This window comes from Phocoena phocoena, chromosome 12 (genome assembly GCF_963924675.1).
Source record: "Phocoena phocoena chromosome 12, mPhoPho1.1, whole genome shotgun sequence".
NCBI lineage: Eukaryota > Metazoa > Chordata > Mammalia > Artiodactyla > Phocoenidae > Phocoena > Phocoena phocoena.
In genome coordinates this window covers 13137710-13281888 of record NC_089230.1, presented here as the reverse complement: position 1 = coordinate 13281888, position 144179 = coordinate 13137710, and the positions used below count along the sequence as shown (strand labels likewise).

Below are 144179 nucleotides of genomic sequence, written 5' to 3'. Positions count from 1 at the left end.
TTTAATCATTATTTCACCTTAGTTTTTAGAAGGGGTCAACAAAATGAGAAGAAATACCATGCTCAAGATTATGCTGTACATATTCATTTTGGGAGTATCAATACTCTATTTGAAGCTGTGTAGTTATATACACTGATTATGTATATATATAATATACATATACTATATATAATCTTATTACTATCTTATTAAATATATATATTTAATCTTAGTACTTTCCATTTTTAAATTTTAGAAATATGATAAGAAAAATACATAAATATTAAAGACACTCTAAAGACTAGGCTTATAAAAATAGCTTAAAATTCCTTTAATTTGGGGGAAGTTAAATTATACAATAATAATTACAGTTATAAATGAGCATGTGAACCTAGCAATGCTTTATGTGAGATTATTTTTCTAATCCAAGCTTTTTTTAGCAACCTTTATAAATCATGAAATATTCATCTGATTAACATCATTATATGAGGGGAAAAAAGTAGTCGACTGGTATTTGAGCACATAGACAAATGTAAAAGAAATCACTGACTTTATCAGGATCTATCATGCAGTAGTTTTATTCAAGCTTATCTGAGTTAAAAAATAGAATGAAAAAAAATGGGAATTAACCTGCAAGAAACTTGAATTATTTAGGCTAAAGAATACATGACTTAACAGTATAACTCAATATATACTTCAGTGTATTATACTTCAATATAATATATACTTCAGTATATTATATTATTATCCCTAGGTGAATTACCATATACCTAAGGAAGACAGGAAATAGGAAAGGCATTTCAATAGAAGTTTATGAAAGTATGGTAGATATTTTAGTTATTGCTACTAGTTAATCAATGGAAAGATTACTGAAATTGGTTCCTTGTTATAAAAAATAATAATAATTTATTGTTATATATATAAATGAGCCAAAGACAGCCTCTGTGGATTGGCACCTAGGTTTCCTTTTAACTGTAGAGTGAGACCTGTTAGTTCAGAAGCTCATGAGCACTAAACTCAAACTTTTATGCACCCAATTATTTTGAAAACAGCACAGAAAAGTAGATTTTTCAGCCATTTAGAGCCTTCCTACTTTGTATATCCTGCAAAACCTCACCAGCCATCTGCTGGCCATTGGTAAGATTGAGACTTGTGGTTATAAAACCCCAAGTTGCTGTGGCCTTTCTGACCCAGGGACTCCCCACAGTGCTACTGAGCCACATCACCTAGAAGCCCAAGTTCCTTCTCTGATCCCCCCCACCTCCCCCAGGAGCTCCCTTGCCTTCCTCCCTTCTGGATGGTGGCCCCCCTTGTGAGCCTCTGGACAGCCTCCTGCTGTGAGGCACTTTCCCCTCTCATGCAATCTTCTCCAAGCACTGCCCAATAAAGTTTGTTATGTGGTCATATCCTTTTCCTTTGATTAGCACCCAAATCTCTTCAACCGTGGCACCATTTTCAGTCTAAAGTTGTCAAAATCTTACTTTCAAGGAATCTGCTTTCTGCTTTTAGTGGCCTGCCTTTAAGGCTGGTGGAGAGTTTTAGGAGCCAGCCTCTGAAGGAGGAATTGGTGGTGCTGCTTGGAGAAATGACTGCTGACCATTTATAAGAAGACAGTACAAGTAATATGTGCCACCCTGGAAGCAGAGGCCCCTGGTGTGGGACAGAAGTGGTTAGCACTAGTCTGTGCAACTGGGATATGGAATATGCTTCGTACTTGTCTATAACGTCTAGGTTAGACTCTCATGGCAGATCAGAAAAGAAAAAAACTCTCAGTCCGGCTACCTCTTCTTATTTCCTGCAGGAATGTCTTCATGGAGGTATAATAGAAAATGGTATTATCAGCTATTGTCAAGTACTGATGTAAGAAAAATACACTATTTTAAAAATTCTGTATATTTGTATATATTTGTATTTGTATAACCACATAAGCAGTGTCAGTTTTGTTTTGCATTGCACTCATATGGAGACAACCATGATAAGTTTAGTGCCACAAAAATCAGATCTTCTCCTAAGAAAGTCTCATGATTCTCCTTATTAGCTGAGAGCTCATTGATAGTTGTTTTTTTCTTAGTTCAGGTTTTATTTTATTTTATTTTTTTGGTCATATCTACTTCCCCCCAATGCAGGACTCTTGTTCTTGTATCAGAATTGCAATGATTTTGTGGTCTTATTGCATTTGTCTTTTCTTAACTGCATTAGAGCACTTTGCTCAGATCACCACTGTAGCACTGACCACATGTATTATAGTTAACTGCTGGCCTTCACTAGGCAGTGATTTTCTTGGGTACAGAGAACGCATCACATCCATTTCAGTATTCCCATCACACAAGTGATATCATCACATTGCATATGTGCCAGGCATACAGATAACACCAACACTTTTTTTTTTTTTTTGGGTTCGCGAGCCTCTCACTGTTGTGGTCTCTCCCGTTGCGGAGCACAGGCTCTGGACGCGCAGGCTCAGCGGCCATGGCTCACGGGCCCAGCCGCTCTGCGGCATGTGGGATCCTCCCAGACCGGGGCACGAACCCGTGTCCCCTGCATCGGCAGGCGGACTCTCAACCACTGCGCCACCAGGGAAGCCCTAACACATTTTTATTGATTTGCTTCATTGAATTATTGTAAGCTTCCTCAAATCCTTTTGGCAACAGGCAAAGTAAAACATAAATAGTAATTTTAAGTCAGCTATCAGAAAGAGTGTCAGTGCCTCTTGACATTGGAATAGAATAAATATTGGACTGTCATTCTTCTAGGAAAGGATAATTTTCTATGATATTTTTATAAATAAGAATTTCATAAAGGATATTAAGCACTGTCAGTACAGATTCAGTCTCTCAACAAAATACGCTGAACATATAGTATGTGTAAATGACTATCGTAAGCACTGGGGGAAAATGGTGAATATGGTAGAAGCTCAAGGAATAGTGAGGAAGAAATATTTATCATATCAGGTTCTATCAATCGGCCCCAACTTTCCTGTACTTCTTAGCAGTATGATAACATAGAAGAATGTAGTGAATATGAACATGTCCTTAGTCTGTCCTTTAACAGAATCTCTTTAAACGCCAAAAGGAAGTTGAAATAAGTGTCATCTAGGTAAATGTAGACAAAGGTGGAATAGAAGCTCAAATCTATTTCCTATAATGTTCCTTGAAAAGAAAAACTCATTTTGATAGAAATTAGCCCACGGCAAAAGGCAAAGTTAAGGGCTGGGTTGTGTAGAAAGCCTTTATTTGGGCACCATATTTGACTTGCTCCAGAGAGTTGTAGAAAGATAGTGGGAATTCAGAATTCCAGGGCTCTAGTCTGGAGTCCCTCTGTGACTTCAAGACAGTCACCCTTTCCTGGTATTTTAGGTGAAGCTCTAGTTAGAGTGAAAGTGATGTAATAAATCCTAATATTCGCTAACCTACTTCTTTCTCTACCTTACCAAATATTAAATGATTATTTTCCATCTATGTTTCCCTATATAGGAAATATGGATTCGGTAATATTAAGCTAGTAAACAAATTTACACTGAAAATAGAACAAGTACAGTAACTCTAGTTAATTTAATGGCTATTATTATTCATAAAGTTAAATTTGATGCTGAAATAATATTCTTTCTTCTTTTAAAGCAATGGACAATAGATGGGGAATGCCATCTTGGAATGGTATTTAGATGGGAAGAGGTTTAAATAGGCTCACAAGATAGCCAGATTCCTGTGGTCTTTTCAGACATACTTTAATAGATTAAGACTCACATTGTTTTTAGGCTATTAAATTTAGTTTAAGGGACTTCCCTGGTGGTCCAGTGGCTAAGGCTCCACGCTCCCAATGCAGGGGGCCCAGGTTCCATCACTGGTCAGGGAATTAGATCCCACATGCCGTAACTAAGACCTGGTGCAGCCAAACAAATAAATATTTTTTTTTAAATTTAGTTTAAAAATTAAGTGATTCTATTCCCAAATTTAAAATAAGTCCTTTTCTACGGAAGACAGCACTTTTTTTTTTTTAAACAGCATTTTGGTTACTATTGTCAAATCATAGGGATGAAGCAAACTGAAAACCCTATGATTCTAATTCTCTGACTTATTTACTACCACCCAGTAGCTTCCCAGCGGACCTGAGTAAAATCCAAACTCCTAACTGTAGCCACAAAGCTTGCAGGGACTCAGCCTCAGCCCCTTGTCTCCCTGTCCTCTCCCTGTCCTGTTCTCTGGGCACTTGGGCCTTCTTGTCTACCAGGAGTATCCCGAGTTCAGGCCCAACTGAGTGCCTCTGTACTTGCTATTTACCCTGTCTCTCAAGCTTTTCTCCTAGATTTTGTATGGCTGTTTCCCTCTCATCACTCAAGTTTCAGCATCAACTTTGCCACCTCCAAAGAGGCTTCCCTAACTCCCAGTTAAAATGATAAATTCCCAACTTGGCCACTCTCTTTCCTATTGCCTTATTTTGTAGTCTTCATAGCACTTCTTAGTATTTGAAATTTTTATTGTATTAGTTTATTTATTTTCTGTCTATTTCCTCTAGTATAGCATAAGGTCTAAGAGACCAGGAACCTTGTCTATTTTGTACATTGGTTGCTATTTAATAAATACTTGTTGAATGAATGAATGAATATGATTCCATGCTGCTTTAAAATATCTCCAAAGAAGGATCACATTTTAACTGTCTAGTTGAACTAACTGTAAAGAGTGTCTTCCCTTTATAGCTATTCGAAAATACTTACCTTTTAGCTAGTACTGTTTTTTCCTTGTTCTATTCTTCTTAGAAAAGATATCACATATTTGAATTTTTTTTTCCCAGACAAGTGACTTTAGTTCCTTTAGGCTTTTCTCTTGGGTCTTATGCGTTAATATTCTACCAATGTGGACGTCTGGTTCTCCCCTGAAACCTATTCAAGTTTTCTACATTGCTGTGAATTTTTGAAGCTTGGAAAAGTAGCCACTATATGAATAATGTTCTGGTCAGTCTTGAATGCATATGAGTCATGATTTAATTCACGAAAGGGGTGGATTGATGGCTAACAGCAATTTGTTCCCTTTATCTTTCCCTAATGAGAATTAAAATCTTATTACTACAGTACCCGTGCATGTAGAAAAATTAAAGTTATATTCTTTGCAGTAATAATTTCCTATTTTCATCATTTTTGTAAAGAAATAAAGATGGCTTAATGGTTCCAGACGTTTAAAATGTAGCTAAATAACCTTTAAAAATGTGAGTAATCATAAACAAATGTTTTCTTCAGATCCTAATTGGCAATGAATCCCTTTTTGTCCTTCCTTCTTTGTCATGCATTTCAATAATATCACGATTTGTTGAGTGGCCTCTGATATCAGTGGCATTTCACATTATAGAGTTGCTCGTGATGTGCCAGATTCTACGTCACCTTTGAAGCACAGTCTCTTTAAGAATCCAAAAAAGATCAGGTCCCACTTAACACATACGGTTAGAAAGTTCTTTGTTCTGCATGTAGAAAGAATATCATCATGTAGTAATAAGATCTCGGATATTAGCCATATTCCTTCTGATTTTAAGTAGACTATTTAGAAAAGAATGTTTTTTGAGAATGCTAGCTCATTCATCCTGCTATTTTGCCAAAAATGAAAATCTGTCCTGCTTTTAATCTTTTTATCAAAGTCTTCACTGCGTAACACTTTTTCAGTGACCAGAATCGGAAGATTTATGAATATAAAATGTATAAGGCACCTGTCCCTTTGCCATGAAGGAAAAAAATCAAGTATGCAAGAAAAAGGACAGTCATTGAGGTATCTTAATATCTAAATAGTATTTAATGACATCTTACTGGTTTCATTGCTTTTTTCCTCTTGTTTGCATGGAGAGTGTGTGTGCACAGGACTTCTGAGTAGAATCAAATGAGAAAAGAGAGTGGTCTCCAAACCCAGTCTCCCTGGTTCTATTTATTTGGACTACCACTGCCAGGCTTACCTTCCTTGTACACAGCTATCAACATCAATGTGCCTCTCATACTCTCTGTGGCTACCTAAACCATTTGGTTGGTTTCCAGATTTTTTCATAATTTGGACTTGTTCTATTCAATTTAATTTTCCAGTAAACTCCCAAGACATTCTCCAGTGATACGCTTTGTCCAAAAATGTCGTTCCTGTGAACACACCTTACTGCACCTTGCTCTCTTGTTCTCATTCATACTCTGCCCTCTCTTGCCTAGACAATGTTGCTTTTCCTCATCATCACAGCGTCCTTCCTTAAAATTGCAGGCCAAATTATATCTCTTCCCATGAAACCTTCCCTAACCTCCAGCCTTCTCCCTCCTGACAGCCCAACACCCTCTACCCAGATCATGTCTCCTTTGGTCTTCCTTTTCTTGGAATCTCAGAATAGTTCAAAATTCAGCATTTAAATTCATACACACTGTTTCTTATGTCATGCATATTAATCATATCGCTCAAATTTGGCTCTAAGCTCCTGAAAAGCAAAACACCATGTCAAACTTTTCTACTCCCCCAAAGCACATAGCATAGCTATGGCTGTTGTCCTGGAGTATGCAGGGGAGGAATCCCAAGCATGTCTCAAGTCCATCAGCACTATACATAGAATTGGTGGTAAATAAATGCATCTATTGATTCACTGATTTGTTACAGGTGAATTTTAAATGTTTATGTTCTAAGTGATGAAAAAAAGTGACAAACAATGGTAAGGACAGAAAGGAAGCAGTATTTGGATAGGACAAGGCAAAATACAGAGGGCCAAAGTAGCAATTCTTGGAGCTTAGTAATTTTTGTAAGTATTTGCAAGGCTAATGTGCTCTATTATCTCTTTAGAAACGTTTAGTGATTGATATAAATCAGTTCTATAAGCCATTTGTTAACCTGCAAACAAACGGTGCCGTTTACTTGGCCATCACAAACGAAATGCCAGGTGTCAGATCTCACCAGAGAGATTATGCTTTTCCCTCTAAATACAGCACAGTGCCTGGCACACTGTAATTGTCCAAAAAATACTTGTTGGTTGAGTCAATCAACGAATGAATTTCAAAATATTTAAACCATGAGTACTGACATTGAATTTGTGCTATTTAAGTTTAATTTACACTTTTCAATCACGACCAAACGGAAATCCTTTCTTGACTCTCCCCTACACTGTGTTAGGTCTCTATCTTAGAATGTTAGGACTACTATACCCAAAATACCACAGACTAGATGGCTTTTAACCAAAGGAAGTTGATTTCTCACAGTTCTGGAGGTTGAGAAGTCCAAGATCAAGGCACTGGCAGATTCGGTGTCTGGTGAAGACCCACTTTCTGGTTCATAGGTGGTCCTCTTCTTGTTGCGTCCTCACCTGGTGGGAGAGGTGAGGAAGCTCTCTGTTGCCCCTTTTATAAGGGCACTACTGTCACTCATGAGGTCTCCACCCTCATGAACTAATTATCTCCTCAAACCTTATCTCCAAATATCAACCTTGGGAATTAGGTTAGGTTCCATATATTAATTTAGGGGGACCTGAATGTTCAGTCTATAGCAGTCTCTGTGATATATCTACTCATGGTCAGGTATAGTGGGGATAGAGGGCTCTATAAAATCCATCACACTTGGTTATTAATGCTTAATTATGTGTTTTCCCCTCTAGACTGGGTGCTATAGGTGCTGTGAGATCAAGGACCATACCTGCCATCTTCAAAGATGAATCCCTGTGCAAAACAGAATCTGCCACCCTGTATAAAACAAACACTTGAATGAATGAATGATTAAGTTGCAATATCACTGGGGGTGCGTTTTTCCAATCTCCACTCTGTCCACTTTTTCCACAGCACTTTGTATTTTAAAGTCAAATATTTTGTGAAGGTTAATTTGCATCAAGTTGATAACCATCCTGATAACCATCTAACCAGTACTCTCTAATGCTCATAAATAAAAGAAGGCCTTTTATGATCTTTATCTTTTAAACTCATTTTAATATTATAAAAACATTCTTAAACAGAAATATATAGTAGCTTCTAATAATTGGAAATGTACAGTTTAAAAATAAATGTATACACAAACTCAGAGAGAAAGAACATATTTTGACAGACTATTAGATGTTCTGATTCGTTTTGCATAATGCCTACAGATAATATTTGGCCTATCTACCTATTTATTATTTTCCAATTCTGATTTTTGTTATTAATTATGTGATCTTAGTGAACACATTCAAAAGAATAAATAAAATGATTAAATTAACGTATTTTGCTATTGCATTATAAGAGAAAAATCAGTCTAATTAAGAATATCTTAGGATTTTAAAATTTCATTTCTCTTTCAACTCTGATGATAACTAAGAGCCGAATTACTCACATTTGTATTTTACCTCAAAATAATATACACAGATTTTATTCATGCTTGCCTTACTCAGTCTGCCTGAATAAATGTGTCACTTTTAATAAAATGCTCAATATTTCAACATCATCGGCTATTTCCACCTAGTAGTGTTTTGTCCTGTAAAAGCTATTAAATCAATAGTGTCCACAACAAAAGATTATACTAAACACATTTTGAATGAATTTAACAAAGGATTGGTAAAGCACTTAAAAATATAAGATGAACTTGGTATAAAATGAAAACTCCAGAAAAAAAGAAAAATAGACATCACTTCTCCTAAATTGACACAAAGTGCTTATGTGTAAATATGCAAAAGAGAATTATCTCTACAAAAGCCAGTTCCATGATTCTAAATCACATTTAAAATACAATTTTATTTGTCTGATGTGTCTATTTCTCTTATAATCTTATTAAAAAGCTATCGTAAAAACTTCTAATGTATTTTGAAAAAGCAATGAGAATTATAACTCTGTCCACACCCTGTATTTGATGAAAGGTAGATTATACCAAATATAATTGTCACCTGAGAATAGCTACATTATCATTTTCTTCCTATGACTCACTTCTATGTCATATGTAGCCTTAGTTCTTTTTTTGTTTATTTCTCTTTTTTCATCTGAGATGGCAGTCCTAGCTCCAGCAGTGAAGAGGGGAAAAACCCAATAGTCCCTGTAAAGATCAGTGTTAGTCATAAAGGAGATGGACATCTGTGGAGGATAATTTCAGAGACATCAAGCAAATCTCCCATTCCCCAAATATCTTTGCGCCAATTCCAAAATTTATGCCTCAAGAGGTACTGTTTTACTTCAGTTAGGGATAAAACCAAAAACATGAGTTCTTCAAAGACATGACGCTTTGACTTAAAAGTATAGTGAGTTTCATTATCAAACAAAGCCTTTCTAGATAGAAGAGTTTTGTAGATAGAAGGCAGAGAAGAGAGAGTAAGATACAAAGATTCTGGCTACCCAACATAGGTGGAGTTGGTGAAAGGGTATTGCACATTCAAACCTAGGGACAGTCTCAGGAGTCAGACACCTGGGCTTAAGTTACGTAGCCTCTGTGAGTCCCAAGAAATCATTTGTAAAACGAGAGTTTAAAAGCTCCAGTCCTTTTCTGTCTGTTTTTGAGGGGAGAAGGGGGTTAAATGGGTCAAACAATTTTGTACCATATAAAATGCTTTACTTAGTGCCTAACACATAGAAGGCACTCAATGATGTTACTTGCTATTGTTATCCACATCTAGGAATTGCCTGGTGGTCCAGTGGTTAGGACTCTGTACTTTCACTGCAGGGGCCCAGGTTCAATCCCTGGTCTGGGAACTAAGATCCTGCAAGCCTTGCGGCATGGCAAGAAAAAAAGAAAAAAACTATTCTTGACTAGAAAAGGTGCAGAAAATATTTTTAATCTGTTTAAAGAAACAACAGGGCAGAGTTGTCCCATTAGACTTCATCTACAAAAAATAAATTATTAAAAAAGGTAAAATTACAAGGATTTCAAGAGGGTGACAGCAGAACCTTAAGCTCTTCTGGACTCCTGAGTGCAGAGCTCACTGTGCCTGTTCAGGTCAGCACTATGAACCTGGCCCTGACTCCAGCTTCCCTCCTAAGGCCATCAATGAACGGAAACCTCCTTGAAGATTAGACTTTTGTTTCTCTAAGACTTTTGTTCCTCTGGAGCATCTTTTTATAAATATCACTACTACATTGGGTGGAAATTTGATGGGTGTGAAAGAAGGGAGTCCAGTTAAGAAGCTCTTGAAGGGCTTTTTTTGTTTTTTATCGTGACAACATGACGATTGAATGAGGTTTGAACACCTTCAGAAAAGGAATTCTTAAAACAGAAATGCTTTGTGATAGAAAAATAGAATACCAGAATTATCTGGACAATTTTAACCGTCTTTTGCAAGGACTTATTGTCACTCTTTTATCAAGGTTTTCTTTTTTTCTTTTCTATGACTACAGTGGTGGGATTATTTGTTCTATAATGAAAATGAGTCTCTGTACAAGACTTAGGAAGCATACTTAAATCCATTAAGCACATCTGTTAAAATCTTCTGACATTAAAAAAAAAAGTTTAACTGGATTCATTTCCAACATTTTTATGAAATGTACAACAATTGAGAACTAGAGATCTAATAACCCTCTCTACTATTTCTACAAGTTTGGACCACTGCTTTATGTAGAGAGAGGTATATTAAAAAATCACTTTCTAAACAGCTTTAGGATGGACATGAAATTGAATAGAGGGAACACATTTTTTCTCTGAATCTACTAATTTCAGTGTAAAAGTAGAGAAAGAAATAAGCTATGAGATGAAAGCCTTATGTGAAGAATAGGAACTAGTGGGTTCCCTCAGAGTCTGAAGTGGTCTTGTTGTTAGTGAAAATATTCATTCTGCTCCTCTATCCATTTGGGCACCGTGAAATATCTGTCACTAGAAATCCCTTGAAAATGTTTCGCTTATCAATCCTCAGAGATCAAATTCCCATAGGCTACATTTAACTGGCAAAAAAACATCAGTGTATGCCTTTCCTTATATTTGATGTTCCCTTTTCTTACTGATGTTGAATCATAAGATTAGGACCTTGACTATGACTTCTATAATACACGGAAACCATTTCCAACTAAAATAAGATAGCAGTATAATAAAATATAACCAAAATTATGCTTCATAAATACTTTTACATTGCTAATGACCTAAACTCTTACTATGGAAGAAATTCTTCAGTTTGACTGCATTTCCAAATACCTTCAATAATCACTAAAACACTGCCAAACTCCCTTTCAGTTTCTACAGACTCATTGTCTCCAATAGTGTTCAAAAGAGAGAGAGAAAGAGCAAAAGAGCAGAGCTGTCTTCACAAACAAGTACAAACTATTTTCGGCAGAATAAAGCCCCTGCTTTCTGGAAGTAAATATAAAATGGAAATTTAGTAATTTTCAGGTGAACACGCTGCAGCAGACAATGATGCCATTTTGTTTCCTTCTCTTTTCTTTTGGTAGAAGGAAAGGGTCCTCAAATGTACAGTGTAACTAATGTGTAACTAACACAGTTACACATTTAGAGGGAAAGAAACATTGCCATTTTGGTTCTGAACTTGAGGTAATTTCAGAGGTAATCTAATTAAACAACATTACAGATGAGTTAATTTCAAGTCTGAGAGGCACAAGTAACTTACCCAAGGATAGTAATCAAGTTCATATTTTAAAAAGAGTTCAATTTTGTAGAAAGAAAAACATATGTGAAGATAATTTAATGAAAGAAACTTTGTGAATCATTTCTTTCTTACTATGTTATTCCTAGTTTACTAACAATTTTTAAAAGTATTGGACTATATACAGATATGATTGAATACTAAAAAGAAAAAAAATCTACCGAGATATTCCAGTGTTATCACTATGGGTTATAATTTTTTAAAGTAATTACAAAGATGTGTTTTTACTATAACAAATTATATTTCGGTGCCTATAAACTTTTGAAAAGATGTGAGAAGATACTACATATTCTATAGAAGTTATGCACATATAAAAACACATACAACTATACCATTAAAATAATATCTATAGATGTATACATGTATTATATATATATGTATATATATATGCACATATGTCTGTATATGGTATACTAGGCAGAGATGTTTTTACAATGCATTTCCATGTAACTAAAACTTATATTGTTGAAGATTTCCTTGCCTTTTCATAGACAGAAGTTTTATAACCTAACATGAGACATCTGTCACAGAGAAAGTTCCATAAACTTTAGCTTGGCTATTCACCTCCACCTTGGATTTAGGAAACACATTTTGATGATTCATATATATAGCATAAAGGTATCATTGACAATAAAATGACTTCAGGCTATATAAACCCATAAATAAAGGGAAATCAAACCTTTCATACAAGTAATCCATGCAAGAAATCATTTTGTAAATTTGAAGACACCTATCCTATATCGGCATGATGGTTACAAGTCCCTAAAAAGAAAAAATACATAAGTTTGCAGTTTCCATTTTTTAGCACATTCAGAGTTCCCCTTCCCTTCCTTCCAAGACACATGTTTTGGAGTTTTATGGTGCCCAGCATTAATTTTCTTCCACTTCCTTGGCTTTCTGAAACATGCCCAATAAGAAGCTATTAATCAGTTAGTTAGTGGAATCAATCCTTTGATTTCCGCAATTAACCATATTGACCAGAACAGCGATTCTCAGTCCTTAATGTGCATATAAATCACCTGGGGATTTTATTAAACTGTGGAATCGGATTCAGTAGGTCCGAGTGAAGACTGGCATTTCTAACAAGCTTTCAGTGGCTGATGCAGCTGGGAAGTCTACACACGAGGCTTATCAAGGCTCCAGAATCCTTAGCCATAGGTATTTGTTCACTCTCACACATAGGCATTCAACAAACACGTATTGAACATGAACTCTGAACCAGCCATTGTGCCCTCCAAAGAGTAAATTTAAGGGCAAGCAGGCTTTCAAAGTTCTTTTTTCTTTATATTTGGCTTATTACATTTCCATTATGGGAAATAGGGTGCAAAATGTCCCAGGGAAAAATGTGAATGGGGAATACTGGCTAGACTTGCTTGAGAGTAATGAAGTAATTCCCTCATTTAGGTTAATTTTTTGCTAAGCACCATTTAAATCCTGGGGGCCACCATCCTCATAAGTTTTACTAAAGGGAATGTCTTATATTCTACCCAATAACTGTAAAAATGCAGCCTGACAGTTCAGTTATGAGGATAAGCCAAAGGTTCATTTTCTTCATCCCTTCAACTCTTTCAACTTTTTTCCTAAGTAGGAAAACCCCATGGAAAGAAGATAGTTTTTGAAATCAGACACGCTTGGGTTAGATACAACATATTCTGCTTACTTGTGTGATCTTAGGCAATTTACTTCAACTCTCTGAGCCTCTGTTTTCTTACCTGTAAACATGGGTTAATAAAAATTATCTTACATTCACTTAAAACATACTTCTTGAACACCTCTGATGTACTGGGCACTGTTCTAGTTCTTGGGATGGGAGAAGGAACAAATGAACATGTGTCCACTGGGTGCAAATAATGTTTATAAATAGGATCTGACCGTCAAAAATGGTAGTAATTAGCATTCCTTAGTAGCTTTCAACTCCTTGGTGTTTTCCAGTTAACTCCTAGGTAAGTATTGGGCTGGCCAAAACGTTCGTTTGCGTTTTTGGTAACCGCTTATGCAAAAACCCGAATGAACTTTTTGGCCAACCCAATAGAACTGCCATTTTCACAAACTTTCATAGCAGTTGTCACTTACATGCTTACTATAAGCCAGGCATGGTTCTAAGTGCTTTACGTATCTATCCACACTCATTTAACCCTATGAGGCAGGTTGTTATTTTCGTTTTACAAGGATAAGAACAGCAATGCTTAGAAAGGAAATTAAAGAATTTACCAAGACCATGAGCTGGGATCTGAATTCATATAGTTTGGCTTCAGAGACAAGGTCTTAACCACAACACCTTGCAGTACTAAAATTAGAACCATTCTAAATAAGTCCCCAAATTTTCACTTCACGTATTAAAACTGCCCATACCAAACTGTTTTGTTAGCTAGGTTTAGTATGCCCTCTGGTGGAAAACCAAAGAAGGAGAGACAAGGAATGTGAAGTGCAACAGGAAGAGACAGGAACTAGTTCACTGACATTCTGGGCTCTAGAAAAGTCTGCAAGCTCATGAAAATGGCTGGAAAATCTACCAGGAAGAAGACATAAGAATACTGAGCAAGTCTAAATAGTCAACACGACGTAGTTGTCTCACACTGGCTACACACGGCAGAGTCTCTACAGGGGCAACTGTGCGAAGGAATCTTGTAAAATCTCAAAGAATGAATATCAGAATTACAGTTTTTACTAGAAATCATTTTAATTAAAAAACGTATTTGTCAGAATGTCAAAAAAAACATGATCATGTAGCTACTGTACACTGCCTTCTCAGGAAGGAATTGCGAGCAGGCAGTGCGGTATTCCCCTCTGTAGTGCTAGAATTTTCAGGATTCGTGAATTCCTAGGACGTGTCTTCCTAAGGCCCTAAGGGCTTATTCTGTGCTCCCAAGCAAAAGTTGGTGTAAAATAAAACATTGCTTCTCAGACTATATACTCAAGTGGTTAAAGGCAATAGGTCTTAAATGTAAGCTGGCTGGTGGACCTTGAAGACTGCACAGCATTTTGTATGAATTCACCAACACTGATACTTTTCCTGTGCTCAGGCAGCTGAGGAGGGGAGGGAAGTACTGCCGCCTCTTATGCTTCTCTTCACTCTTCCTCTCAGTCCCAGCAAGATAAGCACCTTTGTTCCATGGAGGCCAGGAGCCTCAGGAAGACTCTTATTCCTGGTAAGAAACAGTCACTCTCAACTAGGCTCTTTGGCTAAGGATTGCCCTCTCCGCTCCTTATCTGGGTCTCTCAGGAAGATGGCAGTGACATCAGAGATTGCTGTGCATCCCTCTTCTGAGAATCTAGGACTTTACGTGCATGATAATTTACCTAGAGAGAAAGAACACGACCTATTTTGCCCTGGGACTAGAAAATTGATCCTTCAGTTGGCTGATGTACTGGTATTACTGTATCTACTCTTTTATCTTCCTACAATCCACCTTCCACTCCTTTTAGTGCTTCCAGTGCATCCTCTGGAATGAGAAAACTCATCCTTAAAGGTATTTTTTAGAATTTTTACTTAAAATTAAAAAAAATTTTACTTAAAAAAAATAGTACTAGTCCTTAAAAATAACTACGTAACTGTGTTCTGAAGTTCAGTCAACAATATACATGTTGTTTTGGGTTGTCACAATCTCTAATATCACTTCAGAGTTTCCTTTTCTGCCACCCTATTCTGAAGGCTTTAAAAAATAATTTTCTACGGACTCTTCCTAGCTCTTGGCATGAAATAGAAATGTTTTTTTCTGTCATGTAAAGAAAATAGGTGATGAGCATTACTTTTCTTCACAGTAGTAAAGGAACTTCGGAGGACATCAGTGTTTCCATGCTGAATTCACACAGTCATTTGCTTGTGTACCTCTCTCTCAGCACTTACTACTTTTCCAGAAACCATATAAGCTCCTTGACCAATCCATCTCTGAATCAATCACAGGACACAGTAGAAATTTTGCACATTTGAAAAAGGGAAAGAGGAGGGAACAAGAAAAGAGGTCCTTCTTATCACCATCAAGTGATAAGTACTTCCTTTGTTCTGAGCCTCTAGTTAGAAGTCATTTTTCCTTCCATTCTATTATCATATTTTGTGTAGTTCATATTTATTTCATTTTGCTTTCTATTATGGTTAATTTAGTATTTCTTTTTATCTTTCTTTTTACCCCCTAGACTTTTTCAACTGGATTTCTTATCTGAGCCATAGAATACAGAAAACTATTTGAGTGATTATTTGAGTGATATTAATTAATTATTTGAATGATATTAAGTTCTTCAAGGAAGGCTCTTAACTGGTACCATTCTAGATGCCTAAAGGAAATGTTAATTTATTATACATAATAGATGCCTTAGGTCATTAAAGCTCAGTTCTTTCCTGCAACCCTGCCTGGGAAAGGCTACACATTTGACATCACCCACAGTACTACACTGTACTCCATTACAATAAGTGTTTTTTTAATAAACAAATAAATGAATGATTGTAAACTTCTAAGTGTGAGTCATTTGAAGTTTCATTCAGTTTATGCTTTAACAAAATTATTTTCTAGTAAGGTTACTTTCTTTGCTCATCTGCTGAAGACAAAAAACCTTTTAAATTCTCAAGAGTTAAGAACATAGGTAATGGAAAATTTAACATGAGATTTTTCTAACCTTATCAAAATGATAGAATTATTTAGGAAGGGCCTGTTTATTTAGACTATCATAAACATCCAGATATTTCTAAGCATTCATATTTTGGCCATAATAAAAAATTACAACACATACATTTGTTTACTATGTATCAGATATTGCATTAACACTTTACCTATATTTTCTCACTTAATTGTTATGTTAATAATATCAAGTAGGTGTTATTACCTTCTCTTTATAAATATGAAAACTGAAGCTCATTGAGGTTAAAAACTTGCTCAATGTTAAATAGTAAGTAAAAGAGTTAGGATTCCAAACCAGAAATGTCTGACGGTACAAAATGTCTGCTCTTTCCATTTTGGGACACTATTATCCCATGCATGATTTAGACAAATAAAAATTCAGGTTTATCTAATATATGACTATGTACCTGCTTCTGTTAGTGGGCTGAGTTATCTTTTGAATATTGCCAACATAGGAAGAATTACATTAATGAAATGCAGTGGATGTTTAACCATCAGTGCTTAAAAAAAGAAAGGGGATGGTTTCCTTCCCCTTCCCTTTCATCCTAATGACCCACCACTTCTTTTCACTAACTTTGTCTATTTTATAATCCTTTTGAAACCAAATGATAAAGTGTAGCTGGACATTCTCATCTATGTCCAATATATAAAATGATATTGGACCAAAAAATAAGCCCTCATAACCAAAACAAAAAAGGCATTAGCAAAACAGTATTTTACAAACCTCAAATTATAGGTCCTCTATGGCCCTCAAAGCTCAGGAAGAAAGGAAAGCCTTATTCCTGAGGAAAGGGAGTACAGAAGAATTTGTAAAGGGTCACAGCAGTTTCCGCCACTAACGTGGAGGCAAAGCCCAAGTTCAGTTGCACCCATTGACTCCCAGAGATGTCAGCCTGAACCCACACAGTCAGTTCTTTCATTCATTTCTTCCACAATTATTTAGTAAGCATTTTCTGGGTGATGGGAAGATGGGACCTGACCTGCGCTGGTAAGAGCAGTTACGTGTTAGTTTGGGAGTGAGGATGGGAAGAGGTCAGATGAGGAGCAAGTTGCTGCAAAACCATGAGTGTTGGGGGGGGGCTCGGAGAAAAAGCATCCAAGTCTACTTTTTTCTTTTGCGGTACGCGGGCCTCTCACTGCTGTGGCCTCTCCCGCCGCGGAGCACAGGCTCCGCATGAGCAGGCCCAGCGGCCATGGCTCACGGGCCCAGCAGCTCCGCGGCACGTGGGATCCTCCCAGACCGGGGCACGAACCCGCGTCCCCCACATTGGCAGGCAGACTCCCAACCACTGCGCCACCAGAGAAGCACCGCATCCAACTCTATTTAGATGAACTCTAGTCCTTCATTTTCTAGCAAATACCCTCTTATCTCTATACCTAGAATAAACTTATTTTTAGAAAGTATGGTAGATCTTGGTACTAGAGTGTGACATGTTTAGGTTATGAGGCTAGAAAAGGTTCTTCTGTTATTGTTTGTTGTGTGATCTTAGACCGACGTTGTCCAATAGAAACTTAATGCCAGTTGCATATGTAATTTAGCATTTTCTAGTTGCCACACTAAAAATAATGAAAAGAAACAGGTAAAATTAATTTTTGTAGTATCTTATTTAACCAAGTATATCCAATGTATCATTATTTCAACGAGTAGTCAATATAAAAATTATACATGAGATTTTGCTTCTCTTCATTCCAAGTCTTCAATATCTGGGGTGTATTGTACATTTACAGCACATCTCTGTTTGGATTTGAATGAGCCACACTTCAAGTGTTTGGCAGCCTCATGTTGCTACTGCATTGGACCGTGCAGATCTCAACTTTGAATATAAACATGGATAAAAATGTTGAAGATAAGCAAGGCTTCTGTTCTTAATATCTGAGACCAAAATGTAAATAGTTTATATTTACCTATCTTAGCTAAACACTATGTTGTGGGCTTTGTGTTATAATCTGACAGTACAAATTGAATAGAAAAGCAGTAATATTGTTTCATCCTTTTCTATATTAAATTTCAGATGAATGAACAAATTCAAAAGTATGGTGTTATAAGAGCACCATCTTGTGGCATTGTGCTGTTTATATTGTTGAAACAGAACTTGGGGAAAAGGGAACAATGCCAAACAATCAGGATAAGATTATGATTTTAAGAAATTAAATTTCTTAAATTTTAAGTAATAGTGGAGGAACGACCATGGTCCTCTCTCATCTGCGATCTTTCAGGCAGACCCTCGAGTTGTATGAACTGGGCTTAACAAACTTCCCAGCTAGATAGAGGACATGGAAATGCTAAACTCTGGGAGTCAGATAACACTCCAGCATGAACCTTGGTAAAGGCAAGCAAGGCTTTAGTGCTAATATGTGAATACAGTATTTACTCCAGTGAAATATGACAAGGAGAACGCTCACAAAAGACCAATGCATGTGAACACATTGACATTTTAGCAGAAACCCTAGAATATAATCTCCACCATCATAAGCGATAACAGATCTACTACGGAGCTGCCAAACCTGAACTTTCTTCATTAAAGTCCTCAATGAAGTAGCATTTACCACTAAATGGTACCAGTTGGTCCCAGCACCGTGTTAGGGGGCCAGGAGTGACTCTGAGAAGTCAGACTGCTCACTGGCTTAACCAGAGAAGCCACATAAAGGAAGTCATTTTGGAGACTAGCTCCCAGTAGAGACCACGTGTGACCAGGTGCAGCTCAAGTGCCCTTCTGAATGTAGTCGTGTGTTCTTGTCACAACTTGAACCACCTAAGGGATCTTTTGACATAAAATTTATTTAGATGCAATCCATAAAACATATAGGGTCTCCCTGGATGCCAGAATACAAACAAAGAAGTTTTAGGAAGCTTTAAGCCAGTACTATGATTTTCTGTAAAAAAAAATGAATCATTAAAAAAAAAATACCGTATCACAGTCACCATGAAAATAGTAACATCTATAAGTTACTCATTATACTCCTTCTGTAGCAGACTTAAAATAGTCCATTTTGGTGATCATACTAGTCCCAAACCTATTTTGGTCTGGGAGTATGTGTTCTTTATTCAGAGACATTCTACACAGATGCAAGATGGCTTAGCCTCCTGTACTTAACATTAGTGTTGATTCCAGGCCGAGAAATTATACATCTCAGAGTCCTGAGGAAGACTTGACCTTCTTAATATTAATTAGTATAGCTAACTGAAGGTTGTGATGAAAGACTTCTGTTCATCTTTCTCTTGTCCAAGGCTCCTAGAAAGGTGTGCCCACTTTGTATGAGTTGTCTATTGTTGCATAAGGAATCTTCCTCAAACTTTGGGGCTTAAAACAAAAAACAGTTATGATCTGGGGTGGGCGCAGAAATTTGGGAGCAGCTTAGTTGGGTGACTCAGTTTGTACTCAGGATGTTGACAGGGACTGAAGTCTGAAGGCTGGACTGGAGCTGGAGGACCTGCTTTCAAGAAGACTCACAGACTTGGCAATTGGGAGGAAGCCATTTGGCACTTTACAGAGACCTCAGTTCCCCACAGTGTGGGCCTTTCTATAAGCTGCTCACAATGGACTTTGCCCCAGTGGGTGATGAGAGAGAGAAAGGGAGGTAGAAATCACCATGTCTTTTATAACCTAGTCTTGGAAGTGACACGCCATCACTTCTGCTGTATTCTATTGGTCATGTAGACCAAACGTGAGGTGGTGTAGAAGGAGACTACACACAGTTGTAAATACCAAGAGGTTGGCATTATTGGGGGATATTTTAAAGGCTATTCTATTCAACACTTTGCTGGAGGTTTAAGACAGTATAATATGGCAAGAAAAAGAAATAAAAGGCATATAGACTGTAATGAAAGAAATAAAACTGTCTTTACTTTCAGAAGACACAGATCATCTACATAGAAAATCCGATAAGTAATTGAGTTTAGCAAGGTTGTAAGCTACAAGTTCAATCAATTACATTTCAATGTATTAACAATAATCAAAAATTGAAATTAAAAACACCATTTACAATAGCATTAAAATATAAAACATTTAGGAATAAATCTGACATAAGATGTGCAAAACATGACGCTTAAAAGACAAAACATCGCTAACAGAAATTTAAAAAAATGTAAATAAATGGAATAACTACTGCGTACACAGGTTGGAAAACTCAATGTTGTTGAGATGACAATTCTCTCCTCCTAACCTAATCCAATAGATTAATAGGTTCATTGCAATCTCAATCAAAATCCCATTATGTATTTTTGTAGAAATTGTCGTTAATTATAAAATTTATGTAGAAATGAAATGCAAAGGACCTACGATAAACGACTTAGAAAATATTTTTTGTGAAATAAAAGAAAAAAGGACTGTCACTACTTCAAGACATAAAGCTAGTTATCAAGGCAGTGTGGTTTTGGAGTTCGAGAAACAAATAGGTCAATTAAACAGAATAGAGTCCTGAAATAGTCCTCCATGTTTATGTAAAACTGATTTTTGACCAAGATGAAAAGTCGTTTCAGTAAAGAAAGGATATGTCAACAAATGATGCTGGAACAAGCGGACACTCATTTCAGTCGATACCTCCCACTATGTTCCAAATGTAAACTGCAAGTGGATCATAGACCTAAATGTTAAATTTAAAACTATAAAGCTTCTAGAAGAAAACATAGGAGAAAGATATATATGCTCTTAGGTTAGGCAAATTTCTGAGATGTAACACCAAAAGCATGATGTATTAAAGACAAATAATTGATAATTTATACTTGATCAAAAATAAAAACTCTTCCAAAGACACTAGGAAAATGAAAGACAAGACACACCCTGATAAAGCACTTGTACTCAGAGTATATACTCTCACATATCAATAATAACACACACACACACACACACACACACACAAATCATTTGATAGACACTTGCCCAAAGAAAATGTAAGATGGCAAATAACAATGCCAAACATCCTTAGTCATTAGGGAGATGTAAATTAAAACCATGACATACTGCTACATACACATTAAAATGGCTAAAATTAAAGACAGACTATACCAAGTGCTGATGACCACATGAAATAAATGGGATGCTTATACACTGCTGGTGAGAATGTAAAATGGTACAGCCACTTTGGAAACATTTTGGTATTTTCTTAAAAAGTTAAACATACACTGACCATATAATCCAAAATCCACTACTAGATATTTACCAAGAGAAATGAAAGAACACCACTTGCAAAGACTCATATACAAATGATTACAGCACCTTCATTTCTAATAGCAAAAAACTGGGCAAAAAATCCAAATGTCCAACTACCAGGGTGAACATACATATGAACAAACTGGTATATCCAATAGTATATGGCTTAAGAAACAGGGATGTACTGGTACACACAAAATGGATGAATCTCAAAGTAATGTTCTTTGAAAGTAGTCAGACAAGTAACACATAATTATTTCATTTATACAAATTTCTAGGAAAGGCAAACTAATCTACAGTGACAGATCAGTGATTGCCTGGGGACTAACAGGAGGGATTACAAATAAGCAGGAAAAACCCGGTGGATGATGGTAATATTCATTACCTTCGTTCCAGCGATAATGATGGCTTCATGCACGCATATGTCAAAACATCAAATTATACACTTCAATATTTTTTGTCTGTCAATTTTACATCAACAAAGCTTAAGCAAACCTGTGTTAATTTTATTGGAGGTTCTACTCCATTAGACGAAAGACACACCCACAAACCCACTTGAGATAAATCCTCTTAGGTTTCTGCTGAGATCAAGGGCAAAGCCCTCAAGCTTCTGTGAGGACCTACTGACTGAGAGCACCTGTGTGGCCCACCTTTAAGTCTATGCCTTTGGTAGATCTGAATTAAAACTCTTTAATTCCTCCATATCCATAATTGAAACCAAAAATATATTCAACTTTAGAATTAAGGAATAAAAAAAAAAAAGTCCTTATCCTGGGCTCTTATTAGCACAAAAGCTCTGATTGCAGTCAAAGACAACATTTTATTCTACATACTATTTTTAATCTTTCTAGTATAGTTTTATATATTTCTTTTGTGGCTGTTTAAGCCATACAGTTTAACTGGCTTAGTGATGAATGAATTAATAGACCAGTATTCCTCAAAGAGTGTTTTATGGTCCTCCTGTATTGAACCATCCTGAGATGCTTATTTCAAGACCCAAATACACAACTACTAGGATACTGGGTGGGGAGAAAACTGGAATAGACCCTGGAACAGAGCCTGGTAATCTCACAAGGTCCTCAGATAAGGAGACAAAGACCCACTCAATGCCTTCACACATACCAGGCAGTGTCCTACAGCTTCTTTTTTTTTTTTTTGCGGTACGCGGGCCTCTCACTGCTGTGGCTCCGGACGCGCAGGCCCAGCGGCCATGGCTCACGGGCCCAGCCGCTCCGCGGCACGTGGGATCTTCCCGGACCGGGGCACGAACCCGCGTCCCCTGCATCGGCAGGCGGACTCTCAACCACTGCGCCACCAGGGAAGCCCCTACAGCTTCTTACTTCAGCTGTTTCTAGGTTTAAAATGTTTAGATAAAAGATTCACATTATTTATTAAGCTTGTAACAATTTTATTCATAACAGGAGAAAAATTTATTTACATGTATATACAAAAGAGACATTTATTTTCTTACTCTGGCACATAAAAAATACAGAAATATTTACATATGTACAAAATATTAAAACATACAAACCTTACGAATAACAAAAAGCAAGATTTCACAAAAGATACTTTTTTGGGAAATACACACACTGAAAAAGAGGTTCAAGAAAGGTGACAAAACACTTAAATTAACAGACACCAGAAGCTGATATTTCAATAGGTATTATTAATTTGGTACAGCAAATAAAATGTCTCAAATGCTAATGGATGGTAAAGAAGATTTACATTTAAGATTGTCCAGGTAAAATTACATGGTCCTCCTTTACCATAAAATCGAGACAATTTTATTTTACCTCTGAATCACAATCATCAGAAAAAGTTTTTCTTAAAATATTTAAATTTTCTGATTTAGATTGAGAATTTTGAATTTTTTCACATTAAATTGTAAAATATTTTAAGAGTTTGTGTATCCTCTCTTCTCACTGAGGGAAAAAAAAACCATGTACTACACTGATTTCAACATAAAATTGAACATCATAGTACATTTATTTTTTTAAGTTAAAACCTAACATTTTCTAACTAACCTTCAAGATCACTTACAACTGATTTATTAAGAGATCACAGTCGTCGTAAATTCTTCTTGCTTTTCTTAGTACCAGGCAAAGGACCCATTTTATAACTGGCTTTTAGGGGCTTGCCATTTGAACAGTCTTCAGTGGTATGATAATTACACAGGCACCTTGTGCAATAATCAAATCCACAGCCTTCTCGTTTACAGGTTGCCCGTTGTAAATAACAATCGTATTTTGCAGGTGAATTACAGCGAATACAGGCTTTGAGGCTTTCGTTCTTTTTCAAAGTTCTGGCAGCCTAGAAAGAAGAAAATCCATAAACAAATTTTAGTAAGGACTGAATGTAATTTAGTTACTCAAAACAAGTGCACCTCTGTGCCTTCCCCAATACATGTATAAAGCACTAATGTCACAACTCCCGCCTTTAAGGAGCTTTCTGTTCAACAGGTGAGAAACCACTGTCAACTGATCCAGTGGCTATTTCCTAATGCTACAAACATGCTCTTATTCATAAATGCTACTCGCACATCAGTGCAGAACTTAAATGTCACCTTTTCTGTGAAATCTTCCTGGAGTCACTCAGGAGTTGGTTGCTCTTTCACCTCTAGTTCTTCTTTTTTAAAAACACCTATCACATTATATGGCATTTATCTTTATATTGCTATGAAGGTTACCATGTTTCCATATCTATGCGGTGCCTGATAAAATTGACTTCTTGCTTAGCTCTCTTCATCAGTTATTAAAGGCAATAATTGTGAAACGTAGTATTTAACAGTTTTATAAAAAAAACTTCAAAATCAAGGTTTTTCCTTATCCTCTTTGTATTTCCAAATTAAATCTCAACAACATTGAACTGTCATAAACAATGCCAAATGATATCTATTATTTTCGGCACAGAAAGACATCTCTGTGTACTTCCCTAATTTGATTAGTTGAGTTATAAATGGTTTTCTTACTCTAAATCCTTTTAATAATAAATGTCCCATATGTTTCTAATTTATTAATAAACAAGAAATTACCTCAGAGAATTCACTGTGTCGACTGTAAGTAGAACCTTTCTGATCACCTGGATCAGGTAACTTGGTTCGAGCTTCTTTTTTGGGGAGAGTCTGGGTGGCTGACTTTTGCACAGATACTAATGGGGTTCTGAATAAAACATATTCTCTGGTTGAAGCGTGTGGTGAAAACTTAATGTTCTTTTCCTAATTAAAAAAAAAAGTTTTAATAGGATTAAAAAAATATTCTCCTATATTCTCAACAATCAGGAATTTTTATTATGTTTGTACATGTTGTACATGTAAAAGGGGCAAATGAGAAAATAAAGGATTTATTCCTGCATCCAAATTACCTGCATGTGCTTAAACACAGCCACCCACAAATATTCACACATTTAAGGCCTAACAACTAAGCTGTTGAGTGAAACTGCAAATCAGAAATTGTGAGAAAGTGCTTTACACTCTTAGTATGTAGCATTTAATACATGATTTATAAAGCACTACCACTAGAACAAAAGGTCATTCTCCCCATCCACCAGTAGATGGCAACAGTCACTGTTTAAGTGTCCCCTCAGGGCTATGAATGGATCCAAAACAATCTTTTGGAATAGAAGTTTCCATTAACACCAGCTTATACATAAAGAAACTGAACTTGGAGAATTTAAGCAATGCTTGTCTAAAGCTATACAGCTAGTAAGCAGCAGCACCAAAATCTGGACCTAAGTCGGCCAACTCCTAGGCCTGAAATTTTAATCATGTGTTGATCTTTATTCTCAGAGACATCTCCAAAGTTGCTATTTGGTAAAGTAAATGAATTCCTTTCCTGCATTAAGAATCTTCAATATGTAGATAATTACTGTTTATTTGTTAACAGCTAAACTACAAACGGCAACCAAGATTAGCTATAAGGTCAACTCTCACTGAGATCTGAGTAGTTTTCCCTTTATCTGCGGACATTTCCTTTCATGGAGAACCCAAGAAATAAACGACTGGGGTGGGATCCCATCCCCTTTATCCTTGAATTATTTTAATGAGTTATGAATGTAAAGGATTTCCAGATCATCTGTTATCCTTGCTATTTCCCCCTCCAATTTCAAAGGTAAAGAGCACTAGCTGTTATATTTTAAAATTAAAACAACTGCAAGACTTACGGTAATTCTTTGTATTGCTTTATTGTACAATTGCAATGCCCCCTTATCATCTTCTAGAATCTTCTTCCAAGTTGTGCTCACTTTAGACACACTGGAAAAGTAAATGATTATAAAGGAAACAATTAAAGCACCACAAAGAGCTAAGATGACTATATTACAGAAACATTAACAGTACAATAAAGAAATTTCTATTAGCAGTGCTTCTCAAACCCAGCTATACATTAGAATTGCCTGAGGTACGCACTTAAGATTTAAGGATGGGGCTTCCCTGGTGGCGCAGTGGTTGAAACTCCCCCTGGTGGCGCAGTGGTTGAAACTCCCCCTGCCGACGCAGGGGACACGGGTTCGTGCCCCGGTCCAGGAAGATTCCACATGCCGCGGAGCGGCTGGGCCCGTGAGCCTGCGCGTCCGGAGCCTGTGCTCCGCAACGGGAGAGGCCACAACAGTGAGAAAGATTTAAGGATGGCCCACGCCTAGTCACTTGGGTTTAACTGATCTAAAATGGGGGCCAGGGCGCTGTATTTATTTAAAAGCTCGCCATCAAGTAATCCTAAGTGGATCCAGGCTTAAGAACCACTATACTTCGTACTTCATTTTCTCACAATATCCACAAATATCAAATAAGAAGCCCCACTGTATATATGGCACCATCTTGGTTATTTATTAACATTAGACAAATTTCAAAGAACTTGAGGATACACTGCTATTAGTAGAAATCAATTTTAAAAATCCATTTTGCTAACAAAAATGTTGTGAGGTTGATTATCCCTCAAGAAGCTAGCCAATAATAAAAATCAATCCTTACTTATGTCTGTTTTGCTTCACCTATATTTCATGGACCAGTGTAAAGTAACACAAAGCCTCTAAAAAATTTTTCAAAAAGCCAAAAATGAATCCAGTTGAGCTGGAAGCAATCTAATCCAATAGTCTGGATAATCAACTTAATTCTCAGTTACCTCATCCTAGCAGGTTTTCTTTGGTGGAATGCGAAAGGGTGGTCAGTATAAGGTTTCTAAGAAATAGTAATAATCAGACCCATTTGTGGGTTCTGTATTTTCATCACTCTCAAATTTGAAAATGGCCTAAAAAGAACAGAAATTATTTCATACTTTCAAGTGTGACAAAAATCATAATGCCTATTGGACGTGTACACCAGACCTAGGCTCTTGTTTTATAGTTAAGACTAAAAGATGGAGCTTACATATGAACAATTTCAGAACCAAAAGGAACAAAGATCCCAATCTCACAGAAATAGTTTTCTAATAGCATAAATATGAAATTTGAAATAACTGGATTAAATGCATACTTTAAAAATTATCTTTCTTTCCTCCTAGTGACACGTAAGTAGTAAAATACCAGCAACCAGACAAAAGTCATCACTTCCATTAAAAACAGTGCACGACTACCGTACTATGTCTTTGCATGAGCTGGTGGTACTGAGCCATCTAACAAAAATGTTCATGGATTATATTAATGACCACAAAGCAACAATACTTACTTGATTAAGTCCATATCACTGAGCTGTGTCAAAATATTTGCTAAGAGATGTCTGAGTCCCCTTCGAAAGAGTTCACTGAGAATATCTACACAGTCTAGGCCCATTTTCCTGCCAATTATATTCTGCAGTCTAAAATTTCCACTGGATATAAATTCTTTGAGCTTCTCCCAATCTATTTTAGGATTTCGTTTACAGTTTTTTTTTAATGTTGAACAAACCACTTTTTCAAAATGAAGAGCTGGCAGCAAGTTTTTGTTGGGATATTGGTCTGGGCTTTGTGTCCGTAGCAGGCAAGATTGTGGACTGTCACTGAAATTTTCCACCAGGGGAAGGCTATTGTCTTCATGTTCACTGAGGCCACTTTGCTGGGAAAATGAAGAGTAGCCACTGTCTTCATAAGGTCCACTGGTCTCTAGTTCTTCTATGTCATTTGAACTATTAAGTGTTTGCTGTACATGTAGATTTTCCTTATTATGCAAGGGCTTGCTCTCAGTTTCAAGTTCTACAATCCTGGGGCTCACAATCGGTGACCCAATATCTGATAACCTTTCATAGTCTTTAATGAAGTCTTTATAAGAACCTTCCAAATTTGCAGTAGTGTAGGAACCTTGTCTTCTACTGTCATCAGGCTTTACCGGTTTAATTCCAGAATGAACATGGTTATAGTTAAAATCACACTTCATTTTGACAGAGACAGTGGAACTTTCTTCTTTACAACCTACAAAAAGAACATAACATATTTACTTCCTAATGGCAAAATTTCCACATATCCCTACTTCTAAATTTGGGATATAGAGACTTAATTACTTTGCATTCTCTCAGCACTGGGTACTGCCTATGTAGCTGTGAAATTGTCCAAGTTTAATATGAGAAAACATTACTAAAACCTTATAAAAGTATATACATCTTACTCTTGAGGGGGTACCTTCAGTACAGATTGCTTTTAAATCTGTATAACTCTACCATCTGACTTTTAGAGTCATATCTGAGTAGAAAGTAGTGACAAAAGGGACTATTTAATAAATATCTGTGCTTATGGAACAAATAAGGAAATGTGATGCACCATGAGCGGGGTATGAGATAAGAAATATCCTTATAGAAATCAAATACTTCTAGAGAAATATGGTCAAGACAATGGAGGAGGGGAATGCCAAAATAGTTTTGATAAAAGTAGCAAAAAATTTTGTATATTTAAATGTTAGTTTAGCAATTATTATAAGGCTTACAATAATGAATCAAGAAATCTATAGGTAGCTTGGAGAAAGGACTGAAAAGGCAATAAATTTAATCATTTGAATGTTAACCATACTACTGAGTTTCTGGGCCAGATAATTGTGCTGGGGGCTGTCCTGTGCACTGTAGGATGTTTAGCAACTTTTAGCCATTTGATGCCATTAGCAGCCACTATTCCCCAGTCAGGACAATAAAAAATGTCTCCAGTAACCACTTATTGGAGTGTGGGGAAGCCAGCAGAGGGCAAATTTCCCCCATTCCTTAGGTGAGAACCACTGCTTTAAAGGATGATTAGAATTTCTGTCAGGTAGTAGAGACTGGGAAGGAATGGGTTCAAGAAAATCGCTTAGCATTTTTGAAGGCAGAGTATATGGATGGTATGTGCTTCTAATGTACTCCCCCATCTACTATACCCCCTGCAAACCAATCACAGGTAGGTAAAAATTTACCCTATAAGTAAATGTAGGTACCTAAGTACAGCATCTGTTCATATTAATTTTACTGTTTTTACTTAGAACCTCTAAGTACTAAAGGACACCTTGATAGCAAGTAACCTTGTAGGTAGAGACACTCTTTTAATTAGGTTTAAACTAAGAGTTCAGGGGCATAAAAGTAAATAAACCCCCAATTAACCCTAACTCTAGAACAAATTATACTGAGTGGTTCTCTTCTACTCAGAAGAGTAAAAAATTCCAAGAGATTTTTATTTTTGCCTCAAGTAAAGAATTAAGTATGATTTACACAAGACTACATTTTATCTGAGAGGATAAAAAAGAAGCCACCAACAAAGACACACCTTTTACTTTGTTTAGTTGCCTAAAGGGAAGAGGCCTGAAACTGTACTTCAGAAAGTTAAAATTCTTTTCAAAAGCATTCTTTCTCTGCTGTCTTTAGAACTTAGTTACTGGGAGACTATCCTATAGAACCCCTTTCATCCAACATTGTTCTTTGGATATGGACAGTTCTTTTAATTTAGAGCTAATAATGATTCAACTACCTTATTAAGTGTTTCGAAGTTAATTTCCAGTGTGTCTCCAAACACTTGATTCTCACAACCTTTTGAGGTAGAATGGAGAGGCATTATTATTTACAGTTAAGAACACTGAAGCTTATCTAAGTAACTTGCCTAAGATTTGACAGGTAGTTAAGAGGGACAGATTATTTTTCACTGTAAATTCACTGTTCCATCCACTATCTCACCTGGGAAGTAAGATGAAGAGCATTAAAGAAAAAAGCATAAAAGTATAGACTTATGGACTTTGGGTTATAATTTAATACTACATTATTTACATCGTTGCTCAAATTGTTCCAGCTTTTGCCATTCTAAGTTCATGTTCATTTGACATTCCTTACTTTTCGGCACTAAACAAGATGCTCCACGATCATCTTGTATTTTTCCTGTTCCAGCCAGAAAATCTGTTATTTCTCCAAGGAACTTTGGTTCCTTTCATTGGTTCCAAAATCTGGATGCTGGTTGTAGATTTAGAGTGTGAAGTTTATACTGCAAAATAAACTGAATACCATCTTTTATTTAAAAAAGGAAGCTGAAAGACTGTAAAAAGCTAATTCCATGTTTTTTAACTAGTTCAGTGTTTCCCCATGACCAAGCCAAATGCCCCTAAACAATTTGGGAAATGTAATTGATCTGATATTACCCTGGAAGGAAAAAAAAGTATCACACGGTTCTGTGACCTCTTGACTTAGATAGATGAGGGCTAAGAGTCTAGTTCTGCCGCTTCATTCATTTATCCAATGCCTCTTTAGTGACAGGGTGTGGAGTAGAAAAGAAACTAGTCATGCAAAATCTTTTGGAGGTGAAATCCTGACATCTGAAAGCCTTGTGAAAAACCAGACAGAGGTGGACACTGGAAGGACAAGTGTTGAGCTTTCAAGGAAGAGGAAGGCCTGCAGGGCTGTGACTTTGTGAGCTAGGGGAAGAATTGCTTGAAAATGAAAGTTGGAGAGGTACAGTATGCTCTATAGGATTTTTAGGGTATACTGGCTTTTATTTAGTGTGTGAAAAAGAGCCTTTGAGGGGTTCTAAGTAGAGACATTTGGTTTACGTCAAAAAAAAAAAAAAAAAAAAAAAAAAAAAGGATGGGCAACTGTGGAAAATGGATAGTGGGAAGATTCAAGTGAAAGCAGGGAGGCTAGCTGGAAGTGCCTATCACAGGAGTTCAGAGAGTTGGGTACCTGAGACTCGGATGGCCGCAGCGGAAATAAAGATAACTGGATAGATCTGAGATCTTTTTAGAAGGATAAAGTCAACAGAGGTTGGGGATGTACTGTATTAGATGTGGATGATGAAGGAAAGGGGAGTAAAGAATACCCTGGGGTTTAAACCTTGAGCATCTCAGGTACAAAAAGCTAACAACAAACAAACAAAAAACTAAGCAAGCTTCCTCATTTATAAAATGCAGGTAAGAAAACCAACCAAACTGGATTAAATGTATGGAAGAGTCCCTGTCACTTATAGTTTAATAAATAAAACTTATTTTCACCATATTATTCTTGTAAGCCAAATCCCTTCATATTCTTTATACTGTAAATCACGAACATTTTAAAAGTAGCAAAATGCATCCTACACAGACCTATGCATTTCAGATTATTATATACTTTCCCTAGGAATCATATCCGACTTCAAATGAAAATCCTTGCTCAGCCTTTTGGCTAGTTTTGTAACCTAGAACGCTGAATTAGTCTTTCAGTTTCTTTAAAATGGAAATACTTATGTCTACCTGAGAGTTGATAACATTCTTAAAACCTCTTAGTTACCCACTCAACAATCCAATCACGAGAAAGTGGTATGATAGTTTACCATACAAAGTTTGACCTTCCATTTGACCTTCCAATGTAGATGTGACGTGTCATATTACCATAGTTAAAAAGATTACAGTGCTTGGAATTAAAAATCTTTACCACTATCCCAATGCTAAATAATCAAGTTCTACAATCCCCAATACCTAGAAGACAACCAGCATGTGCCCAACACTAATTAGGCACGGCAAGTCCTTAAAAATTTAAGAGAGCCCCAAGGCCTGCCGCCATCAACTGCAAATCAGCCATAATCCCTGAGAGAAAATTTCAGAAAAGCCTACTTTCAGAAGTAATGGAATGCAATAGATTTTTAATTTCATTTCCTCAATTTTGTAAATATGGAAAAAAAATCCAGGGACCAGCAAATATTCTCGTGAGGGGCAAGGTAGTAAAGACAACTGGAATTAAGCAACCAAAAATATCCCTTCTTAGAGCCACCAAGCTTCAGAATTTCACAGAGGGGCTCAAGATTCAGGGTTTTCTAGAAACAGACTTAACCTGTTAAAATATTTTTTGAGCTTTCTACATTCCTTTTCTAATGAAAGGAGCACTTTTCAGTGATGACCAAATATACAATATCAAGTTGCTAATTTCTAAAATTCTTGGTCATTTCTGAGGTAAAATGAATGCATCTGGATCTCTTTTGGGAGACAGCAACAAAGAGGATAAAAAAGTCAGCGTTTATCTGAGTGCCTTCCATTCCACCCAAGAGGTGGAATAAAAGACTGGTTCCTCAGGAGCGCGGGGAAAAAAGATAACTGATTCTTCACTTCTCAAATCTGCTTCCCAAATTCTTCAAGACCGTCTCAATTTGGACAAATTCAGGGTTTTGTATTAAAAAGTGCCTTTCTTCCTCCCTCCTTCTGACTCCAGGCCTTGAGACTGAGTCACTGGGTAAAGGGAAAAAGGGAGAAACTGAACATTTTTGGTTGCAAGTCCCAGCAGAGCCTGGCCCGATGAGGGGGCCCTGCATTTGGCGGGATTGGGTTGGGGGGAACCCTGGAAATCCCGAGGGGTCGGAGGGGTGGCCCTCAGGGCGCGGGCCGGCGGAGGAGGCGGGAGATAACAGCGAGCACGATCTCCCGCGCCCGCCAGGAAGGCTGAGGTGACGAAAACCGGGGGGAACTGACTTCCGACCCGGGGGTGCGGGGCACACGGGGAAACGGGGCACAGAAGCGGGGGTCGGGCCACTGGTCGGAGGCTACGGGCCACCGGCTCGCGGGCCCTGTCAGAGCCGCAGCCCCGGGGTGGGGGAGGGGAAGGAGGGGCGTCTGGCGCCCGGGCCGGCGGGGTGGAGGTCGGTGGCCCTGCGCGAGGAGAGAGGGCCATCGGAGAGGCCGCGACCCGCACCTCCTCGGGAGCAGGCGCCCAGCTACGCGTGCACGGCGGGACCCGGGCCCGCCGTCCCGCCTCGGCACCTCTTCCCCTTCCCAGACCCCTGCCTTCTCCCTCCCGGTCCCGGGACCCCCCGCCGCCGCTGCCGCCGCCGGCCGCCCGAGGCCCAGCGACGGTCCCCAGGGCCGGATTCGGGACCGCGTCGGGTCCGGGGCGCTGTCCCCAGTCTTCCCCCCTCACTGGGCACCCCTCCTGGAAGGCGCACCCCGCTCGCACTCACTCTCTCCTCTCACCCACCGTCCGAGGGGCGAGGGCGCCCGGCGGCTGTCAGGACGCCGTAGCTGCAGCGGCAGGAACCGGAGGGCGGCCGTGGGGAACAGCTGCAGGGGCACCGGCTCATGCCAGGGCAAGTGGGTTCCGCCTCAGGTGAGGGAGCTGCGCCCGCGGCAGAGAAACGGGCCACCCGCTTCTCAGCTCTAGCTTCTAAAAGGCGCCAGCTGGTACTTTTAAAATCTTTGAATTTGGTGCCCAAATCCGCACGGCCCAATGGGGCGCGCCGCTCGCACGCGCGCTCCAATGGGAAGGCGGCGGGAGGGGGTGCCCTCACCCACGCCCAATTGGAGGCTGCCGAGGCGGGGCCGGGCCGCCAGGCCCAACCTCCTTCTTCCCCGGCTGCTCCGCGCGTCCGGAAAGATGCTGAGGCAGGGGGCGGGACCTCGGAGCGCAGGGAGACCACTGCCGGGCCGCACGTGGAGGGAGCCTACCACGCATGCGCGCTCCCGCCACGCTTCCCTTCGCCGTCTGGAGAACGGGCCTCCTGCGGGTCCTAATTTCATCCTGAAGGCAGCTTCGGCTTCTGTCTGAAGATCTCCGCTGGGTAGAAAGGGTGGCCGACTTTCTCCGGTCATCTCACAAGCGGGAATTTGGTGAGTAGCCACTGTGGTCGTTCGGGAATGCAGACTTTCCGGAAGAGGAGCCCTCCCCCAGCCCTACTTAGCCCGCCTCTCTAGGATTTAGGCGCGCTCCTCTCTCCCCCTAGTTTCGCCCCACCCCCGGCTCAGCGCTTTCGCGCAGGCGCTTGTGGCGGGCGGTAGCTGTGCTGTTGGCGGGTTGGCGCTTGCGCGCTGGGGTCCCCCGCGTTTCTGTTTGGGGGGAGGAGAGCTTGGGGCCGCGGTGGGAGGGGCCGCGTCCCTCCCGGCACATGGAGCTGGTCCCGCTGACGTGGTGCGGGGAGACCTGGGCCCGCATCTCCCAGGAGCCTTCCGGCGGGGCTGAGGCTGGGACAGTCATTTCTTCCTGTAAGCGTGTTTTTATTTTCAACCACTGTTCCCCAGCCACCACTGCTTTGTTACGGACGTTTAGCTTATTAAATCTACTGTACTCGCACACAGTAGTCCTTGCTCTAAAATGAATGAATCAATCAGTCATCCTAGCCTGGGAGTTCTCATTTCCACACCCTGGGACCAAAGGCTCCTGGCCTGATTTTCTAGTGATGGAGGAAACGGAGGAAGTATTAATTGTTAAGTCTTATGTGACAAGTTGTACCGTATAATTTGTCATGCTGAACTTTTCACTCTTTGAATGTGTGCTTTAAGTGGTGACGTTGCAGTCCCCCGACCCAGCTTTTGGTCACAACACAGTGACGCTACAGGAGGTGAGCTCCCCAGAGTCCAAATCCCTGTCTTTGGCAGTTTTCCCTCTTTCTTTTGCTTTTCTGCAGCCTCGGGGAGAGTTAATAGTTGGCTTGTGGTAAGCGCTCAAATTGTGGGCCAGTCCTGCGTGAAGCAGGGCCGGGATCAGGATGAATCATGCAAGTGCTGAGTGGATCCTGTCTTTATGTAAAATTTTCGATAGTTCATGTTTTTTTGCGTTAATTTTTATTTTTCAGAATGTTGCATTAAATTAGTATTTTTCTGGGTTGCTGAAATTTTTGGCATCCCCTTAAATTTTTGCCCCTGAGTCATGTCTCTCACCAGGCCCTGGTGCTAGGTCCTGCAGACATAGGGTTGAAAAGACAAAAAGTCCTGTTCTTCAGGGAGTTTACTTTCTAATGGGAAAGAAGTTCGCAATTAACAATTTCATTGAATGAAAGAGGAATATAAAACAACATAAGGGGGTAGAGAATGGGCAGTAGGGGCAGGGTTAAGGACTTTGGGTGGTCAGGAAGGTTTCTGAGGCTTTGGACCAAGATCCGAATGTTCAGCTGGCAATGCAGAGATCTGCATAGTAAGCAGAGGAAAGAGACTGAAGGCGCATAGCTTCTTCCAGGGCTAGAAGGAAGTCTAGAGCCTACAGAGCAAAAGACTGTAGGAGGTGAGGTCAAATAGGTAGAAGCCAGATCCTGTAGGACTTGGTTAACCGTTGGAGGAATGTTAGCAAGGGAGTGATTTGTTGAATGAATATTAAAGCGATGGTAGCTTTTATCTACTAGGCACTTTGTAATATTAGCCTTTAGTTCTCCCAATAACCTTAGGGTTTTCATTTTCTGATTGTGCTTAAAAGTGTAAGTTCATTCCCACAGAACCACCAGTCTTAGGATAAGTCCATGTACTTTCCTCTTTCCTCTGTGTTATACTGAGGAGTAATAATACTTGTGGGAGGCTTGACTGCTTATAAGTACGTTTTCATATTACTTTCCCATTTGACCTCAGAGATCATCTTTATTCACCTTTTTTATTTTTAGATGCAAATATGTGAAATTTGAGGGGAGGGGGGGTTCTCATTAAATTAATTGAGCACCTGGACTACAACCTTTGAATCTTAACCACAGCTTAAAAGGTATGCTCCAGCAGTTATTTTTAAAATTTATTTTCAGAAAAAGGCTAAGATATTGGAAAAACTAAAATTACTATCGTAATATAAGGTAATATAAAGAGTGAAGCATGTTTTATTGCATGCTGGAATAGTTTGTTAAGAGTCTTTTTCTTTAGGCTTATTAAGTTACTTAATATTGATTTTAACTATTAGAGCTTTAATTATGTTGAAATATTATTCTTAACTGAGAGTTAACTTTAACTTTTTCAGTAGGTTCATGAGCACCTGTTAGTTTCATTTTTAGTGAGAAATTTAGAAAGGGATATTCTGAATTTTACTGGATGTCAACAGATATATGTACCCCTTTTTTTCTACAAATCAGTATCAATCAGAATTGTTGAGGTTTTAGGTGCAAAATGAAGTGCAAAGAGAATTGCCCTTATTCTCACCAAATCCTTATTGCAGATCTACAGCATGCAAGACATCCTGGAAATGTCTGGAAATAATTGGGACGTGGTACCTGCCCCTTTGCTTCCTATCTGGGCCAGCCACCTAATAGACGTAGATGCTCAGTAAATAATCTTTGAATAAAAAGCATCATGAGTACAGGGGGGAGGAGATAAGGTGCACAAAATACAGCTGTGAACACTGGATGAGGCAAATATGTCTAGCTACCGTGGGAATTTTTATAGAACAGCGAAGTTACTGCTGTATGCCAGGATGAGATTACTCTGTAGGACAGGGTTTCTCAACCTCAGCACTACTGACATTTTGGGCCAGAGAATTCTTTGCTGTGGAGGCTATGCTGTGCATTGTAGGGTGTGTAGCAGCAGCCTTAACCTCTAACTCCCCCTGCCCCCCCACCTCAAGTTGTGATAACTGTCTCCAAACATAGCATCGTATCCCCTGGGAAGTATGGTTGCCTCTAGATGTGAACCTTTGCTGTTGGGGATGTCTTTTAAGGGAATGGGGAGGAGACTGGCCTTCCCTGGCATAGGAACGAAATGGGGGCAAGCTTAAGTGCAGGAGGATTTATCAAGAAAAATTAATTTGATGTGACATAAAGGGGTGGTGTGTGAAGTGGGCTAATATGAAAGGATGCTGGGTAGGGATATGGATGTGCTGTGTGCATACTTCAGAGTTGGAGTTTTATTTGGGAGGCAGGGGGAACCTATTAAGTTGTTGAGTAGAAGGGTGACAGGATCAGAGCCTTGCATTTTAGGAAGATGAATCTGGCAGTTATGTATGTGTGACCTGGATTAGAGTTAGGATGCAGGGGACTATCAAAGTAGTCCGGGAGCAGCAATTGTGGACCATGGTGGTGATAAGGGAATCAGTGAAGTTTAGGGTATTTAGGAGAGTAGGCATTAGAGTAAACTGCATATGAGGAAGAGGAATCGAAGATGCCTACAATTTAATTTACAGAGAGGGAGAATGGTAGTGCCGTGAAAGAAACTGAGATCACACAATGAGAAACGGGTTATAGAGGAATATGACGTTTCATTTTAGACATAGTGATTTTTTATTTATACATCTTTAAAATTTCCATTCTGGCTGAATGAGTTTTGATTAACTGATGTTGTAGGCCGTTTTGAAATGAAGTTCAGTTTTGGTTCTTCCCGAACAATACACCAGATTTCTAGACAAATAATTTTAGATCTAACTGCCTTTTAGACATCTTTTTAGTGCCATGAAGTTAGGTGTTGAAGAGACAAGAATGAAGAAAACAGTTTTGTCCACTAATGAAATGATGTGAAAGGGTTAATAATACATTCCATTTCCTGACCACCCTTTCCCTTTTCCTTATTACGCACACAAACCTGAGACAGGAGTAACCCAGTGAGTTTACTGCCTTGCCATAAGTGCTTTCATACTGTTGTGTAAAGGGCTGTGGAATACTAATGAAGAGCAGTTGACTGCATAGGTGCAAAAGTTCCCTTTGGGTTGGACCTTGAAGTCTGTGGAGGTAATTATGTGTTTTAGGAAGAGAGGGCAGGGAAGGCAAAGGCAGGTGGGAGCGACATTGGGTGCTTTATAATTCAGGTAGCTGTGTAGATGCATAGTTTGTGCAAACAGCTACAAAGTTCTAAGGCCCTTAAAATGTTAGACATAGGGTTCTAGTAAGCTTCACGCCAAAATTGTTGCTCTATTCTTACCTTTTCCTGGGTTCCAAAAATTACGTTTGATCATACAGGAGTAACTAATTTAGATTAGTGAAGTGTAAGCCAATGTCAGTTCACAGACCAGAATTTGTCAATTACTCCACAGGTGTTCATAAGGCACATAGTGATACATATCTTAAAGTTATATTGTTAACATTACCAAAGTATTATGATAATTTTTTTCTAACCAACTGTGATGTTCTAATGGGCAGGAAGTTTGAAAATTGACGGAAGGTTCTTTCCCACCTTCATTAGTACAGCTCTCACACTTTCTTTTCCTGTGGTGTAGAGAGGGAGGGAGTGGTGAAGCATGGAGACAGAATGAGTAGACTTTTGGCTCTCCCTTGTTCATAGAATGAAATACAACATTCAAGACCTTTCGTAATCTCAGTGCAACTTTTCTAATTATTACCTGTTAGAGGAGGTAAAGAGAAATTGAATAACAGTATACTGTCATATTTAATAACCTGTAGCTATGTCCCTTTCATTCAAAAAGGAAACCAAAAGACCCAAGGGGAAAGTGGTAAATCTGGGAGACACAGGCTTGCACTGGGCCTTGTGCTCGGTGATGACGACTGCTGAATGAATGCCTCTTGCTGCTTCTTGCGTTGCTTAGGTCACTAAGAGGGGCATTCATCAGCTGTTCCTGTGACGGCAGAACAGAATGGCTTTCATGAGCAGAGCATTACAGGGTGGAGGGATACTCTGCAAATTAAGATTCTCTGATGTATTTGATAACGTTTGGCCAGCTTAAATTCTTAACTGTCTTTAACGGTTTTTCTACACCTCCCTTTTAGAGCAATAAGATGAGAAATTATCAGTATAAAATTACTCTGAAATTTAGCACATGCTGGGGCTTTAAAGGGAATTTGGCTAATAAATGTTGACTTAAAGAGGAAACAACTGCCTGACAATAATGCAGTTTTGAATTTATGTAGTATGTTTATAAAAATTAATACTGTTGACTCAAACACATGAAAAAATGTGCAGTTTTGAGAGTTAACTAAATGTCTCCTAATCCTTTAACATTTCAATCATATAACCGTAATAGTGAAATCACTTTTCTCTCGAAATCCTACCTGGTTGTAACTACCATAAATTTGACATTTATTCATCATCCACTAGGTAGAGCTCTTCATAATTGTAGTTCTTCGTTTACCTCATGTTTTCAAAATATTCTCGAGCCAGCATTTCTAGCTTTTCTCACGTTTTTTATGGGGTAACTGACATGTCCTGTGTCTTTTCCTTTTTTGTAGTTAAACAGCTTGAATTTATGACTGCTTTCTGCAGTGAAGCACACACCGTGGGAGAACCATGGGGGGTCTATTTCTCAAGCACACTACTTTATTTGCTGTTGCTCTCAACACCAAGAAGTCTTTTACCAGCTGTGCAGCTTCAGGCAGACATTCCTGTGCTCTCCTTCCCTCTCAGGCTCAATTCTCTGAAGTCAGGCTTATCAGAAAAAAGCTAATCATAACCAGGATTGCCAGGGAAAAAAGAACAACTTTTTAAATGTTAATGATAGAAAAAACTATACTGGTTTAGCTTTAAGCTCACTTTCAACAAATTCTTGTTTCACAAGGGTGAAGTCATTTTTTAGCGAATCTAATACATCTTAGCATATCAGAGCATTCAGGCTGGCTTACTTAACTGTATATTTTAATGACAAAAATGCCAAGTCACAGGAAAGGGAAGGACTATGCAAAACTAACCCACTCTTAAGCTCTTAACTTCCAGTTTGCAGGAACTACTGTGACTTGAGGAACAAATGACGTGACCCATAATAGTCTCGCCTTCTCAAATGAAAATTCAGTGCAGTGTCATGATAAAAAGGGGGCAGCGTTTGGCAGGGCTGTTCTAGAATAAGGGAAATTTAAGCAATATAATCACGTATTCCCATCTGTGATTCTTAATTGGATCCTGGTTTGAAGAAGCCAGTTAAAACATTTCGGGGAGAACTGGGGAAAACTTGAATTGGGTGTTTGAAGATGTAAGGGAATTACTGTGAATTTTGTTAGGTGTGATGATAGTATATGATTAAGTAGAACAGTGTCATTTTTTTTACATACAAGCTGAAATATTTAAGGGTGAAGTGTAACATATTTATAACTTCAGTTACTGAAACTAAGCAATGAGTATGGTTGTGCCAGTTACCGATTTATTGCCTTTGTGATACTGGAGCCAGGGACCTATAAACATTTCTCCTGTGCCGGCTGGTACCATGTGAAGCTTTGTCAGTAGGGTAGGTGGACAGACAGTGCACGAGGAAGGGGCTTCTTTTGTTTCTGTTTCTATGCACAGCTGCCAGGGGTGCTCTTGGGACACTGATGGTTAATTTTATGTGTCAACTCGGCTGGGCCACAGGGTGCCTAGGCTTCTAGTCAGCGTTACTCTCCAACAGGCCTAACTCTCCACCTGGAGGGAAGGGAAGCCCTTTCCAAGGGTATTCTTTCCTTGGGTATTCTCTCTCAGTCCTAGAGTAGTAACCTTTTATCTCCTAATAGCTAATCCCATCGTTGGTTAATTTTTTATATCAGAATTATCCCTGTTCAAACTAAAGGTATGGTTTCTGTCTCCTGACTAGAACCTTGACTAATAACAATAATTACTGTCATATTTCTACTGTTTTATGTTTGAAGTTTTCCTTAAGAGTTCAACTAAATTTCTGATCATTCGTTAAATATTTTACATAAAACAAAGGACTGTTTTCCTTTCTTGTAAGAGTTCAAAATGTACAACCAGAGTCATGACTATATTGTAATACTTTTTACTAATAAATTGAGAGTTGATTCATATAAATTACCTATGTATTAAAAACATGTTATTCCCAATTGTGTTAACTCATGTGTTTCAAGAGAATACTGGTATGTACACAATGGACTTGCTATAATAGAATTTTCATAAGCTATACAAGTCTTTAATAACAAGTCAACTTAAACTTTGTTGGAAATAATTTCTACCAAAGATTCATAATTAGCGTAATCCTTCAGTGACTGTACAAGTTCATCCAGTAGGTACTCTCCTTGCATAAAAGCTTCAAGATCATGAAGTGACTGGTTTATTCTGTGATCTGTGACCCGGTTCTGTGGAAAATTGTATGTTCTTATTTTCTCTGACCTTCCTTTAGTGCCAATCTATATATTAAAAGAAAAGAGATATGAAATACAGTTAAATTCAGGGCAACTAAACCTACAAATTTAACTTACCTGGAGATAAAGCTCTTGGTTTATAATTTACAACGTTAAAAAGCAAGTTTTAAACATTCTGAATCCTCAAGTAACATGGGAACTTGATAGAGAAAAAAGAATATAGGCTTTAAAGTCAGACAGATTAGTATTTGAATTTTGAACCCTCTGCCATTTAATACTTTAAGACTTCAGGTAATTTATTTCAACTCTATAGTTTTCCCCGTTTGTAAAATACAGACAATACCTACTGCACAGTGATGGTGCCCACACACAGCCTGGCGCACAGCTGATATTCAGATGCTATAGCTGAACACATATAACCTCTGTGAACTAATCTGGTTGTCATCAGTTATGACAAAGTTATAATAAGGAGTTAACATAAAGTCAAATGTCAAACAGGAAGTAAGTTCAGTTTGCTTTGCAACTTTCTTCCATAATTTTCAAAGGATTCAAAATGAATGGGAATTCCATATACCTTTTAAAAATAACTTTGGTGAATGAGAAAGACACCTCTGAATATAAAAAACAGGGCAGAGGTGTAAGATTGCTATAAAACAAGTATAGCCCTTGGTTGAGCTACTTGAATTATACTCTAATTTCGACAAATACACTGAAGTGATTTTAACACATACAAAAACTTGTTTATCTAAAAATATTTTTATCCTTTAGAAGCATTTGTAAGATTTCAGTTTTACCTGAATCTTTCTAGCATTGTATCGTTTACTTGTTTGTTCTTCTACATGCAGGCTGTATAGTTTTGCACGTAACTTTTTCATAGCCATCTCTCTATTTTTCAGTTGAGATCTCTCTTGTTGGCATTCGGAAACAACACCTGAATAGTGTTATGAGAATTAAAGAGTTTTAATAGAGAAATCTTCATTTATTATCAAGGAATACTCCTTTTCCTTCTCATTCTTTTTCTTCTTCCTTTATAAAGGGAAAAAATAGGACTCTAATATAAAAAAGGAAGACTGTAAACTTAACAAGTAACTTTTACAGTTATCGGAAAACTGAAAATTTGAGTTATAGCTCAAAGTATTTCCATATTGAAGGCATACATACTAAACAATAAGCATTAGTCATTTAAAATGGATTATTTTCTGGTACTTTCAGCTAGTCACCATAATTTTTTTTTAAGTAATAACTACTCATTATACAAACTGAATTATAAAAGTTAATCTTATTACCAGAGTTAGTCACTATTAATATTTTTGAGTATTTCCATCCACTTTTTTTTCTATTCCTGTTTATATAACATGTATTACATAAGACATCATCTTCAAGTTTAATGTGAGGATTTCCTCATATTAAAAAAGAAGAAAATGAACCCAGCACTCCCCTCAGCCACTCTCAGTCAACAGGAATTATGACCGAGATCATTTACAGTAGGCGGTTCTTGTATTCTTTCTAGACAACAGAGGTCTGTTAACCATATGCTCTTTCTCACATGTAAATCAACAGTAAAAACACGTTTAATAATAGTGTACTGTATACTAATAGTATTTTGAAGTCTTAAGGAATATTGAGTTATAGCTCCATTGCCTTACTGTCCAGAATTAAGACAGAACCCCTAGATGTCTGCAGATGGACTTAATGGAAAGAAGCCCCTGAAATTACCTGCAAAACTTTGCATATAAGCATGTTTTTCTGGGTAGCAGGTCCAAGCTTTCATTTTCTCAAAGGAATCCATCTCCTCCTCCCTCCAAAAAAGGGTAAGAACTAGTGATTTAGACCATTTTTTGATAAAGAAGAACCCACGATATTACGTCATTGTGAGAATTTTTTAAAATTAATGATATAGTCACTAACATGGAAATTACCTGGGCTTAGATCCCTCCCTCTTTCTGGCTTTGTAATTATCCTGCAGAGTTTCAGCTAAGGATTCAAGATAAATCAAGTATTAAATAACAACTGTATTCCTCTGATAACTGACGACCTGTGTCAGTGGAAAATTAATCAAGTCATTCAGAATTCAATTTCTTTCTTCACTGTTTTATGTTGAAGAAATAAGTACATACCTGTCGGGAGATGAACTATCCGGACAGCACTGTCTGTGGTATTCACGTGCTGCCCCCCAGCTCCGCTGGCTCGCTTAGTATCAATTCTCAAATCTTTAGGATTAATCACCAGATTAATCTATATGTAAGAGAAAAGTTGGGATTTAAAAAAATTACATGTATGATCTGTTCAAAGAGAAGAACTGTCTATTTATAACTACATGTCATGTATAGAATTTATATAAGGTTTACAGAAGGTTTAATTTTAAGAACAGAAAGTAGTTGGAAGGATACCATTTTTTAAACTTTTCTTATTGGAAGAGCACATTATCAAAACATAAGGTAAAAGAAAAACAAACCCTCCCTCATCCTCAAAAACTGGACTTCTCTGTAATTACCCTCTTCTTACCAAGAGCAGAACTCAGAAATGTGAGTAATAGAAATGTGAATATAATAGCTAAATGATTTGAGCAAAAAGACTTTAGCAGAGGGGGAAAAAAATGACACTAGCTTAAGAACTATAGGAAGGTTTTATTTTGTTTAATTTTAAATGAAGGAGGATTTAAACATATTTAGAGGCAGAGGAGAGACAAACGGAAATGTTAAAGGCCAAGAAGTCAAGGGTATAGACTCAATTCATAAATACACTGGGGTCTGACATCAGGATAATGCTCTGTCCTGCGAGTCACCATCCAAAGCACTGTATTTAAAAAGCTCTTTCATGAACCATTACAGCCCAGTCTGTGAGATGTCCACAACCCCAGGAGCAGGAATCCTATCATTCACAGGGTGGCTCCTTCTTACCGCTGCTGGAAGAGTGAAATGAGATGACATATGGACCTCAGTCTTCAGTCTCCATCTTTTTCTGAAAACTCCTTACATCTCCAAGATGCTTAAGCCAAAGTGACTATATCTAGGTGTGGCTCCTCCCATCTATCCCATTTCACTCTCTCCCTTAACTGTTCTGTTGCTCATCTAGGCTTCACATAAAACTTAGACATGAAGAAAGGAACTCCAGTAACCCTATTAGAGAGAAACCCTCAAACTTCCTTCTCAAATCATTCATACTCCATTCTGAAAAACAAGTCATATATTTCCTATCACTTTTCAGCAGAAGGGATATAAGCAAAATAGAACTTCCCAACTAAGCTACCTTAAAAATATTATACAGTCTGAGAATTTATCTGTGAAAATAAAGTATACTCATTATGAACACTGTAGCAATATATTTCCATTTTAATATGATTGGGTTGTAAAGCAGCAATTTTGTTAAGTAATAGTTATCCTTTGTCAAAACAGGATTCTCGCTGTTAATGTTCTGGGAACAAGTCACACAAAGCAAAAGTCTTTATAAAGGTAATCACTCTCGAACTCTATTTAATATCGTTTCTCCTGTACATGGTCTCAAAATAGCTACTTGAAGCTTAGTGGTGGAGAAAAAATAATAAATAGGCAATGTAAGATTAGATCACTTATATATCCTTAATTCTTACCATCTACTGTTAAAATCACACTTTTGGACTGTGAGAATGTATTTGTAAAAACAACTCAAAATACATGATGCAAAAGAGACACTCAATTCAGTAAAGTGAGTGTTACTCTGGGGGCAAGGCACTGTGCTGGTCCCAGGATTCCAAGGAGAGGGGCCTGTGGTGCCTCACCTCAGTGGGTTGGGGTAAGATCGCCACAGTCATGGTGCTGGTGTGGATGCGGCCTTGCTTCTCTGTCCTGGGCACTCTCTGTACTCTGTGCACACCTCCTTCAAATTTCATGTGCTTGTAGGCTTCTGGACCCCCAATGCTGGCAGATGCATGTCTAAGGCCACCTTGAAAACATTGGGGCAAGGGAATTATTTTATTTTTCCTACCATTTATAACAACTGACCATCACGTCTACCATCTTGAAATATATTTAAAAGAGCTACATAATAAGCATATTGATTATAAAACATACTGAAAACCTTTAACAAGTCTATGATATTCACTTAATATCTTTATTTCATATAATTATTAAACATAAAGCATTTATGGTGTTAACTGTTCAGTAACACCTCTAAAGGACCACTTTTAAAAGACTATTAGTCATTCAGTGGTTAGTACTGAATGACTAATGTTTTATAGGCCATTTCAAACTTGATATATTTGCATTCAAAATTATTAAGGAAATGATAAGCATAAAACTACTTAAGCATCCTTATAAATTATAAAGCCTAGTCATGAACTTTCCAACCCTTTCCTAAAATATATGTAGATAGATAAATCTCTACTTTTTCAAAACAGTTTACTGACCTATTTCACTTGGAAAATATTCCAGGGTTTCAAAATGCCATCCTTTAAATGCAGCATACTGCTGATACATATCAAATATCTCTGAGGTAAACAACATTGCCTCCTGACCCCCAACTCCTGCAGTTACCTCCAGGATCAAATCACTTTCATCCGTTTCTTCTGAGGGAACCAAAAGTAAGATAATCTGCAAATACAAAAATATCACCCCTCCTATAATTAAAAAAAACCCTCAATGATTAGATGTAGGATTTTAAATATTTAGAGTTTCCCTAAGCAAATAATTTAATATTGCTGATTACGGTTCAATTATCTTGCCAATTAGAACCATATAATGCATAATTGCCAAAGATATTAACGTTATAACTACATTATAAATGCTATACATGTTCAGCTGACACTTACAGGTGTTTCTATTTCTTTCTGGTGTTCATGTATACATATCTGTTCTCTACTCAGTTAATAATTCAGTGCTTGCTGTGAGTAGTACACTATATTGTGTACAGCATACAAAAAGATTCTAGCTCTGTCCCTGGAAATTTATAGCCTAGTATGGCAGGAAAAAAACACTCAAATTGCATTTGTATTTTTTTCTAAGCTTCTTTAACATGGAAGAGAAACTTGCAATTTTGGAACTGGAGAGGCCTTTAGAGAAGATCTGGTCCAATTCCCTCATTTTACAAGTAAAAGAAAATGAGAATAGAAGTGAGATGACTCGTTAAAGAGCCACGCGTTAGTCACTGCCCTAACAGGCACAAGAACTCAGACCCTTGTGCCTGAATCAGTCTTCCTTTCATTACAATTCTGTGTTTCACACTGCAGTATGTTCTTATTAAGGAGATACAGAAAAAAGACTTCTTAGATGAGGTGAATTAAGAAAAAAAGCTGCCAACATTTATTGGTTCTTTAATGTTGACAGGCACTCTGCTAGGCACTCTACGTACTTTAATTCTTAAAACATCCTGGGCAGCTTCTGTTAACAGCTCCACCTTAAGAAGTGAAAACGACGTTTAACTCCAGTTGCCCAGTATCCTACAACTAGAAAGCGGAAGAGCCAGAATTTGAACCCAAGGCTACCCAAGTTCTGAAGTATCACTTTGTGTTGGTCAGGAGCTATACTTGCTTTCCTACTTTTCCATCTCTCTGGCCTGTGCCAATAGAATGTGACCACTCAAATCTTGAACTAACATGACAGAGTTTACATCTGTTAATTACTAGCCAATGAACAGAAACCATTAATACGTATGTCCTTCTATGTCACAAAAAATTTAGAAAATGGGTAGAAGGCAAGCTACATGAAATCTTTCACTCTATAGTGGAACTTTTCTTCTAGAGTGGTGGTGGGGACATTAATTTTTGGTAAGTTCTGCACTTGGATAAAGGGAATCTCTAAATTAAGCACCTCCTTTCTAGGATCCTTCCTCACCTTATCATGTTCTTTCACTTATATTTCCAGATATATCTGCTGTAAACCTTTAAGCTATGCTTTACAGAATTAATGAAGAGTGGATCTAATTTCATGATCCTTCGTCTAACTCCGTATGTTCTGCAGTTCTCCTAGATAAAAAGCCAAAGCAATGCAATTCCATTTTAAAAATTCTAAGGGCCTATTCTAGGCTGGCACTGTAATAGTGTCAGAGACACAAAGATAAAGAAATGTTCCTGCTTCCTCCTACCATCGCTCCATAACCTCTTCTTCTCATCGTCCATCCCCATCCTCACCTCTCTTCCAAAAACAAAAGAAGGAAAATATACTACCAACATTTCACTGCCTTTCTGGCAAATCCTATTAGTGTGACAGTCATCTTTCTTTCAGAGTTCTATCAATACAATCCTTTTAGTATGATAAAAAAACAGGGCCATGGGGAGTATGCTTTTTCCTTCTTTAAAAACCAGTTTATAATTATAAATACTAGCAAGCTGCTTAGTTCTTGACTTGCTTTTATAAACTTCTAATAAAATACATTAGAAGTAACAGCATGCACGGATGCTTTATTCCTTGCACAAATACCATACCTGATGCTTCAATTGAGCTATTTCTTTCTGACATGAAGTTATTTCACTCTCTGCAAGTTTCCTTAAGTCTTCATTTTCATCTAAGAAAAAAAGGCAGCAGGTTAACTTTTCCTTAATTAGTATTAAATTGCTAACAGAATTCAAGGTAATAGTTTTATTGTTATTGTAGCTTAAGGGAAAAATAACAATTATCCTGTCCTTTTAATAATTTATTAATTTAAAGCATATTATGCATTAGTTTTCAAAAGCATGTAGTTAAAAAAAAATTTTTTTTAAGTTTTTCCTGATGACAATATGTTCAAAATAAAAAGAATCTCTATAGAAAAATATAAAGAAGCTACAAAGCTTTTCTGTAATTCTGCCTCCCCAAAATGTTCATATTAACAAATATGCTTTTAGTTTTCCAACTCAGACTCTACAATAACAAATGAATACACTGAGCTAGTTAGAAAGACTGGAAGGGGAAGAGAAGGTACCACCAGTTAGACCAAAACTGAGTTAAAAAGTAGGAAGTCATTTGTCTTACTAGTAAATGCTTCATTAATATAAAAGTGTCCACCTAAATAAACATATAGACCCAACCTAATACTGACAGAATATTTACATGAAGCAGTCTTCTCTCTCAGGCTTTACCTAATTCTTATTTCATCTTTCAGTTTTCATTTTTACCGTACAAAATATACCTCCTCATTCTTCTATCCTATGGACCACATGCAGCCTATAGAAAGGAGACAGGCAGAAATTTTCTTAGCTATTACAATTTTCTGTTTCTGTTGAAAGAACAAACTCTATCAGCTGGAATGTTTATTCATGTATTAACAGCCAATTATGCTGGGAGCTGGGGATAATATGTTAAGACCTGCCCTCAAGGCAGGATTTTAGATCATTTTACTTTCCTTATATTATTCTAGGGGAGAAAAACTCACAAAAAATAACCTAAAACATTATGTGGTTAAATACTAAAATAACAGCATGCTGAAGGATTTTTTGTTTGTTTTGGGGATGGGCAGAAAAAGGAAAGAATTAAGGAGAGAATGACAACAGCAAAACTGAGACAGGTGAATATAGGGAGTGTTGGTGGAATGGCAGGGAATTATTTTGGCAAGAATTTGGTGAAATGTAAAATGTGCTTAATTAGAAAAAGGAAAAATGAATTCTAGCCCTAGTTCAACCACCAAGGTTCTCTTAGGGCAATACACCTAACTTCTGAGTCTCAGTAATCTCAAGAATAAAATGAAAGATCTGAGCTGGATGATCTCTAAGGGGCCTTTCAGCTCTGAAATGCAGTGTTCTGGTAAGGCTAAGGAGACTGGAACTAAAGTGTAGAAGTAATCTAATTTAAATACTACATTTTATTTAATGCAGTATACCCAAAACACTACCAATTTCAACATGTAATCAATATAAAAATATATTTTTTAATATTAAGGCTTTGTGGCTGCTACTTGGACTTTAAGCTTTGCTTAAGGAATGAAACCGATTTAATTTTTTCCCAAAGGATACTATGTCTCAACTATACAACTGCATTAGTCTCCCATTTTCCATGGCATCTTCAGTCCTATTCCAGGCTGCTTCTAAACTGCCACCAATCAAGATTCCTAAGCAAGAAAGCTATTCCTATCATTCACTCCGAATCTGAAAGCTTCTGCTGGCTGGCTTCTGCCAACAGGATGAAATCAAACTTTGTAGGTTAGTACTTGAGCCCCCTTACAAAATGGTTCCAACCTCCCCTTTCTTGGTTAACATAGAGTTCAGTGATTAAGAGCATGAGATTTGGGGTCAGTCCTATCCAAGCTCCATTCCTTACAAGCGGTGTCACCCGAGCTGAGTTATTTTATCTTTATGTCTCAGGTTCCTCTTCTGTTAAATGAGGCTAATAGAACCTACTTCATAATTTATTACGTGAATTGTATGAGTTATTAGATAAAGGAAGCTAAGCAAAGCCTGGAATATGGCAAAGGATCAGTAAAGGTTAAATTATTATTAAATCATCTAAGGGTGGGCCTTTATCCCTGTACAAGTCTTTCCCAACAAGTTCTCCTTGCTCTCCTAGGTTTTTATTGATACATATTTTCACTTATCATCTGTATTATAATTAACTTTCTTGCCCCCAATAGATTGTGACCCTCTCTAGAGCCTTTCCAAAGTGTGGGCCACAGACCAGCAACTAAGCATCCCCAGAAGCTTGTGCAAATGCAGAAACATAGGCCCCATCCAGATTCGAATGGACATGAATCACTTGGGAAATCTGTTAAAACCGCATGTTTCTAGGTCTCAGATTCCGAGTCTGGGTTTACTTAGCACGAACCTCTTCTGTCACTTTTGCGGGTGGTCCCTGTACCACACTTAGAAACGCTGCTCTCGAGCCCATAACAGGACTAGTGCCTTATTTATTTGTCTGGCGAGCTAATCTCCTGCTATTAAATCCGCAACCAATAAAGGTCAACTTAAGTTTTGTAAAAGGGCGCAGAGCACTGTCAAGGGAGCCCAAGGAGAGGATGGGACAAGAACTCAGATGCCTTGATCTCTGATGCAATCAAAAAGGGCTGCAACCGAGCAAAGACTTCAGACTCGGAGAGAGTGTGGACATCTGAGCAGCGGCTTAGTGGCAAGGGCAAATGAAGAGTCAAGAGTCTGCTCTGAATTCCGCTCCCCTAGGCACGGCCCTTACCGTGTAGCAGGTGCCCGGTCTCCTGCAGCTCCTGTTCCTTCTCGTTCAGAAGCTTGGCCACCGCCACCAGCTCAGGCCGCCTGACCTGCAACTGGACTTCAGACCCTACCTGGCGCTCGAGGAAGGTCCGTAGGGGTCCGCCGCGGGCGAATAGCTCCTCCAGTGGAAGGCTACCGCAGCTTACGTGTCGGCGGGCCGGGCCAGCAGCCTGCCGGGCCCACCGAAAAGCGCTCCAAAGAAACCTTGACCGCATAGCTACAGCCGGATGTCCGAAGCGGACAAGAGCCGGAAGTTCCGGACGGAGCAAGTCTCGCGCAGCTTGGCAATAGGGGCGAGACCTAGCCAAGCACCGTCCGGCGCACGCGCAGGTTTAAAAGGGCCTCCCGGAAGCCTGGTTGGGAACTTCCGGCCAATTATTATTAAACGGTGTATTATTTGGGGAGGCCGGAAGTTGAGGGGCAGAGCCGGAAGCGATAGGGGAGGGTCCGAGAGACCTCGGGCACCTCCTCTAAAGGCAAGGTCAGACACACCTCCTTGAACGAGCGGGGGCGGAGTGTTAGACCGGAAGGAGAAAGCAATAGGTTGTCATTACGTTTTCTGACGTCGAAGATTTGTCTTCCAGGCTCTCAGGATTTAAAGTACAGCAATGGAGGGCAGCCTACTGTCCGCTATAGGGGCTGAGGTCACAGCACGGTTGTCCTCTCTCTTGCCAGCCTGGACTGTCGTCTCCAAGAGCGACTTGTAGGATGGTTATCAGTGTGTACGTGTGTTTACTCTTACAATATTCCTGCTCATGTTTCTCTTTTCGACGGTGGTTAAGGTTCGTATTAACAAAGACGTGACAGGTAGACTCGAAGGCAACCACGAGTGATTTAGCAGTCTGCTTTCCTGCCCTTTATCTGCCACTTAATTTACCTGCTTTAAAACGGCTTCCTTCCACACCGAGTCTCATGCCCATTCTCACTTATTCCTTGTTACTCAGCTACTTTTTAAGGTGGTTGAGCCGTTTCATGTTGCAACTAATCACAGCCCAGCAAAGCCTTCAGAGTCCCGCCTCCGGTAGCCCCGTCTCCCCAAAACCACCAACCTCCACCCCCAAACTTGAGAGTGGATTAGTGCCAGGAATACTGAAGTTTACTGGTATAATGCTTTTGCATTTTTCAAAAGACCTTTTCATAGCCCACCAGAGGAATGTACATCAGGGAATAATACAATCTAGACAGGCCTGAGGATGCAAGGGCTGAACGTCCAATCTGGGAACTCCCTCTACCTAACTGGTTTGAGCAGGATTTACTGAGTGGTGGTGTAACTGTACAGAGACCTAATATACCCAAAATCTTCTTACTTATTCTTGTAAAAAAATGGTAAAATACGGGAGCCCTTGACAAGGTTAAGTCATTCTTAAGTCATCTAATCAGAATTGTTGAGGTTAAGTATAAATTCTTATAAAATGAGCTTGCATCGTTTCTTTGCTCTCTCTATACAAATGCAAAGTAGAATGAGCTGACTCTCCAAATAGTGTAGAACAAAAATAGGTTTTGCTACTTAGAAGCTTCAACTAACTCAAATCTTCTTTCACTTTGAATGTGTATTAAGCCACACTACTTTATAAAATTGTTTTGCTTTAAAAGTGATCCAAACCCAATTTTAAAAATTCTAATCCGAGTATAGAACAGGACTGATTAGGTTGTCTGTATCTCTTTTAGGAATAGTTTTTTTCCAAGTCTAAACTCAACTTTGAATATTAGTTTAAGCATAGAAATTGTGGGAGCTACTTGAACTCAACATAAATCTCTCAGCTGAATTCTCAAAACGAGTTATTTCAAGAGTATAGTTTATTATTTATAAAAGGTGCAAAAATGTAACAAGTGATAACCTTATAGAACAATGTAAAGAATCCTGCCAGCAATTATTTTCCCTCAGATGTGTAAGCAATTTAAGCAACATAATTAAGTGCACCTTTACTCCTATAGTGTTACACCAATGAGGAAACAGTAACTTTTCTAAGGATACATTGGTGAATTCTTTATTCAAAACATTTTTTAAAAGTCAGTGTAATGCATGTGCATTTTACAATAATATCCATAGGTTTCCACAATATAGTCAAATGAAAACAGCTTTAGTTTTACTTTGAAAACTCCAAGAAATATACACTGTTCGAGATTTCTGCATTTTTCTCCGTTATGGTCATGCTTAAATTCTATTACATGTTGAAAATTCCGGCATTTTCAGGAAGTCTGATATTGTACATAGGTAAAATAATAAAATAGATTCAAGGAAGGGGGCATAAAAACCCAAAACAACTTAAGTTGGTGGAAAAATAATCTGGATTATCTATTCAATTTATAAGTACCTACAGTTATTCTGGCATTGCAAAATAACCAAACATGGCATCTCAAGTTATATTCATGCATTCAAAATTTCTTTATGGTCCACTAATAAATATTGGTGAAGTCCAAGATAGGGATATAGATTATTAAGTACAATGAACATGGTAGAAAAATTTACACACGTTCAATATAAATTTTACAGAACCAAACACATTGAAATACTTTTTAATATTTAGCAAACACCCTAAAATCATATACAAGATACACTGTATTTATGACAAATAGTCTAAAGCAAGGGGGGAAAAATCAAGCCTTTTACATTATTCCAGTATTCAGTGTTCATTGTTCAGTGGAAGGCAATATAGAAAAGTACTCAGCAAAATTATCATCAATTTAGATTACCTTTTATGACAGTAAAACTAAAATCTTCACTATCCAAAGGATGCAGAGGATTAAGGTAATCATACAGGTAGTTCAAGGGAAAAAAACTTTCACCTCCTTTAAGTGAATGTTCAAGCTAACACCATTTTGGAGTTTTACTTTCCCATATCAATTTCCAGTTCATTATATTTTCTTCATAGTATTGGTTAGCAGTCACTTAATGGAACCTAGTAGCAATGCTGAGGAATCTGCTCAGAATATTTTTATCTCAGTGTAAATGTCCAGTAAATTTACGTCCAGTATACCCTCTTAAAAAATGTATCACTTTACAGTGGAAAAACCTAACAGACACTACCTCAGCCAGGTGATGAAGTTCAACATCGACAATAATAAGTCGTAATGAATGATGGTATGTACCTTTGAATGGTGTGATATGAATGGCACTTCTGCCGTCTTTCTTCCAAAAACTGGTAACACCTGTCTAATCGTGGGAAAAAGATCAGACAAATTCCAGTTGAGGGCCATCTTACAAAATTCTAGACCTGTACTCCTCAATACTGTCAAGGTTACCAAAAACAAGAAAAGTTTGAGAAAATGTCACAGCTAAGAGGATACATGATGACTAAATGTAATGTGGCATCTTGAATCCTGGAACAGAAAAAAGACAGTTAAAAGCTAAGGGAATCTAAATAAAATGTAGACTTAATAATGCATTGATATTGTTTCATTAATTGTGACAAATGTTTCATGGGTGTGTCATATATGGGTTCTATCTATACTATCCTTGGAATTTTTCTGTAAATCTAAAACTATTTTAAAATAAAAGGTTTAATGAAAACTTTGATGAACATACAACTGCCTTTTATTCTTTTATTTACTTATTTTCATGATAAAATTATTTTAAAAATCATACTACCTTAATAGTAAAAAGAATGCTTTCTGTTCCGTGCCAGTCAATGTTTTCTACAGGCCAATCTCTTGGTTTAGTTTTACCTCTAACCACCACATATTTATTTGGCAAATTAACTGATATTTATATTCTTCCTATCCTTGGGAATGTTTTATTTCCTGTGGAAATAAAATTTTCAAATGATTTCTTTTATTTAAACTTTGATTTAAACCTACAATATTATACACACACACATATGCATATGCACATCTAAATATATCTGTGTGTGTGTCATTGAAAGAAACATACTTCTTGTTTGTAGCTTCAGTGTGATGTTGGTGAACTGAGAACAGTGATTTTGAATCACATTATTGAACAAAGCAATAACATATTCATATATTTCTCTGTCTTAAAATAAGCTTGGTTGTATTTTTTAATGAATAATTAAATCAGATTTTTAAAGTATAGTTTGAAAAAAATCGGGGGAAAGTGCATTAAAATGGCATTTAATACATACATTCTTGAAAATAGGAATTATTATTGAGCTGGAGAACTTTGATAAAATAGTAATATCATATGTAACACTTCACTCTTTCCATGTTTATTTCATTCCCATGGCCATCCTGTAAATTATTATATTCCTCATTTGAAGATAAAGAAACAGGCTCAGAGAGGATAAGTGATTTGCCCAAAGTCATATGAGACAGAAATGTAACTTGAAACCAAATTTATAATTAAAGGCTGGTATCTGGAAACAAAACTTATCGCTCTGTGCACTGTTGTGTGTTGCAAGGATACTACTAAGAGTGTTGCAGAGAAGATCTGAAGCAAGTTTTTGGTATCAGTTTCATTGGTAAATATTTGAAGTTGCAGCAAGTAAGGAATAACTAAACTTTTTGCAGATTGAGTATTGTTTTCTCAGGAGAACAAACATATTGGTCAGAAATTTTTTAAAAACTGAAAAGAGCATGCAAATATAAGTGTCTGAAAACTATGAAAATTAAGGTCATAAACTGTCAACATAAATACACAGGCAAAAAAAATTCTGGAAATATCTTTACCACTTTTCAAAATAATTTGCCAATGTATCTAATGCAAAGTTTTCAAAACTCAAGTTTGACAGGGTTCTATCTATAGACATTTTGGACCTAAGAAATTTTAGGTGGCTTATTTTCCTATTTTCTGATTGTATGTTAAATTTCTTCCTTGTGTATTTCTTCCTCAACACATCTGGTATATTGCATTTTTTTGCAAATGTAGTTTGTTACAATTACAATATGACATTTTTTCCAATGTAAGTTAAAAGTGTATAGAAAAAAATGGATAAATTCAAAAAATAAGAATCAGGTATTATTTTAAATCAGCTTAATGGGGTGAAAGTGTATTTTTTTGCCCCTAATAAATAAATACTATTTACTTATTTCTACAATCTTTTTGCAAAACTGAACTATCAGGTAAATATATGATACACATTTCATTCCACAAGTAAGAATCTAGGCAGCATTAAAGGATACGAATAAACACCCCATGCACCATGACCAAATATCAGAACTGGTCATCCTATGTACATATTTTAAAATTGAAAAAAAATGACCACATTATGGTCTTGATTTTTGCACTTCATAGTGTTGATATCAAGATTGTGTTTTGCTATTGTTCTCTTGCCAGTGCACCTGCTGTGCTTAGAGCTGCCCTATAACACTGTCGGGACATCTGTATTACCTTTAGGTAACATAATAATAGTTATCCAGAGTAAAGAAGCATCATGCGTTCATTATTAATGTGATCTATGTTCCAGATCCATCTCTGAAGAAATCTCTCCAATTTATATAAATATATGTATACATATTCATATATAATCTATATCCTCTACTTTTCTTTCCATTATAGACACATCTGAAGTTAGGCATTATTTAAAGAGCATTAACCTCTTTCTGTGTGCATTAGCAGATTCTAACAGTATACAAAGATATCTTGGCAATGTAAAATATAAAGTGTACTTTCTAAAGTGCTAATTTTTCCCCAGGGAGGAATTTACTCACTAGGAAAAATCAAACTCTACCAAAACAAATATTGTGCTCTTGGAATGGTAGCATAGACACCAGTTGAGGGCTTTTTTTTTTGTTTATTATAGCTCTGTAATTAAAACTGAAGGAATTATACCATACCTTAAAAATTGGTAGAGTTGCAAGTACACAGACATACTCTTACATGGAAACTTTAAACGTTTTGAAATTAAAAGAGAAACACTCCCCTCCCCTGAAAATAGGAATTTAGCAGGGAAATCTCACGTAACATCTGATGTGTAAATCTACTCTAGAATCATTCTCAACACAACTTCCTAATCAGATTTCAAAAGGATATACTAGCTTCAAAATCTGTATACTACAAATGCCCAGAGTTAGAGATTAGGACTCTTTATAAGGGCCCTTATCTTTTACATTTGGTAAAATATTAAAGGTATTGTCAAACAGACAATTCATCTAATAGTCCAAAGTATCTTATAAAGATAACTTATGACTAGCAAGTCACCATCATATATAGTAACAACAAGAATATAAAGTCTACATTTAAAAAGATTGATGCATGCAGTGTATCATAGCATATTACATATTTTCTAGTCATGTGCCTCAAACACAGCAACAAGTATGATATTACAACATATATGTGTATACAGCATAGTAGCATAATTCTAATCAAGAAAAAAATTAGATAATTTAGGAACAATAAACTTCACAATAGAAGTGATGATTATTTTAGCTTTTTCTTCACTCGTTAGGAAAAAAATACGACATTTTGTAAACATCTTCATAGCTATCTTTTTCACCATATTACTGAAAACTATTGTTCAAATAGTAAATATCTAATTGACATGGATAAAGCATGTCTTAACACACTAACACTTTCAGACAGAAACACGCATTTGTTAAAAGAAATAATTATAAATATTTTCTATCTTGTATTTTAACTACATTTTCATAAATAATGTATTTAAAAGTGCTGAATATAGTAGGATAGTCAGCAACGCCAGTGTAAACAGAAACGTTTTGTTTTCTACTCTGCAAACTTTTTTTTTTAAATCCCATTTTGTCAAACACTGCAACAGTTAAAATATTTGCATAGGGAATAGATAATAGCCCTTTTAATCATATCTCCTGAATTCTGTATAAGTTAGAAAATCAAATTCACTTAAAAAAGCAATCCTTGAAATGTTTTAAGTTTATGGAAAAAGAAAATTACGATGTCAACCTTTCAAGTAAAATAAATGTTAAAAAGAAAACCCCAAACTTGATTTTTTAAAAAAAACTTTAATAAATTAAAAAAATGAGAGGTAGTTAAAAAATGACAAAGGAAACTTATAATTTTAATATCCTTAATATAAGGCCAGTATTCTTAGTGGATATAAATATGTTTAAAACTTTCATTTTAGGTTACTCAATATTTATTAAGTTTAAGATTAAAAAAATAGCCTCCAGGGGATGTTAATATTCAAATGTAACACCTTGATATAAATATGACACTGACTTTTGTGTGTGTGTGCGAGATGGGATACTGTTTTCTTGAATGTCAAAAGTACGTGCCAATGTCAGGCAAGTATTTTTTGTCTTAAAGATTTAGTAGTACATATAAAAAATAATACGGCAGCTAAAAGATTTGAGCACTGTACTGCCTTTCAATTATGGATCAGAATGGTTTGGTTTTAACATTTTTTAAATAAGTCATTTTTAAGATACTATGTGAAAACAGTTAAGGTCTGAAGTAGAGAATTGTCTTCTAGAGAACCCCTATAAAACTTTTCTTGCTTAAAAACTTAGCTTTTCTTGGATTTCACTTTCAAGGAAAATATGCCACAGCACAGATGCTATTCATCAAAAGTTTTATGATGCTACATATAGGCATTCCTTTATTAAATCCTTTCTTTATATTCCAAAACTAAGTTATCAAGCTTATTATTTTTTTTTTGCTAAAGTACATACTTTACACAACCATTTTAGAACTGGAGAGCCAGTCTTTAATAAATTAATTACAGTATTGGACATCTGATACATAGATTCATTTTCCTCTATTACAGTTAAAAACAATATCACTCTTTGATTTGTCTTTGAGATAGAATATCTTAAAATTGTTTTGTGCTTTTTTTTCTCTTTTCTTCATATATATATATATGAAGAAAACTCTTCCGTAATGAAAATGCCACAGTTTTGGCAGTGAACAACCAGAGGAATTCCCCATTAGGATTTTCCAACAAACAGAGATAAATAGCTCTTTTTTCATGTACAGAAATATTGGCTTCAAAATTAGTGTACTGAACACAGTATATAGCATGTTGAATATCATAGTTACAATTTAAAAATTGGCTTTTTCTGTCTTAGATTATATTTAAAAATGCAAACCACAGCCAACTTTTTGGCAATTATTTCTATAAGACCATATTGCACGAAAGTCCTTAAATACAGATATAAGTTATGCCATTGGCTTAAATATTAACAACAACTACATGGCAAATGAAGCAGTTTTACTTTGCACATGCAGTCTCTGGATACACTAGGAGACTGTTCATAGGACTACAAATACAGTTTGCTTGCAAGTAGAATGCGTGTTGAATGAAACAAACTTAATTTGGCAATTCATTGTTTCAGGTGGTATTTTCTCCAAACGTAACCATGGATAACCTTGATACAAAATGGAGACAAAGACCATATGGTTGTATTTTCACAGTAGCCTGAGGAATGCTAAACTGTAGTTCTCCAGGAACTCAGTTTCAGGTGTTATTTAACTACTTTTATTTCTCATCCCAGCCCTCCAAAATGATATTTTAAAAATAAAAATTAAGATTCAGAAGTAGAGCTGGCAGTACTTTCAACAAATGACTTATAAATCTGAGAGTTCAAAAACCTTGGGAAAGAATCTCTGTGCATTAAGGTATATATCTGAAGTTGGGCATCTTCATACATGTGAGCATTGGGATCCAACAGATTTCTGTTGATCACCTCTCTAACTCGAGAATCGAGGCTGACCTAAAAAGAAATAAGAGCAGATACATTAAATAATATTTTTTCAAAAGATCTCAACTAAGTAAGTATAGATTCATGACATTTCAGAGGAACCTCACAGAATAACTCTAAAATCTTGAGGTTAGGGGCTTCCCTGGTGGCGCAGTGGTTGAGAGTCCGCCTGCCGATGCAGGGGACGCGGGTTCGTGTCCGGGTCCGGGAAGATCCCACATGTCGCGGAGCGGCTGGGCCCGTGAGCCATGGCCGCTGGGCCTGCGCTTCCGGAGCCTCTGCTCCGCCACGGGAGAGGCCACAACAGTGAGAGGCCCGCATACCGCAAAACAAACAAAAACAAACAAAAAAAAACAACAGAAAAACAAAATCTTGAGGTTATGTTTTCAAAGGTTACGTAATAACCCTGCATACTTTTCTCCTTCAAAAGTTGAATTAAACAAACAAAAAACAACTTTTAAACCAGAATTTTAGTTCAGATATCTTGGCTTACTTGGATGTATCTTTTCTACGCATTCACTCAGGAGTTTTTTTGACAATTTCTATTCGTTGTTGCGGTGCTAGAGAATTCCCTGGCCAGAATACAAATTGACGTCCTCCTATTATGAGACTGCTGGGGTAACTCTCTTGATGGAACAAGGCAAAAATCTGGTGGAGAGTAGTTCTCTGTCAAAACTTAACACGCATATCAAGTGCTGATTCCCAATAGTTTCAAATCCCAACAAGTCCTCCCGTGTCAGAAGGACACCAGGAATGTGGAAGGGCTGAGTAGAGCAGAACGACAGCACACACTCTTTAGCTCTTCTATCTACCTGGCATGGCATAGGACACTCTGTAGCCCATACCTAGGAATACATCCAAAGGTCTCTGTACTAAAGATTAAGCAGAATATTTACTTGAAATTCAATCTCTGAAAGGAGAAATGTAAGTAGGAATTCAGAGTACCCATTAATCATACAGTGTTATTTGAAAAGTGTAAAGAAATTAAATTCTGCAAGTGATTCAGTTTTGTTTTTTGTTTTGTTTCGGTTTTTTCCTCCCTAAATGCTAATCTGGTTGGAACTGGTAGAGCATGCTGAAATGGGAAGGGGGGGAAATTAAATACCAATAAATGCCAATAAATGGGAAATTAAATACCAATAAATGGGAAAAGAACTAAGGTCTGCTCTGAAATGACATGTTAGCAACACCCTCTAAGAGGCAAACCACCTCAGAGTCTTGATCGGTGTCCATAGTTCTCACCGTTGAACAAAGACTAGGGCATTGTGATCCACAGTTATTTGTCTCATGACGTACTCAAGTCTATACAAACCTTTCATATTTATAGCTGAACGTTTTGTCACAAGCATTTTGCAAAAGCCTTTTTGGTTTCGGCTTCTTTTCCCACCCACTGTTTGGACTAAGCCTGGGATCTGAAACAGTCCCAATGACGGAAGCCACTCGTATTCCATTTGGTGTCCCCAGATGCCTGAGCTCAGCAGCCCATGTGGTGTTGGGTTCCTAGATATACACCGGGGATGGCTGCTAAGGGAGGATGTGTCGGGAAATGGTGATCCAGACTAAATTTCTGTGGTTTAGCTAGACTAACATATATAGAAAAAATTAAATGTTTCTTGGCTGAACTATATATTCTTCTCTCTAAATTCTAAAGAAAAAAAGAAAAGATGTTCTGGAAATGGATCGTTTACATTTTATTCTCTGTGTTACTGCCATAAGAGGTCATCTTCAAGTACCAAGTAATAAAAAGTACAGAATTTTTATCTAAGCTTTCTCTTTAAAAATATCATTCGTTTTTCTACTCAAAAGGAAAATATTGACATTGGAGTTTAAAGTGATAGATCTTATTCTGAAATGTGGTGTTATGGTCAAGTGAATCTTAACAAACATATTCTATTATTTTTGTAAATTGTGCTCTTACTTTCAAACTTGGGAAATTTTTCTTTCATTGGAGAGAGAAACATTAGATTAGTGATAAAGAGGTCATTTATTTCTTAAAGAATAGCATAATGAAATATATGCTATTTAACATATATGTTCCCTAACACATATAATTAACATATTTAACATGTGATAAACTGGTAACAGTTTATCAGTAGCTGGAATAATATTAGTTATCTGAAGACAGAGAAATAAAATAATCTAAATTAGTAAATGTGTTGAGTCTTCACTGTATAATTAAAACATTTTTTTGGCTAATTAAAAGCAGTAGTGAAATGCAGTACAGAAAGTAGTACCATTCAACATTAGTAATCTGTAACAAAAACACATTTGCTCTTTCCATTTGAAAAATAAAATATTTTCCTAAATATCTGGTTGTTTGTTTGAAAACGTTGTCTGTCAGTCAAAACAAGTGTCAAACAACAAGGATAAACCCCATGAGCATAACAGTCTATAGTTTCATCTTGTAGGATCTTTGTGCTTCGATTGTGGAACATCTATAATACAAGTTAGTGTGGGTGGATCCCAGCATGGGCCTGAGCCATTGTCACCCTAGGATTCACCCATGATTGGATGGCTTGTAAGGCCAATGCATAGGACTGAGGAGTTTCCTGTAAAGAACTCATGCTAGGGGAAGAGAAAGTTGAGTAGCACAAGACAAGAGCTATCCTTGGGCAATGGAAATTCTTTTCTTACTCAGTCCTCACAGACTCCCATATAGGTGGGGTGAAGGGAGGGACGCAGTGCAGCAATAACAGTTAAAAAACGATCTACTAATGTGGGACAGGGCACAAGAGGGCACTGAGAGGCTGGCAGCATTTAACTGGCAGTTTTAGCAGTGCTGGAAATGTTGGCAGTGTTGAGAGGTGGTAACTGAAGCTTTAAAAAGGCATAAGTGACTTTGTGACAGGACTCAATGAACTTGGAAGCATCCATTCCCACAGGGAGTAGGAGACAGAGAAGAAGAAAAACACGTGGCTTGCAAACATAAAAATATGCACCAGCAACTCCACAAACTAATTGGGGGGAAAACGAAATGAAAGCTAAAGATTCAACAAGAGTATGGGGGGTAAAGTGGGGAGGCTGAAAACAGAAATCTTTCTAGTGTGGTTGGGAAAACCTGGGTCAAATTGAATTAAATATTATGCTTGATAGATTTCCTAGCAATGGAGCCAATTCATGTCAAATAGGTCAGTATTGGCAAAAGGGAGCACACCAAGTTTTGACCCTGTCTTCCTCTTCTAGTCATCATGGAAATTTTGACTCTTCGACATTTTTTCGGTGGAATTGTACTGAAGATGATGAATTACCACTAAAAGTCTTTTACTCTCATAAAGACCCTCCTAAGTCAATTAATACCTTGAACAATTTTTTTACACATAATGATTTAATTTTTCTCCCATTTTTCCACTTTATTTTTACTGAAGCTGCTTTACTTAGGATTATTTTCTAAGTAAAATTCTGATTAATTTTTTTCTTTTTCCTTTATAAGTCCACGTGCAATTTTATCAATTATAGTTTTTGCCATTGGAAATGTTCTTTATAATTTTAACTAAATTAGGTCTTCTCATGTAAAATTTTACAGATCTGAAGGCTATCTGGTTTTCCTATCTGTTTTAATACACTTTTACCACGTGTGTTTTTAGTCATATTATTTTGTGTTGGTTATTTCTACTGAAAATAATTATAAATTACAAATAAGATTGATTATTGGAATGTGTTTCTTGGACCAAACATCACTGGTAGGATAAAGTGGAGTAACCATATTTCTGATGGCGTACAAATGATGGGAAAGTTAATCTTGTTTCTGAAGGAGAGTTCAGACATGTGGTTAAGGTTACTAGTTCTTATCGTGTCTCAAGTTCAAGTTTGGGTTCATAGAAATCCATAGTAGTATCATGAATGGAATAACTCATCAGCATATTGTAGTTGGAAGAGCATCACACTTGGAATCAGAAGATCTTAGGGTTGTGTTCTCTCTCTACCAGATATAATGCTAATATCCTTGTTTTACTTCTTTGAAAATGAATTTCCTTTCCTATAAAATGGTGCCATCTGTCCTAGAGGCTAAAGGATTCTTGTGAGACTTATACTGTAATAATATACGTAAGACTATTTTGTCAACAACAAAGTTTAAGCCCAGTGTAAAGTAATAATAGTAATGATAATAATAATCGAGCATATGTATAATGACACCTCAAACCCAATGTCTTTCGACTTTGTATCAACTTGAATTTTACCTTCTCAGAGTGACCTTACCTGACTAACCCTATTCTAACTACATCATTTGACCTCCACCCCCATCATAATGTTTATCACGATTTTTAGTTACTTGTTTTTGACATGATTTGTTTGTCTTCCTAAAATGAAAGCTCCATAAGGTATAGGCCAATGTTCACCATCATATCCCTAACATCTAGCCCAGTACCTGGCTCATAGGAAGTACTCAATAAGTATTTTTTGAATGATAATATGCATGCACAAAGAAATGAATCTAGGAAAGTACAATCACGAGTCCTGTTTAGAAAAACTGATTTAAATTATTGAGAGTGCTAAATTCACATGATTTTGCACGAAGAAACATCTGTCTGTGTGCACACATAGGACCCACGTGTCTTTCACATATGCATTATGTTTAGATAATTCTGGTGTTTAAATAGGCTTTTTGCTTTTTCCTCCCTGATAGCAACTGGAAGTTTAGGGTGAAATCAGAAGAAGCAAACAGTTCCTATTACTATAAAAACTGTCATTCAGCAGAGCCTGAAAGTCATAGATTTAGTGGGTTTTTGAGCTTTTTCCATGCCCGCATTCTACAGAACAAGGTATCTAAGGCTGCAGAGCACTGAAGTGAGTTTCTTAGTGTTAAACAGATGGTTAAGTGGCGGGGCTGGATTGCAGCCCTGGTTAAGGACAATGCTGTCACTAGATATCCGAACACACAGAGTTTTCTTCAATTCCAATAAGTCTTACAGTTGTTTCAGCATTTATAGATATTTCTTTATTCAACAGCTCAATGCTGTTTAAGTTGGTCATAACTTTTAAGCAAACTTTTTATTAAAGTTCTTTATTTTGCTGGGTTTGTCTTTTCAATACTTAATATAAGTTGCCACTGGCATCTGTGATGCATAGCAAGCCTACTATTAGTCTTAAATTCCTCTTTATTACGTCCATTTGTTTTCCCTTTGAGGACAAAAAAGAAAATTCACTTTTGAAAGAAATGTTATTTTTGTCTGTTTTTAGATTTTTTTTTTTTTAATTTAAAATTTGGTCATTTCCCCTCTTGAAATGCATGCTATGCCAAGAGTGGAAGTTATATTGCCTCCTGGTTGTAAACATCTATTTTATAACATAACATCCAAATTATCAGCACTCTGGCTTCATGAAGGAAATATGCTATGTATATATATATATATATATATATTTGTTTTTTTTGCGGTACGCGGGCCTCTCACTGTTGTGGCCTCTCCCGTTGCGGAGCACAGGCTCCGGACGCGCAGGCTCAGCGGCCATGGCTCACAGGCCCAGCCGCTCCGCGGCATGTGGGATCCTCCCGGACCAGGGCACGAACCCACGTCCCCTGCATCGGCAGGCGGACTCTCAACCACTGCGCCACCAGGGAAGCCCCAATGTATATATAATATTAAGAATGTAGACCTCCTTAACATTTAACAAAGGGCAACATGATGACCCAATCTAATTAAAGTAAAATGAAAGTCTAGTGAAGAAAACTGAGGTTCTGGTTAAGAATAAAGTCCTGACAATTTTCAGTTATTTAGTTATTACCATTTTACAAATGATTCAAATGTTCATATTCTTCAAAAATATTCTAAGTAGAAACAGATTGTCTGGCTCCAAAGTGGGAAGTAGATTCCCAGCTCCGATGGCCTTGCAGTGGTTGCTCTGAGCACCATGTTAAGACAGGCTCTGAGGTTGAATCTGGGTACAGCAGTGAGGAAGACCGTGACTAACTGGCCATGACATTTGGAGGGGAGAATGCAGTAGTACCACAAGGGCCTTACAGCTGCCATTCTGGACTTGGTTTACTATCCTCTGTGCCCCTTTGAATTTTGATTTTTATAAACAAATCAACTGAACACCGAGGCCCAGAAAAAGTGAACTAATTTATCCCAGGCCACACAATTAAGTTGGAGCTGAGCATGGACTAGAATCTGTCCACCCGAGTGTTAGTTCAGTGTTCTTACTACTATATAGTTAGGGCTCTCTGGATGGGACATGTCTCTCCAGTGGTGGAAAACAAAACTTGAAGGGTGATAACACAGTATCATTAAACGGTTAGCAGTGTATTGTTGATTAGAAATGGACAAGTTTTTGCATAGAAGGTCAGTGAGATATAATAGTTTGGAAAGGGCCCTGGGATAGCTAGAAGGTGAGTGCCATTTTTGGAGTATATAAGTGAGTCAAGTCATCTGGCTAGGTTCAAAAGTAAATATATCTATACGTGGGCTTAAAATATAACTTCTTAACAATTATCTTTTATAATTGGGTTTATTCAATAATTGGGTTTATTCAATTTTGCTGCTAAATAATAAGTGTAATTACTATGTTGACAGGAGAGCCATCAGTTGGCTAAACAGAGGTACTTCATACAGTCCAGTCACTTAGATTCTATGTTGAGAATTATTTATATATCAGCAAACAAGTAGCCAAATGATAAAAATTTGAATTTTACCTCTGCCTCTGGTATTTAGAGAATATTAAAGGAGAGAGGCTATTACACTAAATATTAGTCTATTTAATTTAGGAAAGGTCATGTTCTTATTCAGGAAATAATATTTTAATGACTTTTCGGTGAAACTCATGTTCAAAGTAAAGAAATTTGGTTAAAACAAAACTCCATTACTTTTGCAAAATAATGAAAATCCAATAATTTATATTTCAGTAATCAATAACTATGATATCTCTAAACTGTGGCCCAGAGAAGAAGTAATTTTGTGAAAATTAAGTATTTTACAAAGCTCCATCAATGAGTGACATCTGAAACTCAAGAGCTGTGAGAACAGTGGGGAAGTGTTTCCCATAAAAACTTAAAATTAGAAAATGGAGACTGTAAAATAAAGGAATTATATGTACTTAATATAGAGAGCACTTTTTCTACTAACATTATTTTAAAATGGGACAGTCATCATTTTAAGAGGATACATAGTACAAAGGAATGGACTAGATAATTTAAACAATAATCATTTTCAAATGATACATGTTACATATTTGGGGGAGAGAAATGGGATAGATAATCTTCCCAAAGACTCTGTAATTATGTGTACTTATGGACAAGAGAAGCACATCTTGGGGCACATTTGGATTATTTGATATATTTGCCATGTATTGCAATATTAAATAAAAATGAAGGTGAGCTTAATATACTTATAAAATTCAAGTAGAACTGGTTAGATGCTGAGGTTCTAGAGAGACCAGAAACCTGAAGAATGTATTTTTAGGATGCAGAATTTTAATGGTGTTAGAAATACAAAGTGGCATCAGTAATAAATGTATTGAGGCTATAGAAAAATTTCTCCCCACCTTGTTTCTATGAATACTTTTTCTGTGTTAATCAGGAAATAAAAATTAAGACAATCTTTGGTGTATCCAATTCAAGGTTTCTCATTTTGCAGAGACAGTGCTATTGGAGTACTCTGGAATACCAATGGCACGAACGGATACATCTTTAAAAAATTACTTAGGTATATCTGATTAGAAGTGAAATAGCTTGTATAGCATCCCAAGCACAGAGCTGATAGACCAGACGCAAACTCATCTTACAGATTTAAAGGTAAGGGCCGCACCAAACGCTGAAGGAGACAGATGCCTGTCTCTAGGGGATGTAATAAACGTCCGCGTGCAGGAGAGGGGTGTGGAGGATAAAGTCCGGAGGCAGACAGCACCAGGTCAAATGCACAGGTAAAATCACAGTGGCTTAAGAGAGACAGAAAAGACAGCAAGAGGGTGGCGTGCAGAAGAGAAGGCATTCTAGGAAATTCTAAGTTCAAATTCTGAAAAGCCCTGCTGGAACTCAGTCACTCGGCACTTCAGAGGCCAGGCGCACTCTCAGCCCCTCCCTCACCAAATGCTTGTTAACTCTGGTAGCGGGACCGTTTCTCAGGAGCAAACTGATTTTTAGAAAGCTAATGGAACGGTGTCAGTCCGGTTGCTTGGAAGGTTCCTTGTTTATCAGGTACATTCTGGCAATGGGAAAAATATCTTGCACTTATAAATAACAGGAAAACCAGAACAAGTAAAATGATTGCCATTACACATCTCTCCCCCAAGAATATTAATGGGTCCTAAAGGGTCATACTTCAGTTCTGTAAAAATTCTATCATAAGCATCAACATGGCAGGGTTTCTTTTGTTTTCGTTTTTTTCCCCTATACCAGAGGTTTTCAAACTAGTACGTATGTGGAAAACTTGTTAAAGATATGGATTCCTGGGCTCTATTTCCCAAAATTCAGATTCAGAAGTCCTGGGTCAGCCTCGAGAATTTGCTTTTCAAACAAATGCTCCAGGTGATTCCTATACAGGTGATCTGGGGATCACACTTTGAGAAACACTGCCCCAAAGTAAGTTCTTCTTTTCCACTTTAAGTCACGGCAAATTGTATCACCAGGCTTCCTAATGGTAGTTCTGAAAAGCAAGTAGACTATCACATGATTCAGCTAGAGATAAATGATCAAAGCATACTGGGGAGACCTAACCTTGAAACACGTGTTCAGGTAGATTCAGGTAGAATGGAATATAGATTATCTACCCAGACAAGGCTTCTAGCTCGTCCACACCCCATGCATTCATTACTCAATTTGGACAGAAGTCCTTTTAGGTTCATCCTTGGTCTAAGAAGCTCACATCAATATTTTCCAGATTTTTACCTCTTTTGGTGAGAGTATAGAAATGTAATCTTCGTATATCATTCTGGCCTTTTCTTCAATTACTTTTTTATTCTGCTCTTTCTTTAAGTCTTCACAGGCAAGCCAGAAGAGTAGGTTCTCTTCACTGTATTCTGTTCGGAGGAACTCTCTGAAGAGGTTTCTTCCTGCCGGGGCCTTCATCATCTTGTCAAAATTTTGAGACCAGGACAAGACTTCATCTGAAGTGGGGTTTTGGCTGCAGAGACAGAATGGGGCCGTTATCAAAAGCAACTTTGGTGCGGGGATGGGGAGCTGCAGATAGAAATGCCATTCAATTGCTGCCATCTAGTGGTCATTGAGACTCAGTCCAGCCTGACCTGGCAAACATCTGCCAGGACTGGGCTAGAGATTTCTGGGTCTTGACAAAAATTCGTGTAGGTACAGGCTATGTGTTAGGGAGTCAAGCATTCAAGTAGCAAGGGGCTACACACACACTCTGCACGTGGTCATCATAGATTCCTAATGAAGCTTGGGCATTTTTGAACCCAAACAATCGACTGCAAGCCTATGCATTACTTTGAAAGGCAAACTGAACTTTTTTGTTTGCATCTGATGTAGATTTTCATTTCCAAGCCATAAGATACAGTTTCTCTTTTCATCTCTGGTCGCTGTCTTTTCATTTTTCACTGAATCAAAATAAGAATACATTGTGTGCACTTGTCACATATTTTCCTAAACTTTAATAATTATTCTGGTAACTTATGAGCGAATTGTTACCTATGAATGGAGTTATCACAATTAAAAAGCACAGGACAATTATAATGACATCAGGGACTTTTTAGATACCTATATTCAGGTTTTCAGCGACTACTTACCTGCAGAAACCACCAGTCATTACTTCAAAGACGTAAAGGAGAGAAGCTTGGAGATTCTTATGGTTAAATTGGTCCTGATTTTGCTTTGCCATTCATTCGTCTGTTTAATAATTTTCCAACCTAAAATACGCTTGGTCAAAAAATTCTTATATTGTATTTTTTCTTACCTTTTTGACCAAATATTTTATATAGATTTGCTATTATTCCAAAATGTCTGAACTTCCTCATTTGTTTAAAAAAAAGTATAAAAGACAGAAAAATTACTATGAAGCATCAAAATTAAAACCTTCTCATAAGAAGTAGAAAAAGAAAACACATATCATTATACAAATAATCTGCTTGTATTTTAATTCTATTCTGTGGATACTGCATTTCAACTTCTCAGTTTGGAGAAAATACTTAGAGTCCCTTCCAATGGAAATGGGACTGAGGAAGAACTGGGTGCCCTTTCTCACTGACTTAGGTAGTTCCATATCTTTTTTTTGTGTGTTTTAGACTCTTCTATAAAGAGAACAACTTAAAAATATTCTTAGAAAAGGGAAGTAGAGAACTAGGGCAGTTTAGGGGGGGAGGTTAGTTCATGTATCAATCATTGTTTTTTGAAAGGGAAGGATAAACCTAAGCAATGTTTTAGCTGATAGTTTAACAGAGCTAATAAAAAAAAAAGGGATAAAAAGCAGTTGCAATCACAAAATAAGATCTCCCAGACTAAGTATGCATTCATTTCACAAAACCATTTTGAGGAGTTACCGGGAAGCAAGAGATTATGTTTAAGCCTTGGGTAGATGTACACAGCACATACATGCAAGACACAATTACAACGTGATTCACACTCACCATTCCTCTAGGACCTGGATACTCTCCATTTTTGTGGTATGTGTGGGTCTTCCTGCATTTTCCCCTCTTTCTTCATTCCTAACAGTGAGGCTGTAATGTAGTATAACACTTTATTTTGTCGAGGGAAAACCAATTATTTAAAGAAAAGAAAAATATCCCAGGAAAATCTTTCATGGAAGAATTTTATTTTCAACTATGTGAGAGTATTTAGAGTACAAAAAGAGCAATACCATTTTTAAATGTTGGGTAAGCCCATGTCAACTAAAGGAAAGAGAATCATTATTTAATAAAATAAAGTAAATCATAACCTCAGAAAATGGATACTGTTATACATTCGGACTTCATCCATGCATAATTCAAATTACTTAAAATCTCCGAGATAACTTACATGATTATATGCTTTAATATTTGATATATATCATTACATTACTCCTTAGTGTAATGCCATTTTGATTTTTGGTTAGTTCTATTCATAGTTTGTTTTCCATTGATTTTTCCCCCATTGATTGCTGAAAAGATAAAGTGTATCAGAGTCTACAACAGAATTCGCTAAGTTCACATCACCCTTCTCTGCAGACCAGGTTTTCTGTCATCATTCCTCCATCCACTCAAGTTCGAGCAATGGGATTTATATTTGATTTTCTTTGCCCTTTCATCCCTTTAAGTAGACCTCCAACATCTCAAGAGGGAAAAGCCAGTCACTCTGAGGGTTTGGGGTTTGGATATTAGAGCATTGAGTGGGAGGCGTCTCTGTGTCTCTGGGACATAAATTTGGGAGTTCTACAGGAGCGGCTTTAGTAACCCAGAACAAGAATAAGAATTGTCTGATTCAGGTAAACGGTAGCTGAGCAGGGTCGTGGGGTTCTAGGTGCAGACAACGTGATGAGGGGGTTGAGGGCAGATATTAAGAAGCAGGGCGGGGAGGATAACTCAGTGGCCTTGGAAGAGCCAAGCTACTGAATTAGCAAATTGATCCCTCTGTCTAGAAGCCGAGAAGCTTCATGAGAGCCTGTCAGAGAGCAAAAGAAGTTAGATGATGTCTCTTTCAGTTGTTCATTCATTATCTGTTCAACAAAGGGAAATGGAAACTGTTATTTCCTAGTACCTATTGCATATGCCAGGCGTTGTTCTTTTACTTTAATTTACTTTAATTTTACTATCCCCGTTTTACAGATGAGCAAAGTGAGGCACAAAGCTGTCTGGTAGGTTGGCCCAAAGGCCGGCACTAAATATGCGGTATGATTGGAATTTGAACCCAATTCTCTTCAGCCACCCTGTAATTGTTATTATGAACCATGCTGTCTGATAGGCACTGAGGCAATAGAGTACTTATGTGAATGCAGAAAAGCGGCACCAAACATGGCTGTGGCTTAGTGCGCGAAAGCTTCCAACAATTAGCTATTATTGATCTGGAACATCCGGTAAGGGAAGAGGAGAGATGTCTCATTCATTCATTCATTCTCAGGTGCAAGGGTGAGGATGGAGAGAATGTAGCAAAGACGGGAAGGCAAAGGGGTCAATCTACAACTGAAAGTGGGACTAGATGGAAAATTCAGTTGTGAAATTGGACCACCTGGAGAAAAGAGAACTCAGTAGGAAGTGGAAAGGATTCTTCAGTCAGAAGCAGGACACGTCAATGAAAAAAAAAAAATGTCAGAGGGAAGTAAATTAAGTTCTCCTCTACCAGTTTCTAGGGAACGTGGCAGATTTACTGGTGTAGAAAAGGAGAAACCTCTCACAAAGGTGGTATGGCCCAAGGAATTCTGGGAAGCAGAAACTATAGTTTGATTGTTACTCAAATGTCCAGAAGACTGAGGATGGCTCTGCATGGTAGTCAGCAATTCCAGACCCCTCTCAGCCTTCAGCGTGGGGAGCCGCGAGGAAGCAACGAGTGGGGATTCAGAGAGCGGCTGGTTGAGTCTCTGCCTGCCGAGCTGTGACTCTGTCTGCAGGTTAGGAATGTGTTGGAGGGCAGCATCATTAACTTCTCAAAGTGTCTCTGAGTAAGAGTGCCTCTCTGGAATTTGATGTATTTCCGGTAATTATGGGAAAGTGGGTGGGAGGAGATAGGAAGACACCATTGACAATATTCTGTGAAATTTCCTGGGAGAAACTAATGATGCCAAATGTATAAAATATGCAACTTGGGGGGTAAATCCTAGAAAGATCACATTTAAATAGGAAATTAGTACTCATTCTGCCAAGCTTCACCGAGCTCATATGTGTGTGTGCACACATACTGAGGGACTATATAAAGACTGGAAAATGAGCTTGCTTTGCTGATTAAATAATAAACTCCTTGAGAATTTGTTTCAGTTACATTTCCACACAGTATCCTATGGAGCATGCCACACCAATGCAGGTATCCTTATTTGAAAAACTTTAAAACACAACATCGTTGAAAAAATGTGTTCTCCATTGTGTCTTTGCTGTGGAGCAACAAATCTGGAATCTACATACATGATTCACAAGTTTCTGAAGATGAATTCTGGCTCTTGTATCTGTTTCTGTGATATTTACGAACATCCCAAATGCCACCATATCAGAGTGATCCTTATGAAATATTGGGTTGTGTTTATATCTTTGATTTCTACAGATGGTAAAATATGGACACACATTTGTACTAAAACTACTTATAACAGACATTCAGTAAGTGCCTAACTGTTCACCGTTTCCTCCATTTCTTGATCTAACATTGGACACAACATTGCCCTGTAGAAAGAACCTGACCTTTAGCAGTCGATGTGTCCTTCTTAATCAACTGTCCTTTAGGACTGTTCTTTAAAAATTGGTTTCAGAGTTTCCATTATCAAGAACCATTAAAATAATGCCATTTTAAGATGAAGAGAAATGGAGAAAATGATAGGAGACTTGGTGCTAGACTGTTTGCCATCTGTCTTAGGCATGACTAATGTCTGTCCCCAATTTTACTTGGTCCTGCTCTAAGTAATACAGTGGGTTCATTTAAGGTAATAAAATACAGGACTTATTTGCTCTGGATCAACGTATATATATATATATATATGTGCTGGAGAAAAGCTCTAAAAGGAAAACATCAAGCTTAACGTGAGGGGTCATGTAGAGACATGTTCTTTTTCACTTTTACAATTCTTGTAATATTTTGAACTAACAATTCCACTTTTTAAACAACTAAAGCCATGAAGAGAACAGAATGCATATACAATGCTTACTGTGGGAGTCTTGATCAAAGCTGAAATATTTTATGGGAGAAAATTCCAGTAGCCTATGCTAAGAATACTAAAATAAGCATATAAAATCTTATTAGAGATTGTCTCGAATAGTGACGTTGAGAAGAGAGAAATACATTTGGTATACTTCAGAAAATAAGGAAATATGCCCTCTTTGTGTGGGGGTGGATTTTTTTGGTTTGTTTACAGGGGAGTTTGGGCAGTGGGGTACGGAAAACATTGCCTACTGCCCTTTAACGAGCTTACCTACTGGTTCATCATCATGGCTATGTGTGGGGACTCTTTTGGAAGACAGTCTACTTTGAGTAAACAATTGGTTCTTAGGGAGAATCCTTGAAATGGTTGCAAATAAGATGAAAACTTTGCAGTAGCTATGGTAACTCTGGGGTAGAGGCTGATCACAAAACCACATATCTTTACACAAACACTCAGCTGAGGAATTAATAAGATGTTTAAATTTAATACAGTATGACTGTATTATACTGTATTAAAGTATAGGCTCAAGAAAGAACCACTGTCATTGGCAAAGGCAATTCATTATTTTAATATTCTCACATTGTACTATCAGCTTTTCCTTGATATTTAACAATTCTACCTCAAATTTCCCAGGGCAAAAATGGAATCAGCTTCCTTCAGGTTCTGAAGAAAATTGGTAAATTATTCTTTAAATGTGTCATTTTTCTCAGTCAAAATACCATGGTAAAATAATACTACAGCTTTATTTAGGCGTCAACAACGATTTACAAATATGTATGAGACACCTGATTTATGCAACGGTGTCTGGGTTGGAAAGTCAAGATGAACAAGACAGAGGCTCTGAAACTGAGGAGCTCTGACAGTTAAATAGGCATCACAGAGCATTGCAATGAGAGTTGAAATAAATGTGTTGGCCAGATGGAGACCTAGACAAGGAGAATTCCAAGCAGAGGGGGTAAAATCGTGTAGAGTTGTAAAAATGCATGATATCAATGCAGAGCAAAATGGACAAATCAGACGTTTCAGGATAGAAGCAATAAATTAGAATAGTCAGTGAGGTGTGGTTATGTAATGGGCCAAGAAAACAATGAAGTGGACTCCAAATCTCAAAGATATCTCCTTTATGACGATTTTGGTTTTCCAAGCTTTATTTTCCCCATTCATAATGGGGACAAAGGTAGTGACCTACTACACAAGGTTGAAAGCAAAGACTAAACACTTGTGACAAAAAGGAAAATTATTACACATGCTTAAATTCAGTGGAAGGGAAAATTGGTGGCATATTAAAATGGCAATTCCAAGTTTACCGAAGAGTTTTTTATTTCAACTAGAGGGAATAAAAACTTACACCGTGCTGTTATTATAAAACACTTCCGCATACAACACCTTACCATTTCTTCCTCACAACAGTCCTGTAAGGTAAGCAGGGGCTTTGTTATTAATCATTCCCATCTGATTTAAGGAAAAGCAGTCACCGAGGTTGACTTACTCGATACCCACAACTAAAACATACCAGGCCTAGCAATGGAACTCACACCTTCCGACGTCTTATTTCATGCTCATTTTCGCTGTGCAATGCTTCTTCTCTTGATATAGAAGAATTAATTGTGGTATTTTACCTTTTCAGGTATTTAGAGAAATGGATTGCTCTTAAATGTCTGGAAAGGGTAAACCTCTTATCACAAACCCATGTCTTGAGGGCACAGCCCCTTATAACAACATTACCGCACAGCTGCCAGTCTGCAGGAGGTATTGCCCAGAGGACTGAATATACAGCAGATATTGGCAAGGAGCAACTTCTTGATTGCCAGGAACTTGAGATTGCCAGGGAAAAAGGAGCTGTTACAGAAGGTTTGACAACAAAACCTGACAAGGGGAAGAAGAGGTGGTGCCACTCATGACTCCAGAACAGATGTTGTTACTGCAAAGAGCATCCCTGGGACATACAACTCGCTCCCACTGGCAAAGACAACTTTGGGAAGAAGGGAAAGGAGAGGTGCACTGATGCATTGCTTAGAAAGGGCTATAAAAAGGAAGAAAAAAGGGAGCAGAAGGCGGGACAGCCATATACGATCTATAATTTCAGACATATAAAAACTCAGTTATAATCAAACCTATGTCTTGAACCTCATCTCTTTCATTTCTACATTTTGGTAGAACAGCTTGGTTTTGAATGGGGTATGTAAGGATGGGAATGGTGGTTAGAAATGTGTGTCTGGAATGTTATACAACACTTGTCTCAAAAAACATTGCCCCTAGGGTTTCCCTGGTGGCGCAGTGGTTGAGAGTCCGCCTGCCGATGCAGGGGACACGGGTTCGTGCCCCGGTCCGGGAAGATCCCACATACCGCGGAGCGGCTGCGCCTGTGAGCCATGGCCGCTGAGCCTGCGCGTCTGGAGCCTGTGCTCCGCAACGGGAGAAGCCACAACAGTGAGAGGCCCCCGTACAGCAAAAAAAACCAAAAGACATTGCCCCTAGAAGTACTCCTATTTTTCATAATCGTGTATCATATATTATAAAACAAATGTTTCATTTCGTTTAAGCTTTTATTTCATAGATTTAAAGCCTATCAGAAGTAAAATAACCCGATATTAAAAATCTGTCCACTAGAGGGCTATGTTGCCTTTATAAATATAATATTTTAATCAACTCAATAAAACTGAAAGTTTCTAAGTTTACCCTTGTTTGGAAAAACAATCTATTCTTACATGTATGGGGTTTTGATAATTACATCTTTCTAAGGACTTTGAAAAGAGTCATCAAATTTTCTGTGAGTGAAATATACTCAAAAGGGATAAATTTAATCTTGACAGGTGTGCATAATTACACCCAGTTTTCCTTTTTGCTATTTAGGAAATGTTCTGGATACTTCCCACCCTAGGTCATTTAATATAGGAATACTTTAGTCTTAAAAAAGGGTCAGGCATAATCCTATTAACATCGTAGTTATCCTTTCCAATAATTAGCTGTTTGAACTCTAATTATGCCTCTTGCTGGGGTAATATAGATCTTGGGTGATACATTCTTAGAACAAATTAATTAGAAAAGGTTTTTAGCTACCAACAGGCAGGACATTTTTTTGTTATTTAAAATGTTTTCAAAGAGCCACTGTGAAAGTGGATTCTCCAAAGGATTTCAATCCCAGTTTGGGTTGTATGTAAATGCTAATTGCTTCCTTTGCTGCATGGAGACTGAAAACAAAATCACTTTGTCTTCTCATACTCGCCCTCTGCGCTACCAATTTCCCTCTATACGTGCTTCAGTTGGAAAGGATGGGTTTCAAGAACTCCCTTTTTCTATTGGTATTAAATTTTTATTTCAAACTCTAAGCCATGTATTTTAAGTTCATGGATATTCATTTGGTCTAAAATGCCAACTGCATTTAACAAGTTATTACCTGATTAAAATCTGGATCTACTATGTCAGCTGATGTTCAGTTAAATAACCAAAGCCTCCTATTTGGCATATATAGAGTTTCTTTTTTTCCACCTTAACGTTAAGAGAATTATAGGATTGAATATTTAGATGTACTTTCTATAACATATACCAATCAACAGAATCCTCTACTTCAGTTCTCAGGTTGACTGAAATCCTATTTTAAGCTCTTCCTTCAACCCACTGTAATTTTCCCTGTAAGTCATAATTAAGTTAGTGGATGCTTTTGTGGGAAAGCAAATATCTTGGATGCGAAAAAGCCAAATGGACTTTTATTTAGTTAGTAGACACTGTTATTAAAATGGCATGTAATCATCCAGATCTTTAAATGCATCAGTTAAGTTGGAGCTCAAGCTTCTAGCTTTAGTTAACTTGTGTCTCTATTATAAAAAGGACAATGAAAATGTTAAAACCCTAGCAGTTGACTCAGAAAAACATCTGCTTGCTGGCAGGGTCACTTACCCATCCACCCATTCATTCTTCCCTGGGGATTTTCCAGTTACTGTGTGTGTGAGTATGTTTGGGCTGAGGTGGGAGCATCCCTGAGAACAACTATGATTGAAGGCAACAGTCCTGATCTGTGGGGAGACTTTATCCCAGGATGTGATGAACTCACATCGCTCTGTGTATCAATGAGCGTGTGGTCCGTGCTCCGGGAATGCCAAGTTATACCTGTGCTGGTTCATGTGAGAGTTGGGGAGAAAGGGCCAGGGATACCGAATGCAGAAAACAGGTTCTGTTACATTAACTGACAACATGGAAATAGAACATGCTAAGCATACAGTGGCCAAAGTCTGGTAATTTCCTTTCAGCCTGAGACTTGCAAATAATATCTATCAATAAAGGATTATTCAGGGGTTCCTGAAAGAAACTGCACCCTAAAGTAACTGTTGTGAATCCCATCTTACAGATGAAGAAGCTGAAGCTCAGAGAGCTTGAGCAGCTTGCCAGACATTTCACAGTTATGTGTTATGAGACTGAGATGCATCCAGGTCTAACTCCAGTGTGGTTTTCTTCCCTCCCCAGTGCTGCCTCTTGAAAGTAGGCTTTATATGAGGAAGGCATGTTATTACAATTTGTGTGTAATCTTTAAATATGGCAAGACCACATCTATTCACAATGAAACATATGAAGTTATTATTCAACTATTATGAAATTGGTCAATTAAAAGGGTTTTGTGCTACGTTTCTGTATACAGAAAAGTAGCAATGGCAGAAATTTGCTTTCTACTTAGGAGCACATGTTCCCAGGCATGAAATGTACATTAATATATAGTATATCGATATTTGAAACAAAGATATGAATTTTATAGCATCGAAAATTATAATATTTATAAAACCCAATGAAGCAGAATTATTATACAGTCAACTTCGTATTTGCTAGAAGTGGATTTTATTGTCTTATCTGACAAGTAATTAGTAATTCTTGAGTGATGTCCTAAAACATCAGGCAGATTTTAATAGGTCTACCTGGCCTAGACCTAAATACGTTAGGCTTAAAAGGATTAATAAAGAGTATCTACCAAACGTAAGGTAGATAGCTAGTGGGAAGCAGCCACATAGCACAGGGAGATCAGCTCGGTGCTTTGTGACCACCTAGAGGGGTGGGATAGGGAGGGTGGGAGGGAGGGAGACGCAAGAGGGAAGAGACATGGGAACATATGTATATGTATAACTGATTCACTTTGTTATACAGCAGAAACGAACACACCATTGTAAAGCAATTATACTGCAGTAAAGATGCTAAAAAAAAAAAGAGTTCCAATGAGAGAGATGAAAATTATTAATTTCAATCAGATGTAGCACAACTATGACATTTTATAGATAGGTTAGGGGGAGCAAAATGTCATAAACTCAGTTTTTGTATTATTATTGATTTGCAGAGGCTGGGATGGGTGGGCAGTTCTTAACCTTTGTCCAGACAGCTAATATATTTGGCCAGGATTTAGAAGGGCTGGATTTCACATTGTTTTAGAAATTGAATAATTTGCTTTGATTAAATCAGAAAGGGATCGCTGGCTTCCCTCAACTTGAATCTTCACCCCCCAAAGATCAGGGTGTCTCAGTGCCTTTGAAAAGGGCTGCACTCAGCAGCTTTTCTCTCCGAATTCTTCTTCCTCGTGCACCCTAAGGAGATGCTTCTTTCTCACAGAGTTCACTGATAACTTCCTGGTAGGCCAGATGACAAGAAGTTTTATGATTCTTATCGCATCAGACGTCCTTCGTGTGTTTGCAACATCCATCATTCCCTTCTGTGTGAAAGTCTTTACTGTCTGGGCTTCTGTGCCAGCGCAGTGGTGTGTTTTGTATGTTACCTCCAGACTGTCTAGTCTCTGCATTCCGTGTTTGCAGAGCTGCACTGCTTTCTCTTTAAAGGCTTTTAAAAAATTTTTATTTTTATTGGAGTATAATTGCTTTACAACACTGTGTTAGTTTCTACTGTACAGCAAAGTGAGTCAGCTGTATGTATACATATATCCCCTCTTTTTTGGATTTCCTTCCCATTTAGGTCCCCGCAGAGCACTGAGTTCCCTGTGCTATACAGTAGGTTCTCATTAGTTATCTATTTTATACTTAGTATCAATAGTGTATATATGTCAATCCCCATCTCCCAATTCATCCCACTCCCCGCTTCCCCCTTGGTATCCATCCATACATTTGTTCTCTATGTCTGTGTCTCTATTTCTGCTTTGCAAATAAGATCATCTATACCATTTTTCTAGATTCCACATATATGTGTTAATATACGATATTTGTTTTTCCCTTTCTGACTTACTTCACTCTGTATGACAGTCTCTAGGTCCATCCACGTCTTTACAAATGACCCAATTTCATCCCTTTTTATGGCTGAGTAATATTCCATTGTATATATGTACGACATCTTCTTTAGCCATTCCTCTGTTGATGGACGTTTAGGTTGCTTCCATGTCCTGGCTATTGTAAATAGAGCTGCGATGAACATTGGGGTGCATGTGTCTTTTTGAATTATAGTTTTCCCTGGATATATGCCCAGTAGTGGGTTTAAGGGTTTACATTTGAGGTTTCAGCCTGTAGCTCACTGCTCTTCATGCTGGGCCATCCTTTTTATCTCCTGTATATTGTATGCTGATGACTCCCTGATTGTTATATCTAATCAAGACATGCCCTGCAAGCTTCAAAATCATTTCCACAGCTAATCCTTGGGTACCACACACGGAGCGAGCCCAACCCACCATCCTATCCTGGCCTAAACCACCTCCTGTTCCAGTGTTCTCTCATCTGATGGGCTTACCATCAACCCGGCCCCTCAAGCAAAGCAATGGCGTTATCCTTCCCTTCTCCTTTACGTCTACTGCAAATTCTTGACAGTACTTCCTTTTCCTTGAAACTGGAATCTCTCCATTCCTTTTAATCACCTTTCATTTTGAGCCCCTTGCATCTTTCACCAAGACTATTACAGAAGTCTTCTAATATGCTTCCTGTTTCTGTCCTGTCCTTCCACACACTTTCCATTGTCTCCACAGGGATATACTTCAAACATAAAATGGACTTTGTCCCCTTCTCACTTAAGCATGTTCAGTCACTTCCCATAACCAAAAAAGGTGTAAAGTCTTAACGTCTTAATATGCCATAAAAGGCATTTTATTACCTGTCATTGTGTCTCTAGTCTTCTATTTTGTCCTTCTTGACTTTATATCCCAGTAGTACTAACCAGATTTTAGCACTCCCTCCTGGAATCCTGGCCTTTCTCTACTACTAACTGCTACTACTACTAGTACTAGTACTGCTACTAACACACACACACACACACACACACACACACACACACACACACGGGAATGAAGAACATGGTGCATAAGAAGAAATCTGGTGGTTCCCTAACATGCGTTAGCTGCTGCATCGTTATGCTAATGAGAGGAGAATGTACCTGTAATTTTTGAGAAACAAAATCTGTGATACAAATTTCCATATTTTATAAAGTAGACTCAATTGGAAAATCCAAATTCCATCAACCATTCAATACCTTATTATTAATTAAACACCTACTATGTGCCAAATACTATGTTATAAGCCAAAATATACTTTTAGTTATTTTAAAACTTTAGTATACGTTTAGGAAAAGGCCCAGTGCCAACTGACTGATATGAATGGCTGTGAATTCCACTATAAAATCCATATAGCATAATTTTACTGAAGGCCTTCACCTAGAAAACAAAAACGCATGTCAAACAGAAGAAGAGTCACTAATATGAAAACCAGCACAGTGAGCTGGGCGTCAGACCAGCCCCCCAGGTATGCAGCCTTGTGCAGGGCAGAGGGAGGCGTGGCCATGGGGATGACCAGCATCGGCCCATTGCCAAGGTCATTGAGAAGCTCCACCACATCCTGCCCTTTGAGACCCAGATGGCCCTCACCCACCCCACCACAACATACAGTCAGTCAGCTGAGATTGAGAGATCCTCCCCGGATATGACCCTGAAATGACTCGAAGCCAACTGGGGTATGTGGGCCCGCGGACGGCACTCAAGTCTCGGTGCCAAGTGCTGTCCTTGGACGCGCTGCCCAGTCTCTTCGCCTACAGTCTGCTTCCTCCTGTCACTTTAGAATTCTGGGCTTCTTCACAGAGCGAGGCTCCTCTCACCATCCATCCTCTCCCCTCCTGAGGACCCATCTTTGTTTTCTTTGGAACGCCCTTTCCATGTCAGAACTCTCCTACATCTCGACCTGGTAAGGCCCACGTCCTCTCCCCGCCCCACCTGGCACTCCGTCTTTCCGAGGCGTCTCCTCTCCACTCACCACAGGGCCAGGCGGGGGCTGGCTCTTGCTTTCTTCTAGCTGGAATTAATTTAATCTTCTTTCTCCATTCTGTTTTGGTTCTTTCTACTCTCTTAAATGAAATTGGGTATAATATTTTCATCTAGTATTTTGTTTTCTTCACATCCATTTTTCCATTGATGGTCTAAGCACTGCAATGTGACACTCAGAAAAAATGTACATTTACAGTAAACAGAGTCAAAAAGGAAGGGATAAAGAAGATGTGGTTCATATCTACAATGGAATATTACTCAGCCGTAAAAAGAACGAAATAATGCCATTTGCAGCAACATGAATGGACCTAGAGATTATCATACTAAGTGAAGTAAGTCAGACAAAGACAAGTATTATATGATATTACTCATTTGTGGAAACTAATTTTAAAATAAATGATATAAATGAACTTATTTACAACACAGAAACATACAGATTTTGAAAACAAACTTATGGTTACCAAAGGGGGAACATAGGGGGGAGGGATAAATTAGGAGCTTGGGATGAAATACAAACACTACTATATATAAAACAGATAACCAACAAGGACTTACTGTAGAGCACAGAGAACTCTACTCAGTATTCTGTAATAACCTAAATGGGAAAAGAATCTGAAAAGGAGTGAATATATGTATATGTATAACTGAATCACTATGCTGTACACCTGAAACTAACACAACACTGTAAATCAACTCTACTCCAATAAAATTTAAAAAAGAAGAACGGTGTGCCTTCCTTGGAAAAGGGTCGAGGCATTCTGTTGGCAGAGGCAGCTTGAATCTTAAACTTTTCTGGAGGGTGACCTAGGGAGTAAACCAAGTGTTCATGTCCAGGTTCAGTTGCTTGTTGAGCATTTGTTCCCTGTCAATGTAGAGGCAGGGAGAGTCTGGTGAAAGCTAATGACATCGACAGTACCAGGCAATAATTAGCATTCAATCAGCTGTAAAGGAGTGAATAAACAAGTGCATGACACAGAGATGGTCCATTGTGCCAACGTCCACTTTTTGGTTTTGTGTATATGGCCTGGGAAACCTGGGTTCATTTTGGTACATGTCTTCTGATTGTGTGCCTTTAAAAGATGGTATAAGTTATAGAAACTACTGACAAATTTTACCTATGACATGGTGAGATAGAGTTTTCAAAACTAGAATTCTTTGTAAGTGATATTTTTGATGGTCTGGTTACACGTCCTTTGGAAATCCTATGCAGATAAGTTGTGCTCCCATGTGAGATGAATCAGGTCTCTGAGGGTGACAGCTAGAGAAAAGACTGCTCGTTCACTGGTGCCTTAGATGAAATGATTCAACTTGCATGTGTGAGCAGATTTATTTCCAGGGGGTGGTTTCTTTACCATGGAGCAGACGCAGATTTTGTTCTTCCTTTGAAAAAATATCCTTTGGCTTTTAAAGCATGCGTTTTAGTGTTTCCACTAGCAAAGAGCTAAAGTGTGACAGTGTCAGAGGATAAAATAGGACATTATTTTTGCACTGTTTTGAATTATAGAGGCTGTGGTACTTGTTAAAAATGGAGGGAGGGGCGACCAAAAGTATGTTTATGAAGGGCTTAAAGTTTACTTAGATCTGTTCCGTGGTCTGGAAACTAACGTGTCAAAAGGGAGATAATTTTAGCTTTCACAGGACTATTTAATGTAGTAACGTTCTGGCCAATTTCTCCCGAGAAGAATGGAGACCATCCGATGCAGTGGATGAAATCTTGTAGGCAATACATAGTAGTGCATGGGACTGTGAATTTCATTTGAAAAGTGTTGCTTAATATAATTCTTGAAGAGTTTGCAAAGTAAAAAGCTTTGGAATCAGTTCATATCCAGCCTGGAAATGAAAAGTTTGGAAGTGTTCTCTTAAAATGGACAAAACAATGGACTGGGATGTTAAGAGACTTGCATTTTAGTCCCACTTCTGTCGTTAATGAGGTTAGTGACAGTAGGCAAGTCTTCAGTTGCCTTATCTGTAAAATGAGGCACAGAGTTTTCTGAACATTAGTTTTTAAGTGAGGACATTTTTTTCTTCCAAACAAAAGCTTATACACTAATCTAGTAAGTAAAGTAGCGAAAGAGAGAACCCATTCCCTCGGAAACTGCAGGTGGCGAGCCTAAGGCTGCCCCACCCGAGTGATGCCCTCACCACCACGCAGTAGCGTGAGAAGCCAATGGAACGTTTTGGAGGCATGGTGTCTGAAGTCTGTTGAGTTCTCATTTTTTATAAGTAAACAAAGCAATCTGTTTTTCTTGCTAGGACACCCCTGGGAGCAATGAGGAATTAAAGCAGAAGTGGATTAGCACCTAGAGATTTCCTTGAAAAAAATACTCTGAGTTATTTTGGTTTAACCTCTGATGTTAGGAGAGGAGGGTTCAAGGGACAAGTTGGAAATTAGCTTTAAGCTTGCAATGCGTTTTGGAAGCTCTCCCTTTCTACCTCCTTTTTGTGGCACCTTGTTTTGTGAGCACAACGCAATTTCTGGTTTCCGACACACTTTCACAGGTGTCTGAACTACCTCATGGATTCACACTGTCGGCAGTTTTGCAAGGATCCCACATCTTTGAAAGGTTTCTTTCTCATAAAGAAAAGGGAAGAGGGTTAACAACCTGAAAAGGCAGGTCATTCTCTTTGAATCCTGATATAAGGGGAACATTGTTTTGACAATTCTGAATCTCTAGACACGTGATCTTGACAAAGCTCTCCTGGTTGGGAACAGCTTTGTCCCATGTGTAGAAGGGCTTGCAAGCTTACAGACTGTCTGCTTGATGGCCAAGACTCGGGCATCCATGACTTATTTGTGTAACACAGGTTAAACGGTCTCAACCTCATTCCTTTGCTTTCTCTTCTTGAAATGGAGGGCTCTGGGGAGAAAAGGGAGATAGATGGATTTGGGGAAGGAAGTGGCTCCTTGACAGGGACAGAGGACGTCGTGAAGTAATCCTAACTTTTGAGATTTTTGAAGGAAACTGTGGAACTATTCAGCAGTTATGTATTTATGCTCTGTATCACCACCCAAAATGAAGCATAGTGGTAATTTTATAAAGGCAGGAATAAATTTAAACATGAGAGAGGAGCTGATGATGAAATATGAATGAGAAATGCAAATTTGAGGAAAATACTAAGTTGTTTTAAAAACCCATCATGTGAGGCTTGAGTGAGGTATTTATATTTATTACTAGATATAGAAATTTATTTTCTTAGCACTCTGTTCCCTTAAAAGGAGGTAAAACCAGCTACATGGTAACTATTCCTATTTACGAATGACAGTTACTTCATACTTTTATTTCTAACTTTTTGTCCCTAAATTACATTATTTTTTTAGTGTTTCTTTTTGTTATACTCCTTTTCCCTAGCCTGGAAAATTTGAAGAACATTGCTTTCTTTCTTTCTTTTTTTTCCACTCTAATAAGACTTTACAATTTTTTCCCCCTAAACTCAAAATACAAAAATTATGATGCTCTAAAAATGCATGTGTAAAGGACATCTCCATTTATACTGAGATAACAGAGTTACAATTAAAATGCAATTTCACTTTCATTCTTGTTTTTTAAAATAGTTGCTTACGTTAGAAATTACCTTACCTATCATTTGTCATGTAAAGAAGGCATACGTTTACAGACTCTGCGTTTTATGGCCTGGACTTGAGTGTCCATGACTCATTATTAGCAAACATAGTTCTTAAAAATACTCTCTCGTCTAAAACTAATAGAACATGCATCCAAGGCACCACGTGTTTAGGGTCCAAATACCTGTCGCCCTAGACGTGTGGAGAGTTAATGCAGCTTCCAAAAGCTGTTTTGTTCTCCATCCATAGTCTGTGTTCTGTGACAATCTGATGCTCACGAGCTCACGTTGACTATTTTGTTATTTAATGTGCACTTTAAGAATTAATAAAAGCAAGTCTTGCTAAATATCTGTAGGACAGATAAAAGCAAATCTCACTACACATCTGTTTGACAGCAAATATTGCACAAAAAACCTTCAGCGTTTGGTGTGTTAATCCTGAAGCATTAATTCAGAAATACGTTTTTGCAGGCAAACAAAATCATATACTAATTACTGGAACATGGCGCAGAGCAAGTGAGAACTAGAAATATAATCCTCAACATGATGTAACAATATATTTGTGACCTTTCATATGAACTTTAAAATAAAAGTTTTCCTTTCCAAGATAATTTTTTGTATTGTATCTACAAGCTGATCTTTTTAAAAAAATATACATGGTTTGAAGCCACATCTTCTTTAAAGAGATTTTATTTTCCCAATATGAAGTGTTCCATAGCCCAGTAACTAACTCTTATTAAATGCATACTATGGGTCAGGCACTGTTCTCAGCTTGTGTGGGTTTTACTTCATTTAATGTTTAAAGCAATCTTATGAGGTAGGGATTCTTATTACTGTCATTTGATAGATGAGGAATCTGCAGACACTAAGCAACTTGCTGAAGGTCAAACAAATAGTGAAAGATGAAGAGCTGGAACCCAGGCAGTCTGACTCCAGAACCACCATGTTAAGTCACTACCCCGTATTGCACAGATTAAGACCAGAGCTAGCTGATCTCTTGAGGAATGAGAGAGAAAAATATGACACAGTTGCATTGAAATAGTTCTCTCCTCTAGGACTCTGTTGCCTCCATCTGAAATGCTGAATTTGAGGCTTAAGAATGAAAGAAAAAGGAATCGTACATGACTTTCCCCAAAAAAGAATCATCATCTGGGAAGCAATTTTGATATCTATAAAAACTACTTTAAACGTTCCAGATTGCTACAGTATCGGATGGTTTTTCTGGAAATGAAGTTTCCTAGAGAGCTCAGAGCTTGTTCAACACCAAGGCTGCCACTGGAGCATTACATATTTCATCTTCTCTTTTGGCCACTGTGATAGAACATTATGCCACTATATCATAACACCAACCATCATAATATGGACATTGAGAAAGTGTAGAGATCATGTGTGAGAAGATGACTCAAGCATCTGGGCCTTTCTTTAGGGTTTTGAAACAGGCCATGGAGATCCAACAGACCACTGCTAACCCAAAAGATCCACCTGTGAATTGGATCTTACAGTACCCTGAAACGTGTGGTTCTATGGAAATTCCATTAAGTCTAGCATCCCCCCCCCCGCTCCCGCCCCGAGGAATCTCATCTTTGTAAATCTCAGGACTCTGGGTCTCACTGATTTTCTTATTTGAAGACTTTGGGAATTTGGAACTAAAGCAGGTTTTCTAAGGTGCCTGAACCATGGACATTTAGTACGAGACAGGACCTTGAAAACCAGCTTGTCTGGCTCTTCATCACTTTGCCGGTGAGAAAACCAAAAAGCAGAGATTACAACTTTGTCTGATGTCCCAGAGCCTGTCAGGGACAAAACCGCAATGGAAAGCAGGTTCTCTGGCTCTAAGTTCAGAGTTTTGAATGAACTGACTTGGCCTTCACACCCATCATAGCCCCTGGCCTTTTAGATCTGTGGACATGAGTCTGTGGCACTTCTTTTAATGTCCTTTTCAGGAGTCTATGGCTGAAGTTGCAACCCAACTCTGTGACAGAACAATCAACACCACGTGGAATAGCAGAGAACTAAAACACTACCCTGAATACTACATACAATACTACTAGAGATTATATTAATGTTCTTGTACCTTCTGTAACATGGGAGAATGTTGTTTACTGTTCAGTAAATATATAGCCATAATCTTATCTTTACCCATACCTTTAAGAAGCACGGGTGGAGAAAACCATGATATAAAACAATTTTTCACTCTTTACCTTACTACCAATTTCATTGTAGATTTTGAGGAAATATGATATTTTGCTTATGGAAATGTGTGCATTAAACCAACGATCGTTTCCAGTAATTCCTACTTGTAAAGGAAGAAAAAAGGACAGATTGAGAAGTTTCTATGGTCCCGAGAGCTGACGTGCAGGTTCACGCCAGTTATGACCCAGCTCAGGTGTGGTATCACACGGATAAGAAGACATACCAGGAGCAGCTGCAACAACAGCACCAACAAAAGCAACACGTATTGTTGGGCCTCTGGTTTCCAGGTGCTTGAGACACAGCAGGTGTTTCTTCATTCTGTGACTGTTGCCTTTTTCGCATTTCAGCTACTGCAGTGCCCAGTTGGCTGAAAGAAGAGAGAAAACATAAGGTCTGAAAAAATTATGATAAGGGTAAGTTGCCTGTGCTGAAGGAAGCATAATTTAATTGAGGGGTCAGGAAAAGATCGTTTGAGAAAAGGTAAAAATGAATAAGCGTTAGCAGTCAAGTTGAAAATTCCCCAGAAATTTTTTAAGGCGAACATTCTAAAAACTTTGGGAACGAACTTCTACCATTATCTGCTACATACAATCTTGGTAAGTGTTGCCACGTAATCAGAATCAGTTGGCAAGGTAAATATGATAAGGTTTGAAAATTTATTTTTAACTTCCTTCTGTACTCAAGGATGATTACACCTGCTTGCCTTTATGAACACCTTTAAATGGTTATGGGGGTATGAATAACTCGTTTCTCTGTTCTTATTTACAATACAGCTATTTGAGCTTTACAAATCATTGCTGCAAGGTTTCTAACTCTACAACATGGTGAAGAACAGTTTGTTTTTGGTCCTCTCTCATCTCCTTTTAAAACATACAGTCTCCTTTTTGGTACTCTGGCTCACCGTCCAGGGGCCTTCTCTTGATAGTATGGGCAAAATGCCTTACTCTGTGTTAGGTGTCCCTGTAGCAAAGGCATCACCTCCCTGTCCTGCACTGCTCAAAATTTATTTTCATTTAGTAGATAACCGTGGAAAGACTAAACATTTATCAAATCCAGGAGAATCACTTTGGTGGAATTTATATATCATGGCAGATAAGAAAAATACTGAGGTGCAGGCTGCCCTACCTGTGACTTTACAAATGCAGCCAAGTGAGTTGCTACAGATTTATAAGACCAACACTGATCTAGGAGTTAGTTGATGATAAAAAAATAAAGTTTTATTTAGTAGACTAATATAAAATTTAGCACGAACTTTTAGAAAAAGGAATGAATTCTACTGAATAATATTTTCACAAATACGCAATGTATGTAAATCACACGTATATATTGTCATATGTGTGACTGAGAACAATACTTGTTAAAAACATAAAGTACTTTGAGCTTTCTTGGCAGTGTGAGCTCATGCTTTAAAAAACACATTTTCAGTTCTGAATACAATGATAGATACTTTAAAAAACACTGTATTCTTAAAAATAAGATAAACATCTCTTTAGACCAGAAACAGATGAGAAAACCACAATGGTAGATAAATGGGGGTAAAGTCATAGTCATTTTGTAATTCAGGTATGGGAACAGAAAGGTGCAAAGGTTCAAAACTCTAGTGGGGTAAAAAATGCTCCACCACGAGTAGTGGGAGACCACAGTTCAGACCGGAGTTTTACCTGAATAAAATCAGCGGCTGGGTTTCTGCCACTCATAAAAAGATGCTAAAAAAGCTATCTGTACCATCAATGGTACCTAGCTGCAGGAGAGAGGGGATGCATAGAGAGCCAATGAAACCTGACCTAAGCCAAACAGCCCACAGGTTCTGTGACTGGGCCAAGGATGTCTCCAAAGCCATTCCTGGATGGGAGGAAATCCTGAGATGCCAGTGAAAGAGCTACTTTGGGACTGAACGTCTTGGGGGACTAGTGGAGACAACTGAGAAGCATTATAAAGAGTGAGAGTGAGAAATACACCTCTTACTCAGTGTGTTGCCTGAAAGCAAAAAGTCCAATTAACACTAAAAACAGAAAGCCAACTCAACAATCATGAAATGACTATATTCCTGAGCAAATGCAAATAACAGAATCATCCAAAATTAGTGTAATAAACATATGTTTAATATAAACAATGTGATAAAGGAAAAAACTGTTCATATAAGAGAACAAGAAATTATAAGAACAAATATAGGCAAAAATGAAACAAGAATAAACAGAATGAAAAATGGAAAATATAGAAACAAAACACATAGCCATTAAAAAGATTCAGATGGAATAATAATTTCCCAAAGCCACCCCCAAGAGAATAAGTGTCAAGGACTGTACCCAGAATCCAGTGAAAAGAGATAAAAAGATGAAACATAAAAAAGGGAATTGAGACAAGCATAGCAGTAACATTGAAAGACTCCCCTATGTGTCCAACAAGATTTTCATCATCAGTAGAGTATTAACGGAGAATATTAATGGGAAGTATATTCAAGGATACTGGCTGGAAACTTTCCAGAATTGGAAGGAAAAAACAAACAAAAGCCTTACATTGAAAGAGCATATCACATGCTCAGCAGGATTTATAAAATAAAAGTAAATCCACACATATATGCATAAAAATAGAACCACAGAACTCCAAAATAAAGATATAAGCTGAATTATCCACAGAGGAGTAACAAGCACTGACAGCAAAACAGTGCAGCAGTCAGACAAGAAAAAGAAATAAAAGTTATCCAGACTGGAAGGGAAGAGGTAAAATTATCATTATATACAGATGACACGATACTGTATATAGAAAACCCTAAAGACTCCACACAAAAACTACTAGAACTAATAAATGAATTCAGCAAGGTATCAGGATACAAGATTAACACACAGAAATCTGTTGCATTTCTTTACACTAACAATGAAATATCAGAAAGGGAACGTAAAAAACAATCCCTTTTAAAATCACATCAAAAAAATAAAATAAAATACTTAGGAATAAATCTGACCAAGTAGGTGAAAGACTTATATGCTGAGAACTATAAAACATTGATAAAGGAAACTGAAGATGATTTAAAGAAATGGAAAACTATCCCATGATCTTGGATTGGAAGAATTAATATTCTTAAAATGGTCATACTACCCAAAGCAATCTACAGATTTAATGTGATCCCTATCAAATTGCCCATGACATTTTTCACAGAACTAAAACAAATAATCCTAAAATTTATATGGAATCACAAAAGACCTAGAATTGCCAAAGCGGTCCTGAGGAAAAAGAACAAAGCTGGAGGCATAACCCTCCCAGACTTCAGACAATACTACAAAGCTACAGTAATCAAAACAGTATGGCACTGGCACAAAAACAGACATATGGATCAATGGAACAGAATAGAGAGCCCAGAAATAAAGCCACACACCTAAGGTCAATTAATCTTCAACAAAGAAGGCAATGATATATAATGGAGAAAAGACTGTCTCTTCACCAAGTGGTGGTGGGAAAGCTGGACAGCTGCATGTAAATTGATGAAGTTAGAACACTCTCACACTATACACAAAAATAAACTCGAAATGGCTTAAAGACTTAAATAGAAGACAGGACACCATAAAACTCCTGGAAGAGAACATAGGCAAAATATTCTCTGACATAAATCATAGCAATGTTTTCTTAGGTCGTTCTCCCAAGGCAATAGAAATAAACACAAAAATGAACAAATGGGACCTAATCAAACTTATAAGCTTTTGCACAGCAAAGGAAACCATAAACAACCAAAAAGACAACCTACAGAATGGGAGAAAATATTTGCAAACAATGCGACCAACAAGAGCTTAACTTCCAAAATATACAAACAGCTCATACAACTAAACAACAACAACAAAAAATCCAATCGAAAAATGGGCAGAAGACCTAAATAAGCAGTTCTCCAAAGAAGACATACAGATGGCCAATAGGCACATGAAATGGTGTTCAATATTGCTAATTGTCAGAAAAATGCAAATCAAAGCTACAGTGAGGTATCACCTCACACCAATCAGAATGACCATCATTAAAAAGTCCACAAACAGTATATGCTGGAGAGGGTGTGTAGAGAAGGGAACCCTTCTACACTCCTGGTAGGAATGTAATTGGTACAGCCACTATGGAGAACAGTATGGAGGTTCCTTAAAAAACTAAAAATAGAGTCACCATATGATCCAGCAACCCCACTCCTGGGAATATATCTGGACAAAACTCTAATTTGAAAAGATACATGCACCCCAATATTCATAGCAGCACTATTTACAATAGCTAAGACATGGAATCAACCTAAATGTCCATCAACAGATGAATGGATAAAGATGTGGTATATATGTACAATGGAATACTACTCAGCCATGAAAAAGAATGTAACAATGCCATTTTCAGCAACATGGATGAACCTAGAGATTATCATACTAAATGAAGTAAGTCAGACAGAGAAAGACAAAAATCATATGATATCACTTATATGTGGTATTTAAAATATGATACAAATGGACTTGTTTACAAAACAGAAAGAGACTCACAGACATAGAAGACAAACTTACAGTTACCAAAGGGGAAAAGGGGGGTGATAAATTAGGAGTTTGGAATTAGCAGATACAAACTATATATAAAATAGATAAACAACTAGGTCCTACTGTATAGCACAGGGAACTATATTCAATATCTTGTAATAACCTATGATGAAAAAGAGTATGAAAAAGAATATATGTACATGCATAACGGAGTCACTGTATAACTGTATGTATAGCTGAATCACGTATAACTGAATCATTCTGTACACCAGAATCTAACAGACCACTGTAAATCAACTATGCTTCAATTTTAAAATGTTTTTAAAAATAAATGTAATCTAATTATTGGGGGATAAAATATATAGAAGAAAGCACTACTAGCTTCAGAGCAGGAAAAGGATTTCTTACAAAACCAAGCCAAAAGGGAAAAGATGATTTTTGATACAGCTGATTTATCAAAAACCTTTGAACAAATAAAAGAACATAAAGTAAAAAAAATGAGAACCAGACTGGAAAATACAGAGGACTAATATCTATAGCATATACGTAACACATCACAGTTTAAAAATACAAATAACCTAATAGAAAAATAGGCAAAGGAAATGTGCAGATAGTTTACAGAAGAGGAAAACACAAATACCCCAGATTAGATGAATAGATGGTCAAAACTAGTGACTAGGGAAATTTAAATAAAAAAAATTATTTCATATCCAAATTTCTGACAGGTAAAAAGTCACACAATACCAATCTGGGGAGAGAACTTGGGTAATGAAAAGCTCTCATACAATCATTTTGAAGAGTAACATTGACTATGTAACTATGTAGTTAACAATATACATAACTTATAACAAATTCCACTTTCATGTTTATACTTTGAAACTGTATAAGGTAATAAAAATACTGTAATTAGTGTCTTCATATGCATATGAAGACACTAATTACAGTATTTTTATTACCTTAAATTAGAAACAATCTATATTTTCATCTTTTCAGGAATGAATACAAAATGGTGAAGTCACTGTATGGTGATACATAAAACAGCACTTAAAATGTATAATTTAAATCTATATGAAACAATTTGGGAAGACTGTAAAACAATGTTGAATGGAAAAAATAGCTGCAAAATATTAGATACAGGTCTTCCCTGGTGGCGCAGTGGTTGAGAGTCCGCCTGCCGATGCAGGGGACGCGGGTTCGTGCCCCGGTCCGGGAAGATCCCACATGCCGCGGAGCGGCTAGGCCCGTGAGCCATGGCCACTGAGCCTGCGCGTCTGGAGCCTGTGCTCCGCAACGGGAGAGGCCACAACAGTGAGAGGCCCGCGTACTGCAAAAAAAAAAAAATAAAAAAAATAAAAAGAATTAAAAACAAAAATTAGATATAGCCTGTATCATTAACAAAATTTTCATAAGTATACAAAATGTAAATCGTATTTTTTTTCTGGATAATATATACAGCAAAGTGATAAAAACTCATGAACAAGATCCATGACTTTGGTTGATACTGGGGAATTATGATGGGAAGGTGATTGGAGGAGACAGAATTTTAACTTTATCTGATAATTTTTTTAAAAATCTGAGGCAAAACAAAATACTAATATTTGTTAAATTGGGGTATTGGATGCAGGAGTATTTTTTTATTGTCTTTTGTACTTATATATATATTTTTCTAAACACACACACACATGCACACACACATACAATATAGCTTTATATAAGACAGTGATCAGAGAGGGTTTTCCTTCTGTTGTGAATTAATTGTATCTTCCAAGAAATGAAGAGAAAATTCTGATCTCACTTCCAGTTGTGCACAATTTTACCCCACGTTGCTTCTTCCCTTTTTTCAGGATTGGATGCAATGATCAAAACCATCTTTATGCAACAAAAGCAAGAATCAACACGCAGAACTACATCAAACTAAAAAGCTTCTGCACATCAAAAGAAAAAAATAGACAAAATGAAAAGTCAATCTACAGAATGGGGGAAATATTTGCAAACCATATATGGATAAGAGGTTAATTTCCAAAATACACAAAGAACTCATACCACTGAATAACAAAAAGACAAACAATCTGGCTAAAAATTGAGCAGATGAACTGAAGAGACATTTTTCCAAAGAAGACACATAAATGTCCACCAAACAGATGGAAAGATGCTCAACATCACTGATCATCAGGGAAATGCAAATCTAAACCATAATGAGATATCACCTCACACTTGTTAGAATGGCTGTCATCAAAAAAGGATGAGAGATAACGTGTTGTCCAAAAATGTGGAGAAAAGGGAACGACTGTGCAGTATTGGTAGGAATGTAAATTGGTTCAGCCACTACAGAAAACAGTATGGAGATTCTTCAAAAAATTAAAAACATAACTACCATATGATCCAGCAATCTCACCTCTAAGTATATGTCCAAAGGAAAAGAAAACATGATATCAAAAAGATATTTGGTAGTGTACATATGTCAATACCACTCCCTCACTTCGTTGCTTTGTGACCACTTAGAGGGGTGGGATAGGGAGGGTGGGAGGGAGACACAACAGGGAGGGGATATAGGGATACATGTATATGTATATCTAATTCACTTTGTTATACAGCAGAAACTAACACCACATTGTAAAGCAATTATACTCCAATAAAGATGTTAAAAAAAAGAAAAAGATATTTGCACTCCTATGTTTATTGCAGCATTATTCACAAAAGCCAGGATATGGAAACAACCTAGGTGTCTATCAACGGATGTATGGATAAAGAAGGTGTCACACACACACACTGGAATATTATTCAGCCACGAGAAAGAAGGACTTCTTGCCATTTTCGACAACATGGATGAACCTTGAGGGCATTATGTTAAATGTGATAAGGCAGACAGAGAAAGACAAATACTGTATGATATCACTTATGTGTAGAATCCAAAAAAGCTGAATTCATAAAAACAGAGTAGAATCATAGTTACCAGAAAATGGGGGGGGTGAATTGGGGGGATGTTGGTCAAAGGGTACAAACTTGAAGTAAGAGGATGAATAAGTTCTGGAGAGCTAATGCATGGCATTGTGATTATAGTTAACACTACTGTATTGTATATCTCGAAGTTGCTAAGAGACTTGATCTTAACTTTTCTCACCACAAAAAAAGAAATGATAATTATGTGATGGGACAGAGGTGTCAGCTAACACTACGGAGGTAATCATATTGCAACATATAAATGTATCCGATCAACACACTGTACACCTTAAATTTACAATGTTATACGTCAATTATATCTCAATTAAAAAAAATCTTTACAGTTTGAGCAATGAGCCAAATAAAACAAGATGAAATTTAAAAGGATAAATATAAGGATATGAACTTAGATTTTAAAAAACTGCAGAAGACTAAGATGGGAGAAACATGGCTTAATAGGAGCATATCTAGGTGATTTACTGGACAATAAATTCAGTATTAATCAACAGTATGATGTAAACAAAATAGTTAATGGAAGTTTAAAATGCATTAATAAAAACACGTTTTCTAAAACAAACTGGTGATAAGTCTTCTCTGGGCTGGTTAAATGATTATGTTCAATTTTGGCCCCCATAATTTAAGAACGAAAATGAAATTTGCTTAGAAAACTAGAAGGAGAGTTAAAAAAAAACAAAACTAAAAAGAAAATCTCATAAGAATACTACTCTTAGAAACAAAAGTGTTTAAAGGAGATTCATATAATCAGAATCATAATAATCTAGCATTTGAAGTGATACCAAGTAGAAGACAATGTCAGTCTGCTTTGTAAGATCCCAAATGTTAGAAGATGGCTTTATAAACAGAAGCAACTGAGAGAGTTTTGCTTTCACAAATAGAAAGTCTGTCCAATACTCAGGCAAGATCTTAATTTACCTGTGAGGTTAGTATCAAGTCAAGCTTTCTTGAGCATTCAAGCCAAGGCTGGACATTCGGAAAGAGGTTGATCTACAGGGGTCTTAAATTTACATGGATGGTTAGACTGAGAGAACTGTTCTTAGTTCTGAAGTTACTGTTCTTAAAATGGGCTGCCCAAGCTGAGAACTCTCTTCAAAATACAGTTGGGAGGGAGATGAGGAACCCCTGTTATTTTTTCAATTTGTACTCTTGTCGATCATATTGTCAGTCCTTGAGTATTTCCTGGTATTTCTTCATCTTTTTTGTTTACGTATTGTTTCCCAAGTGGGTTGTAAAACTCTAATGGGGAAGGAGAGAAAAAATATATTTCTCATATATTGGTTTTCCTGGAATTTAGCAATGTTTTCTGTCAATAGATGCTCATGATATTGTACATCAACTATACCTCAATACAAAATATTAGATGCACAATAAATTTTGAGTATTGATGATGGTGAGTATGAATGATTTCTCTGATTATTAAAAATATCTATTTTCCCAAGGCAGAAATTTGGGAAGTTTCGGAAGTTACCTAAGGCAGAAATATGGAAGATTTGCATACAAATTCTTATAGCTCTAAGACACATTATTAAGTTTCAAGAGGACTCCAAGTCCTTTCCCAAATCATCTTTCACAGAGGATGGGAGTAAACTCATATTCAGGACGTCTAGAGAATTGAAGCCTGAATGGCCCACTGTAATGAGAACATTTACATTTTATCTTAGATGAAACATTCATACTTTATCTTAGAGACCCACAGAAAATTTGCTTGGTATTTTGATATATTAATGCATAAACATAAGACTAATTATTTTACATATCCTAACTTTAGAAGAAAAAGGATATTCCTACATCTTTCTTAATGGTCAAGTTGCTGCTGCTGTGAGATTACCAATTTTGGAAAATTAGGCTGAATTGGAAAAGAACTGACTCTGCACTCAATATTAGTGATTTATCATCTCACTCTTGGTGTAACAATATTTCTAGAACTCAAACTTAGAAATACACCAATGACAATATCCTCCATCCCCACCGCCAAGCTGCGCTACAATACAGTGATTAAACAACTTCTGGAGTTGGGCTGTGTCCAGATCTTGCCTCTATCATCAACTGGTTGCCCTTTGGTTAGTTATTTAATCTCTTTGTGTCCCAGTGTCCTTATCTGCAGATAATTATTGATTATAATAGGACACATCAGTACACCGTTACTACTATAAGGGTTAAGTGGATTGAACATGTAAAATACTTGGAAAAAATCCTTGTACATACAGTAAGTACTTAATAGTGACAGCTCTCTCAAGGTAATGCTGGAGAGCATTGTTCATGATGTCGCCCAAAAGTTGGTGTGGTACAATGTTTTCAGGCTACAGATGTTGAAGATTTCCACACTTTCTTCCTGCTGAGAGCTCATTTCACCTCTTATAGGATGGGTTGTACAGTTTTTGTGTCCATTGGTTAGACTCTTTCTAGCTCAGGGATCTATACAAAGGCTTATTCAGTGAAGAAAAATGGTTGGATTTTCATTTCACCACTAACACTAATTTTTATCACATGTAAATGAACCGAGTCTCAAGTGACTCACAGTATCCACAATCAACTCCTACCCCACAATCACACTTCATTATAATTGCAGCCATTTTGTCATGTTTAGTGAAAGCATTCAGTTTTGTCATATAGTTGTTGATTCAGTGTTTAGCCCCCAAAAGGTATTTGCTAAATAAGCCAAATTTGTGAGGCCCTTTTTAGCACTGGGATGGACAAGGAAGCAATTCACCACGTACTGATATTTATTCTTAGTTGTGACGTATTTTCCCTGTGAAGGAAAACAACCCACTCCTCAATTTAAAATGTCTGATAACTACCCTGCTTCAGCTAAGCCAGCATATATCTATGTCACGGAGCAAGCTTTCAGTGTCACTTCCTGTCTCATGACTTGTTCATCTAAAAAGATGATGAACTAAAAAGAGTGGCATCCAAACCAGTTTTCCTTTTTTTTTTGTCGGGGGGGGGGTGGTGCGGAGAGGGATAGTTTTTAGTGTGCTGTTTTCAAAAATCACCATTTTATGATTACATTAAACTATGAAAAATTCAAGAAGTAAACTCTTAGTGCATGAAGAGAAAATAATTACTAAAAATAGGACTTGGTCCGCTCTTTTGGTGGTTAGAATCTGGTTCCATCAGTGAATACATCCATGCAGTTCCTTTCCCTTGGTTATCCATGAAGCTTGCTAAAAATGCCACATTATGTTGAGTCAGCAATTCTCCATGTTCATGATACTTTCATACATATTTATAAACACATAAATATGTATCATAACATATAAATATATAAAAAGACTAAAAATTCGTTCCTCCTGTGCTTTCCTCTATCATTAAAGTACAGAATGAGAGCCATGTCAGTCCTCTTCCTGTTTTGGCTCCTGAGCATCTGTCGGACAAGCTGAAAAGCATTATTTGACAGGGCGGTTTGCAAAGGGCACCTTGTGCTGCTCAGCTGCTACGTTTTGTCCCCAGAAGATTCAGCCATTTCCATTCCACAGAACATCACAATTTCTACTCTTGTGATTCTGCACTTCTATCAACTTCCTATTTTCTTCTTTTGACCATGCTTTTTAGAGTGTTGCAGTAAGAGAGATCTGGACTGGAGTCACAAAGGGCTGCCTTGTACTGGCCACGAGGCATTAAGTTACTTAACGTCTGCCTCATTTTGTAAAATGGGGAGTGATACTTCACTCAGTAGTTGTAAGGATAGAAAACATATATATTGCTATTATAACGACTAACTTTAGCAGTGTGCCAGGGAAACAGCACTCAATAATCTGTAATCACAATCATTGTTCCTATTATTATTACCTCTAGACCTGTCTTCATATATATATATTTTTTGTGTGTGTGTGTGTGTGTGTGTGTGTGTGTGTGTGTGTGTGTGTGTGTGGTACGCGGGCCTCTCACTGCTGTGGCCTCTCCCGTTGTGGAGCACAGGCTCCGGACGCGCAGGCTCAGCGGCCATGGCTCACGGGCCCAGCCGCTCCGCAGCATGTGGGATCTTCCCGGACCGGGACACAAACCCGTGTCCCCTACATCGGCAGGCGGACTCTCAACCACTGCGCCACCAGGGAAGCCCCTGTCTTCATATTTATTTACCAAAAAATACCTGATGATTTTCTTCAAAATTGTATGATGACATTTTAAATATAACTGCAAAGATGATAGATTTACTTGGCAGTTGCCAAGGTTCTCATATGAAGAGTTAAAACTTGGGCCCTTGCCATTCAAAATGTGGGCTGTGGGCCAGAAGCATCACATTCCCTGGGAGGTTCATAGGAATGAGGATGTCAAGTCCCACCTCAGATGTACTGGATCTGATTTTGCATTTTAACAATACAGAACAATACGGACTTACAAGTGATGGATATACATTAAAGCCGGTTCAGGCCACGCTAAGTTGTGAACTTGAGGCATCGTGATCAGTGTGTAGAGGAGGTATATTCATGAGAGTTGGAAAGACATCGTGTATTCTAGGGAAGCACCCGGTGGAAGGAAAGACCACAGAAGGCTTGCTGAACTGCTCCTCGGTCAGGTTCATTCACTTGCCGTCCTCTCTCTGTCTCCTTTCTCCCCACTCAGTGTCACACAGTACTGTGTACCTTCCACTTTGAGCTGTGATTGTGTACAAGCCTGTTTATATTAGAACCGGACTCTGACATCGTAAAGAGTCTCACCTGTTTTGGCATCCCCAGCAGCTGGTGGAGATGCTTCCTCACGGCAATCTTTGCAGACCCTTCCAGCCTGTGGGAAGGTGCCCAGCACTGCTTGACCTTCTCTGACCTGTAATTCCATATTGTTTTATAGCTTTGCCATTTGTGAGTTTTTCCTACAAGACTGTGAGCTCTTTGAGGGCAGAGTCTGGGCCATTTACCTTGGTACTTTTGATACACATGAAATAATACTTATGTGTTTCAGTTAAGATTCCACTAAGAACTGATACTTTGTGAGCTGGAGCAGGTCATAGAAACAACCCTCTATTTTGCTCCAAGGGAAAGTGTTAATTTAATGAGGAGAAATTTCTCTCATAAAGTTTATCTCCCTTTTGTTTCTTCTTAAAATGTTGGTACCTACTCATGTTTGTGTATTTTGGAATCTAATATAAGCCAGTACTTAATTCCATACATAAATGTAAAAATTAGCTATTTTGATGCTAATATCATCAAAATGATAGGTGGTAAAAAGCACCATATTTTCCAGGAATTTCACCACATACATAAGCTTGAGAACCAGTGAGGTCAGTCAACACTTGTTAAATGAGTGAAACAGAGAAAGAGAAGGCTTTTCTAGCATGAGAGAGTAGATAGATTCTCTGACAGAGGCCAGACTTGCACAGTTAAAATGAAGGGGAAGGTTATTCAATTACTTGGTAATTTCAGAAATTCTAGAAGAGCAATACAGATAAAGTAGCACTTTTAAAAATCCAATCTTGGGCTTCCCTGGTGGCGCAGTGGTTGAGAGTCCGCCTGCCGATGCAGGGGATACGGGTTCGTGTCCCGGTCCGCGAAGAGTCCACGTGCTGCGTGTGCGCCGAGAAGCTGGGTCCCGTGAGCCATGGCCACTGAGCCTGCGCGTCCGGAGCCTGTGCTCCACAACAGGAGACGCCACAACAGTGAGAGGCCCACGTACCAGAAAAAAAAAAATCCAATTTTTGCCTCATTCATTCAGGCTTTGCTTTAGTTTAGAACAGTAGCATTAGCTTAAGGTAAATGTTTCAGAAATGGGACCAAAACTACATTACAGTAAGAGCAATTTTGTCATAAACACTGCCTGGTGACAATGAGACTCCTTAGCATGGTCTATTACTGTCATTGTGCCATTCTAGAATATACCAGTGATTAATGAGCAGTCATAATGTATTTACTTAGGAAAGTACTGATAGCACTTTCTTCTCTGTGACATACTCATTTTGAGATTCATCAAACTGGTTTGCAGAGAGCAGACATGCTCATTATTTCAATTCACATAAAGAAGATAAGCAAGTTAACATAAGGAAAGAAAAAAAAAGACTTAAAATGTGAAAAGAAAAAGAATTCAGTAGAGAAAACAAAATCACAACATTTGGAAAAAGGGTGTGCCAGAGACTGTTTCTCCTAATAGTAATTATTCATGTAATTATTTAAGATAGTTACACAAGCAGGGATAATTGCTATGGAAATTCAACATAGAGCACTGTTTATATAAACACATTAAATGGGAATAAAGAGAATAATGCCATGTGGAAGCATCCCCAAAAGGATCTAAAACATACAAAATATATCCCGTTTATGTTTGTGTTTAATGTCGTATCCCTGTATGTTATTCAAATCTTTTTCTGCAACTAAGCCAGTGTGGGTTATCTCTGATTCTCTGTTGCATTTCATAACACGTCTATATGGAACTACAGCTCTACTTTGCCAACTCCTCAGACATATTCAGCATATGAGGTAATATATTACCTATTCTTTCCAAAGCTACATTCTGTATATTTTGTCTTATACTCATAGACATCTTTAAAAGAACATTTAAAGAGACAATCAGGTAACCAGTAAACCGTTCAAAAGCCCTTGTTGTACTCAAGGTGAAAATTTGTCAGAGAGGGTTATGGTCATCTTTCCCTTCAGCACATTATATCTATTTAATCAAAATAATTACTTCCCTTCACTCAGCAAACTGGTGGCTGTTATAAAGTTCATACCAGTTCAGCCTTTTTTTTTTTTTTTAAATAAACACACCAATCTCCAGGAAGTGCACCAGTGATGGAATCAATTCAATCAGCTCTCTTCATTCACACAGGAAAACATTTTTACTCATTCCAGGAAGAGTGGGCAGCAGCTGAGTACAATGATGAAGGAATAAAGGCTCTCCCCAGGAGCCACTGACACAGCTATTCCCAGCTGCCCACCAAGTACCCTCCGAAATACAGAAAAGAGATAGGAAATAACAGGTTTTATTTTTTTGGGGGGTGAGGGGGTGGGGAACCATAATTATTCTCCATCCTCATAAATTCGTGGAAGAATGTTGGTAATGAAAGAAACTCTGTTGGTTTAATTTTTAACAAAGAATAACTCTAGAGGGAGAAGTGGACATTGGCAGTAATATCCAGGACATAATCAGGTCAAATGGGCACGATATATATTGACTTCAAAGTTCAGGGTTATTGTGAAGATATTAAATACTCTATACACAGATACATACATATATGTGTATATATATGGTGCTGTATATATATATATATATATATATGCTTATATACCACATATGTACATTATATGGTATATGTATATGTATGTAAAATGTATTCACATATGTACATTGATACATACATATATATATATATATATATATATATATATATATATATATATAGGGGGAGAGAGAGAGAGAAAGAAACTAAGCACAATGATAGACACAATAGTAGGCAGTCAAGTATCATTAGCTAGCCAGATTGCCATCATAATTCCTACTTCATCTATGACACTTTCCCAGCTCACTAATCCTCTGGTTTAGAATAGTGACTCTCACACTTGATGGTAAAGGACCAGGGTGTTTTTTTGTTTGTTCTTCATTTTTAAATTTCCAATCAGCCTTGGAGCAATACTTTGGTCAAATATAATAAAAATAAATTTTAAAAAAGCAATGTACAAGCCCCAATTAGTTTTTACTATTAGATTTAATAGACATAAACTTACTCTTTCAAATTGCTGTGAACATTTCTAGATGCTTCCTCTCCATTTCATTACTTACTTTGTTGTGAACCAGTAAGAAATGTTTTGCAAATCAGCACATGGATTGCATGTGGCCACACATTGGGTAGTGATGTTCTGTCACTTACTGTCTGTACCAAATGTCAAAACTAGCTTTGTTGGGAGATGATATTGGGCAAATGATGGCTATCCAGCGGTGAGGATTGCTCTGTTGGCCCATTTTCATGTGTATTCTGTGTACTGATTGACTGATGACAGAATGTACTGAAAGGAGTTCTTATCTTTACTTATTGTTGCTAAGTATGATACCCTGACCTAATATAAGATGGGAACGAAACTTGGATATACCTTAAGAGGTGTGCTAGAATTCAGATGTATTTTGCTACTATTAAGATAAGTGTTTCATGTCATTCTTGAAATATACAAAGAAGGCATTTTTTTCAGCATTAAAAAAACTTTTGAGGAGGAAATGAACTCTGCTATCCTCAAGAAAAGAGCTGCCTCTATGTATAAGACAAATTTACACAATTCCTTACATTTCCAAAACTGATAGTATTTTCTGTGGCTTATTGTGTAACAATTTACTCCTGGCTGTTCATTCACACACAGCCAGCACAGCCAAAAGTCAGCAGTGTTCTGTTGCTCCCAAGTCAGTGTTTCTGAGTTTTAACACATAGACAAAATTAATTCAACATGAGTAGCATTTCTCCTAATAATACATCCCTTTCATTGTGTTTGGCTCTGTGGCTTTTTTTTCAACTAGTAACATAAAATATGTTAAGAACACTGTTCATTTTCAACAGCTTCCTCACAATAAAACTCCCCGTTAAAGCAGAACGGATGTCAGAAATATTTGAAGTTCTCTAGTAACAATATTGAAATGACTGTGGAGTAGAATGAAAAAAAAATGTCTCCTTAATTCTGTAATTGTCAGGAAAAAGGCTGCCTTCCTAGTTGCCAGGTATATAGATGTTATAAACACGATGCAGTTTATTAGAAATTCCCCCTTAGGCTTAATTAATTGGATATCGTCAGCCATCTTTAGTCTCATCATTAATTGTATTGGTAGTATTTTAAAAAGGATTTTTGTACATACAGCCATCCATTGTTTGTATCAAAGATAGATTGTTCATTGACTGAGTGATTGCCTTTCGTATGGAAACCTCAGGTTGGGAAAAGAACTAAAATCTATTCTTTGAGATTTACTTTTGAAATACACTATTAAGAAAAAAAGCTTCCTGAGGCAGAGACCATGGTCTGCTTCCCTGTTAGTGCAATTCAGCATGAAACCATGAGCAGCCCTCCCTGGATGCTGATCAGAATAGAGAGCAAAACTGGGCTGATTATTTCAACTAGATGAATTTACAAAATGATGAGTAAGTAGCAATATAAATAAATTCACACATTTTATACTGTGCTGTATTTACAAAGGTTTACATAAATCAAATTAGGTAACTTAGCTTTAAATAAACTGAAAATAATTTGACTTGTTATTTTGTAAAAGTTCGTTCTTATTTGGCATTCACAGGTAAAGCAAGTCAACATTGATCCCATTTACAGAGAAAAAAATTGAAATTTAATATAGAATAAAAGTGAAAAGGATTCTTTTAAATAGTATTAGAAGAAATGAATCACCATTTGGAAAGAGATAAAATGAATTAAATCTTCAAACTACATATCAGAATCTACTCTAAATATATTCCAGACATAAATGCAAAAATTGAAAATATACAAGTATTACAAGAAAACATAGGTGAATTCCTTTATGACATGGGAGAAGGGAAAGTCTTACAAACCATGATCAAATTTAAGAAAAAATAAGAGACTTTGTGAAGCCAAAAAACAAAACAAAACAAAAAGACCACCATCATATGCATAATCAATGGACAAATGACAAAGTGGGAGAAAATATTTTAATTTGTAGCTTAAAGGATTAGTTTCCAGATAAATAAAAAGCTCTTTTAAAAAGAAGAAAATGAGGGGGTGGCAGGACATATTTAAAGTGATGAAAGGGAAAAACCTACAACCAAGTTTACTCTACCCAGCACGGATATCATTCAGATTCCATGGAGAAATTAAAACCTTTACAGACAAGCAAAAGCTAAGAGAATTCAGCACTACCAAACCAGCTTTACAGCAAATGCTAAAGGAACTTCTCTAGGCAGGAAACACAAGAGAAGGAAAAGACCTACAATAACAAACCCAAAACAATTACGAAGATGGTAATAGGAATATATATATTGATAATTACCTTAAATGTGAATGGATTAAATGCTCCAACCAAAGACACAGAGTGGATTAATGGATACAAAAACCAGATCTGTATATATGCTATCTACAAGAGACCCACTTCAGACCTAGGGACACATACAGACTGAAAGAGAGGGGATGGAAAAAGATATTCCATGCAAATGGAAATCAAAAGAAAGCTGGAGTACCAATTCTCATATCAGACAAATTAGACTTTAAAAATAAAGACTATTACAAGAGACAAAGAAGGACACTACATAATGATCAAGGGATCAGTCCAAGAAGAAGATATAACAACTGTAAATATTTATGCACCCAACATAGGAGCACCTCAATACATAAGGCAAATGCTAACAGCCATAAAAGGGGAAATCGACAGTAACACAATCATAGTAGGGGACTTTAACACCCCACTTTCACCAATGGACAGATCATCCGAAATGAAATTAATAGGGAAACACAAGCTTTAAATGATGCATTAAACAAGATGGACTGAATTGATATTTATAGGACATTCCATCCAAAAACAACAGAATACACTCTTTTCTCAAGTGCTCATGGAACATTCTCCAGGATAGTTCATACCTTGGGTCACAAATCAAGCCTTGGTAAATTTAAGAAAATTGAAATCATATCAAGTGTCTTTTCCAACCACAATGCTATGAGACTAAATATCAATTACAAGAAAAAATATGTAAAAACTACAAACACACGGAGGCTAAACAATACACTACTAAATAACCAAGAGCTCACTGAAGAAATCAAAGAGGAAATTAAAAAATACCTAGAAACAAATGACAATGAAAACACAATGGCCCAAAACCTATGGGATGCAGCAAAAGCAGTTCTAAGAGGGAAGTTTATAGCAATACAATCCTACCTCAAGAAACAAGAAACAGCTCAGATAAACAACCTAACCTTATACTTAAAGCAATTAGAGAAAGAAGAACAAAAAAACGCCAAAGTTAGCAGAAGGAAAGAAATCATAAAGATCAGATCAGAAATTAATGAAAAAGAAACAAAGGAAACAATAGCAAAGATCAATAAAACTAAAAGCTGGTTCTTGGAGAAGTAAACAAAATTGATAAACCATTAGCTAGACTCATCAAGAAAAAAAGGGAGAAGACTCAAATCAATAGAATCAGAAATGAAAAAGGAGAAGTAACAACTGACACTGCAGAAATACAAAGGATCATGAGAGATTATTACAAGCAACTATATGCCAATAAAATGGACAACCTGGAAGAAATGGACACATTCTTAGAAAAGCACAAACTTCTGAGACTTAACCAGGAAGAAATAGAAAATATAAACAGACCAGTCACAAGCACTGAAATTGAGACTCTGATTAAAACTCTTCCAACAAACAAAAGCCCAGGACCAGATGGCTTCACAGGGGAATTCTATCAAACATTTACAGAAGAGCTAACACTTATTCTTCTCAAACTCCTCCAAAGTATAGCAGAGGGAGGACCACTCCCAAACTCACTCTATAAGGACACCATCACCCTGATACCAAAACCAGAAAAAGATGTCACAAAGAAAGAAAACTACAGGCCAATATCACTGATGAACATAAATGCAAAAATCCTCAACAAAATACTAGCAAACAGAATCCATCAGCACATTAAAAGGATCATCTACCATGATCAAGTGGGGTTTACCCCAGGAATGAAAGGATTCTTCAATATACACAAATCAATCAATGTGATACACCATATTAACAAATTGAAGGAGAAAAACCATATGATCATCTCAATAGATGCAGGAAAAGCTTTTGACAAAATTCAACACTCATTTATGATAAAAACCCTGCAGAAAGTAGGCATAGAGGGAACTTACCTCAACATAATAAAGGTCATATATGACAAGCCAACAGCCAACATCGTTCACAATGGTGAAAAACTGAAACCATTTCCTCTAAGATCAGGAACAAGACAAGGTTGTCCACTCTCACCACTATTATTCAGCATAGTTTTGGAAGTTTTAGCCACAGAAATCAGAGAAGAAAAAGAAATAAAAGGAATCCAAATCAGAAAAGAAGAAGTAAAGCTGTCACTGTTTGCAGATGATATGATACTATACATAGAGAATCCTAAAGATGCTACCAGAAAACTACTAGAGCTAATGAATGAATTTGGTAAAGTAGCAGGATACAGAATTAATGCACAGAAATCTCTTGCATTCCTACATACTAATGATGAAAAATCTGAAAGAGAAATTAAGGAAACACTCCCATTTACCATTGCAACAAAAAGAATGAAATACCTAGGAATAAACCTACCTCAGGAGACAAAAGACCTGTATGCAGAAAACTATAAGACACTGATGAAAAAAATTAAAGATGATACAAACAGATGGAGAGATATACTATGTTCTTGGATTGGAAGAATCAACATTGTGAAAATGACTACACTACCCAAAGCAATCTACAGATTCAATGCAATCCCTATCAAACTACCAATGGCATTTTTGACAGAACTAGGACAAAAAATTTCACAGTTTATATGGAAACACAAAAGACCCCGGATAGCCAAAGCAATCTTGAGAAAGAGAAACAGAGCTGGAGGAATCAGGCTCCCTGACTTCAGACTATACTACAAAGCTACAGTAATCAAGATAGTATGGTACTGGCACAAAAACACAAATATAGATCAATGGAACAGGATTGAAAGCCCAGAGATAAACCCACACACCTATGGTCACCTTATTTTTGATAAAGGTGGCAAGAATATACAATGGAGAAAAGACAGCCTCTTCAGTAAGTGGTGCTGGGAAAACTGGACTGCTACATGTAAAAGAATGAAATTAGAACACTTCCTAACATCATACACAAAAATAAACTCAAAATGGATTACATACCTAAATGTAAGGCCAGACTCTATAAAACTCTTAGAGGAAAACACAGGCAGAACACTCTATGACATAAATAACAGCAAGATCCTTTTTGACCCACTTCTTAGAGAAATGGAAATAAAAACAAAAATAAACAAATGGGACCTAATGAAACTTAAAAGCTTTTGCACAGCAAAGGAAACCATAAACAAGACCAAAATACAACCCTCAGAATGGGAGAAAATATTGGCAAATGTAGCAACTGACAAAGGATTAATCTCCAAAATTTACAAGCAGCTCATGCAGCTCAGTAACAGAAAACAAACAACCCAATCCAAACATGGGCAGAAGACCTAAATAGACATTTCTCCAATGAAGATATACAGATTGCCAACAAACACATGAAAGGATGCTCAACATCAGTAATCATTAGAGAAATGCAAATCAAAACTACAATGAGATATCATCTCATACCGGTCAGAATGGCCATCATTAAAAAATCTACAAACAATAAATGCTGGAGAGGGTGTGGAGAAAAGGGAACCCTCTTGCACTGTTGGTGGGAATGTAAATTGATAGAGCCACTATGGAGAACAGTATGGAGGTTCCTTAAAATACTAAAAATACAACTACCATACGACCCAGCAATCCCACTACTGGGCATATACCCTGAGAAAACCATAATTCAAAAAGAGTCATGTACCACAATGTTCATTGCAGCACTATTTACAATAGCCAGGACATGGAAGCAACCTAAATGCCCATCAACAGACGAACGGATAAAGATATGGTACATACATACAATGGAATATTACTCAGCCATAAGAAGAAACAAAATTAGGTCATTTGTAGAGACGTGGATGGACCTAGAGACTGTCATACAGAGTGAAGTAAGTCAGAAAGAGAAAAACAAATATCGTATATTAATGCATATATGTGGAATCTAAAAAATTGGTATAGATGATCTTACTTGCAGAGCAGAAATAGAGACACAGATGTAGAGAACAAATGTATGGACACCAACGGGGAGAAGGAGGGGTAGGATCAATTGGGAGATTGGGATTGACATATATACACTATTGATACTATGTATAAAATAGATAACAAATGAGAACCTACTCTATAGCTCAGAGAACTCTACTCAATGATCTGTGGTGACCTAAATGGGAAGGAAATCCAAAAAAGAGGAGATAGATGTATACGTATGGCTGATTCACTTTGCTGTACAGTAGAAACTAACACAGCATTGTAAAGCAACTATACTCCAATAAAAGTTAATTTTAGAAAAGTGGCACAGGAAACTTTTGGAGGTTATGGACATGCTTGATACCTTGATTGAGGTGATGATATCACAAGTATATGCATATATCCAAACTCATCCAATTGTATGCATGAAATGTACTTTTTTGATATATCAATTACACTTCAATAAAGCTGGAGAACTGTCTTATATGATTTTATCCAGTGTAAATCTATGAATATTTTCAGAGAAAAATATCTTTATTAATAGTTGTTGAGTGAATATCCCCATAATTACATATTATGCAAAGACACAACACTTAAAATCAACACATTAAGTATAGTGATTCAAATGCAAATATTTGAGTTCAAAACGCTGTTTCCATGGAATAATAATATTCTGTAAATTTGGGGCAATTAAAATAATGAAAATCAATTTTCAATCAGTATTTGACAAGACACTCTTTTAGATCAGGCTATGAGAGTTTTAGACGAAAAAGAAAGAGTGTGTCAGGGAAACTGGTCGAAATATAATGTCCAATTCAGCGGGAAATATCCTAAGACTGACATTTACTAGTACAGTACAGAAAGTCTTAATTTAAGCCAATCATTAAAAAAATTTCAAAAATTTACTAGATTTACTTTTTGTATATTTTTCTTTTAAAAAGTCCAGACACAATTCATCTTCTTTTAACCCATGGTATATGATTATTCACTTTGGAGAATTCTCCTTTGTTTGAAGAAAATGCTGCCTTGTTGTTACAGCTAAACATTAAAGTGCAATTTTTAACTTTATGATTTTCATGGCACTAGTTGAAGAGTTAGGTAACATTTCTATAGGACGGCTAAAAGGGGTCTTGCTGTTTGGTTTTTGACAATGAGGCTTTTATCAATATCTGTTTTATTAAGATCTCTCCAAGAAATTACAGTATTTTGGTGTCAGTATTCTAAAGTAATGCCCCATTAGTTTGGTTGTTTTGTCATAAAGTGTTCCTTGTCTTCACTCACCTTCAACCCCATCTTTACTCATTCTGCCTTTTGAATAAAAAATGTACAATTATACAAGACTTGGAGCAGAATGGGCTTGGGATGTCACAAAATTAAAGTGACGCAGTCCTCTTAAAAAAAAATACCGCTAAGCTACAAAGTCAAGTGAGACTTGGAAATGCTACAGGTCAGAACATTGCTCACAAATTATCCCAGTACAATTTAGCTCCTGAATGTTTTGGAATTATACAAACTGCATCTGATGACTCACATAACTTGTACCTTAAATGTGTTTTGCTGGTGTGCATTCCTTTTAGTCCAAGTACCCCCTGAGGAACAGAGTGTTACAGAAGCAGTTATGGTTTCAATTTCCCCTGTATGATTTGCTTTCATCTGAAAACCAGTAAAAGGGGGGGAAATGGACTGGCTAACTCCTGACATTATCAGGGCTTCAGAGTACTAAATTTCCTCTCTCGTTTTATCAGGGGAGAGAGCCCTACAGATGACAACAGATAACACGGGGGAATGAAGAAATGTGAAGATGTTACTTAGGAAATGTTATTATCAACAGTAATTAATTAGTCTTATCAGGTTCTATGTTCTTGAGACATTTTTTTTTCTTTTTAGTTTTAAAACTATTGCACATGTAGTGTCTCATTTGATTCCAGATTTGAGGTTGGTGTCCTTCAACAATGGATATTTCTATGGTATCCTCATGCTATCTACAGGCAGATGAACTGCATTTTAGATTACCAGGGTAATCTGACCTGATTCCTTCTGTATCTCTGAAACTCACTCTTCTCCAGGGATGTCTTCTCACTGATACACAGTATGGTGATTCTTTTTCTAAGTTAATAAAGCATGCGTGATTCAAGTATTGGTTTTGCTCATCTTTCTTTCTCTCCCAGGAGAAAGCTCACGTTATCTTCCACAAACTCCTTAACTACCAACTCCTGATTATGACCATTCCTCAGCTTTTTCCAAGGATGAGGGGTAAACAAGCGGACAAGTGGCGGGGACACTGGCACACATTGTGAGAAGGTCATCAAAGGGTAGGGTACATGGTGCATATACTTTACAGAGACTATAGAGATGCGGAGAACAGAGAGATACCCAGAAGGGCACCTACCCAATGCAGTCTTGACTTAGTAGATAAGGGGATAAATATACAACAAATTTCAATTTATAGCTTTCTGGGGACTCAAAGTGGTCTAAAAAAAGATCATTGGTCTTGGAACCAGAAGACTTGAGCTTCAGCCCTACCTATACTAAATCACTGGGTAACATTTGACAAGTCACTTAATGTGGCTGAGCCTTAGTTTCTCCGTCTGTGAAACAAGAACAAAATCCTCTAGTACCTGAAGGGTTGTTCTCAGGCCCAGATGTCACAATGTGTATGAAAATGCATTATATAAATATGAGTATGTTATATCTGGTTTCATCAAGGGGTGAGGTTCCCTGTATGTGCTCTTCCACAATCTTATACACACTCATGAATTAAGGTAGGTATGTTGAACTATCTATGTGATACCCATTTAAATTGATGATTAGAGGGGAAAACCCCCATTGTATTAGGAACAACTCTGAGTTCTCTGCGCTTCTGTACCTAATTTCCATGTTTTCATCATGACACTCATTCTTTGAAAATGAAATATAGAAAATTCAGAGCACTGAACACAGTTAGGAAGCCTGGCTCTGTGTTACTAGAATACAGATGAGCTTCAACTTAATTACTTTAATTCTTTGTCAGATATTTTTTGTAGCTCTTTGAGGTGTTTTCAGTATACTGGTAACTTAAAAATTATATAAGCAATCTATGGGAGAAGGGCAGAAGTCTCAAAATAATCTTCTGGCTTCTTATTTTCTTTTCCCATTCTTTATCTACTCGCAGTCATATATTTTTAGTGGAGGACTTTTATACCTTCTCCCAAATAGAATATCCAGTTGTGTTATCAGTTAAAGCTCTGTTAAATATTTTTGAATTAGGATGTTCAATTAAAAAAAATTTTAACCTTTTTAATAATTACCACATTCACAGATGAATATAATTTTGTGGTTAACATAATCTATATAAATAAAAGAAATACAATACATATCTCCAAAAATAACAATTTTAATAATAATGCAGTATCTCAGATGTGTTCATGAATAGTTTGATACTTGTTAGGTATGTTTTTGTGGGAATTTCTTAGAGTCATTGTATTTTTTAAAATATGCATATCATTTTTATTAATCCATCATGGATACGCTACTTATTTTTGTTTATGCTTTCCTATGTCCTTAGTAATATGTCTGTCATGGAATGTGAAGTCAATGAGGTAATTAACATGTTTTTTGATTAAACTATCATCTAAGATCTAAGCAGAAAGCGGGACATATGGTGGGCGTTCAATAAATAAACTGAGTTAATGATGACAGGGTTGAAAGTAGAGCACCATAATCTTGAATTGTTTTCAATGAAGTTCTGACAAAATTTGGGGGAAATATCATTGAGCAACTCTTATTTCATGTTAACACTTTTTCCAAAGTGAACAAACTTTCAGGTGACTATTACAACTTTATCTTTTTCCCCAGTTTTTAAAATTGTGGTTAAATATACAAACATAAAATTTACCATCTTAACCATTTTCAAGTGTACAGTTCAGTGGTATTAAATATATTCATAATGTGCTACCCTCACCACCATTCTCCTTCAGAACTCTTTCATCTTGAAAACCTGCAACTCGGTGCCTAAATAATTGTTCTCCATTCTCTCGTTCCCCCTTTCCCCTGGCAAATACCATTTTACTTTCTGCCTCTATAATTTTGACTACTAGTAATTATTGTATTTTTTAAGAAAAATAATTAAAATAATTTGGGGAAAATAGAAATTTAACTGACTTATTCTCTGAGGGAAAACAATATTTATGAAATTCAGTTTTGTTCAATTACTGGCAAATTATTTAGAGATCCTGAGTAGCAGAGAGAGAAAATCATCATGTTTGATAATGAAATATATTTTGATATTAAAGAGTCTATTAAAAGGAATTTAAGGGGGTATATCTTGGCCACCATGTGATATTTACAAAACAACAACAACAAGACAGAAGCAGCAAAAAAAGACATGAATAAAACAGGAGAAACATTTCACATTTCTGAAATGGTATCGTGATAGTAATAATTTTAAATATTTCTACTTTGTGTTCTGGAAAAATGCTGCCATTTAATAAATGATTTTGAAATTGAATATAAGATGTATTTACTCTAGGAAAATCTATCTACTTAATAATTGAATCTGTAGTACAGCAGGCTTTTGAGTTATACACACTATTCTACAGATATGCAGAATTGAATTTCTAAAACTACTCCAAGTGATTCTTTGAAATAAGTATTTTAAGAGAAAGAATCTCAAATTGGTTTTACCAGAATGCCATTTCTCCAATTTAATTGGAAGATTATGAAAAATGATCTAATTATATATTAGTCATATTTGCTGAGTCATAAAAGGAAATGCATGACTCTCCATATGGGAAGGCACTTGATTATTTAGTCTATGAGAAATATTTGTAGCTTGGTTTGCAAATAACTACAAACAATACTTAAAATCCAAATTGCTTTCAGCCCTGAAAATTTTAATATATCAGTTCAGGTCTCTAAAACACAGTTTGTCGTAGAATTTAGTCATCCGACCAACGCTTGTTAGACATTTTCTATGTCTTAGATAACTGTTAAGTCCAAGAAATCTAAGAGAAAAATAAGACAGGGTCTTTAAGGAGCTAATAGTCTTGTGAGAAGAAAGACACATGAATAGATAATTCATAATGCTACAAAATAAGAGCTTTGATAGAGGTGTGAACAAAGTGTTACTGGAACCCAGAGGAGAGGGCTGGAGTGGATTGTGAAAGTAGAGACATCTCAGTTGGGTGATAAGGATGGAGGAAATAGAGCTAGCCCAACAGGACTGCCAAGCAGAAGAAACATCATATGCAAAGGCACAGGGTTACGAAAGACATAAAGTGTTAGGGAAACGAGTTCAGTGAGGCTGAATCTCACTTGCTGAGTAATATCGAAATGTTATTTAGCCTCTCTGGGCTGTCTCCTCATTTGAAAAACAGAGTTGACGATAATAAGACTTACCTCACTACCTTATTGTGAGGATTTTGTGATGCATGTAAAATGCTGGCAAAGTGTTTGCTCCCCACTTACACGCTCAATAAGCTTTGGCAGCTGCCAACAGGAGATCCTGGCTGTCAACCTGGGTTCATTTCCTTATCACAGTAAGTCGGCCATTTAATCTCATTGGGTTTCCCCTTCCTTTTCTTTAACAGGAGAAAGATCAAACTGGATGATAGACATTGACCTCTAGTCTCTCCCACGTCACAGGTTACCATAGCTCTATGGCCACTGCCATGTAAATAACAGTTCATTTAACACCTAAAACTTAAAACATTGTTTCTATAAGGAAAATTTCCTTTATAAAATTTTGACATTCAAATTTGACAGATAAAAAAATTGGCCTTCATGTCTTCAGTCTGAATGACTAAAGCTGAAAACCTCTGATTTTCATGTTTAGTTCAGATAAACTCACTTTTCTTGAAGGATTTCAGAAAGATGATAGAAAACATCTGAAAAATGTGGCCAAATGTATAGACTGTCCCTTTATGAGAGTCTCCTTAGATATAACAATGGTGACAGGAGAACCGTCTAGAATCTGTTTGTTTTGTGGCTGTTCCAACTCAGTATCTTGTCGGATTGTAACTTAAGAATGAAATGTAATAGCTTAACGGGCACTTTGACTTATTTGTTCCTTTGGCAAATCATGGAAAAAGCAGTGAACAAGTCAGCTGTAATTTGTGGCTTTTGATAAAATATGCATTGTAACTGCATGAGGGAATGGTCAAAAGTTTCTTAGGAACAAAAGCAAAGGAAAATGATCTGCGGGTTTAAATGTTCATTACACACATTTCTTCTTCTTTAATTCAACAGATGTTTATTGAACAACTATTATGCATTTAGTAGGACTTAGACAATAGTGATCCAGAGATGAATTTTTAATAAGCTTCAGCAGCCAGGAGTGAGAGGCATCAAGGGGATGAAGGATGGTGAATTAACCAAGGGATTGCTGAAATCTGGGAGAAGAATGAGCGAGTAATGTAGTCAGGGGGGTCAGAGAAGTTGATGCCCAATATTGAGATGATGGGGGAGTTGCAGAAAGTTGCCATGTGTCAGTATAAGGAGGCATGACAAGGGAGTGAGTGTCTAGCACAGGATGGAGAACAGGATCACCAGGAAAAAAGGAGGGCAAGGAACCTTAGGATGAATCTCTAAAATTATTAAGATTAGAAGTAAGGCTGTGAGAGTGACAGTACACCAAGAGTGAAAATTGGTGAGAAATGAGGGGGAGTGACACAGGAATTAGGTGGATGACAGCAATAATGAGTGGTATAGGGTGATATTATCTGATTACATGAGGTTCAAATTTGGAGATTTTTACAGAGGAGGACGGGGAGAGACTGGTCTGGAAGGGGCAATGGTGAGCAAGAAGGATGACCTAGGCATAATGTTCCTAGGAAGAGTTACAAGGAGGTGCACCAAGGGAGTGAGAGAAAGAAAGGCCCAAAATACCAGAGTGGAAGCTTCTTAGGGTCACTGTTAGGGGACCCATTCATTCTGATTTGTGTGGAACTGTCCATATTCACATGCCTTAGCTCAAGGTGACAGCCTTTCTAGAGTGAAACTGAGTTGGATGATAAATTTTATGATACGATCGAGACGCAGTAGATTGCAGAATGAAGATGAACACACACACATCCACATGGCATTTAACTGAAATAAGTTTAAGCCACCCTTTCCCTTGCACACACGTTTTAAATGAAGCCATGGCTTTAATACCTTTCATTCTCCTTTTCTTCTAGCAGAGTTTAGTGAAAAGTGACTTTGTCTTTATATTTAATATTTATTGATTTACATTTAGGTACTTTCAGAACTTTTAATTAATTTTTTTAAACAGTTAGTGGAGAAGATTTGGACTAAATTTTAAGTACCTGTGGGGAGGGATGAAGTTAAAATAGGTATAATCCTGACTTAATTTGAATTATGGTTCTACCCTATTATTAGAGAAGCATAATTATGAGAAAAACTCTTCTAAAATTTATTTATAAATTAAAAATAGCTGTATCTGTCCTTAGAGGAAATATGCATTCTGCCCACATCAAGTTTCTCGCTTGCTGGAATCCAGGTGATTTTGTATTTTATGAGTAGCTTTATAAAGAAAAGTAAAGAATGGATTGGGTGGGTGGAAAAAAAGAGATGAGGCTTTTGAACCAGAAGTCCTGGATTCAAATTCCACTTACACCACTCATTACTTCAATAACCGTAAGCATATTACCTGAATTCTCTACACTTCAGTTTCCTCATCTGTCCAGTTATTACTCCACAAGGAGAATAATACTCTCAGAGTATTATTATGAGGATTCAAGGAGAAAATATTCACGAAAGGACTTGTCATAGCACTTGGCCCTTGGAAGTGCTTGGAACATTCCTCAAATGTTACTTGACTACTCCACCTTCAGCTTCTTCTCTTTAAATCTATAACCCTTTAAACGAGAACTAGTTTTAATAATGGTATTTTCGAGATGCTACCAGCCCCCAACTCAATCTACATTCAGGACAGTCTCCTTGAGGGGGCAGAAAAGTGAACGAACACATTTTCAATTTGACAGGACTTTTCCCCATGAAATTAAAGGCAACTTGTTGAGCCTTAATTAACCTGGCAGATCATTTACCTAGAGGCTCCTGTCTCCTGAGTGTTCTAATTAATCAAAATTTTATGTGAAAGTAGTATCAGACAATTTATGTATTTAAAGACAGTATTTTTATTTGTGTGTCATACACTGCCACATTGTATACATTTTATTTTATTTTTTTTCTCTAAGAGGCCATAATAAGCTCCTATTTGTCACAGTTTATCTGTCCTTTCTTGTTTATATTCTAATGTAATTCTCCATATCAATGTTTCTCTAGAAACAATAGTTTAAGTACTAATACATATGGGACGTTATTGCTCAATGTTTTAACGTGCCTAATTTATTCCTTATAATTCTATCAGGTACATATTCTCTCCACTTTACAAATGAAAATTTGAGCTTCAAAAAATCTAAGCAAATTTGCCCATGCTCTAAACGCTGGAATTCATATTTGAACCTAGTCTTATAGATTTCAAAGTTCAGGCTTATTCTACTCTATTCGTGACTATGTTGTATGCTATTGATTTAAAAGTAATGGCAGGGCTTCCCTGGTGGCCCAGTGGTTGAGAGTCCGCCTGCCTATGCAGGGGACGTGGGTTCGTGCCCCGGTTCGGGAGGATCCCACATGCCGCGGAGCGGCTGGGCCCGTGAGCCATGGCCGCTGAGCCTGCGTGTCCGGAGCCTGTGCTCCACAACGGGAGAGGCCACAGCAGTGAGAGGCCCGCGTACCGCAAAAAAAAAAAAAAAAAAAAAAAAAAGTAATGGCAGATGTCATTGCTGTATACAGCAGAATCCCTTCATAAAATGGAAATGGAAACGGGTAGGATTGACCTTAGCAGTTAATAGTATATGTCTCCCTTGGTGATTATTTATGTTGGGTGGTTGTGAAGTGGTAACTACCAGTGAAAGATCAAATTCGTTGTCTGGCTTTCCATCAACGCAGTGACCTGTCTTTGTACTTTGAAGACATTTTGCTCCTTCGCAGGCTTCTATTACGGGAAGTGATAAGACTTATCACCTAAGTCCTTCATTAAGTCCTAACAGTAGACACGAGATGATGCTGTGAAAGGTCTGATGGGACACCAGTAGGGAGGATAGGAAATGCAATACACCAGAGACACACTCCGTCATTTTCTCTAGGGGTAAAACTGGCGAAACTCAGACATCTCTCAAGTGAAGTAGAATTACAAATACAATGTGTGTGTGTACAAACATATGTGAACACACAGAAAGATCAGTTCTAGAGTTGTTACATTCCTAGAAATGTGATTTGGGCTCTGAAGGAGTAGAATAATGAGCTGTACTGGAACTTTTTATTGGATATTATTGGATAAATCTTTAGTCTTTCCTAATCAAAGAAAAAAAATGTCTTTAGTTTCCATGCTGAAGTCATATCCCAATCACTCTGTAATCTATTTCCATTTTTATTTTGGATGGAAGCATACCCAAATGGAAGCTAATGCTCTCATTTTTTAATGTTCGGATCAAAGGGAAAAAAAGAATCAAAGAATCAGTTGGCATCGGCTCATGAGTTAGAAGGGTTTCCTACATGTTGATCTGGTTAACAAATTCTTCAGAGAAAGGAAAAATGAAAGTAGCTGAATTATAAAGGCCGTGCAGATAGATGAACAGAATCAGATGTTCCTGAGTCTAAAAAATGTAGATATAGAATCTAATAGATGTACATTTGAGTTTGGACTTTGTCCAAGGCCCATTAAGCGCATAATGAAAACATTACGTTGGACAACTATCCAGGTTTCCTTGAAATGATTCAGGGATAGTTCATTGGCTTTCTTTAGCCCATCTCACTCCTGTGGCTGTAACCCAATGTCATAGACAGCAGTGCCCCTTAGAGTCCCTCCAGGGCCTGTGCATGTGAAGGAATCTAATCACAGTCGCCACCTGCGGGCTGGCTTATATGGATTGTTCCCCAAATATTTATTTTTCTGAATATTAACTTTCTTTCAAATGCTAATGAGGGATAAGCCCAAAACATTTTGGTGCCCTCCTCACATAAAGGAAAAGTACAATGCAAACATTAGGCATTCTAGTTTCATCATGTATGTGTCTTGTTTTACGCGTTCTATCCTAAAATATTTAATTTTAGCCGCAGCCCTGACACCTGCTGGCTGGTACTTGGTAGAATTTCAACCATAATTGCTGAATGAGTAAAATGAATTGTGCAATGAGCTTTCTCGATTGAAAGTCATTATGGAAATTTACTACATCCATCTCAGAATTTATATAGTTTAGTGAACAAAGAATATGGCTAATGTGTGCAGAATTTCTTGCAATAACCCATATAGCACCCTTCATTCTTTTGTAATTCTGTTAACTGAAAACCAGGACACTACACAGGCCACAAGGTATATAGGATGATATAACATTGAGTAATGACCTACTGCTAGACTAGAAAACTGGATTAGTCATTTCAGTTTAAGAGAAGAGTGTATAAGGAATAATGGGCTGAAATGTTACATATCTTTATGATGACATCGTTAGTAGTAACTTTTTTATTCCCTTCGTGTTTATACTTGATTTAAAATGGGGTATAAAATATTCCTGCCATTTATGTAGGGCATGATAGGAGAGTTATATTTCCATGCCCTTCTGCAGAAGGCGGGGTGGAGAGGGCTGCCTCGATCTGTGGGTCTCAGCCACAGCCCACAGGCTCCTCTGGGATGAGAGAGCCACGTGTTCTTTTCAAGTGCAGCTGCTACTCTCTTCTCCTAGCAACCGTATTATGTTACAGTGTGGCGCTGGGTTGCCAGGATATTCTTCTATTCTTGCCCTTCATGACCAAACTGAAGGGGAGAGAAAGCATAAACCGAACTAGAGGTGAAGACACAGGGAGAGGGACACAGAAAAACAAAGTGCCTTCCTCTTATTAAGAGGAAATAAATTGAGAAAATTACTTAGTGGTTAATGCTTTAAGTTAATTTATAATTTCTTTTGGGTAAAATCAGAAAATCAAAGTTTAAAGACAACCTGTCAAAATAATGGCTATTAAATATTTTAAGACAAAATTGACCACTTTATCATTATTCATTGAAGGCCACTTTTTCCCAATAAAGGAAGAGAGGAAAATATCTTAAAATTGTCAGTGACCTGAAAGATTCTGAGCTATAATTACCATCATGCTTCACATATGAAAGTTTTGAAGTACCTACCACACATCACTGAAGACAGCATCAGTTGTAAAGTGCATACTGATTTCTGAAATGTTAAAATGTGAAAAAATGTGCATCTTAGAACTGTTGAAACATGGTATAGTATGTTACTTCATTTGGTATTTCAATCCATTCTGAAATGAATAAAATATCTTCCCTATTTATAGAAAAGGAGGCAAATTTTCTCAGAGTCATACAGTTAATAAGTGCCGGAGACAGAATTCAAATCCATATCTGTTTGATTATTATGTTCAAACTCTTCATTATGCCATGTTGCCTCTTCAGCTCCTCCCACAGATAATAAATAAAAACAGTTACCAACTAACACGCTCACAGAAGTTTATAGTTTGTCCTATTCCTAGTAATTCATTAGGTATTATTAGCCCTGTTTTAAAAATGAGACAAACCGTACCCAGGAAGACGGAATGACTTGTTCAACGTCACATAATTAGAAAGTGACAGAGCCAGGAGTGAAACCCAAGATAAATGACTCTTAATCCAAACCATGTTTGACTAAGGTCAGACATTAACTAACTACCAGGCCTGAAATTGGATCATGGACATAAAGTTTATTCAAAGAGAAATATATCTGTTGGATATATAGGAAGAGCTGTTGCAAATGTCACATGGATTCATTGATTTATTAAACCAATATTTATTGAACGGCTACTTTGAGCTAGGCTCTGTTTGGTACCTGGGATACAGTAGTGAATAAAAGACCTAACAATCACACAGAACTTCTGAGTACTATTGAGAGAAACAAGGTGAAAGAGAGGAGCAGCTTGCAATTTTAAACAGTGGTCAAGGAAGGTGTCCCTGAAAGGTGACATTTGAACAAAGAAAGATAAAGGAGGTAAGGGAGTGAGCCACATGGATGTCTGTGGGAAGAACATTCCAGGCAGGAGGAACAAAGGGTCTGAGTTGGGAATACTCTGGCTCACTGCATGAACGGATAAGAAGCTGTATGTCTGGGCCAAGTAGCAAGTGGGGAGAATGGAAAGTGATGGATCCGGAGAGGTATGGGGTAGGCATAGAAGGTTGGAGAGGGAGGTGTGGACAGATCACACGGGGCCTTGCAGGCCAGCATGAGGATGTGGAGATTCACGCAAAGCCAGATAATAATCTTAAGCAGAGTAGCCTCATGGAATTCGGAATCTGGTCAATTTCAGTGACTCCGTCCTAGGCATCCCAGGTATGCCTACTGCATCAGGCCGATTTAATCTTGGGCTACCTGGCAAACAGATGTTACTTTGTGTCTCCTTTGTTGCTGGGTTATAAAGCATGACATTTCAAAGAGTGCTGACAGGTCAGCTTCCAGCTTCACAGAGAGCTAACACATAAATACTTATTAGAGACCTATTATTTGTGTGGGGCTTTTTAAGAAAAGCTTCTGCAACCCTCCAAAAAAATGATCCCTACTTTCAATAAGCTTATGACTTGGCTGTGAGATCATAAAAGTCTGTATCAAGTTTTCACAGATTTATGCCTGCAGTAGCCAGAGGTAGTTCTATTGAAAGCAATATGTAAGGTGAGATTTTCCAAGTACATAAAGGCAGGTAAAACATTCCATCTAGACGTAACAACATGAGCGAAAACCAGGAGACTTACAATAGCTTGACCTACCTTTTAAAGATAGGTTCATTCATTCATTCAATGTGACTGGGGTATTAGGCACCTGAGAATAAAAGAGCAACGGGGGGGGCTTCCCTGGTGGCTGAGTGGTTGAGAGTCTGCCTGCCGATGCAGGGGACATGGGTTCGTGTCCCAGTCTGGGAAGATCCCCCATGCCGCGGAGCGGCTAGGCCCGTGAGCCATGGCCGCTGAGCCTGCGCGTCCGGAGCCTGTGCTCCGCAACGGGAGAGGCCACAACAGTGAGAGGCCTGTGTACCGCAAAAAAAAAAAAAAAAAAAAGAGCAATGGGGCAGACAGGGAGGGAGGAATCAGGAACAGAGCCATGCAAAGTATTTGAATTTTATCCACAGATGATGGGGAGACAGTGCATGCTTCCTAAGTATAAGGCAGCATCAGGAGTGACATGTTTGGTCATTCTGGTGCCAGTGTGAAGGACAGGTGGAGAGAAGTGAGAATGTTGGCAAGGAGGTTGTTGCAGTAGTCCAGGCAAGATGCTGATGGTTAACTGGAAGAGCAAAAATGGAGAATGGGGCAGAGGTAAGAAGTAACCAAGAGGTAGACTAAGCCTAGGTTAGGGATAGGTTAGATATGAGCAGGGTGTGTGGGGGGCAGTCAAGGTTGACTGTTGGTGTTCCAGCATGGGTGACTGTGTAGGTGCCACCTTTTGATAAGAATATGGGAAGGGAAAGGTTTTGCTCATGGAGAAGATAAGAATACAGGTGTCGTTGTTATGATGTAGAAAGTTTCCGTAGAGTGAGAGGCCACTTGGAGGTGGCCAGACAAGGATTTATGAAGGTCTCAGGACTTGAGCTTAGACCTTTAAAGATGGTCGGATTTAGAAAAGTGAAGAGACACATGTACAGCATCCTAGGCAAAAAATGTCTGAGCAAAGGCACAGAAGTGGCATAGTAGAAACCATTTTCTGGAGGTAAGTATGTATATTAGTCTTTGCAAGTAGGACAGTGGTGGAAGAAAGGGAATGGAGAGGTTCATCCTCAAACAATATAGAGTCTGCATCTGAAATCTTCCTTTAGGAGAGAGAATTCACTACTTCGTGAAGCATCAGGGTCCACTGTTGATCAGCAATCCCAGGTGACTAGTGAGAGGCACCATAAATATCATGATGACATTGACAGTGATCTTGTCTGAATATTACAGTTCTTTGTCATGCCAGGATTCTTAAGTCCACTGAGCAGCTCTACAGCTATAGCCAGAACTCGGTTCTCCTAAATCCCGTCTCAAGATTAAACATCATTTTAGCAGTATACTCAGAACCACTGGTGCACCAAGGTTTTTGCAAACATCTAATATTATAGTTATATGTAAAGTGTCAAAAAACAAGTTCAACACAAGTTTAACACTTTCAGTTGATTTCATCTCACTATGAAGTCTTTACTTGTTCTTTTAAGTTAAACTAAATAAATTCTGTAATAAAATTTTCACATTGTATAAAACAATCACTAGTAAAAATAAACTTCTTAAGGTCTATACTATATTTTCTATCATATCAGGCACTATGATAATTAAATTTTAATGCCATCCAAAAATACATAACTTTAAAAATTATTATTTAAAAGTTTCAGCTGTAAAAATATCACTTGCTGTGTTCAGCCTTAAATTATCGCAAGTGGAGGTGGAATACTTGTAAATTTGTAAAGCCCATCATTGCAAAACAAATACAATACCAACCAGAGCATGAGGTGCTTATTTTCTTGGAATACATTCAGATTTCTTTCCCTCATTTCCCCTTGGTAGCGATCAAATCCCTAACATCTTTCCATCATTTCCTCTTGGCAGCGATCAAGTCCCTAACATCTTTCCATCATTTCCCCTTGGTAGCGATCAAATCCCTAACATCTTTCCGTCATTTCCCCTTGGTAGCGATCAAGTCCCTAACATCTTTCCATCATTTCCCCTTGGTAGCAATCAAATCCCTAACAGCTCTTGATAGTTCATCAGTTCTTGCTTCAATGCCATCCTTGAAAACAAAGCCATTCTGTGATTCTGCATATGTCATTATGAACTAAAACAAATCACAGGTAAAAGGGGAGGTCAGATTGCTTCATGTGAGTTCTTTTAGAAAATATTGTTTCTCCTATAACATAATTGGAAACTCATTTATAGGGCAATCTGCTAAACACCTGTCAAAAAAAAAGAAAAGAAAAGGACCACATCCTTCCTCATAATTTTAAGCTGCCTCTTCTCTTTTACAGCTTTATTCATTTTCATTCATTTCTCTCCCATTCTGGCTCTGCACGTTATGCTCCTTCCATATATAATTTTTCCCGAGAGCTCAGACACAGTAAAACTGCATTCCTATCTTATTGCCTAAATACACATTTCAGGAACATATTCCTTTTGGTTTTCTACCTCTGTTAAATGTGATCTAAATTTTCTGATGTTCCTCAAAATTCTACATTAGTGAATTATGCTCTAAATTCTCTGAAATATACCTCAGAGCCCAGAACACTAGGAAGCAAGTTTGGCAGGCAAATGCAAGAAACAGCTAAGGGATAAGGATGAAATAGGCAGCTCACTCCTGGGAAATTCCTGGAGGGAAGTCAGATTTCTAGTCTAAGAAAAATGAGCTCACTTCTCCCCCTGGTGCCCAGAACTTGCGATGTTATCAGCTCTATATTTCCTTGAATGAGAGAAGGCAGGATAGTGGACTCTCCTTCCTCTGACCTCTCATTCTGGTATCTTCTGAACTGCAATTAATATATTTGGAGTAGTACAATATATTGATTTGAAATGGACTGATGTCATGTCCGTTTCTTAAAGAATTAAATATAGAAAATTCCCATTATATTTCAGTCTGATACAGCCACTATGCCTTTGGTACTCTCTCATTTAGCCTCATTTATTTGCAATTAATGGAGGAGTAAAAGAAAAAATATATATATAACATACGCATATACTATATACTATTAGTAATACATTGTCTGTACATATATTTGATAACCCAGCTTCACAAAGGACCCTGAATGCTTTTACAAAGGATTCCCTCTATCAGTCAATTAAAAAAATCAAAGATCAAACATATATGCTTCATGGAAGCAGGCATTTTTGTCTGTTTTGTCCTCTAATAAATCTGAATCTCCAAGAACAGAGCCTGGCACATAGTAGATGCTCAATAAGCATTTGTTAAAAGAGAAACTTCACTGGATGAACCATATGTAAAAATTCTGCCTCTTATTCAGCATCAATTCCTTTTACTTTACAACTTTTTCCCAAAATCACTTGTTCTTCCTTCCCAGATTTTCCTATAGAAGCCAAATGGAGTGGGATATTAGAAACAACCAACCACAAAACATTACAGAAGGCAAATTTGGTTTCTGAAAGAGCTGCAGTTAAACACTGATTTCTTCCTTTAATTTCTATTATCTGAACTTCAATTTCCTGTTTATCTCTCTACTTTTGAATGACAGTTCACTACTGTGCCTTCAAATAAGAGAATGAACATATATGAAAATCAACCTTATTTCATATTGCATTCAAAAAGCTGCTTTCCCAATGAATTTGTGACGTCTCTGGACACTCATTTTCATTTTGAAACTTGGATTCATACCTGGTCAAAACTACAGTAATTTACTTTTGCTCATTACACAAAGGCAACACTTGTTAGATCAACATCCCCTTGTGGAACAATTTAACAAACTATAAGTAGGAAATTCTTTGTTTACTTGTTTATTTTAACAGCCAAACATTTGGTCAATGACTAAGTAATATAGTTAATATTATGATCAAAATTCCTCATTCAGTATGCAAGGAAAACTAGATTATTTTTTTCTATTCTGCCTTCTTCTAAGCTGAAAACACTTTTTGTCATTTTGGATGCTTCCAGTAAAGCCATTAGGAAAAAATAATAATTTGTAATATTTGTCCCACGACATCTTTCTTCTGCCTATGAGTTAAAATATTTGAGATGAGGAGATGATGGAAAAAAAGAACCCATTATTTTTGTGGACTCAGATAGTTTCAAGGTGCCTTTTGAGCTTATTATGCTCTATGATTCTAAAATCCCTTGCCTGTCCATAACTTTGGGGAAATTCCACTACCTCTAAAATGCCAAACTTGTACCTTTGAGTCTGGAAGCAAAGCCCAAAATAGGGCTCAAATAATCAAAATTCCTTCTAAGCATTAGGTCTAACATTAAATGAATGAATGAATGATAAATATTATATGCTGTTTCCTAATATTTGTTTTTATTTTGACATAGAAACATTTTACATTTCTCAGGAATGAATAAAATCGGTGCTCCAAGAAATTTCATGGCATTCTCCCCAAACCTTCTCCATTGATGATTTTGCTTCTCACTGCCAACAACCCTAGTCCTTTCCAAACCTAAAATAAATGTTGAAAACAAGTTTTCCTGGGTTCTGCTGCCCACCTCAAGCTGCCATGACCTCGTCTCTATTTAGTCCTCTCCTCTCCATAGTTCGTTCAAACAACTAGTCTATGCTCCATGTGTTCTCAGGCTCACCTCCTATTCTGGCCTCAGTCTTGCATCAGTTGGGTCTGGTTTCCTCTCCAGTATGCAGGAGCTTCTCTCAACGGGCACCTCTGCTTTCCTATTTGTATGTCAGAGACTTGATTTATACTTGAGGCCATATATATATTTTTTACATCTTTATTGGAGTATAATTGCTTTACAATGGTGTGTTAGTTTCTGCTTTTTAACAAAGTGAATCAGTTATACATATACATATGTTCCCATATCTCTTCCCTCTTGCGTCTCCCTCCCTCCCACCCTCCCTATCCCACCCCTCTAGGTGGTCACAAAGCACCGAGCTGATCTCCCTGTGCTATGTGGCTGTTTCCCACTAGCTATCTACCTTACCTTTTGATGCATTCCTTGGGCTGCCAACATACACATGCCCCCTCCCCCAACAATGACACTCCTTAACACAATAGGGGTTTTATTGTTCGTTGCCGGGAGGGATCATAACAGGAGAGGCACCTAATAGCTATTTACTTTTAGAAAGAGTCCTGCAACTGTTATTTATGCTAAAATAGCATACGATATTTTTGAAAGATGTTCTTCAAAAGTTAACTGGGGGGGCCTTCCCTGGTGGCGCAGTGGTTGAGAGTCCGCCTGCCGATGCAGGGGACACGGGTTCGTGCCCCGCCGGGAAGATCCCACATGCCGCGGAGTGGCTGGGCCCGTGTGAGCCATGGCCGCTGAGCCTGCGCGTCCGGAGCCTGTGCTCCGCAACGGGAGAGGCCGCGACGGTGAGAGGCCCGCGCAAAAAAAAAAAAAAAAAGTTAAGTGGGTAATGTTAAACAGTCTTATCCAAAAGTAGAAGAAAAGGGAATTTGCCACAATGTAGGGCCCTTTGTATGCTTCCCTAAGCTCCTCCCCTTAGAACCCTGATCAATGAATGAATGTTCATGAACGTACCATTCATATCAGTACCCCTGCTTCGTGAGTGGAAAGGAAAATGTACAGAGAATCTGTGTTCTTCTCCCAAGCCCCAGTGTTCTTAAAATTCCCAGTACGAAATGTGTCACGATCATAATCATCTTCCTCCTCTCAGCTAGCACTTCAGGGAGAATTTACTCCACTGCCAGAACTACCATCCATTTAGTTTATCACATCGATACTGAACTGAGTTCCCCCCCATCCACAGAACATTCCTTCCTTCCACATATGGTGCACCTACTCTGTTCCTGGCATTGTCTGGTGTACTAATTTACATCCTCTCTGTTGGAAGGAGGGAGACTGGTAATAAATAAAATAACTTAGTGCAGTAAGTGCTATGAATTAAATAAAGCAGGTTATTATTAAAAAGTGACAGATGAAGGAAGGAATAAAGAAGGGCCAACATTAGAGAGTACAGAAAAGGTCTCTTTAAAGAGGTGACATTTGAACTGAAATGTGGGTGATGAGAACGATCAGGAGGACAGTTGTTTAGGTAGAGGGGGTGGGATGTGCAAAGGACCTGAGGTCGCAAGGCACATAGTGCCCTCTCCCCGCCACGTACCTGGAACTGTCCTCGTATCTCCTGTCTAGGATGCCCTCATCTCTAATGCTATTTTATATGTGATTTTTCAGACTCAGGAGTATCCAGATGTCCGGCTCGTCTAAAATGATCAGTGCCTTACTGGCTTTTACAGACTTCATCTTAATACTATATACTCGACCTTCAAGGGCTTAAAAAAGAAATAGCAATTCACAGCAAGCCTGCACCTGATTCAGCAGAACCACTGTTGACCCCACTGTCTAATATGTCACAGTTCCTTATCTAAGAATCCACAGAATATACAATTCACAAAACTTAGTGCTGGGGGAAAAAGAACCCAAAACTCCTGAAAAACTGTTTTCTTTCATTAACGGGTTCTAGGTAACCTGTCCTGTAAACCCTTTTATTTTGGCTGCTGGAACCTCAGAGCTGAAATGTAGTGCTCCTGTAATGATGACAATCCTACCCATGTCTTGTGGCCGTTCACCCCCTCCCCCCATTTATTTCTCTTTGTGGCTTCTTATCTTTGTTTTGTTTAATTTTCATTGCCCTCTGTGAAAGTGCTTTTATTTAAGCTGCCTCAAACCTTTTGGAAATAGAAAGTGTATAAATCATTAATCACAAGTGCTTTCCAGACAATCACAAGTAACTTCCTCGTTGCAAAATCTAACGTGTTGCCTTGGTCCTGAACTTACCCTTTCTGCCACATGACATAACTCAGCTGCTCTTCCTTCTTTAAACTGTCTCCTTTTTCCGACCTTTTTAGAAGATTACTATAAATATGAAGAAAATTGGTTAAAAACAATTCCACTTCCTTGGTTTCGTGGTATACTACAGTGTCTTCATTCTCTTTTTAACACTTCTTTTTTCACTCTGACCATCTTATGTATGAATGTATATATATATATATATATATATATATATGTGTGTGTATGTATTTTAGTTTCCTTCTTTTCCCACATGCTCATTCAATGTAGATATCCTCCAGGATTCTATTCTAAGCTCTCACTGCTCTCTACACGTTTTCCTTTGGCAATCACTTACTACTGTCACCTCTAAGGAAAAGATGTTCAAGGTTTATTTCTAGCCTTAGCCTCTCTCCTGAGTTTGCATTCCAAATTCCCTGGAGCGATTTGCACCTTGGAGTCAGAATGAAGCCTTTTGCAGTTTTCCCCTCCTAACCCCTTAACTCTCCTCTATAACATCTCTGCCAGTTTTGTCCACTGAGCATTTGACAGTAAACTTACCACTTTTCAAGGCAGCCCATCTACCAAGCCAGCCTTGACTTTTAAAAAGTTATTCCTAACAGGATGGCAAAATCTATCTCAGTGACATGTGCCCACTGGTTCTAATGCTATTTTTAAGAGTAGCAGTAGGAGCTAAGATACATTAAATGCCAAATGTGTGCCAGGGCATTGCCCGTATTCTCTGCTTACAACTCTGCCATATGGTTTTATTATTCCCGTTATGTCACTGGGGCAATTTAAAATGAGTCTGATCATTTCACATGGCTCTTCTCCAAATGGAGAAACACACATATTCTCTAGGCGGACCACTCTATTCCAGCTTAAGAAAGTACAAATGCCTCCAATAGTCACTTCTCACATGAATTACTGGCTTTGTATCGCAAACCTCTAACCACGGTGTCCAGAGGAAAGAAGTTCACAACAGTATTCTAGTTATGGTTTGGAAAATGCAGAATACTGCAGAAGTGTCATCAACTTCATTCTAGACACTCTGTGCCTCTATTGACATAGCTTAAGAGCAGACCTGTTGCTTCCTACTGAATCAAGCAGGCTTTTAATCCACAGCCTGGGAAACATCTGCTAGAACTCTAATGGGTGTGGCAAACCCTTCCCCAAGCTGAACTCAGCTTGTTTCCTCCCAAACCTCTTCATCAGTTTGGTTTCTCCAGGTCTTAATGGCATCTGTATTACCTAGATACACAGGCTCAAGTCTTCTGTAACAGCTTTAAGGGTCTTTTCACATCTTCTAAATCTCATTGGTGACCAAATCCTGAAGGCTCTGAGCGGAACGTGATTTCATGACATCATCTTCCTACTGCCTTGGGTTGGCCTTTGGCCGTTTCCCAGTTCAGGCCTCATCTTCTCTCGCTTGGACAGCTGAACCTGTCTTCCTGCTGCCTTTCTCCTCCCCACTGTCCAGACCTGACATGCGCAATCCTCACCCTGTAATCCCCTACTCATATGGTGCCCATGGCACTCTGGGTCTGTCGAGGACAATGCTAGCTTTTCACTTGGATATTAACACCTGCCAGTATCTGTCTCCTTCTTGGCTTTATCCTGTGATTTCCTGCATGTACTATATATTTTTGGAAAACTGTGCCACAAAGTATTTTTCAACTTTTCCTAGTCCTGTGCTTTTTTTCCTTTACATTATCTTTGAGTCTGGAAGGCCATTCTTTGCCTGTCAAATTTCCATCTTTCACAACCTAAGTGTCCATCAACAGATGAATGGATAAAGAAGATGTGGCACATATATACAATACGAATAGCTAATTCACTTTGTTATACAGCAGAAACTAACACACCATTGTAAAGCAATTATACTTCAATAAAGATGTTTAAAAAATTTTCCGACTTTCAATAGTTTGAGAAAATATTACCACCTCAAAAAAACTTTTGCCAGATCCTGGTCTGGCCATTTAAAATGTATCTAAAGTTCCTCACAGCATTTTATTTCACTCCTAGAATATAACAGTAATCCCAATTTACATACATATTTTCTTTCTTCAACAAGTCTTTAGTTTCCTTTAGCTTGGCTATGATTTATTTAATTATACTATTCCCAATTCCGGAGTAAGGCTCTAGTTAGTTGCATTAATTGTGAATAAGGAGGCAGGAAACAAAAAGGGTGAAAGGAATAAGTAGCTGAACATGAAGGCAAGTTGTGAATTGAACGCAAACACTTGGAAAATCAGACCCACGCAGGCATATTTATAGGTGCACCAAAAGACTACTCTCTCTTTCCATCATTTCTGCCTGTTCATAATTTAATTTTTTAGATTGTGAGCTCTACTTTCAAGCACATGACCTCCTTCTTTTTTCCTGAGATCTAACCAGACTGGGACTTTCCTGGGGCTAGTGGTCAGAGGCCAGTACACTCAGTGCCAACGCTGATTTTGGCTATAATAAGCAGCTTCACTAAATAAGTATTTTCAGTGTTCCTACTAAGCCATAAATCCACATGTCCTTAAAAATAATCTCCTTCAAGCACACTTGTCACTCCCCCGAAGTCTTAATAAATAGTTTAGACATTAAGTCATTGTACTGCCCACGGCTCAATAAAACAAAGCTTCACATGTGCATTTATTCATTGCTGGTATTATAAAGCAAAGTGTAAAGATCCCTTTATGTCACAAAAATAAATTTAATTTTATATAAGATGGATTTAGGAGTAGTTACATTAAATAGAAAATTTGGAGCAGATCTTTTTATCAATGTGGTTGAATTGGGGTATCACCTACAAGAATTTTGTAACTATTCAACATAACCTAAGTCAGGTCAAGAAAAGTGCTGTACATTTTTTCCTTCCTGGAATTAACATTTATTTAATGAAATTCTACCTCACGAAACACCACTTGTATTACTCAGATGTTCAGTCAATGAAATTACTGAATTAATGGAAAAAATTACCATCTTAAGATTAAGTCACACGAATTTATGAAACTGGAGGTGGTTACATAATACAGCAGAGTTACATAATAATGACTGAATGATATTATACCTTAAGATGTAATAAGTTTTTAGCTAATAGTCTCGTTTTCTGAGTCCAGCCTTCCTGCTTTTTACTTGATTTTCTTTCTTACATCACTGGTGTCTCCTCTTGGATTCTCAAGTATGTATCATCCCCTCCCCAGCGCTTGGCTATGATTGCACAGGCATCAGGTCAGTTATTTCCTGCTCTCAACCCATAAACAAAAAGGGAAAACACACCCATATTCTCAAACATTGACACATAAAACGTCTTTTCAAAATATTAAATTTTGGCAACAATTCCAGTATACAAGGATTTCTCTAGCCCTTGGTTTTCAGCATTAAAAATTATACATAAATATATCCTTCAACTAAATCCATCATTTATATAAATACAGGTGGGTCATTAAACACTGGATTTACTAAAAGTAATTTAGTCTGAAATATTTCTTCAACAGCAAAAATTCAGATTACTGGACATGAGCTGATGAAGAAAACATGGGCTCTAATAGCTTGAATCAAAATTGCCAACATCATTTACTCATAAACTAGCAGAGATATGACAATCAGGCCAGTTTATTCTTGTGTGTGTGTGTGTGTGTGTTCCAATAAAACTTTATTAACAAAAATAGGCAGTGGGCCAGATGTTTGCCCATTGGCTGTGATTTGCCAACCCCTGGTCTTGAGGATCAAGTCTTAGAATCTGCAGAAATGAAGTTAAAGACACAGGCTGCCACTTAATAGCGACTAATTCTGGGCAAGTTATTTAACTTTTCTTTGCTTCAGTTTCCTTGTTTATAAAATGAAGAGGGACAGACCAACATGACAGAACCTACTTCATAGGATTATTCTGAGAAGCAAGTGAATTAATATAGGAACAGTAGGCCAGTTTATTCTTGACTAGCAGAATGAAATAAAACAGCAGGGTTTTTTTTGTTTTCGTGTTTTGCCCTGACAGATTTAACATTTGAGTTCTTGATATGTTTTAAATTTCAGGCACAAAATTGTGTGACTATCCCAAAAATTAAATAAAATAACATAAACACCTATTTTTCTGTAAAGTGTTTGATGTACAAAAAGAGTTTATATTCCTGCCTCTTCAATTTATCTCTGTAGAAATATCTCTACTACTATTACTACTGCTGCTGCTAGTAACACTGTAAGAGACAAATGGGGGAGTGAAATGTTACACTCCACCCAAACAGTAGGGAAGGAAAAATTTTATATTTCAATTCACACAGGAGTAAAAGATATTCATTTTTCCTGTGCTTTTATCTAGTGAGTCTTGACCATGCTAAACTCATAGGTCACCAGCAAAATGCTGTATGGTGGTGCTGAGTGAAATAAATTGAGAAAGAAATCGGTTTAAACCCCAAATTAGCACATATAGTTACTTATTGACAGCCTAATTAAAGGTTTAATGATTAGTGAGTTAAATTTGGTGGCTGAAATGAGGGTTTAGCTTACTTTCAAGTTAATTCATTCATAATGTCAATATCTTTCATCACCATATACAGGCAATTTAACTGTATGTTCACAACATTTTGCTAGGAAGGACTTGAAGTCTTTACTTTGACTTTATAAATGGCATCAAATCATCCTAGATCAGGATAAATCCAGTTGCTGGATTTCGAGATCACTCTAGTGATTTCAACAAGTAGGTGCTGAAGATGGTTTTCTTCAAAATCAAATGTGGTTTTTCTTTTCATATCTGAAAAGATTATTCTGGATTTCTGGTCAACTTACTATATTACAAAAAGATTGTTATCAGTGAAAGAACTGCAATAATATCAGGATAAAAAAATTATAATATTTTTATTGTATGGGAAACGCAGATCCTTAGGAAGGGTGGGGCTATCACTTTCACTATCTCCCTTTGCTCACACCCTCACCCAACATTTTAGCATACCTGAAATTATATGATGATGATTACCCAGGGTAGCCTTTAAGTGAAGGGGAAAAAGGCACAGTGCACATATATGCAGACAACTTGTTCACTTTAATGAGGGAGAATTGGGAGTTGGGGAGGGCTGAGCCTCGAGTCTTCTGTTGTTTGGACATGGTGGTGGATGGTAAATCATCCACCAGCAGAGCCACTTCCTGTTCTCCCTTCCCCTTATCTGAGCCTCTGCTTAGCAGCTTTTAGGCTCACTGACCTCCAAGTGTAGAAGGAGCAGATATTTCTACACTTTGAGGTCAACGGGCCTAGAATTCCTAAATCCGAAGGAGATCCTTGCTCGTTACTTCCATGTCGTATCTAGTTACGACTTGTAAACTTAGAATGACCGGTGCTCACCCGATGAAAGCAAAATAATACTAAGTCGAAGAAGCTTCTATGTGAACTTGTGGAAAGGGGCCATGTTTATCATTTTTCTGCATCCAAAATCATATTGCAGAGCCTGGCACATAGTAGGTGCTCAAGAATTTTATGAATGAATGAGTGTTCACTTAACAGGTTGGTTAAACAAGTTGGTCAGGAAAGAATTACACAGCAGACACACGGAGAGCAGCCTCAACATTAATAAGGACCCATTAGTTAAGACAAATACTGGTAAGAAATGAAAATTCCTTCAAGCACTTATCTACACGATGTTTCTTGGGTTAATTTTAATTATTTTATTTATTATTTTAATTATTCTTGGGTTTATTTTTCATTATTTAATTCTAGTACAGTATATAACAGTTGCATAGTGGTTGTCAATACATGACAAATTATGGACATAATTTCACTTACTCCCTCAACATTTTTAAGGTATGTACAATCGGTCTTTAATTTACAGATAATGACACTAAGGCTCAACAAAGTTAAGGCCAAATCTCTGGTTATTTGAATCCAAAATTTGCACTCTTTCTACCAAATTGCATAAGCTGCTTCTAAAGTCTCTTTTTTTCAAGGGCAATTTTCCATATGCTTTTTCACACCCTCTAAATTAAATCGCGTAAGTTGCCACTTTTCTTATAGGACTTTCAAATATTTGTTGATTTTGATTAATTGAAGCCTGAAAAAAGTAGAAGTGTTGAGGGAAACAGGGTGGAGACATGGGGTAGTTTTCCTAGAAACAAAATGGACTCCTAAAATCTCTAGATAGCCTGTCATAATACACCAAAAAAACAAGCCCCTACCGTTTATTGATACTAGAGATACAGACAGTGTTGTCAACTTTCACAAAAGGTTCTCACTGGATTTAACTCACGATGCCATTGGGAAGACCCGAGATAATTAAAGAAATGAAATAAACACTTACCTGCTCGTTTCATTTATGTCATAATTTCCCCTGGGTTGTGTCTGTTTTCTTTTAATGCCATGGCTCTTGAATTAAAACCTTTGTATTTCAATAGCCAATCAGAAGTGCTGTGAAAAGACTGTGACCTAATCCAAGGAAGTAAATATTTGCTTTGTGAACCACATTCATTGTTTATAATAAAGTTATATTTACTGACACAGAGATTTTTTTTTGAAAAATACAAAGTTTAAGGAATTCAGAGAGATTTTAGATGTTTATTACTCATTCTAGAATTTCAAGTATAAAGCATTTATATAATTCAATGAAAAAGCCTGCACATCTAGAAAACAGTAGAGCAAGAACTCAAATCCAGTCCTATTTGAAACGAGCTTTTCTGTTCCACCAGAGCTCACTGCTCCTCCTACAGGGGCCTCCTGTTCATTATAGATTCCAGGTTCGCTGATTCTGAATTACTGAGGCTTTACTATATTTGATAAACTGGAACCAGCAAAAATTATAAAATTTTACACTTTCTAGGTAGTTTAACATCTAAGGGACTTTATAGATTTTCCAAGCTAAATATTTAAACTTCTGAAACCAAATTTGTCAACAGCCACAGAATTTAAAAATTCAAAACCGGGAACTTATCAGAGCACTGAATCGTGTGAAACACTACAGATACAGAACTCATTAAGGTACTAGATTAGTCTCAACTTTTAAATATTTAAATTTCACCTCCAGTTTAAAAATGAGATGACAGGATTCTAATATGACATGGCCTTATAATGAAGCTTAATTGATTTCATTCTGATGAGAAACTTCAATTAATGGTCTAGAGGACCTCCATCTACTCCCATATTTCCTTTCAATCTCATTTATCTCAGGAAAACTCAAAACTGGCAGAAATAATCAATGAAAATCTGAGAGCTTGTCATGTGATGTACATGCTTCTTGTTAGTAAGGTGTGAGTGTGTGTGCATAGTACCCAAACAGAAAAATGACAGACTTCAACTAGTAAAAGGAACTGTGCACTTTGGAAGGCCCCAGCATGGTGGCAGGTGGCAGTATGTTATGGACAACATAGCAGCCCTAATGCTGTGGCTGATCCATCTCCAGCCTTTGGTAATGTTTGTGCCACTCCATTTGAGCTAGAGCCGTTCAACCACAAAGATCTCTGTAGTCTTTGCCGCGTGTCTTCTTTGTCACTAAGCATTTCCTTTCTTTGCTTTTGCCTTGTCTTTTAATATTAACATTCGCACTCAAATAATAAAATCATTCAGAATACAATGGAAAAATGGGCAGAAGACTTGAACAAGCGATCTTTGAGACAAAAAAAAAAAATGGCTATAAGCGTGTCAAAAAAGTTATCAGCATTCTTAGTAACCAAGGAATTAAAAATTTGAAAAATCATTTTCATCTATCAAGTTAGCACAATTTTTAAATTTTTATTTATTTTTTATTGGCATATAATTGCTTTACAATGTTGGGTTAGTTTCTGCCGTACAATGAAGTGAATCAGCTATATGTATACCTATATCCCCTCCCTCTTGGACCTCCCTCCCTTCCCCCCCATCCCACCCATCTAGGTCATCGCAGAGCACAGAGCTGAGCTCCCTGTGTTATACTGCAGGTTCCCACTAGCTATTTTTTTACACATGGTAGTGTATTTATGTCAAACCTAATCTCCCAATTCATCCCACACTCCCCTTCCCCCCCACCCACGTCCACATGTCTGTTCTCTATGTCTGCATATCTATTCCTTCCCTGCAAATAGGTTCATCTTTCTACATTCCACATACATGTGTTAATATACGATATTTGTTTTTCTCTTTCTGACTTACTTCACGCTGCATGACAGACTCTAGGTCCGTCCACATCTCTACCAATGACCCAATTTCATTTCTTTTTATGGCTGAGTAATATTCCATTACATATATGTATCATATCTTCTTTATCCATTCATCTGTCCATTGGCATTTAGATTTAGCAAAGAGGTTTTCTTGGTTTTTTTGTTCTTTTTTTTTGCGGTACGCGGGCTTCTCACTGTTGTGGCCTCTCCCGTTGCGGAGCACAGGCTCCGGACGCGCAGGCTCAGCGGCCATGGCTCACGGGCCCAGCCGCTCCGCGACATGTGGGATCTTCTCGGACCGGGGCATGAACCCGTGTCCCCTGCATCAGCAGGCGGACTCTCAACCACTGCGCCACCAGGGAAGCCCAGCAAAGAGTTTTTAAAAAATGATATTTTGTTGGTGAGAACTAGATGTTCTAAGTAGCAAGCCTAAAGGAAAAAATGCCATACATATGCAGACAAAGCCTACACCTTAGCATGCACATCAGTTAAAACAGTGAAATATTGTAAATAATGTCAACATTCAAAAAAGAAAGAATAGCCAAATAAATTGACAGCTATAAGGTGAATTCTTTTGCAGTCACTAAATTATATTAAACATACCAATTCCAATTTCTTGGGAAACGTCAACAAAGTAATGTCAATTGTTTAAAAAAGCAAGTATGAAGCTCTACAATATGATTCTAATTCTTTAAAAAATGTCCCACTTATTCATAGGAAACGAACCTGTGGTAAATTTCCCCATATGTTCAATAGCGGTTCTTTAGATATTGGGAAACACGCGAGGCCCACGTTCAGCATTTTATACACATTGCACCACATTTATGCTTGCAAACATCTTAGGAAATGGGTCTCTATCCCTGCTGTTATATCTGAAGAAACTGAGGCTCAGAGCTGGTAAGTAACTTGACCACGGCGACAGAGCTATTCAATGGAGGAGCCAGGACAAAAGCTAAGGTCCACTTGACCCAAAGCTCATGTTCATCATGTCCATGCCTGCCCACAGGTAATTTAAACTTTGTTTGGAAACAGATCAACAATAGAAATATTATAGGAAAAACATGCATATTCACAAAGTGACAATTCTAAAAATGGTTTCCTCCAAAGATGTAGTATATTTGGTAATGAATATGATCACGCTTCTAAAAAAAAATGTAAAAATCTTGGAAGTTTTCTGTGAACCATGTCAGTTCTGCAAAATTTATTAATTGAATAAGTTCTTATTTAACACTTGCCTTTTGCCAGATATTGTGCTACGTATCGGCACCACAGCAGGAATAACAGTATAAAGGAATTTCTTTGGATATTAGGGAAGTCTTTGGGGGGTAAGTGGAGATGGGAAGAGATAGTGAGGCTGAGAGTATCTATCAATCTAACATCAAACGTCCTGGCAGGGCTTCCCTGGTGGCGCAGTGGTTGAGAGTCCGCCTGCCGATGCAGGGGACACGGGTTCATGCCCCGGCCCGGGAAGATCCCACATGCCTGTGGAGCAGCTGGGCCCGTGAACCATGGCCGCTGAGCCGGAGCGTCCGGATCCTGTCCTCTGCAACGGGAGAGGCCACAACAGTGAGAGGTCCGCGTACCGCAAAAACAAACAAACAAAAAGCAACGACCTAGCTACTTACATCTAAGGACACTTTTATTTCTTTAAGCCTTCCATAAAAACGTATAATATTTCCGAGGATCCAGGACACCCCCTGGAAATGTCATACAGTTTTAAGCCTCTACAATGAATTCATGCTTACACTCTACCTGTAGTAATCAGATGAAATAAAATGCTTTTTAACATCACATAGGATTATTCTCCTCCACTGGGTATACAGTGGTCCTTGCATTTGCCCTGCTGGGTGGTGCAATATTTTCCTTGTTAAGTTAGCAGAGATGCACTATCAGAAAAAAGCTTCTCAGCAGAAATGCCGTTGGATGGGTTCCCGTCCATCTTCGCTCCACATTTCCTTATCCACGTCCACCTTTCACTTTTCCAGAAAAGCCCATGCCTTGCAGCAAATGGGCTTCTACTAGGAAGGCCACTATCTCTACAACTGTAAGTTAACAGGTAAATGCTTTCTTGCTTTTTAGTCTGTGAGTCAACCAGAATTTTTATCAATTTAGTTTTAGATTTGGCTGTTATAATAATGTCATGTGGGTGAGGATACGTACATGTCTCCTTTTCTTCAAAGCTCCTAGCCCTAGTGGTAAGAAATGTTAAGGAATGTTTTGGTTTTTTTTTTTAATTATTATTATTAAAAATTATACGAAGTCCATAGAAATGATAATGACTTAGACTTTCAACATTATGAGTTCAAATAAATTAGGACCCTGTAGGAAGATCCCTAAAAGCAGAGAGATATCTATGTGAGCAGGAAAATGGATGCCTTATTAACGAACAGGAAGAGCAAATTAACCTCCTTGTTAATCCCCTTCTGTGGCCACTGAACACCAAGGAGTAGTTGAGGAACCAGAGCAAAAAGGGTAGAATCTGCCACAACAGACACCTTATGTTGTTTGTTCTGTAAATTAGGTGGTTCTCTTAATCTTTCAGACTACAAATTCAGGAGGAAGGATGAGTGCCCACGGCTCTGAGATCAGGTGCCATTGCCATGGCGATTCATCTTATTTAATAAATGATACCATCTAATCCTTTGTAGTGATAAACACTTGTTTTCTCATTTCTAAAAATTGTAAATAAACTACCCTACCATGATGTCTTTAAATATAGTTTTTAAGATTATTAAAATAGTGAATAAGTCTCCTCTCCCATGAGTGTGCTAATTACTGTTTTAGCTCTTGTTAACAGAAGAAACAGCTTAATAATAGTAACTTAACTGGAGGAGGTCAAACTGCTCATTCATTTGAATTTATGAGTACAAACCACCTTTTCATTAGATATCAGTGCAAAGTGTATATTTCATAGATACCTGCTATTGTTGCCACAAAGGATTTTAGAAACAAATACAATTTACCCAAAGTGTTCCACAGCTTTCAAAAGTATTAAACACACATAATGGCTAGCAGCTATGAAACCGAGAGAAAAACATTATTTTTCATTACAGGGGTGAAAATTGTTTCTCATTTCTCCAATTAAATGATTTTCAGAGGGTTCATCACCAGGAAAACCAGTATGTATGAACGCCGGAAATGCAGATGGCAGTCTCAGAAACGCTTATGCTAAATGGGAATCCAACTACAAGATTTCTCTCTATTGTTTGTGATAGCCACCCCATGATGGAAATAGTCTGGCTGTAAAACGATTTTTAAAAAGAAAAAGAAACAACTGTGGGAAGATTGCAAAGTTCTCTAGACAAACCTTCAAGTGACTCTTTTAAGTAAGGAAACGTTTATCGAAGGGTCAGAGTGGTTAGGAAAACTACTATGCCAGGAGCCAGGAGCGACCGAGATTGTCCCAGGTGAGTGGGTGCCCCGGGGCGCAGGGCGGGTCCCCGCACGGCTGGCATCTTTTTGGCCGGGCGACCCTTGCTCTGTCTCCAGAAGCCCAGCGACTCCTGAGGCTGCGCGGGCTGCCCGGGACGCCCTGCCAGCAGCCTCCCGCTCGCGAGGAGCATCTCCCCTCCGCGGCTGCCGAGGCCAGCTCTGTCTCTCCGCCATCCTCAAGTCCTCCGACATTTTTCACAGAGAAAGGGAGGTAGGGAGTAGAGGAAACGGCCGAGTGTCTGCACCCAGCCTCTGCCGCAGCACGAGAAGAGGGAGAGGAGGAAGGCTGGCGGGTAAGCCGCTGTTAAACTGTAATTCTATCGATAATGAAAAGAATCATCATCACCTCTAGCAAGAGAGCCTCGGATACACCCACCCGGGCAGCGGCTAGGGGGTTGGCAGGCGTTCCACCTCCTCGCCCTCTCGAAGGCTGTGAAACCTACCTCAAGCCGTGCACACTAGAACTCCCTTCCCTCCGACCAGAAGGAGGGGAAAGAACAAAAGAGGCCCCCGCCCCCTACCCACACACCTCCGATATTTTATCGATGCTCAAGGTATGCATTTTTGCACCCCCTTTGGCTCACACCTTCACCACCTGCATTTTCCCAAAGGTGAAGCAAGAGAAAATAGCACCCCGAGGTGATCGGTCGATTGGACACTGTTAATTTCACATTCGGTTTTCTAACAAACAGCCACCCCAATCGGCAGGTCCTCGCGCCCCGCGGGATCTCCCGCCGCCCCCGGCCCTCGCTGCCGGATCCCCAAGGCGCCCAGCTCTCCGCCGGGGACCCGACTGAAGGTTCCCTGGGCCGGCAGGACACTCGCCCAGCTGGTCCGCAGCAGCCGGAGGGCGACGAGCGGACCGCGCAGAGGCTGCAACGCGGGATCCAACTTCCCAAACCAGCGGCGCGGCCCGGGCTTCCTCCCGCGGCGCCGCGGGCAGCGCCGAGACCCCCGCGCCGGCTGACTGCCCCGCCCGGGCACAGGCAGTTGCACTCTCCGCCCCCTCTTTCCTTCACCTCCGCACCCCCCAACACACCTTTAAAAGATTCATCCATCGGTGCAGAGCAGACATTTTGATGTCATTTACTTAGCACCGCTCGGTATCAGAGGCAACATCTTACCCAGTCGCCTGGAGGTGTGGGCAGCGCACCGCTGGGTCCGGGGGCGCGAGGCTGAGCTGCTCGGTCCTCTAGCGGAGCCGGTTTGCTGCCATCCGCCCAACTTCAGCTCCCCGCTGGCGAGGAGAAGGGAAGAGAGACGAGGAGGGAGTGGTGGGGGAGGGGGAGGAGGGAGCGGGAGCCTCTCGGCAGCGCGCATGCGCTCCGCGGGCGGGCGCAGCCCCTCGCCCGGCTCGGCCAGAGGTGCCGCTTCTTCCCTGGGGGTGCGACCGCTTGAGTCACGGCGCGCCTCCGCCCCTCCCTGGCCGCCAGGCCCACGCGCGCTCGCCTCGGCTCGGCGCCCACGGCGCGGAGGGGCTCGGTTGCAGCTCCGGGCTCCGGCGCCGGGGGTCCGCGGCTTCGCGGGCACCTTGGAGACCTGGGAACCTCCCTTGATGAGAGAGGCTCTCGCGCCCAGGCTCTTTCAACTTCACGTTCACCCGCAGCCCGCGTTATTTTACCCTGCGCTTCAGGCGAATGTTTGAAACCCGAATCTTGTCTTTAAGGAACAAAACAGGTGCAGCGGCGGGGTCCCAGTGGAGGCAGTCCCTGCGTGAGGGTTCAAAGAAGTAGGAAGTTAAGCAAATGTTGCTTACCAGAAGACTCGACTTTAACAAGGGTTCTTTACTTTATTGAAGTCCTCAGCCAGAATCTGACCCTTTTCCCTAAGAATGATCACAGATGCTCTCGGGTCTGGGGCATATGTTCTGTCTCAGACGTCAGGACCCCTGGAGCCAGAGTTTTGAGTGAGAGATGCTGATGACAGGGCAAGAGCAGTGACTTACTAACAGAGATGTTGATGCTTGGGGCCTGAAGCATCCTTCGCGGACAGCTCCGTAGCGATCAGGTCTGATAATTGTGCTGCTCCCAAGCGGAGCCCAGCTTGGTAGTGAAGGAGCTTTGGATACTTAATGCATCCTCAGCGCTAGATTGCATCTCCGATGATTAGATTGAAGTGTCTGTGAGCGTGAATTAGGGAAGCGGGTGTCTTTCTCTTCAGATGTGGCATCTGTGGGAAGAGAATAGAGTTCCTGGCAGGAATGATTAGGCTTTTTTTCTTATACCTATTTAAAACTGATTACTTGTAAATGTATATGGTTTCCCAATGCTTGTGTGCTTATGCATTCAAACAGCGTTATTATTTCACGCTCCTTTACTGAACACCCTCCTAGACTTCCCCCACCTCCACCCCTACTTGACTGCACTGTGTCTCTGCTTGCTCTAGGGCCTTCCTCTCTAGCTACACCCTGCTTCTGAGTACTGGTGATCTTCAAAGTGTATTCCCCGGGCTTGTGCTGGTCTGCAAATTGTTCTTTATTGCTCTCTAATGAGAGATATGTTTAGAAATTGAGAGGAAGACTTAGAAACTTTTATAGCAGTTTGGCTTTGCCTTGGCATCCAAGCACATTAGCTAGTTGGACTTTGTATGTTTTATTTTATTTGTAAAGTAACTCATTTTTGTTGGATTTTACAGAAGTATTGGTCCACGCACGGTGCATTGAAAATAAAAAAGTCCTTCATCAAAAATGGTTTGAGGGGGCTTCCCTGGTGGCGCAGTGGTTGAGCGTCCGCCTGCCGATGCAGGGGACACGGGTTCGTGCTCCGGTGCGGGAAGATCCCACATGCCGCGGAGCGGCTAGGCCCGTGAGCCATGGCCGCTGAGCCTGCGCATCCGGAGCCTGTGCTCCGCAACGGGAGAGGCCACAACAGTGAGAGGCCCGCGTACCGCAAAAAAAAAAAAAGTGGTTTGAGCATCACTGAATTCTGTATAACTCCCAGATTTATATCTCCACCTGACCTCTTCCAGAGCTCTTTTATGTCAACTACTTTTACATCTTCACTTGAAGATAATTATAATAGCTTTTACTGAACAATTACTGTGTGCCAAGTTCTGGGGTAAATGTTTCACATAGATTTCTTGTTTTCTCCACAAGATAGATAGTATTATTATGTTTAACAGGCACCTCAAAAGCAGAACTCCAAATATCTAACCCCTCCAAACCCATTTCTCTTCTGTTTCCACACAGTCACTCCAGACAAAAATTTAGAAGTTATCCTTGCTTTCTCTTTCACCCATACATCCAATTAATTAGCATGTCATGTTGTCTCCAAAATGTAGCCCCAATTCATCTACTTTTCTCCCTTCCCATTGGTATAACCTTAGTCTAAGCCTCTGTCAACACATTCTCCAAGCAACAGCTATGTGATCTTTTGAAAACATAACCAGATCACATCATGCTTCAGCTTTAAACTCCCCAATGAGATTTCATTGCACTTTAAGTACAAACCCTAATCCTTAGCACAGCATAGAAGTATCTATTTAATATTGTCCCAGTCTATGTGTTCTATAGCCACATCGGCGTGTTTCTTGAATAAGTCTAACTTACAGTACTTGCTGTTCTTTTTGTCTGGAATCCTCTGCTCGCCCCCCATCCCCCATAGTAGGTTCCTAAATATCCCACAGGTCTCCGCTCAGATATCACCTACTCAGATAGGCCTTATCTAACCAACCACCCAATGTAATCTGCTCCAGTGTTTTTCTCTGTTGGATCCCCTTGCTTTATTTTCTTCCAGACATTTTTCACTATCTGAATCAGCTTGCATTTGTTTACTTGTTTATTATCTCCTCATCCCCCTCTATGATAGAGTCTCTCAAGAGGGTTCCCTACATTTTTCATTGTTTTATCTCTAATGCCCAGAATGGGACTGGACACATCGTGCATACTCAGTAAGTATTTAGTGAATGAATGCATGACTGAATGAATAAATAACACACTTAAAAAGTTTTCTTTATTTTTCCTGACACTTCTTCTTGGACCTCACTACTGCCTGTCAGAATCTGTTGGTTCCCAGAAGTGCGCAGGTAGACCATATTGTTTCCCCTGCCCATCCTGTCAAAGACGGCTCCATGGAATGATACGCATCTCAACTAGATGCCAAAGTAGTGTTCCTAGAACCAACTTTAAAACAAACATACCTGATAAGAAAGACATCTTACTTCTGTGAACTTCCCTACGTTGTAATAATGGCTGTTGGGGTAATTGTCTGCACCTATGACAACTTGGCTGTTCTGCTACTCATTTACTTGCTGAATTCAAATGTAACCTCTTGGTGACTTTCTTTCCTAGTTGTAACTTGTTGTGTAATCCTTTGTGTATTAGCCAGAATCTTCAGTGGTAGCACTCTAGGAACTGGACACGTCGCCATGTTCTGAGTATTAGAGAGATGGGTGGAACCAGCCACTGCTTTAATGACCTTCATCACTTGCAGCCTCCGTGTGTATATCTGGGTCTTAGGAAATATCTGGAGTTCCAATGATATCAAATGAGGGATAGGTCAAAAATTCAACTCAATAAACTTTATTAATGTCTACTACAGCCTGGCATTATGTCTTCAAGTTTTTTGCAAAAAACGTAAATGTTATATAAAATCATTATAAGTGACTCAGAAATGGATTTCAGTTTATTTTGGCCATGGGGATGCCTTCTCTTCTCTTTATACAGAATTTCAGAGCTCATCACTAAACAGCTGTGCAGTAGATATGAAAAGCAGCATTTGATCATGAATATTTCCATGATATTACGAATGTGTTTTTCAAGGAGAGAGAATCTGGATGCAGCAGCAGATTTTGCTATAGGAGGCAGACAGAAGATTTGAAGACAAAGTATGTGCAGACGAGATACTGGAAAAACACAGAGCATCGTAATATTTATAGCACATTTACTCATAATTAAGGGTATTTGTCATCATTAGGAGACATGGAATCTACCTCAGTTAGTTCGGTATCCTCCAAAGGTTATTTCAGAAGGAAATTATGTAACATCTTTACATTTTATTCTCTCTTTTCCCACATGCTCATTTATTTAAAAACATCTGCTTTACCTTTGAAAAGTGGAGGGAAAAGGAAGAAGTTCATTTGAATGTAGGAAACACTGACTGCGCCATCTGGGCAGACCTCTCCAGAGTGACGTGTGGAAGGATAGCTAAAATATGACCACTTACACATGCTTTTTCTTTATTTTTAGTAAGTGGGGCTCCTCATGTTTCTTCAGCTAGTTTCATTCAAACTTTGGAGACAGACTCTTCTCAGGGAAATTATTTAGATGGAAACTGAGTCACTTTGCTGTACACCTGACACTAACACAACATTGTAAATCAACTATACTTCAATTTTTAAAAAGTGATAAAAAAAAAGAAGTGTGCAGAATCAGAGGAGACAAAAAAACAAATACTTGTATTTCTTCATTAACATTTGAAGAAGGTGAGAGAAAGGAAAGAAAGACAAGACAGTCTGCCTCCCAAATATATAAAATGAGATATAATTAGAGCTACATATTTTATATATACTTTATTTTTAAATAAATCATTAGTTATTAATGTCTCCTTAATTGTTTAACTGACCATCATTGAACTTAAAGGGCTCAATATTATTCTTTCGGAATAGCATTAGTGATTTTATAGGGTAATTGGCATTTTTCACATTTCAATTGAATGAGTCCACTGAAGTAGATATAAACACCTTCATGTGATTTTTATCAGTTATGCCCAATTTTGTACACCATAAATTCTATATCGTCAAGCCATTCCCACAATGCCTTGACAAGATAGAGCTGTTTTTGAGTCACACTAAGTACTTTATAGAAGTTCTCAGTAGATGAACTCTGCATACTCACGCTCTGTTTGGTACAACAGATCTATCATGCAATGTTGGACAACAGTCCTCTGCTCCTCCGTGGAAAAAGAGTGAAATGTTTATCTCACTTAGAGAATATGATGATGATCAATGATTACAGTCAGATTCTTTGTGGATGGAGAAAAGTTCCAGAACTTAATGGTCAATGTTGTATTATTTTGAGATTTTTAAAGGCCCGTAGATGACGGTTGTGGGATTATGGAATAGGCTTCTGCTTTGTCAGACCTACTTCCAGAGCTGGATGGAAGGAAGAGGGGAGACAGGCAGTGGTTTAATTTCTCACCATCTTTACTATGTTTTGGTTCATGGCAGAGCAAGTATAAAGTCAGAGGTGCATAAAGTCAACACAGATCTTTGTATATATGTGTATGGAGAGGGCTAGCTTGCTAAAGATGTCTAGTATCCAGAAGGGCCCAGGTGACTAATTTTTGAGTTCCATATTGAAATATACATAAGTTGCAGATCAGAGAAATCTATACTCGCATTGCAAAAGGCTTCTTAATGTCTCCATGATTTCTTGATTTTC

The 144179-nt window shown here is 38.0% G+C and overlaps 3 protein-coding genes across 5 annotated transcripts; all 3 read right to left on the bottom strand.

Moving 5' to 3' along the window:
• Window positions 1-23270: 23270 nt before the first annotated feature.
• FBXO5 (F-box protein 5) lies at window positions 23271-32793 on the bottom strand. Of its 2 annotated transcripts, XM_065889090.1 has the most exons (5): window positions 32613-32715; window positions 26931-27648; window positions 25433-25523; window positions 24306-24488; window positions 23271-23584 (listed from the first exon to the last, which is right to left on the bottom strand). In XM_065889090.1, exons 1-5 carry the CDS (start codon window positions 32713-32715, stop codon window positions 23333-23335), a joined length of 1347 nt encoding a protein of 448 aa, XP_065745162.1. In that variant the 3' UTR covers window positions 23271-23332. The 2 variants fall into 2 exon arrangements, with proteins under 2 accessions (XP_065745162.1, XP_065745163.1); XM_065889091.1 differs by lacking the exon at window positions 24306-24488 and having other exon boundaries at window positions 32613-32793.
• Window positions 32794-39975: 7182 nt separating this feature from the next.
• MTRF1L (mitochondrial translation release factor 1 like) lies at window positions 39976-49676 on the bottom strand. Of its 2 annotated transcripts, none has more exons than XM_065888794.1 (7): window positions 49389-49676; window positions 46718-46797; window positions 44705-44888; window positions 44078-44241; window positions 42438-42555; window positions 41115-41251; window positions 39976-40365 (listed from the first exon to the last, which is right to left on the bottom strand). In XM_065888794.1, exons 1-7 carry the CDS (start codon window positions 49639-49641, stop codon window positions 40165-40167), a joined length of 1137 nt encoding a protein of 378 aa, XP_065744866.1. In that variant the 5' UTR covers window positions 49642-49676; the 3' UTR covers window positions 39976-40164. The 2 variants fall into 2 exon arrangements, with proteins under 2 accessions (XP_065744866.1, XP_065744867.1); XM_065888795.1 differs by having other exon boundaries at window positions 40165-40365; window positions 44813-44888; window positions 49389-49641.
• A 7463-nt stretch (window positions 49677-57139) lies between these two features.
• RGS17 (regulator of G protein signaling 17) lies at window positions 57140-139028 on the bottom strand. The gene is made up of 5 exons (XM_065888852.1): window positions 138925-139028; window positions 85887-86030; window positions 68504-68593; window positions 66813-67047; window positions 57140-58006 (listed from the first exon to the last, which is right to left on the bottom strand). The coding sequence occupies exons 2-5, from the start codon at window positions 86003-86005 to the stop codon at window positions 57818-57820; spliced, it is 633 nt and encodes a 210-aa protein (XP_065744924.1). The 5' UTR covers window positions 86006-86030; window positions 138925-139028; the 3' UTR covers window positions 57140-57817.
• Window positions 139029-144179: the final 5151 nt, after the last annotated feature.

Coding starts and splice junctions, on each gene's coding strand:
- MTRF1L (XM_065888794.1), bottom strand. CDS start 49,641: ATGCGGTCAAGGTTTCTTTGGAGCGCTTTTCGGTGGGCCCGGCAGGCT. Junction 42,556..44,077: donor TCTTACCCCAACCCACTGAG/GTGAGGCACCAC, acceptor TCTTACATATAG/ATTAATCTGGTGATTAATCC. Junction 41,252..42,437: donor GATAGTTCATCTCCCGACAG/GTATGTACTTAT, acceptor AACACTATTCAG/GTGTTGTTTCCGAATGCCAA.
- FBXO5 (XM_065889090.1), bottom strand. CDS start 32,715: ATGAGCCGGTGCCCCTGCAGCTGTTCCCCACGGCCGCCCTCCGGTTCC. Junction 27,649..32,612: donor GCGCCCTCGCCCCTCGGACG/GTGGGTGAGAGG, acceptor TTCTTTTTGTAG/GTTGTAAAGAAGAAAGTTCC. Junction 23,585..24,305: donor GACACAGTGAATTCTCTGAG/GTAATTTCTTGT, acceptor TCTTCTTTCTAG/GCTGCCAGAACTTTGAAAAA.
- RGS17 (XM_065888852.1), bottom strand. CDS start 86,005: ATGCGAAAAAGGCAACAGTCACAGAATGAAGAAACACCTGCTGTGTCT. Junction 68,594..85,886: donor TGTTGTTGCAGCTGCTCCTG/GTATGTCTTCTT, acceptor ACTACATTACAG/CCTCACTGTTAGGAATGAAG. Junction 67,048..68,503: donor ATCCAGGTCCTAGAGGAATG/GTGAGTGTGAAT, acceptor CTGTCTCTGCAG/CCAAAACCCCACTTCAGATG.